We start from the raw sequence: 144,179 nt of genomic DNA, 5'->3' as shown, positions 1-144,179 counted from the left end.
TAATTGTTGAATAGGCTATTAATAACAACATTATTTCGTCTAGAGTATCTGAGAGTTTACAAGACTTTAAGACTTAGTAACATAAACATTACATGTCATAGCGACACCAGTCACAGAGTTTATTGTAGGCTTTCTTAGTTATTAACTTTAGATAATTCATAATAACATGTTCCATTCAACATGAATTTCTTTGCAAGACTTAAGTTTCTTGTATGTCCTTGACAATTACGGGACATCCGTTATGTGTGTACTAACATACTAACATATTAACATTAATAGTAACTTCGGGAAGGGTATGTCAGCACTCAACATTACACTGCGACCCGATAAATCTCCCCCCGGAGTTATATTTGAAATTTCCAACACTAATACAATACTATTGTATTATTATAAACTAGTATTAAAATATACTAATTACTGTAGTTACTAAAACTTACTAACAGTACTGTTCACATGAACTAACTATTATATCTGTATAAGGATACTGGAATTCTTACGAAACCAAGCCCAGTATTGCGTCAGATTATACGTACTTAAACACATTTATATCCAGTGTGTTAGAGAATTGAATGTGATTCTCTAAAATCATCAGTATCCCGTGTGATAATTATTTACGGATAACATAACTCACAAATAATCCCAAATCGAGAGTTTTTAGTTACAATTGTTATCAAGTAATAATTTTACCGTCACGCATGAATGCCATGGAGAAAACTAAAATCTTCTCCATTTCTTGTTTACTACCATAAGACGAGAAAGTAATAATATTTAACTCCCTAGAATTACAACCCAGTCTTTATTAAAGCATTTTAGCCACAATTGCGCGAAATAATATTATTCGTGATAAATAATTTCTGTGGCAAATGCGGGACGCTAGTGGGTGAGGGAGGAGAAGCCATTGTTGTTGGTGTGGACGAGACGCCTGAGTGTGGTGTGTAGTCTCGTGTTGCGAAATTGAGCAACAAGGTCTTAGTGTCAGAGTCTGAGACACGTCGACATTGAGATTATCAGCAAGAATTACCCTGGTACTCAACATAGAACTAGTTAATATTGTTCTACGTGATCTGCAGTGACCGACCAACTAATAACACGTCAACATTCAAGCCAAGCTATCAACCACGTGTACGACATTGCTGGAGTTTGAGCTTGGGACGCGGTTTCGGCAAGCTTCAACATAATCTGTACCCTTTAGCTAAGTATATCATTCCCTTTTGATGCATCATTAGAGATTGCATATGTCAGGGCAGCTTGTCGTTAGATCGAGAGACCTTAACAAATCCCATGTTAGTACCATAATTAATTTGTTTTCCATTTTCATGAATATAGACATTTCAGTAGCCTAGTTCAATGCTACGTAATATTCCTTAAATTACAGCTCGCATGTGAGGAGTCCACGAGCTGTTACCTTACTCCGTGTTATTCATCTCCCAGTGTTTCTATGAGGAATTCCGGAGATCCCGAAGATGAGTCGTAAATGATGTCATTGAAATCGTCTTAAAGCTAAGACCTTTCGTACTCACTTATTTACTCTAAAAATCATTACTTCTATATCCTATTACTTAATTGGATGCTGATCATGTACACTGGAGATAATATGTGTTTATTAGAATGATTAATTTCTGATGCTAATGATCTTTATAAATACTGGTGATAATCTTCTATAGATTTCTTTAATTTGGTCATAAGATTAGTTATTACACAATGAACTGGTGCACGAACCACACTAGTTCCAAGACGTATATGAAGTTCTAGAAATAACCCCCCAAAGTAGGTGTTTGAGGCTTTGATTCAAGTTAATTATCTATACAGCCCATTAATTAGTTAGGTGATTATACTTCCTAATATTTAGCCATAGACACTGGTTCTTCCTGGAGTTTCTAATGATCACTTTTTATTAGTTTCCCTCTTTTCTTAAAAGCGGGTGGTCCTTCGTAATTGCTTTCATTAATTTAATAATTAAATAAATAGAGTCAAGCCCCAAATATCCCACAGTTGTAGTAGTGTGTGGTGGTGGTGGTGGTAGTGTGTGGTGGTGGTGGTAGAGTGTGGTGGTGATGGTAGAGTGTGGTGGTGGTGGTAGTGTATTTTGGTGGTTATAGAGTGTGGTGGTGGTGGTAGTGTGCGGTGATGGTGGTTGATGTGTGTTGGTGGTGGTAGTGTGTGGTGGTGGTAGTGTGTTATGGTGGTTGTAATGTGTGGTGGTGGTGGTAGTGTGTATTTGGTGGTAGTAGTGTGTGGTGGTGGTGGTAGTGTATGGTAGTGGTTGTAATGTGTGGTGGTGGTGGGAGAGTGTTTATGGTGGTAGTAGTGTGTGTTGGTGGTGGTGGTAGTATGTGGTGGTAGTGGTAGTGTGTGGTGGTGGTGGCAGTGTGTGATGGTGGTGTTAGTGTGTTGTGGTGTTGGTAGTGTGTGGTGGTGGTAAGCTCTGATGGTAGTTGTAGTGTGTGGTGGTGATGGTGATAGTGTGCGGTTGTGGTGGTAGTGTGTGGTTGTAGTTTTAGTGTGGGGTGGTGGTGGTGGAAGTGTGTTGTGGTTGTAATGTGTTGTGGTGGTTGCAATGTGTTGTGGAGGTGGTAGTGTGTTATTGAGGTTGTAATGTGTGGTGGTGGTTGTAATGTGTGGTGGTGGTGGTAGTGTGTGGGGGTAGTGGTGGTGGTAGTGTGTGGTGGTGGTGATTGTAATGTGTGGTGGGTGTTGCAGTGTGGTGATGTAGTCGTAGTGTTGTTGTGGTGGTGGTGGTAGTGTGTGGTGGTCGTCGTGTGTGATGGTGGTTGTAATGTGAGATTGTGGTGGAAGTGTTTGGTGGTGGTGGAAGTAGTGTGTGGTGGTAGTGGTATTGTGTGGTGGTGGTGGTAATGTGTAGTGTTATTGGTTGTGTGTGGTGGTGGTGGTAGCCTGTAGTGGTGGTGGCAGTGTGTGGTGGTGGTAGTGTGTGGAAGTGGTGGTAGTGTGTGAAGGTATTGGCAGTGTGTTGTGGTGGTGGCCGTGTGTGATGGTTTTAATGTGTGGTGGTAGTGCGTGGTGGTACTGGTAGTGTGTGGTGGTGGTTGAATTGTGTGGTGGTGGTAGTTTGTGTTGGTACACGTAATGTGTGATAGTGGTGGTTGTGTGTGGTGGTGGTGGTAGTGTGTGGTGGAGGTTGTAATGTGTGGGGGAGGTGGTGGTAGTGTGTGGTGGTGTCGCTAGTGTGTGGTGGTAGTGGTATTGTAGCGTGGTGGTGGTGGTAGTGTGTTGTGGTGGTAGTAATGTGTGATAGTGGTGGTAGTATGTGGTGTTGGTGGTAGTGTGTGGTCGTGGTAGAAGTGTGTGGTGGTGGTGGTAGTGTGTGGTGGTTGTAGTGTTTGCTGGTGGTGTTGGTTGTGGCTGTAGTGTGTTGTAGTGATGATAGAGTGTGGTGGTGGTAGTTGTAATGTGTGGTGGTGGTAGTGTGTAGTGGTGGTAGTTTGTGGTGGTGGTGGTAATGTGGTGTGGTGGTTGTAGTGTGTGGTGGTGGTGGTAGTGTGTGATGGAGGTGGTAGTGTGTGGTGGTGGTTGCAATGTGTGGTGGTGGTTGTAGTGTGGTGATGTAGTGGTAGTGTGGTGATGGTGGTGGTGGTAGTGTGTGGTGGTGGTGTTAGTGTGTGGTACCTGGTTGATACCTGGTAGATGGGGTTCTGGGAGTTCTTCTACTCCCCAAGCCCGGCCCGAGGCCAGGCTCGACTTGTGAGAGTTTGGTCCACCAGGCTGTTGCTTGGAGCGGCCCGCAGGCCCACATACCCACCACAGCCCGGTTGGTCCGGCACTCCTTGGAGGAATAAATCTAGTTTCCTCTTGAAAATGTCCACGGTTGTTTCTTATGCTCGCTGAGAGGACGTTGAACAACCGCGGACCTCTGATGTTTATACAGTGTTCTCTGATTGTGCCTATGGCACCTCTGCTCTTCACTGGTTCTATTCTACATTTTCTTCCATGTCGTTCACTCCAGTGCGTTGTTTTTTACTGTGTAGATTTGGTACTTGGCCCTCCAGTATCTTCCAGGTGTATATTATTTGATCTCTCTCTCGTCTTCTTTCTAGTGAGTACATTTGGAGGGCTTTGAGACGATCCCAATAATTTAGGTGCTTTATTGCGTCTATGCGTGCCGTATATGTTCTCTGTATTCCCTCTATTTCAGCAATCTCTCCTGCTCTGAAGGGGGAAGTGAGTACTGAGCAGTACTCAAGACAGGACAACACAAGTGACTTGAAGAGTACAACCATTGTGATGGGATCCCTGGATTTGAAAGTTCTCGTAATCCATCCGTAATGGTGGTGGTGGTAGTGTTTGGTGGTGGTTGCAATGTGTGGTGTTGGTTGTAGTGTGGTGATGTAGTGGTAGTGTGGTGATGGTGGTGGTGGTTGTAGTATGTGATGGTATTTGTAATGTTAGGTTGTGGTGGAAGTGTTTGGTGGTGGTATTGTGTGGTTGTAATGTATGGTTGTGGTAATAGAGGGTGGTGGTGGTGGTAGTGTGTGGTTGAGGTTGAAGTGTGTGGTGGTGGTTGTAGTGTGTAATGGTGGTGGTAGTGTGTGATGGTGGTGGAACTAGTGTGGGGTGGTGGTGGTAGTGTTTGGTGGTGGTTGTAGTGTGCAATGGTGGTGGTAGTGTGTGGTGTTGGTGGTAGTGTGTGGTGTTGGTGGTAGTGTGTGGTGGTAGTGTGTTATGGAGGTTGTAATGTGTAGTGGTGGTGGTAGTGTGTGGTGGTGGTGGTGGTAGTGTGTGGAGGCGGTGGTAGTGTGTTATGGAGGTTGTAATGTGTGGTGGTGGTGGTGGCAGAGTTTGGTGTTGGTGGTAGTGTGTGGTGGTAGTGTATTTTGGAGGTTATAGAGTGTGGTGTTGGTGGTTGATGTGTGTGGTGGAGGTGGCATTGTGTGGTGGTGGTTTTAGTGTGTTATGGTGGTTGTAATGTTTTTGTGGTGGTGGTAGTGTGTGATGGTGGTGGTAGTGTGTATGTGGTGGTAGTGGTAGTGTGTGGTGGTGGTGGCAGTGTGTGGTGGTGGTGTTAGTGTGTGGTGGTGTTGGTAGTGTGTGGTGGTGGTGGTCGTCGTCGTCTTTGATGGTGGTTATAGTGTGTGGTTGTGATGGTGGTAGTGTGTGGTGGTGGCTGTAGTGTGTGGTGGTGGTGGTAGTCTATGATGGTGGTTGTAGTGTGTGGTGGTGGCGGTAGTGTGTGGTGGTAGTTTTAGTGTGGTGTGGTGGTGGTGGGAGTGTGTTGTTGTGGTGGTAGTGTATGGTGGAGGTTGTAATGTGTTTTGGAGGTGATAGTGTGTTATTGTGGTTGTAATGTGTGGTGGTGGTTGTAATATGTGGTGGTAGTGTGTGATGGTGGTGGTGGTAGTGTATGGTGCTGGTGGTAGTGTATGGTGGTGGTTGTAATGTGTGTGGTGGTGGTTGTAGTGTGTGGTGGTGGTGGAATATATGGTGGTGGTTGTAGTGTGTAATGGTGGTGGTAGTGTGTGGAGGTGGTGGTTGAAGTGTGTGGTGGTGGTGGAAGTGGTTGTAGTGTGTAATGGTGGTGGTAGTGTGTGGTGGTGGTGGTAGTGTGTTATGGAGGTTGTAATGTGTGGTAGTGGTCTTAGTGAGTGATGGTGGTGGTAGTTTGTGGTGGTGGTGGTAGTGTGTGGTGGTGGTAATGTGTTATGGTGGTTATAATGTGTGGTGGGGGTGGTAGTGTGTGGTGTTGGTGGTAGTGTGTATGTGGTGGTTGTAAAGTGTGGTTGTGGTTGTAGTGTGGTGATGTAGTGGTAGTGTGGTGGTGGCGGTGGTAGTGTGTTGTGGTGGTAGTGTGTTATGGTGGTTCTAATGTGAGGTTGTGGTGAAAGTGTTTAGTGGGGGTATTGTGTGGATGTGGTTGTAGTGTATTGTTGTGGTAATAGAGGGAGGTGGTGGTGGTAGTGTGTGGTGGAGGTTGAAGTGTGTGGTGATGGTTGTAGTGTGTAATGGTGGTGGTAGTGTGTGGTGGTGGTGGTTGTGTGTGGTGGTGGTGGTAGTGTGTTATGGACGTTGTAATGTGTGGTGGTGGTGGTAGTGTGGGGTGTTGGTGGTAGTGTGTGGTGGGGGTTTTAGTTTTTATGGACGTTGTAATGTGTGGTGGTGGTGTTAGTGTGTGGTGGTGGTGGTGGTAGTGTGTGGTGGTGGTGGTAGTGTGTTATGGAGGTTGTAATGTGTGGTGGTGGTGGTAGTGTGGTCCTGGTGGTAGTAGTGTGGGGTGGTGGTGGTAGTGTTTGTTGGTGGTTGTAGTGTGTAATAATGGTGGTAGTGTGTGGTGGTGGTGGTGGTAGTGTGTGGTGGTGGTGTTAGTGTGTGGTGGTGGTGGTAGTGTTTGGTGGTGGTGGTGGTAGTGTGTGGTGATGTAGTGGTAGTGTGGTGATGGTGGTGGTGGTAGTGCGTGGTGGTGGTAGTATGTGATGGTATTTGTAATGTTAGGTTGTGGTGGAAGTGTTTGGTGGTGGTATTGTGTGGTTGTGGTTGTAGTTTATGGTTGTGGTAATAGAGGGTGGTGGTGGTGGTAGTGTGTGGTTGAGGTTGAAGTGTGTGGTGGTGGTAGTAGTGTGTGGTGGTGGTTGTAATGTGTAATGGTGGTGGTAGTGTGTGGTGGTGGTGGAAGTAGTGTGGGGTGGTGGTGGTAGTATTTGGTGGTGGTGGTAGTGTGTGGTGTTGGTGGTAGTGTGTGGTGGTGGTGGTAGTGTGTTATGGAGGTTGTAATGTGTGGTGGTGGTGGTAGTGTATGGTGGTGGTGGTGGAAAAGTGTGGTGGTGGTAGTGTGTGGAGGTGGTGGTAGTGTGTTATGAAGGTTGTAATGTGTGATGGTGGTGGTGGTGGTTTTAGTGTGTTATGGTGGTTGTAGTGTTTTTGTGGTGGTGGTGGTGGTGGTAGTGTGTATGTGGTGGTAGTAGTGTGTGGTGGTGGTGGTAGTGTATGGTGATGGTTGTAGTGTGTAATGGTGGTGGTAGTGTGTGGTGGTGGTGGTAGTGTGTGGAGGTCGTGGTAGTATGTGGTGGTAGTGGTAGTGTGTGGTGGTGGTGGCAGTGTGTGGTGGTGGTGTTGGTAGTGTGTGGTGGTGGTGGTCGTCGTCGTTTTTGATGGTGGCTGTAGTGTGTGGTGGTGGTAGTGTGTGGTGGTGGCGGTAGTGTGTGGTGGTGGTGGTAGTCTATGGTGGTGGTTGTAGTGTGTGGTGGTAGTGTGTGGTGGTGGCGGTAGTGTGTGATGGTAGTTTTAGTGTGGTGTGGTGGTGGTGGAAGTGTGTTGTTGTGTTGGTAGTGTGTGGTGGAGGTTTTAATGTGTTTTGGAGGTAGTAGTGTGTATTTGTGGTTGTAATGTGTGGTGGTGGTTGTAATATGTGGTGGTAGTGGTGGTAGTGTGTGGTGGTGGTGGTAGTGTATGGTGGTGGTGGTAGTGTATGGTGGTGGTTGTAATGTGTGTGGTGGTGGTTGTAGTGTGTGGTGGTGGTGGTTGTAGTGTGTAATGGTGGTTGTAGTGTGTGGAGGTGGTGGTTGAAGTGTGTGTTGGTGGTGGCAGTGGTTGTAGTGTGTAATGGTGGTGGTAGTGTGTGGTGGTGGTGTGTTATGGAGGTTGTAATGTGTGGTAGTGGTGGTAGTGAGTGATGGTGGTGGTGGTGTGTGGTGGTGGTAGTGTGTGGTGGTGGTAATGTGTTATGATGGTTATTATGTGTGGTGGGGGTGGTAGTGTTGGTGGTAGTGTGTATGTGGTGGTTGTAATGTTTGTGGTTGTGGTTGTAGTGTGGTGATGTAGTGGTAGTGTGGTAGTGGTGGTGGTAGTGTGTTGTGGTGGTAGTGTGTTATGGTGGTTCTAATGTGAGGTTGTGGTGAAAGTGTTTAGTGGGGGGTATTGTGTGGATGTGGTTGTAGTGTATTGTTGTGGTAATAGAGGGAGGTGTTGGTGGTAGTGTGTGGTGGAGGTTGAAGTGTGTGGTGGTGGTTGTAGTGTGTAATGGTGGTGGTTGTGTGTGGTGGTGGTAGTGTGTTATGGACGTTGTAATGTGTGGTGGTGGTGGTAGTGTGTGGTGTTGGTGGTAGTGTGTGGTGGTTGGTTTAGTGTTTTATGAACGTTGTAATGTGTGGTGGTGGTGGTAGTGTGTAGTGGTGGTGGTAGTGTGTGGTGGTGGTGGTGGTATTGTGTGGTGGTGGTGGTAGTGTGTTATGGAGGTTGTAATGTGTAGTGGTGGTGGTAGTGTGTGGTGGTGGTGGTAGTGTGTGGTGGTTGTAATAGTGTGTGGTAGTGTGTTATGGTGGTTGTAATGTGTGGTGGTGGTGGTAGTGTGTGGTGTTGGTGGTAGTGTTTATGTGCTGGTAGTATTGTGTGGTGGTGGTGGTTGTAATGTATGGTGGTGGTGGTAGTATGTGGTGGTGGTGGTGGTATTATGTGGTGTTGGTGGTTGTGTGTGGTGGTGGTGGCAGTGTGTGGTGGTGGTGTTAGTTTGTGGTTGTGGTGGTATTATCTGATGGTCGTTGTAGTGTGTGTGGTGGTGGTGGTGGTAGTGTATGGTGGTGGTGGTAGTGTTTTTTTGGTGGTGGCTGTCGTGTGAGGTGGTGGTACTGTATGGTGTTGGTGGTATTGTTTGGTGGTGGTGGAAGTGTGTGGATGTGGTTGCAATATTTGGTGGTGGTTGTATTGTGTGGAGGTGGTGGTAGTGTGTGGTGGTTGTGGTAGTGTGTGGTGCTGGTTATAATGTGTGATGGTGGTTGTAGTGTGTAGTGGTGGAGGTAGGGTGGGGTGTTGGTTGTTGTGCGTGGTGGTGGTGGTAGTGTGTAGTGGTAGTTTTAATGAGTTGTTGAGGTGGTGGTGGTGGTAGTTTGTAGTGGTGGTTGTAATGTGTGGTGGTTGTGGTGGTTATTGTGTGGTGGTGGTTGTAAAGTGTAATTGTGGTGGTAGAGTGTGGTTATGGTGGTAGTGAATGTGGGGTGGTGGTGATAGTGTGTGGTGGTAGTGGTAGTGTATGTTAGTGGTTGTGGAGTGTGGTGGTGGTGGTGTGTGGTGGTGGTGGTAGTGTGTTGTGGTTGTGGTGTGTGGTGGTGGTGGTAGTGTGTTGTGGTTGTGGTGGATGTCGTGTGTGGTGGTGGATGTAATGCGTGGTGGTGGTGGTATTATGTGGTGGTAATGTGTGGTATTATGTGGTGGTAATGTGTGGTGGTGGTGGTGGTAGTGTGTGGTGGTGGTTGTGTGGTGGGGGTGGTTGTAATGTGTGGTGGTAGTTGAAGTGTGTGGTGGTGGTGGTGGTGGTAGTGTTTGGTGGTGGTAGTGTGTGGTGGTGGTGGTTGTCGTGTCTGGTGGTAGTGGTAGTGAATTAGGGTGGTTGTAGTGTGTGGTGCTGGTGGTAGTGTGTGGTGGTGGTTGTGGTGTGTGGTGGTGGTGGTTGCGTTGTGAGATAATAGTGGTAGTGTGCGGTGGTGATTGTAGTGTGTGGTGGTGGAGGTAATGTGTTGAGGTGGTGGTAGTGTGTTATGGTAGTTGCAATGTGTGCTAGTGGTAGTGTGTGGTGTTGGTATTGTGTGGATGAGGGTGTAGTGTATGGTTGTGGTAATAGAGGGTGGTGGTGGTAGTGTGTGGTGGAGGTTGAAGTGTGTCGTGGTGGTGGTGTGTAGTGGTGGTTGTAGTGTTTAATGGTGGTGGTAGTGTGTGGTCGTGGTGGTAGTAGTGTGGGGTGGTGGTGGTAGTATTTGTTGGTGGTTGTAGTGTGTAATGGTGGTGGTAGTATGTGGTGGTGGTGGTAGTGTAGTGCTAAACAAATATACATCATCTTACTCTAAAAAATGAAATATGTAGACAGACGTCCATTGTCTCTGGCTGGGCGACGTCACTGCTTGGTCTTGTAGATAGTCCTGTGCCACATTTTTTCAACACAACTGCCTCTGTCGCTTCTCCGTCGTTAACACTCAACAACCCTTGTCCAACCAGGAAGCCGTTACTACTTGAACTGCACACAGGACCGTGGAATTAGGTTGTCCCAGCTGATCTGTAATTGGCCCTACGTCATGCACCATGAGAGACGTATATTGTGGTTCTTCACAGCTATAGGGACTACAAGTTTCGAGACCTCCATATAGTTGCCACCGTTGAAATCCCATCCTACTTTCTCTTCCCTGTTTCTCCAGTACGCCTTCTTCAGAGAGCCACTTCTGACAGCCACATCAAGTCCGCACGACACAGGAGGAATTACTCAACAGAGCAACATGCTTGCAGGAGGGGCGGCCATTTAAGGCAAACGATCCTGTCTTGCAATTACGCTCCATGCAATGATGCTGACACCAGCAAGGGACACTAGGCATCGTGTCTCACTCAGCTTGGTCTTATCTTCTCCTCTTCTTTCTTCTCTCTTCTTTCTTCTCTCTTCTCTCTTCCTTCTCCCATGGGTCTTTGACAAGCAACCTGGGGTCCATTGGGGTCCGTCCGTCCTGGGGTCCATCCTGGGTAGACCGATGTTGGTGGGACAGACTGGAGTCGTTGTTGCTCCTCTTCCATCTTTACTGGGTCGTCTGGGGTCGACTGCAGAACGACCTGGGGTCCACTGGGGTCCATCCGCCTTGGGGTCCACTGGTCGGTCCATCCTGGGGTCCGTCCATCCTGGGGTCCACTGGGTATACCATTTTAACTGACCGAGAGGGCTGCATGTTGGGGGTCCCCTGGGGTGATGGTGGTGGTGGTGGAGCCATGACATCCAGGTAGTGGGCTGGTCGTCTACTCATTAATATCATGAAACCAGTAATCAAAGAGGCTTTCTCACCAACTCAAAGCTCTAGGGAACAAAGTTAAAGACAATTTAAAATAATAAATTCATAATTATATTTCATATGAAGTATCATACTTTAAGCAATCCAAATGTTCAAGAAATATTCAAAGTGAGTCATCATCCAAGAATTTGAGAACCCAACAACTGACTGCCCCTGATCATCACACAACATATGTAAACACGACAGTCACCTTAATGTTCAACTCACCAAGTGTCTGCCTATAGCTGGAAAGAGGGGGGGGGGAGTCTGCAGCTGTCAGGCAGCGTCACCCCCGTCCGGCCGACAGCCTGTCTCGGCTGTTGTCCTCTGCTCTACTGCCTGGTCTATCTGTTCATGCTCTCGAATCGATAGCTCTCCGAGTATATATTGGGAAACCTAGTAGCTAACTCCGCCCACAAGTAGATAGCCTCCGGCTCTCTACCAAGCCACTCCTTAAACGTCGACATGTTTGAAGGCCAATTATCAGATTAGCAGAGGCAAGGTGAAATTCTCATGGGTGACCTCAGGTCACCTGGAGGTCATTAACTCTTAGAGGTGTGAGATTCAGGCCGCCAGAATGGCGCCTGTCAAATCCTTGTCTGTGACTCATGTATCTCTATGTATTTTAAATACAACTAAACCAAACACCTTTACAGTATTACATGGTGGTTGTGGAGTGTGGTGGTGGTGGCAGTGTGTGGTGGTTGTGGTGGATGTCGTGTGTGGTGGTGGATGTAATGTGTGGTGGTGGTGGTATTATGTGGTGGTAATGTGTGGTGGTGGTGGTGGTTGTGTGGTGGGGGTGGTTGTAATGTGTGGTGGTAGTTGAAGTGTGTGGTGGTGGTGATTGTCGTGTCTGGTGGTGGTGGTACTGTGTTAGGGTGGTTGTAGTGTGTGGTGCTGGTGGTAGTGTGTGGTGGAAGTTGTGGTGTGTGGTGGTTGCGTTGTGAGGTAATAGTGGTAGTGTGTGGTGGTGATTGTAGTGTGTGGTGGTGGAGGTAATGTGTTGCGGTGGTGGTAGTGTGTCATGGTAGTTGTAATGTGTGCTAGTGGTAGTGTGTGGTGTTGGTAGTGTGTGGTGTTGGTATTGTGTGGGTGAGGGTGTAGTATATGGTTGTGGTAATAGAGGGTTGTGGTGGTAGTGTGTGGTGGAGGTTGAAGTGTGTTGTGGTGGTGGTAGTGTGTGGTGGTGGTTGTAGTGTTTAATGGTGGTGGTAGTTTGTGGTCGTGGTGGTAGTAGTGTGGGGTGGTGGTGGTAGTGTTTGTTGGTCGTTGTAGTGTGTAATGGTGGTGGTAGTGTGTGGTGGTGGTGGAAGTGTGCTATGGAGGTTGTAATGTTTGGTGGTGGTAGTGTGTGTTTACTAGTTGTGTTTTTGCGGGTGTTGAGCTCTGCTCTTTCGGCCCGCCTCTCAACTGTCAATCAACTGTTTACTAACTATTTTTTATTTTTTTTTCCACACCACACACACACACCCCAGGAAGCAGCCCGTGACAGCTGACTAACTCCCAGGTACCTATTTACTGCTAGGTAACAGGGGCACTTAGGGTGAAAGAAACTTTGCCCATTTGTTTCTGCCTCGTGCGGGAATCGAACCCGCGCCACAGAATTACGAATCCTGCGCGCTATCCACCAGGCTACGAGGCCCCTAAAAGGCCCACCGAGGTGTGGTGGTTGTAGTGTGTTATGGTGGCTGTAATGTGTGGTGGTGGTGGTAGTGTGTGTGGTGTTGGTGGTACTGTGTATGTGGTGGTTGTAATGTGTGGTGGTGGTTGTAGTGTGGTGATGTAGGGGTAGTGTGGTGGTGGTGATGGTGGTTCTAATGTGAGGTTGTGGTGGAAGTGTTTTGTGGTGGTATTGTGTGGTTGTTGTTGAGTGTATAGTTGTGGTAATAGAGGGTGGTGGTGGTGGTGGTAGTGTGTGGTGGAGGTTGAAGTGTGTGTTGGTGGTGGTAGTGTGTGGTCGTGGTTGTAGTGTGTAATGGTGGTGGTAGTGTGTGGTGGTGGTGGTAGTGTGTGGTGGTGTTGGTAGTGTGTGGTGCTGGTGGTGGTAATCTCTGATGGTGGTTGTAGTATGTGGTGGTGATGGTGGTAAAGTGTGGTGGTGGCGGTTGTGTGTGGTGGTAGTTTTAGTGTGGGGAGGTGGTGGTGGAAATGTGTTGTGGTTGTAATGTGTGGTGGTGGTTGCAATATGTTGTGGGGGTGGTATTGTGTGGTGGTGGTGGTGGTATTGTGTGGTGGTGGTAGTGTGTTATGGTGGTAGTGTGTTATGGTGGTTGTAATGTTTTGTGGTGGTGGTGGAAGTGGGTGGAGGTGGTGGTAGTATGTGGTGGTAGTGGTAGTGTGTGGTAGTGGTGGCAGTGTGTGGTGGTGGTGTTAGTGTGTGGTGGTGGTGGTGGTAGTCTATGATGGTGGTTGTAGTGTGTGGTGGTGATGGTGGTAGTGTGTGGTGGTGGCAGTAGTGTGTGGTAGTAGTTTTAGTGTGGGGTGGTGGTGGTGGAAGTGTGTTGTGATTGTAATGTGTGGTGGTGGTTGCAATGTGTTGTGGAGGTGGTATTGTGTGGTGGTGGTGGTGGTATTGTGTGGTGGTGGTTGTAATGTTTTGTGGTGGTAGTAGTTTGTGGTGGTGGTGGTAGTGTGTATGTGGTGGTAGTAGTGTGGTGGTGGTGGTAGTAGTGTGGTGGTAGTGGTAGTGTATGGTGATGGTTGTAGTGTGTGGTGGAAGTGGTAGTATGTGGAGGTGGTGGTAGTGGTAGTGTGTGGTGGTGGTGGCAGAGTGTGGTGGTGGTGTTAGTGTGTGGTGGTGTTGGTAGTGTGTGGTGGTGGTGGTAGTCTATGATGGTGGTTGTAGTGTGTGGTGGTGATGGTGGTAGTGTGTAGTGGTGGCGGTAGTGTGTGGTGGTGGTGGAAGTGTGTTGTGGTGGTGGTAGTGTGTGGTGGAGGTTGTAATGTGTTTTGGAGGTGGTAGTGTGTTATTGTGGTTGTAATGTGTGGTGGTGGTTGTAATATGTGGTGATGGTGGTAGTGTGTGGTGGTGGTGGTAGTGTGTGGTGGTGGTTGTAGTGTGTAATGGTGGTGGTAGTGTGTGGAGGTGGTGGTAGAAGTGTGTGGTGGTGGTGGCAGTGTTTGATGGCGGTTGTAGTGTGTAATGGTGGTGGTAGTGTGTGGTGGTGGTGGTAGTGTGTGGTGGTGGTGGTAGTGTGTTATGGAGGATGTAATGTGTGGTAGTGTGTGATGGTGGTGGTAGTGTGTGGTGGTGGTGGTAGTGTGTGGCGGTGATAATGTGTTATGGTGGTTGTAATGTGTGGTGGGGGTGGTAGTGTGTATGTGGTGGTTGTAATGTGTGGTTGTGGTTGTAGTGTGGTGATGTGGTGGTAGTGTGTTGTGGTGGTAGTGTGTTGTGGTGGTAGTGTGTTATGGTGGTTCTAATGTGAAGTTTTGGTGAAAGTGTTTAGTGGGGGTATTGTGTGGATGTGGTTGTAGTGTATTGTTGTGGTAATAGAGGGAGGTGGTGGTGGTAGTGTGTGGTGGTGGTAGTGTGTGGTGGTGGTAGTGTGTGGTGGTGGTTGTAGTGTGCAATGGTGGTGGTAGTGTGTGGTGGTGGTGGTAGTAGTGTGTGGTGGTGGTTGTAGTGTGTAATGGTAGTGGTAGTGTGTGGTGGTGGTGGTAGTGTGTGGTGTTGGTGGTAGTGTGTGGTGGTGGTGGTAGTGTGTAATGGTGATGTTAGTGTTTTATGGACGTTGTAATGTGTGGTGGTGGTGGTAGTGTGTGTGGTGGTGGTGGTGGTAGTGTGTGGTGGTGGTGGTAGTGTGTTATGGAGGTTGTAATGTGTGGTGGTAGTGTGTGGTGGTTGTAATAGTGTGTGGTGGTGGTAGTGTGTTATGGTGGTTGTAATGTGTGCTGGTGGTGGTAGTGTGTGGTGTTGGTGGTAGTGTATATGTGGTGGTAGTAGTGTGTGGTGGTGGTTGTAATGTATGGTGGTGGTGGTAGTATGTGGGGGTGGTGGTAGTATGTAGTGTTGGTGGTTGTGTGTGGTGGTGGTGGCAGTGTGTGGTGGTGGTGTTAGTGTGTGGTGGTGTTGTTATTGTGTGGTGGTGGTGATATTCTCTGATTGTAGTTGTAGTGTGTGGTGGTGGTGGTATTGTGTGTGGTGGTAGTGTATGGTGGTGGTGGTAGTGTTTTTTGGTGGTGGTTGTCGTGTGAGGTGGTGGTACTGTGTGGTGGTGGTGGTCATGTTTGGTGGTGGTAGTAGTGTGTGGATGTGATTGCAATATTTGGTGGTGGTGGTGGTAGTGTGTGGTGGTTGTGGTAGTGTGTGGTGGTTATTATAATGAGTGATGGTGGTTGTAGTGTGTAGTAGTGGAGGTAGGGTGAGGTGGTGGTTGCTGTGTGTGGTGGTGGTGGTGGTAGCGTGTGGTTATGGTGGTAGTGATTGTGGGGTTGTGGTGATAGTGTGTGGTGGTAGTGGTAGTGTATGTTGGTGGTGGTGGTGGTGGTAGTGTGTAGTGGTAGTGTATGTTGGTGGTGGTGGTGGTGGTAGTGTGTAGTGGTTGTGGTGGATGTCGTGTGTGGTGGTGGATGTAATGTGTGGTGGTGGTGGTTGTTACGGCCCTCTCGGGACGCAACGGGGTTCTTACTCTGATGTCGTTAGAGGAAGATATATATATCCGACCCCAAGCCAGTAGAGGCTTTCAAGGGATGAGATCCGTGACGCAAGTAACTTAAAGGGAGTATGGAAAGATAGTTAAGAACTTAATATTATAATTATTACCACCACCTATTAAATATATAAAAATCAAACGTGCACAGGGGGAGGGTATTAACACTATGCAAGGGGATTATTCACTGTAGTCTTCTGCTGAAGACTCTGGTGCCACACCACTTTCGGTGCCGATTCCTTGGTGCTTTCTTCGTGGCCTTAAGACGTGTCCTCTGAGAACGCCGAGCCTACCCTGGCCACAGGTCAGCCACAACACAGGTCCACTGGGGGCACCGTCGTGGAGGCCGTCAACCACACGTCCAGCAGGTCTGCTGGCAGGTACTGAGCCACCAAGGCTGGTACGGCCACTCCACGAACGATAACAGGGGTACGCCCTAGACAGGAGTCTCGTGTGATATCACCAATCACCCTCCTGTCCTCAATACCCCAGTGGATTATCGTCTCCAACCGTCGGTCCCGGGTAAATCCTTCCACTGCCACTCCACTGGCAGGCTTAACACACCACAGTGTTCTTCCGGGGGGACGACGTCACGACAGCTGCAGCAAACTTCACAGTATGGAGACTGGCTGCCTCGGGTAGACTGACTCCACCTTCAACACAGTGGTCCCAGGTCGGCTCTGTAAGCAGACACGTCATCAATAACAGAGACACTAAAACACCACACTTACTGCCTCAGATACAAACGCCCGACATATCCACTCCATAGATGGCGCTGTCGTCGGAGCACCACCTCACCAGAGGTCAGGAGCGGCGGTGTTGAGCGCTGAACCAGACTGGAAACTGGTCCTCGAGGCCAGTACACGCTGTCCTCACTAGGTGTCGTCGTTCGTTTGGCGGGGGTTTCGGGAGCTGACCCACAGATGGCGTGTTTGTCACTGCTCCAGGCACGGACGCTGGATCCGGGTTCGTAACAGTGGTGGTATTATGTGGTGGAAATGTGTAGTGGTGGTGGTGGTAGGTTGTGGTGGTGGTTGTGTGGAGGGGGTGGTTGTGATGTGTGGTGGTAGATGAAGTGTGTGGTGGTAGTGTGTGGTGGTAGTGTGTGGTGGTGGTGGTTGTGGTGTGTGGTTTTGGTGATTGCGTTGTGAGGTAATAGTGTTAGTGTGCGGTGGTGATTGTAGTGTGTGGTGGTGGAGGTAATGTGTTGTGGTGGTGGTAGTGTGTCATGGTAGTTGTAATGTGTGCTAGTGGTAGTGTGTGGTGTTGGTAGTGTGTGGTGTTGGTATTGTGTGGTTGAGGGTGTAGTGTATGGTTGTGGTAATAGAGGGTGGTGGTGGTAGTGTGTGGTGGAGGTTGAAGTGTGTCGTGGTGGTGGTAGTGTGTGGTGGTGGCAGTAGTGTGTGGTGGTAGTTTTAGTGTGGGGTGGTGGTGATGGAAGTGTGTTGTGGTTGTAATGTGTGGTGGTGGTTGCAATGTGTTGTGGAGGTGGTATTGTGTGGTGGTGGTATTGTGTGGTGGTGGTTGTAATGTTTTTTTGGTGGTGGTAGTTTGTGGTGGTGGTGGTAGTGTGTATGTGGTGGTTGTAGTGTGTGGTGGTAGTGGTAGTGTATGGTGATGGTTGTAGTGTGTAATGGTGGTGGTAGTGTGTGGTGGAAGTGGTAGTATGTGGAGGTGGTGGTAGTATGTGGTGGTAGTGGTAGTGTGTGGTGGTGGTGGCAGTGTGTGGTGGTGGTGTTAGTGTGTGGTGGTGTTGGTAGTGTGTGGTGGTGGTGGTAGTCTATGATGGTGGTTGTAGTGTGTGGTGGTGATGGTGGTAGTGTGTAGTGGTTGAGGTAGGGTGAGGTGGTGGTTGCTGTGTGTGGTGGTGGTGGTAGCATGTGGTTATGGTGGTAGTGATTGTGGGGTTGTGGTGATAGTGTGTGGTGGTAGTGGTAGTGTTTGTTGGTGGTTGTGAAGTGTGGTGGTGGTGGTGGTGGTAGTGTGTAGTGGTTGTGGTGGATGTCGTGTGTGGTGGTGGATGTAATGTGTGGTGGTGGTGGTATTATATGGTGGAAATGTGTAGTGGTGGTGGTGGTAGGTTGTGGTGGTGGTTGTGTGGAGGGGGTGGTTGTAATGTGTGGTGGTAGTTGAAGTGTGTGGTGGTAGTGTGTGGTGGTGGTGGTTGTGGTGTGTGGTGGTGGTGGTTGCGTTGTGCGGTAATAGTGTTAGTGTGCGGTGGTGATTGTAGTGTGTGGTGGTGGAGGTAATGTGTTGTGGTGGTGGTAGTGTGTCATGGTAGTTGTAATGTGTGCTAGTGGTAGTGTGTGGTGTTGGTAGTGTGTGGTGTTGGTATTGTGTGGTTGAGGGTGTAGTGTATGGTTGTGGTAATAGAGGGTGGTGGTGGTAGTGTGTGGTGGAGGTTGAAGTGTGTCGTGGTGGTGGTAGTGTGTGGTGGTGGTTGTAGTGTTTAATGGTGGTGGTAGTGTGTGGTCGTGGTGGTAGTAATGTGGGGTGGTGGTGGTAGTGTTTGTTGGTGGTTGTAGTGTGTAATGGTGGTGGTAGTGTGTGGTGATGGTGGTAGTGTGTGGTGGTGGTGGTTGTGTGTTATGGAGGTTGTAATGTGTGGTGATGGTGGTAGTGTGTGGTAGGGGTGGTAGTGTGTGGTGGTGGTGGTAGTGTGTGGTGGTTGTAGCGTGTTATGGTGGTTGTAATGTTTGGTGGTGGTGATAGTGTGTGTGGTATTGGTGGTAGTGTGAATGTGGTGGTTGTAATGTGTGGTGGTGGTTGTAGTGTGGAGATGTAGTGGTAGTGTGGTGGTGGTGGTAGTGTGTGGTGGTGGTAGTGTGTGATGGTGGTTCTAATGTGAGGTTGTGGTGGAAGTGTTTTGTGGCGGTATTGTGTGGTTGTTGTTGAGTGTATGGTTGTGGTAATAGAGGGTGGTGGTGGTGGTAGTGTGTGGTGGAGGTTGAAGTGTGTGTTGGTGGTGGTAGTGTGTGGTCCTGGTTGTAGTGTGTAATGGTGGTGGTAGTGTGTGGTGGTGGTGGTAGTGTGTGGTGGTGTTGGTAGTGTGTGGTGTTGGTGATGGTAATCTCTGATGGTGGTTGTAGTGTGTGGTGGTGGCGGTAGTGTGTGGTGGTAGCTTTAGTGTGGGGTGGTGGTGGTGGAAGTGTGTTGTGGTTGTAATGTGTGGTAGTGGTTGCAATGTGTTGTGGAGGTGGTATTGTGTGGTGGTGGTGGTGGTATTGTGTGGTGGTGGTTGTAATGTTTTTGTGGTGGTGGTAGTTTGTGGTGGTGGTGGTGGTAGTATGTATGTGGTGGTGGTTGTGTGTGTTGGTAGTGGTAGTGTATGGTGATGGTTGTAGTGTGTAATGGTGGTGGTAGTGGTAGTATGTGGAGGTGGTGGTAGTATGTGGTGGTAGTGGTAGTGTGTGGTGGTGGTGGTGGTTTTAGTGTGTGGTTGTGTTGGTAGTGTGTGGTGGTGGTGGTAGTCTATGATGGTGGTTGTAGTGTGTGGTGGTGATGGTGGTAGTGTGTGGTGGTGGCGGTAGTGTGTGGTGGTGGTGGAAGTGTGTTGTGGTGGTGGTAGTGTGTGGTGGAGGTTGTAATGTGTTTTGTAGTTGGTAGTGTGTTATTGTGGTTGTAATGTGTGGTGGTGGTTGTAAAATGTGGTGTTGGTGGTAGCATGTGGTGGTGGTGGTAGTGTGTGGTGGTGGTTGTAGTGTGTAATGGTGGTGGTAGTATGTGGTGGTGGTGGCAGTGTTTGATGGTGGTTGTGGTGTGTAATGGTGGTGGTAGTATGTGGTGGTGGTGGTAGTGTGTGGTGGTGGTGGTAGTGTGTGGTGGTGGTGGTAGTGTGTTATGGAGGTTGTAATGTGTGGTAGTGGTTGTAGTGTGTGATTGTGGTGGTAGTGTGTGGTGGTGGTGGTAGTGTGTGGCGGTGGTAATGTGTGGTGGGGTTGGTAGTGTGTGGTGTTGGTGGTAGTGAGTGTGTGGTGGTTGTAATGTGTGGTTGTGGTTGTAGTGTGGTGATGTTGTGGTAGTGTAGTAGTGGTGGTGGTAGTGTGTTTTGGTGGTTGTGTGTTATGGTGGTTCTAATGTGAGGTTTTGGTGAAAGAGTTTAGTGGGGGTATTGTGTGGATGTGGTTGTAGTGTATTGTTGTGGTAATAGAGGGATGTGGTGGTGGTAGTGTGTGGTGGAGGTTGAAGTGTGTGGTGGTGGTAGTGTGTGGTGGTGGTAGTGTGTGGTGGTGGTTGTAGTGTGATATGGTGGTGGTAGTGTGTGGTGGTGGTGGTGATAGTGTGTGGTGGTGGTTGTAGTGTGTAATGGTGGTGGTAGTGTGTGTTGGTGGTGGTAGTGTGTGGTGTTGGTGGTAGCAGTGGTGGTGGTGGTAGTGTGCAATGGTGGTGTTAGTGTTTTATGGACATTGTAATGTGTGGTGGTGGTGATAGTGTGTGTGGTGGTGGTGGTAGTGTGTGGTGGTGGTGGTAGTGTGTTATGGATTTTGTAATGTGTGGTGGTGGTGGTGGTGGTAGTGTGTAGTGGTAGTGTGTGGTAGTTGTAATAGTGTGTGGTGGTGGAAGTGTGTTATGGTGGTTGTAATGTGTGCTGATGGTGGTAGTGTGTTGTATTGGTGGTAGTGTGTATGTGGTGGTAGTAGAGTGTGGTGGTAGTGTGTGGTGGTGGTTGTAATGTATGGTGGTGGTGGTAGTATGTGGTGGTGGTGGTAGTTTGTAGTGTTGGTGGTTGTGTGTGGTGGTGGTGGCAGTGTGTGGTGGTGGTGGTGTTAGTGTGTGGTAGTGTTGTTAGTGTGTGGTGGTGGTGGTATTCTCCCATGGTAGTTGTAGTGTGTGGTGGTGGTGGTATTGTGTGGTGGTGGTAGTGTATGGTGGTGGTGGTAGTGTTTTTTGGTGGTGGTTGTCGTGTGAGGTGGTGGTACTGTGTGGTGGTGGTGGTAGTGTGTGGATGTGGTTGCAATATTTGGTGGTGATTGTATTGTGTGGTGGTGGTGGTAGTGTGTGGTGGTTGTGGTAGTGTGTGGTGGTGGTTATAATGAGTGATGGTGGTTTGGTGGTTGTAGTGTGTAGTGGTGGAGGTAGGGTGAGGTGGTGGTTGCTGTGTGTGGTGGTGGTGGTAGCGTGTGGTTATAGTGGTAGTGATTGTGGGGTGGTGGTGATAGTGTGTGGTGGTAGTGGTAGTGCATGTTGGTGGTTGTGAAGTGTGGTGGTGGTGGTAGTGTGTAGTGGTTGTGGTGGATGTCGTGTGTGGTGGTGGATGTAATGCGTGGTGGTGGTGGTATTATGTGGAGGAAATGTGTAGTGGTGGTGGTGGTAGTGTGTGGTGGTGGTTGTGTGGTGGGGGTGGTTGTAATGTGTAGTGGTAGTTGAAGTGTGTGGTGGTAGTGTGTGTTGGTGGTAGTGTGTGGTGGTGGTGGTTGTGGTGTGTGGTGGTGATGGTTGCGTTGTGAGGTAATAGTGGTAGTGTGCGGTGGTGATTGTAGTGTGTGGTGGTGGAGGTAATGTGTTGTGGTGGTGGTAGTGTGTCGTGGTAGTTGTAATATGTGCTAGTGGTAGTGTGTGGTGTTGGTAGTGTGTGGTGTTGGTATTGTGTCGTTGAGGGTGTAGTGTATGGTTGTGGTAATAGAGGGTGGTGGTGGTAGTGTGTGGTAGAGGTTAAAGTGTGTCGTGGTGGTGGTAGTGTGTGGTGGTGGTTGAAGGGTTTAATGGTGGTGGTAGTGTGTGGTCGTGGTGGTAGTAGTGTGGGGTGGTGGTGGTAGTGTTTGTTGGTGGTTGTAGTGTGTAATGGTGGTGGTAGTGTGTGGTGGTGGTGGAAGTGTGTGGTGGTGGTGGTTGTGTGTTATGGAGGTTGTAATGTGTGGTGGTAGTGGTAGTGTGTAGTGGAGGTGGTAGTGTGTGGTAGTGGTGGTAGTGTGTGGTGGTTGTAGTGTGTTATGGTGGTTGTAATGTTTGGTGGTGGTGGTGTTAGTGTGTGTGGTATTGGTGGTAGTGTGAATGTGGTGGTTGTAATGTGTGGTGGGGGTTGTAGTGTGGTGATGTAGTGGTAGTGTGGTGGTGGTGGTGGTAGTGTGTGGTGGTGGTAGTGTGTGATGGTGGTTCTAATGTGAGGTTGTGGTGGTAGTGTTTTGTGGTGGTATTGTGTGGTTGTTGTTGAGTGTATGGTTGTGGTAATAGAGGGTGTCGGTGGTGGTGGTAGTGTCTGGTGGAGGTTGAAGTGTGTGGTGGTGGTAGTGTGCATGTGGTGGTAGTAGTATGTGGTGGTAGTGTGTATGTGGTGGTAGTGTGTATGTGGTGGTAGTAGTATGTTGTGGTGGTGGTATTGTGTGGTGGTGGTTGTAATGTGTGGTTGTGGTGGTGGTGGTTGTGTGTGGTGGTGGTGTTAGTATATGTTGGTGGTTGTGGAGTGTGGTGGTTGTGGTGGTAGTGTGTGGTGATTGTGATGGATGTCGTGTGTGGTGGTGGATGTAATGTATGGTGGTGGTTGTGTAGAGGGGGTGGTTCTAATGTGTGGTGGTAGTTGAAGTGTGTGTGGTGGAGGTAGTGTGTGCTGGTGGTAGTTGAAGTGTGTGTGGTGGAGGTAGTGTGTGCTGGTGGTAGTTGAAGTGTGTGTGGTGGAGGTAGTGTGTGCTGGTGGTAGTGTGTGGTGGTGGTGGTTGTCGTGTCTGGTGGTGGTGGTAGTGTGTTAGGGAGGTTGTGGTGTGTGGTGGTGGTGGTTGCGTTGTGATGTAACTTTGGTAGTGTGCGGTGGTGATTGTAGTGTGTGGTGGTGGAGGTAGTGTGTTGTGGTGGTGGTAGTGTGTCGTGGTAGTTGTAATGTGTGCTAGTGGTAGTGTGTGGTGTTGGTAGTGTGTGGTTTTGGTAGTGTGTGGTGTTGGTATTGTGTGGTTGAGGGTGTAGTGTATGGTTGTGGTAATAGAGGGCGGTGGTGGTAGTGTGTGGTGGAGGTTGAAGTGTGTCGTGGTGGTTGTAGTGTGTAGTGGTGGTGGTAGTGTGTAATGGTGGTGGTAGTGTGTGGTGGTGGTGGTAGTGTGTGGTGGTGGTGGTTGTGTGTTTTGGAGGTTGTAATGTGTGGTGGTGGTGGTAGTGTGTGGTGGAGGTGGTAGTGTGTGGTGATGGTGGTAGTGTGTGGTGGTTGTAGTGTGTTATGGTGGTTGTAATGTGTGGTGGTGGTGGTTGTGGTAGTGTGTGTGGTGTTGGTGGTAGTGTGTATGTGGTGGTTGTAATGTGTGGTGGTGGTTGTAGTGTGGTGATGTAGTGGTAGTGTGGTGGTGGTGGTGGTAGTGTGTGGTGGTGGTGGTAGTGTGCTTTGGAGGTTGTAACGTGTAGTGGTGGTGGTAGTATTAGGTGGAGTTGGTAGTGTGTGGTGGTTGTGGTAGTGTGTGGTGATGGTAGTGTGTTATTTTGGTTGTAATATGTGGTGGTGGTGGTAGTGTGTGGTGTTGGTGGTAGTGTGTATGTGGTGGTAGTAGTGTGTGGTGGTGGTGGTAGTGTGTGGTGGTGATTGAAGTGTGTCGTGGTGGTGGTGGTAGTGTGTAATGGTGGTGGTAGTGTGTGGTGGTAGTGTGTGGTGGTGGAGCTTGTGTGTTTTGGAGGTTGTAATGTGTGGTGGTGGTGGTAGTGTGTGGTGGTTGTGGTAGTGTGTGGTGGTGGTTATAATGAGTGATGGTGGTTGTAGTGTGTAGTGGTGGAGGTAGGGTGAGGTTGCGGTTGCTGTGTGTGGTGGTGGTGGTAGCGTGTGGTTATGGTGGTAGTGATTGTGGGGTGGTGGTGATAGTGTGTGGTGGTAGTGGTAGTGTATATTGGTGGATGTGAAGTGTGGTGCTGGTGGTGGTGGTAGTGTGTAGTGGTTGTGGTGGATGCCGTGTGTGGTGGTGGATGTAATGCGTGGTGGTGGTGGTATTATGTGGTGGAAATGTGTAGTGGTGGTGGTGGTAGTGTGTGGTGGTGGTTGTGTGGTGGGGTGTTTGTAATGTGTGGTGGTAGTTGAAGTGTGTGGTGGTAGTGTGTGGTGGTGGTAGTGTGTGGTGGTGGTGGTTGTGGTGTGTGGTGGTGATGGTTGCGTTGTGAGGTAATAGTGGTAGTGTGCGGTGGTGATTGTAGTGTGTGGTGGTGGAGGTAATATGTTGTGGTGGTGGTAGTGTGTCGTGGTAGTTGTAATATGTGCTAGTGGTATTGTGTGGTGTTGGTAGTGTGTGGTGTTGGTATTGTGTCGTTGAGGGTGTAGTGTATGGTTGTGGTAATAGAGGGTGGTGGTGGTAGTGTGTGGTTGAGGTTAAAGTGTGTCGTGGTGGTGTTTGTAGTGTTTAATGGTGGTGGTAGTGTGTGGTCGTGGTGGTAGTAGTGTGGGGTGGTGGTGGTAGTGTTTGTTGGTGGTTGTAGTGTGTAATGGTGGTGGTAGTGTGTGGTGGTGGTGGAAGTGTGTGGTGGTGGTGGTGGTTGTGTGTTATGGAGGTTGTTATGTGTGGTGGTGGTGGTAGTGTGTAGTGGAGGTGGTAGTGTGTGGTGGTTGTAGTGTGTTATGGTGGTTGTAATGTATGGTATTGGTGGTGGTAGTGTGTGTGTGGTATTGGTGGTAGTGTGAATGTGGTGGTTGTAATGTGTGGTGGGGGTTGTAGTGTGGTGATGTAGTGGTAGTGTGGTGGTGGTGGTGGTAGTGTGTGGTGGTGGTAGTGTGTGATGGTGGTTCTAATGTGAGGTTGTGGTGGAAGTGTTTTGTGGTGGTATTGTGTGGTTGTTGTTGAGTGTATGGTTGTGATAATAGAGGGTGTCGGTGGTGGTGGTAGTGTCTGGTGGAGGTTCAAGTGTGTGGTGGTGGTACTGTGCATGTGGTGGTAGTAGTATGTGGTGGTAGTGTGTATGTGGTGGTAGTGTGTGTGTGGTGGTAATAGTATGTTGTGGTGGTGGTAGTGTGTGGTGGTGGTTGTAATGTGTGGTGGTGGTGGTAGTAGTATGTTGTGGTAGTGGTAGTGTGTGGTGGTGGTTGTAATGTGTGGTGGTGGTGGTAGTATGTGGTGGTGGGGGTAGTATGTAGTGGTGGTGGTTGTGTGTGGTGGTGGTGGCAGTGTGTGGTGGTGGTGTTAGTGTATGTTGGTGGTTGTGGAGTGTGGTGGTTGTGGAGTGTGGTGGTTGTGGTGGTAGTGTGTGGTGATTGTGGTGGATGTCGTGTGTGGTGGTGGATGTAATGTATGGTGGTGGTTGTGTAGTGGGGGTGGTTGTAATGTGTGGTGGTAGCTGAAGTGTGTGTGGTGGAGGTAGTGTGTGCTGGTGGTAGTGTGTGGTGGTGGTGGTTGTCGTGTCTGGTGGTGGTGGTAGTGTGTTAGGGAGGTTGTGGTGTGTGGTGGTGGTGGTTGCGTTGTGATGTAACTTTGGTAGTGTGCGGTGGTGATTGTAGTGTGTGGTGGTGGAGGTAGTGTGTTGTGGTGGTGGTAGTGTGTCGTGGTAGTTGTAATGTGTGCTAGTGGTAGTGTGTGGTTTTGGTAGTGTGTGGTGTTGGTATTGTGTGGTTGAGGGTGTAGTGTATGGTTGTGGTAATAGAGGGCGGTGGTGGTAGTGTGTGGTGGAGGTTGAAGTGTGTCGTGGTGGTGGTAGTGTGTAATGGTGGTGGTAGTGTGTGGTGGTGGTGGTAGTGTGTGGTGGTGGTGGTTGTGTGTTTTGGAGGTTGTAATGTGTGGTGGTGGTGGTAGTGTGTGGTGGAGGTGGTAGTGTGTGGTGATGGTGGTAGTGTGTGGTGGTTGTAGTGTGTTATGGTGGTTGTAATGTGTGGTGGTGGTGGTTGTGGTAGTGTGTGTGGTGTTGGTGGTAGTGTGTATGTGGTAGTTGTAATGTGTGGTGGTGATTGTAGTGTGGTGATGTAGTGGTAGTGTGGTGGTGGTGGTCGTAGTGTGTGGTGGTGGTTGTAATGTGTAATGGTGGTAGTAGTGTCTGGTGGTAGTGTGTGGTGGTGGTGGTAGTGTGCTTTGGAGGTTGTAATGTGTAGTGGTGGTGGTAGTATTAGGTGGAGTTGGTAGTGCATGGTGGTTGTGGTAGTGTGTGGTGATGGTAGTGTGTTATTTTGGTTGTAATATGTGGTGGTGGTGGTAGTGTGTGGTGTTGGTGGTAGTGTGTATGTGGTGGTAGTAGTGTGTGGTGGTGGTGGTAGTGTGTGGTGGTGATTGTAATGTGCGGTGGGGGTGGTAGTATGTGGTGGTGTGGGTAGTATGTGGTGGTAGTTGAAGTGTGTGGTGGTGGTGGAGGTAGTGTGTGGTGGTGGTTGTGTGGTGGGGGTGGTTGTAATGTGTGGTATTAGTTGAAGTGTGTGGTGGTGGTGGTGGTAGTGTGTTAGGGTGGTTGTAGTGTGTGGTGGCGGTTGTGGTGTGTGGTGGTGGTGGTTGCGTTGTGAGGTAATAGTGATAGTGTGCGGTGTTGATTGTAGTGTGTGGTGGTGGTGTTAGTGTGTGGTGGTTGTTGTAATGGTGGTGGTAGTGTGTGGTGGTGATGGTAGCTTGTAGTGGTAGTGTGTGTAGTGGTGGTAGTGTGTTTTGGAGGTTGTAATGTGTGGTGGTGGTCGTAGTGTGTGTGGTGGTGGTAGTGTGTTTCGGAGGTTGTAATGTGTGGTGGTGGTGGTAGTGTGTGGTGGAGTTGGTAGTGTGTGGTGGTTGTGGTAGTGTGTTATGGTGGTTGTAATATGTGGTGGTGTTGGTTGTGTTTGGTGTTGGTGGTAGTATGTGGTGGTGGTGGTTGTGTGTGGTGGTGGTGGCAGTGTGTGGTGGTGGTGTTAGTGTCTGGTGGTGTTGGTAGTGTGTTTTGGTGGTGGTTCTCGTTTGAAGTGGTGGTAGTGTGTGGTGGTGGTGGTATTATTTGGTAGTGGTGGTAGTGTGTGGTGGTGTTTGTAGTGTGTGGTTGTGGTTGCAATATTTGGTGGTGGTTGTATTGTGTGGTGGTGGTGGTAGTGTGTGGTGGTTGTGGTAGTGTGTGGTGGTGGTTATAATGTGTGATGGTGGTTGTAGTGTGTGGTGGTGGTGGTAGTGTGTGTATGGTGGTATGGTAGTGTACTCACCTAGTTGTGTTTGTAGGGGTTGAGCTCTGGCTCTTTGGTCCCGCCTCTCAACCGTCAATCAACAGGCGTACAGATTCCTGAGCCTATTGGGCTCTATCATATCTACACCTGAAACTGTGTATGGAGTCAGCCTCCACCACATCACTTCCTAATGCATTCCATTTGTCAACCACTCTGACACTAAAAAAGTTCTTTCTAATATCTCTGTGGCTCATTTGGGCACTCAGTTTCCACCTGTGTCCCCTTGTGCGTGTTCCCCTTGTGTTAAATACACTGTCTTTATCTACCCTATCAATTCCCTTCAGAATCTTAAATGTGGTGATCATGTCCCCACTTACTCTTCTGTCTTCCAGCGAAGTGAGGTTTAATTCCCGTAGTTTCTCCTCGTAGCTCATACCTCTCAACTCGGGTACTAGTCTGGTGGCAAACCTTTGAACCTTTTTCAAGTTTAGTCTTTTCCTTGACTAGATTTGGACTCCATGCTGGGGCTGCATACTCCAGGATTGGCCTGACATATGTGGTATACAAATTTCTGAATGATTCTTTACACAAGTTTCTGAATGCCGTTCGTATGTTGGCCAGCCTTGCATATGCCGCTGATGTTATCCGCTTGATATGTGCTGCAGGAGATAGGTCTGGCGTGATATCAACCCCCAAGTCTTTTTCCTTCTCTGACTCCTGAAGAATTTCCTCTCCCAGATGATACCTTGTATCTGGCCTCCTGCTCCTTGCACCTATCTTCATTACATTACATTTGGTTGGGTCAAACTCTAACAACCATTTGTTCGACCATTCCTTCAGCTTGTCTTGGTCTTCTTGAAGCCTCAAACAGTCCTCTTCTGTTTTAATCCTTCTCATAATTTTAGCATCGTCCGCAAACATTGAGAGAAATGAATCGATACCCTCCGGGAGATCATTTACATATATCAGAAACAAGATAGGACCGAGTACAGAGCCCTGTGGGACTCCACTGGTGACTTCACGCCAATCGGAGGTCTCACCCCTCACCGTAACTCTCTGCTTCCTATTGCTTAGATACTCCCTTATCCACTGGAGCACCTTACCAGCTACACCTGCCTGTCTCTCCAGCTTATGTACCAGCCTCTTTTGCGGTACTGTGTCAAAGGCTTTCCGGCAATCCAAGAAAATGCAGTCCCCCCAGCCCTCTCTTTCTTGCTTAATCTTTGTCACCTGATCTTAGAATTCTATGAAGCCTGTAAGGCAAGATTTACCCTCCCTAAACCCATGTTGGTGATTTGTCACGAAGTCCCTTCTCTCCAGATGTGTTACCAGGTTTGTTCTCACAATCTTCTCCATCACCTTGCATGGTATACAAGTCAAGGACACTGGCCTGTAGTTCAGTGCCTCTTGCCTGTCGCCCTTTTTGTATATTGGGACCACATTCGCCGTCTTCCATATTTCTGGTAGGTCTCCCGTCTCCAGTGACTTACTATACACTATGGACAGTGGCAAGCAAAGTGCCACTGCACACTCTTTCAGTATCCATGGTGAGATCCCATCTGGACCAACAGCCTTTCTAACATCCAGATCCAGCAGGTGTCTCTTGACCTCCTCTCTCGTAATTTCGAACTCTTCCAAGGCCGCCTGGTTTACCTCCCTTTCTCCTAGCACAGTTCTATTGTGAAGACCTCCTGGAACCTCTTGTTGAGTTCTTCACATACCTCTTTGTCATTCTCTGTATACCTGTCCTCGCCTGTTCGAAGTTTAAATACCTGTTCTTTCACTGTTGTTTTCCTTCTGATGTGACTGTGGAGTAGCTTTGGTTCGGGCTTGGCTTTGTTTGCTATATCATTTTCAAAACTTTTCTCTGCTTCTCTTCTCACCCTGACATACTCATTCCTGGTTCTCTGGTATCTGTCTCTGCTTTCTGGTGTTCTGTTATTCCGGAAGTTCCTCCACTCCCTTTTGTTCAGTTTCTTCGCTTCCAGACATGCCCTATTATACCATGGATTCTTCTGTTGCTTCTCGGATTTTTCCCTTTGGGCCGGGATGAACCTGTTTACTGCCTCCTGACACTTTTGGGTAACATAGTCCATCATACCCTGTACAGACTTATCTCTGAGGTCTGTGTCCCAAGGTATTTCACTTAGAAAACTTCTCATCTGTTCATAATTTCCCTTTCGGTATGCCAGCCTTTTGATTCCTAATTCTTTTTTGGGGGAGATAAGTCCTAGCTCTACCAGGTACTCAAAGTTCAATACACTGTGTTGACTCATTCCCAAGGGTGCTTCCATCTTAACTTCCCTTATATCCTACTCATTTAGGGTAAATATCAAATCAAGCATTGCTGGTTCATCTTCTCCTCTCATTCTTGTTGGTTCTTTGATGTGCTGGCTTAGAAAGTTTCTTGTTGCCACGTCCAGCAGCTTAGCTCTCCATGTTTCTGGTCCTCCATGCGGGTCTCTGTTCTTCCAATCTATCTTCCCTTCCAATCAATCTGTAATGTATGGTGGTTGTGGTGATGTTTGGTGGTGGAGTTAGTGTGTGGTGGTGGTTGTAATTTTTAATTGTGGTGGTAGTGGTAGTATGTGTGGGGTGGTGGTAATAGTGTGTGGTGGTATGGTAGTGTATGTTGGTGGTTGTAGAGTGTGGTGGTAGTGGTGTGTCATTTGTGGTGGTGGATGTAATGGGTGGTAGTGGTGGTATTATGTGGTGGTAATGTGTGGTGGTGGTATTATGTGGTGGTAATGTGTGGTGGTGGTGGTGGTGGTGGTAGTGAGTTGGGGGTAGTTGTAATGTGTGGTGGTAGTTGAAGTGTGTGGTGGTGGTGGTAGTGTGAGGTGGTGGTGGATGTCGTGTCTGGTGGTGGTGGTAGTGCGTTGAGGTGGTTGTAGTGTGTGGTGCTGGTGGAAGTGTGTGGTGGTGGTTGTGTTGTGAGGTAATGGTGGTAGTGTGCGGTGGTGATTGTTCTGTGTGGTGGTGGTGGTAGTGTGATGTGATGGTGGTAGTGTGTCGTGGTAGTTGTAATGTGTGGTGGTGGTTGTAGTGTGTGGTGGTGGTAGTGGTAGTGTGTGGTTGTGGTAATAGAGGGTGGTGGTGGTAGTGTGTTGTGGAGGTTGAAGGGTGTGGTGTTGGTGGTAGTGTGTGGTGGAGGTTGTAGTGTGTATTGGTGGTGGTAGTGTGTGGTGGTGGAAGTAGTGTGTGGTGGTAGTGTGTGGTGGTAGTTGTAGTTTGTAATGGTAGTGGTAGTGTGTGGTGGTGATGGTAGTGTGTGGTGGTGGTAGTGTGTGGTGGTGGCGGTAGTGTGTTATGGAGGTTGTAATGTGTGGTGATGGTGGTAGTGTGTGGTGGTAGTGTATGGTGGTGGTGTGTTTTGTGTGGTGGTGTGGGGGTGTGTGGTGGTGGTGGTAGTGTGTGGTGGTGGTAGTGTTTAATGGTGGTTGTAATGTGTGGTGGTGGTGGTAGTATATGGTAGTGGTGGTAGTACGTGGAGGTGGTGGTAGTGTGTGATGGTGGTGGCATTGTGTCGTGGTGGCGTTAGTATGTGGTGGTGTTGGTTGTGTGTGGTGGTTGTAGTCTCTGATGGTGGTTGTAGTGTGTGGTGGTGGTGGTATTGTGTGGTGATGGTGGTAGTGTGTTGCGGTGGTGGTAATGTGTGGTGGTGGTGGTGGATGTCGTGTGTGGTGGTGGATGTAATGTGTGCTGGTGGTGGTGGTGGTGAGAGTGTGTGGGGTGGTAGTGTGGTGGGGGCGGTTGTAATGTGTGGTGGTAGTTGAAGTGTGTGGTGGTGGTGGTAGTGTGATGGTTGTCGTATCTGGTGGTGGTGGTAGTGTGTGGTGGTGGTGGTAGTGTGTGGTGGTGGTGGTGGTAGTGTGTGGTGGTGTTGGTAGTGTGTTATGGAGGTTGTAGTGTGTGGTGGTGATGGTAGTGTGTGGTGGTGGTGGCAGTATGTCGTGGTGGCGTTAGTATGTGGTGGTGTTGGTAGTGTGTGGTAGTGGTGTTAGTGTATGGTGGTGGTGTGTTTTGTGTGGTGGTGGTGGTAGTGTGTGGTGGTGGTGTTAGTGTGTGGTGGTGGTGGTGGTAGTGTGTGGTGGTGTGGGGGTGTGTGGTGGTGGTGGTAGTGTGTGGGGGTGGTGGTAATGTGTGGAGGTGGTGGTAGTGTGTGGTGGTAGTAGTGTGTTATGGTGGTTGTAATGTGTGGTGGTAGTGAAGGGTGTTGGTGGTAGTGTGTATGTGGTGGTTGTAGTGTGTGGTGGTGATGGTAGTGTTTGGTGGTGGTGGCAGTATGTCGTGGTGGCGTTAGTATGTGGTGGTGTTGGTAGTGTGTGGTGGTGGTGATAGTTTCTGATGGTGGTTGTAGTGTGTGGTGGTAGTGTGTGGTGGTGGTGGTATTGTGTGGTGGTGGTGATAGTGTGTGGTGGTGGTGGTGGTATTATGTGGTTGTGGTTGCAATATTTGGTGGTGGTTGTATTGTGTGGTGGTGGTAGTGGTTATAATGTGCGGTGGTGGTTGAATTGTGTGGTGGTGGTAGGATGAGGTGTGTGGTGTTGGTGGTAGTGTGTAGTGGTGATTGTAATGGGTTGTGGTGGTGGTGATGGTGGTGGTAGTTTGTAGATGTGGTTGTACTGTGTGGTGGTTGTGGTAGTGTGTGGTGGTGGAGTTAGTGTGTGGTGGTTGTGGTAGTTTATGTTGGTGGTTGTAGAGTGTGGTGGTGGTGGTGTGTGGTGGTGGTGGTAGTGTGTGGTGGTGGTGGTGGATGTCGTGTGTGGTGGTGGATGTAATGTGTGGTGGTGGTAGTGGTGGTGGTGGTGGTAGTGTGTGGTGGTGGTAGTGTGGTGGGGGTGGTTGTAATTTGTGGTGGTGGTTGTAATGTTTTTGTGGTGGTGGTAGTTTGTGGTGGTGGTGGTGGTAGTATGTATGTGGTGGTGGTTGTGTGTGTTGGTAGTGGTAGTGTATGGTGATGGTTGTAGTGTGTAATGGTGGTGGTAGTGGTAGTATGTGGAGGTGGTGGTAGTATGTGGTGGTAGTGGTAGTGTGTGGTGGTGGTGGTGGTTTTAGTGTGTGGTTGTGTTGGTAGTGTGTGGTGGTGGTGGTAGTCTATGATGGTGGTTGTAGTGTGTGGTGGTGATGGTGGTAGTGTGTGGTGGTGGCGGTAGTGTGTGGTGGTGGTGGAAGTGTGTTGTGGTGGTGGTAGTGTGTGGTGGAGGTTGTAATGTGTTTTGTAGTTGGTAGTGTGTTATTGTGGTTGTAATGTGTGGTGGTGGTTGTAAAATGTGGTGTTGGTGGTAGCATGTGGTGGTGGTGGTAGTGTGTGGTGGTGGTTGTAGTGTGTAATGGTGGTGGTAGTATGTGGTGGTGGTGGCAGTGTTTGATGGTGGTTGTGGTGTGTAATGGTGGTGGTAGTATGTGGTGGTGGTGGTAGTGTGTGGTGGTGGTGGTAGTGTGTGGTGGTGGTGGTAGTGTGTTATGGAGGTTGTAATGTGTGGTAGTGGTTGTAGTGTGTGATTGTGGTGGTAGTGTGTGGTGGTGGTGGTAGTGTGTGGCGGTGGTAATGTGTGGTGGGGTTGGTAGTGTGTGGTGTTGGTGGTAGTGAGTGTGTGGTGGTTGTAATGTGTGGTTGTGGTTGTAGTGTGGTGATGTTGTGGTAGTGTAGTAGTGGTGGTGGTAGTGTGTTTTGGTGGTTGTGTGTTATGGTGGTTCTAATGTGAGGTTTTGGTGAAAGAGTTTAGTGGGGGTATTGTGTGGATGTGGTTGTAGTGTATTGTTGTGGTAATAGAGGGATGTGGTGGTGGTAGTGTGTGGTGGAGGTTGAAGTGTGTGGTGGTGGTAGTGTGTGGTGGTGGTAGTGTGTGGTGGTGGTTGTAGTGTGATATGGTGGTGGTAGTGTGTGGTGGTGGTGGTGATAGTGTGTGGTGGTGGTTGTAGTGTGTAATGGTGGTGGTAGTGTGTGTTGGTGGTGGTAGTGTGTGGTGTTGGTGGTAGCAGTGGTGGTGGTGGTAGTGTGCAATGGTGGTGTTAGTGTTTTATGGACATTGTAATGTGTGGTGGTGGTGATAGTGTGTGTGGTGGTGGTGGTAGTGTGTGGTGGTGGTGGTAGTGTGTTATGGATTTTGTAATGTGTGGTGGTGGTGGTGGTGGTAGTGTGTAGTGGTAGTGTGTGGTAGTTGTAATAGTGTGTGGTGGTGGAAGTGTGTTATGGTGGTTGTAATGTGTGCTGATGGTGGTAGTGTGTTGTATTGGTGGTAGTGTGTATGTGGTGGTAGTAGAGTGTGGTGGTAGTGTGTGGTGGTGGTTGTAATGTATGGTGGTGGTGGTAGTATGTGGTGGTGGTGGTAGTTTGTAGTGTTGGTGGTTGTGTGTGGTGGTGGTGGCAGTGTGTGGTGGTGGTGGTGTTAGTGTGTGGTAGTGTTGTTAGTGTGTGGTGGTGGTGGTATTCTCCCATGGTAGTTGTAGTGTGTGGTGGTGGTGGTATTGTGTGGTGGTGGTAGTGTATGGTGGTGGTGGTAGTGTTTTTTGGTGGTGGTTGTCGTGTGAGGTGGTGGTACTGTGTGGTGGTGGTGGTAGTGTGTGGATGTGGTTGCAATATTTGGTGGTGATTGTATTGTGTGGTGGTGGTGGTAGTGTGTGGTGGTTGTGGTAGTGTGTGGTGGTGGTTATAATGAGTGATGGTGGTTTGGTGGTTGTAGTGTGTAGTGGTGGAGGTAGGGTGAGGTGGTGGTTGCTGTGTGTGGTGGTGGTGGTAGCGTGTGGTTATAGTGGTAGTGATTGTGGGGTGGTGGTGATAGTGTGTGGTGGTAGTGGTAGTGCATGTTGGTGGTTGTGAAGTGTGGTGGTGGTGGTAGTGTGTAGTGGTTGTGGTGGATGTCGTGTGTGGTGGTGGATGTAATGCGTGGTGGTGGTGGTATTATGTGGAGGAAATGTGTAGTGGTGGTGGTGGTAGTGTGTGGTGGTGGTTGTGTGGTGGGGGTGGTTGTAATGTGTAGTGGTAGTTGAAGTGTGTGGTGGTAGTGTGTGTTGGTGGTAGTGTGTGGTGGTGGTGGTTGTGGTGTGTGGTGGTGATGGTTGCGTTGTGAGGTAATAGTGGTAGTGTGCGGTGGTGATTGTAGTGTGTGGTGGTGGAGGTAATGTGTTGTGGTGGTGGTAGTGTGTCGTGGTAGTTGTAATATGTGCTAGTGGTAGTGTGTGGTGTTGGTATTGTGTCGTTGAGGGTGTAGTGTATGGTTGTGGTAATAGAGGGTGGTGGTGGTAGTGTGTGGTAGAGGTTAAAGTGTGTCGTGGTGGTGGTAGTGTGTGGTGGTGGTTGAAGTGTTTAATGGTGGTGGTAGTGTGTGGTCGTGGTGGTAGTAGTGTGGGGTGGTGGTGGTAGTGTTTGTTGGTGGTTGTAGTGTGTAATGGTGGTGGTAGTGTGTGGTGGTGGTGGAAGTGTGTGGTGGTGGTGGTTGTGTGTTATGGAGGTTGTAATGTGTGGTGGTAGTGGTAGTGTGTAGTGGAGGTGGTAGTGTGTGGTAGTGGTGGTAGTGTGTGGTGGTTGTAGTGTGTTATGGTGGTTGTAATGTTTGGTGGTGGTGGTGTTAGTGTGTGTGGTATTGGTGGTAGTGTGAATGTGGTGGTTGTAATGTGTGGTGGGGGTTGTAGTGTGGTGATGTAGTGGTAGTGTGGTGGTGGTGGTGGTAGTGTGTGGTGGTGGTAGTGTGTGATGGTGGTTCTAATGTGAGGTTGTGGTGGTAGTGTTTTGTGGTGGTATTGTGTGGTTGTTGTTGAGTGTATGGTTGTGGTAATAGAGGGTGTCGGTGGTGGTGGTAGTGTCTGGTGGAGGTTGAAGTGTGTGGTGGTGGTAGTGTGCATGTGGTGGTAGTAGTATGTGGTGGTAGTGTGTATGTGGTGGTAGTGTGTATGTGGTGGTAGTAGTATGTTGTGGTGGTGGTATTGTGTGGTGGTGGTTGTAATGTGTGGTTGTGGTGGTGGTGGTTGTGTGTGGTGGTGGTGTTAGTATATGTTGGTGGTTGTGGAGTGTGGTGGTTGTGGTGGTAGTGTGTGGTGATTGTGATGGATGTCGTGTGTGGTGGTGGATGTAATGTATGGTGGTGGTTGTGTAGAGGGGGTGGTTCTAATGTGTGGTGGTAGTTGAAGTGTGTGTGGTGGAGGTAGTGTGTGCTGGTGGTAGTTGAAGTGTGTGTGGTGGAGGTAGTGTGTGCTGGTGGTAGTGTGTGGTGGTGGTGGTTGTCGTGTCTGGTGGTGGTGGTAGTGTGTTAGGGAGGTTGTGGTGTGTGGTGGTGGTGGTTGCGTTGTGATGTAACTTTGGTAGTGTGCGGTGGTGATTGTAGTGTGTGGTGGTGGAGGTAGTGTGTTGTGGTGGTGGTAGTGTGTCGTGGTAGTTGTAATGTGTGCTAGTGGTAGTGTGTGGTGTTGGTAGTGTGTGGTTTTGGTAGTGTGTGGTGTTGGTATTGTGTGGTTGAGGGTGTAGTGTATGGTTGTGGTAATAGAGGGCGGTGGTGGTAGTGTGTGGTGGAGGTTGAAGTGTGTCGTGGTGGTTGTAGTGTGTAGTGGTGGTGGTAGTGTGTAATGGTGGTGGTAGTGTGTGGTGGTGGTGGTAGTGTGTGGTGGTGGTGGTTGTGTGTTTTGGAGGTTGTAATGTGTGGTGGTGGTGGTAGTGTGTGGTGGAGGTGGTAGTGTGTGGTGATGGTGGTAGTGTGTGGTGGTTGTAGTGTGTTATGGTGGTTGTAATGTGTGGTGGTGGTGGTTGTGGTAGTGTGTGTGGTGTTGGTGGTAGTGTGTATGTGGTGGTTGTAATGTGTGGTGGTGGTTGTAGTGTGGTGATGTAGTGGTAGTGTGGTGGTGGTGGTGGTAGTGTGTGGTGGTGGTGGTAGTGTGCTTTGGAGGTTGTAACGTGTAGTGGTGGTGGTAGTATTAGGTGGAGTTGGTAGTGTGTGGTGGTTGTGGTAGTGTGTGGTGATGGTAGTGTGTTATTTTGGTTGTAATATGTGGTGGTGGTGGTAGTGTGTGGTGTTGGTGGTAGTGTGTATGTGGTGGTAGTAGTGTGTGGTGGTGGTGGTAGTGTGTGGTGGTGATTGAAGTGTGTCGTGGTGGTGGTGGTAGTGTGTAATGGTGGTGGTAGTGTGTGGTGGTAGTGTGTGGTGGTGGAGCTTGTGTGTTTTGGAGGTTGTAATGTGTGGTGGTGGTGGTAGTGTGTGGTGGTTGTGGTAGTGTGTGGTGGTGTTTATAATGAGTGATGGTGGTTGTAGTGTGTAGTGGTGGAGGTAGGGTGAGGTTGCGGTTGCTGTGTGTGGTGGTGGTGGTAGCGTGTGGTTATGGTGGTAGTGATTGTGGGGTGGTGGTGATAGTGTGTGGTGGTAGTGGTAGTGTATATTGGTGGATGTGAAGTGTGGTGCTGGTGGTGGTGGTAGTGTGTAGTGGTTGTGGTGGATGCCGTGTGTGGTGGTGGATGTAATGCGTGGTGGTGGTGGTATTATGTGGTGGAAATGTGTAGTGGTGGTGGTGGTAGTGTGTGGTGGTGGTTGTGTGGTGGGGTGTTTGTAATGTGTGGTGGTAGTTGAAGTGTGTGGTGGTAGTGTGTGGTGGTGGTAGTGTGTGGTGGTGGTGGTTGTGGTGTGTGGTGGTGATGGTTGCGTTGTGAGGTAATAGTGGTAGTGTGCGGTGGTGATTGTAGTGTGTGGTGGTGGAGGTAATATGTTGTGGTGGTGGTAGTGTGTCGTGGTAGTTGTAATATGTGCTAGTGGTATTGTGTGGTGTTGGTAGTGTGTGGTGTTGGTATTGTGTCGTTGAGGGTGTAGTGTATGGTTGTGGTAATAGAGGGTGGTGGTGGTAGTGTGTGGTTGAGGTTAAAGTGTGTCGTGGTGGTGTTTGTAGTGTTTAATGGTGGTGGTAGTGTGTGGTCGTGGTGGTAGTAGTGTGGGGTGGTGGTGGTAGTGTTTGTTGGTGGTTGTAGTGTGTAATGGTGGTGGTAGTGTGTGGTGGTGGTGGAAGTGTGTGGTGGTGGTGGTGGTTGTGTGTTATGGAGGTTGTTATGTGTGGTGGTGGTGGTAGTGTGTAGTGGAGGTGGTAGTGTGTGGTGGTTGTAGTGTGTTATGGTGGTTGTAATGTATGGTATTGGTGGTGGTAGTGTGTGTGTGGTATTGGTGGTAGTGTGAATGTGGTGGTTGTAATGTGTGGTGGGGGTTGTAGTGTGGTGATGTAGTGGTAGTGTGGTGGTGGTGGTGGTAGTGTGTGGTGGTGGTAGTGTGTGATGGTGGTTCTAATGTGAGGTTGTGGTGGAAGTGTTTTGTGGTGGTATTGTGTGGTTGTTGTTGAGTGTATGGTTGTGATAATAGAGGGTGTCGGTGGTGGTGGTAGTGTCTGGTGGAGGTTCAAGTGTGTGGTGGTGGTACTGTGCATGTGGTGGTAGTAGTATGTGGTGGTAGTGTGTATGTGGTGGTAGTGTGTGTGTGGTGGTAATAGTATGTTGTGGTGGTGGTAGTGTGTGGTGGTGGTTGTAATGTGTGGTGGTGGTGGTAGTAGTATGTTGTGGTAGTGGTAGTGTGTGGTGGTGGTTGTAATGTGTGGTGGTGGTGGTAGTATGTGGTGGTGGGGGTAGTATGTAGTGGTGGTGGTTGTGTGTGGTGGTGGTGGCAGTGTGTGGTGGTGGTGTTAGTGTATGTTGGTGGTTGTGGAGTGTGGTGGTTGTGGAGTGTGGTGGTTGTGGTGGTAGTGTGTGGTGATTGTGGTGGATGTCGTGTGTGGTGGTGGATGTAATGTATGGTGGTGGTTGTGTAGTGGGGGTGGTTGTAATGTGTGGTGGTAGCTGAAGTGTGTGTGGTGGAGGTAGTGTGTGCTGGTGGTAGTGTGTGGTGGTGGTGGTTGTCGTGTCTGGTGGTGGTGGTAGTGTGTTAGGGAGGTTGTGGTGTGTGGTGGTGGTGGTTGCGTTGTGATGTAACTTTGGTAGTGTGCGGTGGTGATTGTAGTGTGTGGTGGTGGAGGTAGTGTGTTGTGGTGGTGGTAGTGTGTCGTGGTAGTTGTAATGTGTGCTAGTGGTAGTGTGTGGTTTTGGTAGTGTGTGGTGTTGGTATTGTGTGGTTGAGGGTGTAGTGTATGGTTGTGGTAATAGAGGGCGGTGGTGGTAGTGTGTGGTGGAGGTTGAAGTGTGTCGTGGTGGTGGTAGTGTGTAATGGTGGTGGTAGTGTGTGGTGGTGGTGGTAGTGTGTGGTGGTGGTGGTTGTGTGTTTTGGAGGTTGTAATGTGTGGTGGTGGTGGTAGTGTGTGGTGGAGGTGGTAGTGTGTGGTGATGGTGGTAGTGTGTGGTGGTTGTAGTGTGTTATGGTGGTTGTAATGTGTGGTGGTGGTGGTTGTGGTAGTGTGTGTGGTGTTGGTGGTAGTGTGTATGTGGTAGTTGTAATGTATGGTGGTGATTGTAGTGTGGTGATGTAGTGGTAGTGTGGTGGTGGTGGTCGTAGTGTGTGGTGGTGGTTGTAATGTGTAATGGTGGTAGTAGTGTCTGGTGGTAGTGTGTGGTGGTGGTGGTAGTGTGCTTTGGAGGTTGTAATGTGTAGTGGTGGTGGTAGTATTAGGTGGAGTTGGTAGTGCATGGTGGTTGTGGTAGTGTGTGGTGATGGTAGTGTGTTATTTTGGTTGTAATATGTGGTGGTGGTGGTAGTGTGTGGTGTTGGTGGTAGTGTGTATGTGGTGGTAGTAGTGTGTGGTGGTGGTGGTAGTGTGTGGTGGTGATTGTAATGTGCGGTGGGGGTGGTAGTATGTGGTGGTGTGGGTAGTATGTGGTGGTAGTTGAAGTGTGTGGTGGTGGTGGAGGTAGTGTGTGGTGGTGGTTGTGTGGTGGGGGTGGTTGTAATGTGTGGTATTAGTTGAAGTGTGTGGTGGTGGTGGTGGTAGTGTGTTAGGGTGGTTGTAGTGTGTGGTGGCGGTTGTGGTGTGTGGTGGTGGTGGTTGCGTTGTGAGGTAATAGTGATAGTGTGCGGTGTTGATTGTAGTGTGTGGTGGTGGTGTTAGTGTGTGGTGGTTGTTGTAATGGTGGTGGTAGTGTGTGGTGGTGATGGTAGCTTGTAGTGGTAGTGTGTGTAGTGGTGGTAGTGTGTTTTGGAGGTTGTAATGTGTGGTGGTGGTCGTAGTGTGTGTGGTGGTGGTAGTGTGTTTCGGAGGTTGTAATGTGTGGTGGTGGTGGTAGTGTGTGGTGGAGTTGGTAGTGTGTGGTGGTTGTGGTAGTGTGTTATGGTGGTTGTAATATGTGGTGGTGTTGGTTGTGTTTGGTGTTGGTGGTAGTATGTGGTGGTGGTGGTTGTGTGTGGTGGTGGTGGCAGTGTGTGGTGGTGGTGTTAGTGTCTGGTGGTGTTGGTAGTGTGTTTTGGTGGTGGTTCTCGTTTGAAGTGGTGGTAGTGTGTGGTGGTGGTGGTATTATTTGGTAGTGGTGGTAGTGTGTGGTGGTGTTTGTAGTGTGTGGTTGTGGTTGCAATATTTGGTGGTGGTTGTATTGTGTGGTGGTGGTGGTAGTGTGTGGTGGTTGTGGTAGTGTGTGGTGGTGGTTATAATGTGTGATGGTGGTTGTAGTGTGTGGTGGTGGTGGTAGTGTGTGTATGGTGGTATGGTAGTGTACTCACCTAGTTGTGTTTGTAGGGGTTGAGCTCTGGCTCTTTGGTCCCGCCTCTCAACCGTCAATCAACAGGCGTACAGATTCCTGAGCCTATTGGGCTCTATCATATCTACACCTGAAACTGTGTATGGAGTCAGCCTCCACCACATCACTTCCTAATGCATTCCATTTGTCAACCACTCTGACACTAAAAAAGTTCTTTCTAATATCTCTGTGGCTCATTTGGGCACTCAGTTTCCACCTGTGTCCCCTTGTGCGTGTTCCCCTTGTGTTAAATACACTGTCTTTATCTACCCTATCAATTCCCTTCAGAATCTTAAATGTGGTGATCATGTCCCCACTTACTCTTCTGTCTTCCAGCGAAGTGAGGTTTAATTCCCGTAGTTTCTCCTCGTAGCTCATACCTCTCAACTCGGGTACTAGTCTGGTGGCAAACCTTTGAACCTTTTTCAAGTTTAGTCTTTTCCTTGACTAGATTTGGACTCCATGCTGGGGCTGCATACTCCAGGATTGGCCTGACATATGTGGTATACAAATTTCTGAATGATTCTTTACACAAGTTTCTGAATGCCGTTCGTATGTTGGCCAGCCTTGCATATGCCGCTGATGTTATCCGCTTGATATGTGCTGCAGGAGATAGGTCTGGCGTGATATCAACCCCCAAGTCTTTTTCCTTCTCTGACTCCTGAAGAATTTCCTCTCCCAGATGATACCTTGTATCTGGCCTCCTGCTCCTTGCACCTATCTTCATTACATTACATTTGGTTGGGTCAAACTCTAACAACCATTTGTTCGACCATTCCTTCAGCTTGTCTTGGTCTTCTTGAAGCCTCAAACAGTCCTCTTCTGTTTTAATCCTTCTCATAATTTTAGCATCGTCCGCAAACATTGAGAGAAATGAATCGATACCCTCCGGGAGATCATTTACATATATCAGAAACAAGATAGGACCGAGTACAGAGCCCTGTGGGACTCCACTGGTGACTTCACGCCAATCGGAGGTCTCACCCCTCACCGTAACTCTCTGCTTCCTATTGCTTAGATACTCCCTTATCCACTGGAGCACCTTACCAGCTACACCTGCCTGTCTCTCCAGCTTATGTACCAGCCTCTTTTGCGGTACTGTGTCAAAGGCTTTCCGGCAATCCAAGAAAATGCAGTCCCCCCAGCCCTCTCTTTCTTGCTTAATCTTTGTCACCTGATCTTAGAATTCTATGAAGCCTGTAAGGCAAGATTTACCCTCCCTAAACCCATGTTGGTGATTTGTCACGAAGTCCCTTCTCTCCAGATGTGTTACCAGGTTTGTTCTCACAATCTTCTCCATCACCTTGCATGGTATACAAGTCAAGGACACTGGCCTGTAGTTCAGTGCCTCTTGCCTGTCGCCCTTTTTGTATATTGGGACCACATTCGCCGTCTTCCATATTTCTGGTAGGTCTCCCGTCTCCAGTGACTTACTATACACTATGGAGAGTGGCAAGCAAAGTGCCACTGCACACTCTTTCAGTATCCATGGTGAGATCCCATCTGGACCAACAGCCTTTCTAACATCCAGATCCAGCAGGTGTCTCTTGACCTCCTCTCTCGTAATTTCGAACTCTTCCAAGGCCGCCTGGTTTACCTCCCTTTCTCCTAGCACAGTTCTATTGTGAAGACCTCCTGGAACCTCTTGTTGAGTTCTTCACATACCTCTTTGTCATTCTCTGTATACCTGTCCTCGCCTGTTCGAAGTTTAAATACCTGTTCTTTCACTGTTGTTTTCCTTCTGATGTGACTGTGGAGTAGCTTTGGTTCGGGCTTGGCTTTGTTTGCTATATCATTTTCAAAACTTTTCTCTGCTTCTCTTCTCACCCTGACATACTCATTCCTGGTTCTCTGGTATCTGTCTCTGCTTTCTGGTGTTCTGTTATTCCGGAAGTTCCTCCACTCCCTTTTGTTCAGTTTCTTCGCTTCCAGACATGCCCTATTATACCATGGATTCTTCTGTTGCTTCTCGGATTTTTCCCTTTGGGCCGGGATGAACCTGTTTACTGCCTCCTGACACTTTTGGGTAACATAGTCCATCATACCCTGTACAGACTTATCTCTGAGGTCTGTGTCCCAAGGTATTTCACTTAGAAAACTTCTCATCTGTTCATAATTTCCCTTTCGGTATGCCAGCCTTTTGATTCCTAATTCTTTTTTGGGGGAGATAAGTCCTAGCTCTACCAGGTACTCAAAGTTCAATACACTGTGTTGACTCATTCCCAAGGGTGCTTCCATCTTAACTTCCCTTATATCCTACTCATTTAGGGTAAATATCAAATCAAGCATTGCTGGTTCATCTTCTCCTCTCATTCTTGTTGGTTCTTTGATGTGCTGGCTTAGAAAGTTTCTTGTTGCCACGTCCAGCAGCTTAGCTCTCCATGTTTCTGGTCCTCCATGCGGGTCTCTGTTCTTCCAATCTATCTTCCCTTCCAATCAATCTGTAATGTATGGTGGTTGTGGTGATGTTTGGTGGTGGAGTTAGTGTGTGGTGGTGGTTGTAATTTTTAATTGTGGTGGTAGTGGTAGTATGTGTGGGGTGGTGGTAATAGTGTGTGGTGGTATGGTAGTGTATGTTGGTGGTTGTAGAGTGTGGTGGTAGTGGTGTGTCATTTGTGGTGGTGGATGTAATGGGTGGTAGTGGTGGTATTATGTGGTGGTAATGTGTGGTGGTGGTATTATGTGGTGGTAATGTGTGGTGGTGGTGGTGGTGGTGGTAGTGAGTTGGGGGTAGTTGTAATGTGTGGTGGTAGTTGAAGTGTGTGGTGGTGGTGGTAGTGTGAGGTGGTGGTGGATGTCGTGTCTGGTGGTGGTGGTAGTGCGTTGAGGTGGTTGTAGTGTGTGGTGCTGGTGGAAGTGTGTGGTGGTGGTTGTGTTGTGAGGTAATGGTGGTAGTGTGCGGTGGTGATTGTTCTGTGTGGTGGTGGTGGTAGTGTGATGTGATGGTGGTAGTGTGTCGTGGTAGTTGTAATGTGTGGTGGTGGTTGTAGTGTGTGGTGGTGGTAGTGGTAGTGTGTGGTTGTGGTAATAGAGGGTGGTGGTGGTAGTGTGTTGTGGAGGTTGAAGGGTGTGGTGTTGGTGGTAGTGTGTGGTGGAGGTTGTAGTGTGTATTGGTGGTGGTAGTGTGTGGTGGTGGAAGTAGTGTGTGGTGGTAGTGTGTGGTGGTAGTTGTAGTTTGTAATGGTAGTGGTAGTGTGTGGTGGTGATGGTAGTGTGTGGTGGTGGTAGTGTGTGGTGGTGGCGGTAGTGTGTTATGGAGGTTGTAATGTGTGGTGATGGTGGTAGTGTGTGGTGGTAGTGTATGGTGGTGGTGTGTTTTGTGTGGTGGTGTGGGGGTGTGTGGTGGTGGTGGTAGTGTGTGGTGGTGGTAGTGTTTAATGGTGGTTGTAATGTGTGGTGGTGGTGGTAGTATATGGTAGTGGTGGTAGTACGTGGAGGTGGTGGTAGTGTGTGATGGTGGTGGCATTGTGTCGTGGTGGCGTTAGTATGTGGTGGTGTTGGTTGTGTGTGGTGGTTGTAGTCTCTGATGGTGGTTGTAGTGTGTGGTGGTGGTGGTATTGTGTGGTGATGGTGGTAGTGTGTTGCGGTGGTGGTAATGTGTGGTGGTGGTGGTGGATGTCGTGTGTGGTGGTGGATGTAATGTGTGCTGGTGGTGGTGGTGGTGAGAGTGTGTGGGGTGGTAGTGTGGTGGGGGCGGTTGTAATGTGTGGTGGTAGTTGAAGTGTGTGGTGGTGGTGGTAGTGTGATGGTTGTCGTATCTGGTGGTGGTGGTAGTGTGTGGTGGTGGTGGTAGTGTGTGGTGGTGGTGGTGGTAGTGTGTGGTGGTGTTGGTAGTGTGTTATGGAGGTTGTAGTGTGTGGTGGTGATGGTAGTGTGTGGTGGTGGTGGCAGTATGTCGTGGTGGCGTTAGTATGTGGTGGTGTTGGTAGTGTGTGGTAGTGGTGTTAGTGTATGGTGGTGGTGTGTTTTGTGTGGTGGTGGTGGTAGTGTGTGGTGGTGGTGTTAGTGTGTGGTGGTGGTGGTGGTAGTGTGTGGTGGTGTGGGGGTGTGTGGTGGTGGTGGTAGTGTGTGGGGGTGGTGGTAATGTGTGGAGGTGGTGGTAGTGTGTGGTGGTAGTAGTGTGTTATGGTGGTTGTAATGTGTGGTGGTAGTGAAGGGTGTTGGTGGTAGTGTGTATGTGGTGGTTGTAGTGTGTGGTGGTGATGGTAGTGTTTGGTGGTGGTGGCAGTATGTCGTGGTGGCGTTAGTATGTGGTGGTGTTGGTAGTGTGTGGTGGTGGTGATAGTTTCTGATGGTGGTTGTAGTGTGTGGTGGTAGTGTGTGGTGGTGGTGGTATTGTGTGGTGGTGGTGATAGTGTGTGGTGGTGGTGGTGGTATTATGTGGTTGTGGTTGCAATATTTGGTGGTGGTTGTATTGTGTGGTGGTGGTAGTGGTTATAATGTGCGGTGGTGGTTGAATTGTGTGGTGGTGGTAGGATGAGGTGTGTGGTGTTGGTGGTAGTGTGTAGTGGTGGTTGTAATGGGTTGTGGTGGTGGTGATGGTGGTGGTAGTTTGTAGATGTGGTTGTACTGTGTGGTGGTTGTGGTAGTGTGTGGTGGTGGAGTTAGTGTGTGGTGGTTGTGGTAGTTTATGTTGGTGGTTGTAGAGTGTGGTGGTGGTGGTGTGTGGTGGTGGTGGTAGTGTGTGGTGGTGGTGGTGGATGTCGTGTGTGGTGGTGGATGTAATGTGTGGTGGTGGTAGTGGTGGTGGTGGTGGTAGTGTGTGGTGGTGGTAGTGTGGTGGGGGTGGTTGTAATTTGTGGTTGTAGTTGAAGTGTGTGGTGGTAGTGTGTGGTGGTAGTGTGTGGTGGTTGTCGTGTCTGGTGCTGGTGGTAGTGTGGTGGTGGTTGTGGTGTGTGGTGGTGGTTGTGTTGAGGTAACAGTGGTAGTGTGCGGTTGTGATTGAAGTGTGTTGTGGTGGTGGTAGTGTGTTGTAGTGGTGGTTGTGTGTCGTGGAAGTTGTAATGTATGGTAGTGGTGGTAGTGGTAGTGTGTGGTGTTGGTAGTATGTGGTGGTGGTGTTAGTGTGTGGTAGGTGGTATTGTGTGGGTGTGGTTGTAGTGAGTGGTGGTGGTGGTGTAACACCACTATAAATATCAACTAAATAATATATGTACTACTACTTATACTGAGTAACACTTCCTATCGATTGCACTTGGTAACACTGTTATTGAACTCTGTAATATGAGCTGACATATGTTGGTTACACTGGAACCAAAAGGTACACTGCCAACAATGAAATGCAACACAGGATTAAAAAAACGTTGCCACCATCTGCCTTGACCATTGAGACTATATCAAGCAACGAGGCAAGAAACATTGCTTGACTTGGAGAGTACTTTTTATAACTGTCATTAGTTATGGGACGGTTTTCAGCCCATTCTATCCAAAAGGCTAAGAGGTTACAACAATTGACACAGACGGGAAATTTAACAAAAGTATATTGAGAAAAAAATTATGCTAATCACCACTATAAATCCTACTCTAACACTGGCCAATAGTTAAGAAATTTAGACATGGAACAAAACCCTCAGAGATCACACTGTACTTTAAGACCTCTGTCTCTCCCTCCGGTGGATTCACTCTGTTCCTCCCTGGCTGTCGATGTTCACACAGATTCACTCCTGACCCTGATGTCCGGCATTCTGTCTCTAAGTTTCTACAGGACTAATATATACAAACCAAAAGGGGGAGGGGGGGGGGAGATTTGCTGTTGCTACCTACACCAAAAATGTAAGAGGTTGGCAACACGTGCACAAACACTCCATCTGATGGAATTTTTCCATCAAGCCTGTTTGACATTCATCATACACTGTTCAGGAGAGGAATTAATAATTACGAGTGTGGCTGACCTCTGACCTGGCTAAAAGGGGTAGATCCATGGATGTTTACACATAAGAATCTGGGGTCTAATTCCATTGCAATGTTTGACAAGAGTATCGTGAAATATTACATACTTGAAACTAGCTGACTAAGAGTAACCCAAGAATTTTTTAATCAACATACAAGATAATCCAGAGGTCAGCTGGGCTCACCTCTTGGAAAAGGTTTTCCTGGGTGAGAACTCTAGGGAGGGGCATGGGGCATGGGTCATGGGTGTTACAGCTCCCTTTCATAGTGGTGTTACAGTGATAATGTGTGGAGGTAGTGGTGGTAGTGTATGATGGTGGTGGTTGTCGTGTGTGGAGGAGGTGGAAGTGTGTGGTGGTGGTGGCAGTGTGTGGTGGAGGTGATAGTGTGTTATGGTGGTTGTAATGTGTGTTGGTGGTGGTTTTGTGTGTTGATGGTGGTAGTGTGTGGTGGTGGTGGTTATAGAGTGTGGTGGTGGTAGTGTGTGGTGTTTGTTGTAGTGTATGGTGGTGGTGGTAGTGTGTGGTGTTTGTTGTAGTGTATGGTGGTGGTGGTAGTGTGTGGTGATTGTTGTAGTGTATGGTGGTGGTGGTAGTGTGTGATGTTTGTTGTAGTGTATGGTGGTGGTGGTAGTGTGTGGTGATTGTTGTAGTGTATGGTGGTGGTGGTAGTGTGTGATGGTGGTGGTTGTCGTGTGTGGAGGAGGTGGAAGTGTGTGGTGGTGGTAGTGTGTGGTGGTGGTGGTAGTGTGTTATGGAGGTTGTAATGTGTGGTGGTGGTTGTGGTAGTGTGTGGTGGTGGTGTTAGTGTGTGGTGGTGGTGTTAGTGTTTTATGGAAGTTGTAATGTGTGGTGGTGGTGGTGGTAGCGTGTAGTGGTGGTGTGTTTTGTGTGGTGGTGTGGGGGTGTAAACTAAAGTCTTTGAAAATGTAATAAGTTTTACGAAACGCGCTCGTGTCGCGTCAGACTAGAAATAAAAATGAATTTTGGAGAATTGATTTTTGATTTACCTCCAACAGTGAAAAGAAATGAACGAAACATTGAGAAAATTCGTGTTAGAATTATTAATCTTACTTTTTCGGTAATATTTAGTAATATATGTCTACAGGAAAGACTGCTACCAAAATATACTAATATATATATATATATATATATATATATATATATATATATATATATATATATATATATATATATATATATATATATATATATATATATATATATATATATATAATATATATGTGCTGTGTTTTTGGGTTTTCTAGATTGTGTAATATATAAATGTGCACTTGTACACAAGTGAAAATATAAAATATATATAGTTAATTTTGGCTTGCTAGCCACAACCTTTTATGATGGTTGATTGCGTTGAACAATTTATCAACTACATGTGACCTACATTCACCTGACAGGTGTACACCATCTCTTGCCAGGTTTAGCCTGTATGGTCTGGCTGTAAATTGAATGTAAGTGGCATTCAATTGTACTCTTTTCCTCAGCCGAAAGTTTATATATTTGACAGCACTTTGGTAATATTCTGGACTTACTCCCCCAACGATTATCATTACTTAGTTGGCGAGGTTCCACTAATGTGAACACTACTGAACTGCTAACAAGTTTAAATGAGGAAATTGTTGTTTTAAGGTGATTAATTACCTCAGCTGGGTGGTGGTAGTGAGTGGTGGTGATGGTGGTAGTGTGTGATGGTGGTTGTAGTGTGTGGTTGCGGTTGTAATGTCTGGTGGTGGTGGTAGTGTGCTGTGGTGGTTGTAGTGAGTGGAGGGGGGTAATAGAGTGTGGTGGTGGTAGTAGTGTGTGGTGGTAGTTGTAATGTGTGGTGGTAGTGTGTGGTGGTGGTGGTTGTAATGTGGAGGTGGTTGCAATGTGTGCTGGTGGTGGTAGTGTGTGGTGGTGGTTGAAATGTGTGTTGGTGTTGTAATGTGTGGTGGTGATGGTAGTGTGTGGTGGTGGTGTGTAGTGGTAGTATGTGGTGTTGGTAGTGTGTGGTGGTGGTGAGTGGTAGGTGGTATTGTTTGCTGGTGATTGTAGTGAATGGTGGTGGTGTTGGTAATGTGTGGTGGTGGTGGTGGTATTGTCTTGTGGTGGTGGTAGTGTGTGGTGGTGGTTGTAATGTGTGGTGGTATGAGGTGGTTATGGTGGTGGTGGTGGTAGTGTGTGGTGGTGGTGGTGGTAGTGTGAGGTGGTGGTGGTGGTAGTGTGTGGTGGTGGTTATAGAGTGTGGTGGTGGTTTTAATGTGTATTCACCTAGTTGTGTTTCCGGGGGTTGAGCTTTGCTCTTTCGGCCCGCCTCTCAACTGTCAATTAACTGTTTCTAACTACTACTACTATTTTTTTTTCTCCACGCCACACACACCACACACATCACACACACACACACACACAATCACACACACACACACACACAAACACACACACACACACACACACACACACACACACACACACACAAGTGGAATGCATTAGGAGGTAATGTGGTGGCGGCTGACTCCATATACAGTTTCAAGTGTAGATATGATAGAGCCCAATAGGCTCAGGAATCAGTACACCTGTTGATTGACGGTTGAGAGGCGGGACCAAAGAGCCAGAGCTCAACCCCCGCAAACACAACTAGGTTAGTACACACAAACACACAGACACCAGGAAGCAGCCCATGACAGCTGACTAACTCCCAGGTACCTATTTACTGCTAGGTAACAGGGGCATTCAGGGTGAAAGAAACTTTGCCCATTTGTTTCTACCTGGTGTGGGAATCGAACCCGTGCCACAGAATTACGAGTCCTGCGCGCTATCCACTAGGCTACCAGGCCCTGTGTGGTGGGCCTGGTAGCCTGGTGGTGGTATTGTGTGGTTGTGGCTGTAATTGTAGTATATGGTGGTGGTGGTAGTGTGTTGTGGTCGTTGTAGTGTATGGTGGTGGTGGTAGTGTGTGGTAGTGGTTGTAGTGTGTGTGGTGGTTGTAATGTGCAATGCTGGTGGTGGTGATAGTGTGTGGTGATGGTGGTAGTGTGTTGTGGTGGTGGTAGTGTATGATGGTGGTTATAGAGTGTGGTGGTGGTGGTGGTTGTCATGTGTGGAGGAGGTGGAAGTGTGTGGTGGTGGTTGTTGTGTCTCGTGGTGGTGGTAGTGTGTGGTGGTGGTGGTAGTGTGAGGTGGTGGTAGTGTTTTATAGTGGTTGTAATGTGTGGTGGTGGTGGTAGTGTGTGGTGGTGGTTGTGGTGGGAGTGTGTGGTGGGAGTGTGTGGTGGTGGTGGAAGTGTGTGGTGGTGGTGGTGGTGGTAGTGTGTGGTGGTGGTGGTGGTAATGTGTGGTGGTGGTGGTAGTGTGTGATGTGTTACGTACTCCTAGCTGGATACGTATATAAATTTAAATAAACTTATTTTGTTCCATTTCATAAATTATCGTGTGGTGTGGCAATATCAGTGGGGACAGGAGCGACGGTGTGCGAGTAGTCAGTAGCTTCCAGGGACCAGGAGGAATAACATGTGGGAGATAAGTCTGTTTACTTGTTGTTGTGTCATTTAGTAGATCTTTATTCTGGGAGAGACAATATTTTGATGTTTGCTTTAATAGGGACCATCTGTTCATATATATATTATTGAAATGTATATTGAATATATATATATTAAAATTTATATGTATATTTCTTCAGTCCTAAGGGAGATATACTTTAAATTCTGTAACTGGTATCATTCATGGGGTTACACTGGTGACCCGCTTTAGACAACAGCAGTTGTAGTATCCCTAGACATTTAAAGTTTGGCTGTTGTAGAGTCACAAGCCATAACGAACGATAGGTAACAAGAGTATTGGGGGCCTGTGCCGGGAAATATTGTTCCCACTTAAACTTAACTGTGCTAATCTAACCTTGCCTTCCTAGGTACCAGTGTGCTAGGTGTCTGTGTTTCTTAAGAACTATTTCATGTGCCAAGCAAGCCTTCCTGTGTGTCAAGTAACAACGTTTCACGATTTTGAGGTAAGTCATCCTATATATTTTGTTTGTGCAGTGAGGCCAAGCGAATTTTCAGTGTGGTGAAAATTTTACAAGTGAAGTGTAGTGCCATTGTGTTAATTATATTGTGTTAATCCAGTGCCAGGTGTTAGTAAATACGGAGAAGCAAGTGTTGTCGCTGTTGGCTAACCCAGACTTTGAGGGAATTAAAAGCCTAACAAAGTCTGCGTTAATAAATATGGCCAGTAAGCTAGAATTAACGGCCAAAAATACTATGACAAAACCACAAATTCTGAGAATAATAGTGACACATTTAGTTGAGAATGGAGAGTTAAGAGAAGACATTCTGGAGGAAGTCAGAGAAGAGACGAGTGAGCAAATGGCGTTAAAGTGTCTTGAATTAGAAGCGCAAATAGCATATGCTAAGCTTGATGCTCAAAAGGAACAGAAAATATTAGAGGCTGAAGCTCGTCAAAGAGAGATTGAAGCTTTAAAGGAACAGAAATTATTAGAGGATGAAGCTCAGCAGAGGGAGTTTGAGACTAGGCGTTTAGAACTTGAGGCACAAAATAGAAGATGTTTAATTGAGTTGCAACTAGAAGCAACAAGCCGAGGAACAAACTAGTCAATTAGAGATTCAACAACAGATGGCTGACACTAATTATAGGCTTGAATCACAGCGTATGGCAGCTGGGCATAGAAATACTAGTAATGTTTAAACAAATAGTGATAATAATCCCATAAGGATGAATAAGTACATAGAGTTACCCAAGTTTAATGGGGAGGATCCTGAGGTTTTCTTTGCACATTTTTATAAGATTGCAATCAGTATGAACTGGCCAAGGGATCAATGGGTAGCAATCATGCAGTCTCAATTTAAGGGGCGTAGTCAGGAGGTTTTTACATCCCTACCTGACGCTCATAGCTTTGATTATGAATTTGTTAAGAAAAGCATCTTAAATGCGTATCAATTAAATCCAGAGGCACACAGGCAGAAGTTTCGGAACCTAAGGAGGGTAAGCGATCAGACAATAGCAGATTTTACTCGTCAAAAGATGAATTTTTGCAACAGATGGTTAAAGTCACTTTCAGGAACTGAGTTTGATGCTCTAAAGAATCTTCTTATAATGGAAGAAGTATTGTCATGTCTCCCAGACACGTTGTCTACTTTTATGGCAGAACAAAAGAATGTAACAGACATTTATGAGCTGTCAAAGCTCACGGATGAGCATGAGTTGTTGTCTAAGGCTAAGTTTACGGCCACTTCACCTAAGTCTAGTCGTAGAGTAAATTATAATGCTCACCGAACTCCTTATCAGAATCCATCCAGTCCTAGTGCTCCAGTGCTCTTCTCTTACAAAACCTAACCCTGCTACTTCATTGTCAGGAATGTCAAATAATAATAAGGTTACTTCTAAACCTACAGTTGGTTCCACAGGTGTGTCCACTGTAAGGTCCTGTTCCCATTGTAAGAGAAAAGGCCATGGAATTTATTCCTGTTTTATATTGCACCCTGAGTTACGACCAACTGGTCTCGTTTATTGTAGAGGTGTGCAAAATAAATTTACTAATAAACATTGTCGGGGTTTACTCGGGTGAGCAACAGTATACTCAAGGTCACTCACCATAGCCCTGCGGGTCTTCACTCTATCCTCGCGGCGCCACTGTATGCCAGGAGGGTATCCCAGTCAATCCCAACCGGCCTCTGATCGAGAAGGAGTGGGAACACAACTTGTTCACTTAACTGTTGTATGCCCGCCCCGTCATAGGGCTCTACTACTAACCACAAGGTCGCCAACTGGTGTTTTCGGTGTCCAGTAACACGTCAGTGGTTTTTGTTGAATTGTGGTAACAGTGGCAAGGACACACTCAATAGATCTGATATCTGGCAGGTATTTACTTCTATTACTCTCTGCTTTCAGGTATTATATAGCCACAAGAAATATGGAGGGGATGATATAAACACCAATGTATTTTGTATTTTACTTAAAACTCATTCAAAGACATCACAAGATCATATCAAAAAGCAAACAGCTGTTTCAGGCGGGAGTCGTTTGTTCCCACAAAATATAAACTCACTAAGCTGGCAACACTCCCCCTCTCGTCAATGTCAAAATCAGCTGGGCGACTACCCCCGCGCAAATGTTACTTTATCTGTTTGCTTGGCGTGACGCGCCAATTTCTTTAAGTTCTCAAAGATCACTAGAAGTTCGAACACACAATATTTGTGACAATAGCACGTAAATACTTCGCTACACTGATCTTGTGCTCAATCAAACATTTCTATACTAAAGGTGACAATAATTCACTGTCATGGTATTACACACTGCCCTTCGTTTAATGATAACTTATGAAGTATTTATCACTGGAGTTCTCAGCAATTCCTTTCGTGGGCGATAACACAATTAATCACTGCACACATGAATGATTATTCAATACACGAGCATAGACATATATATATATATATATATATATGGATGAGTCAGACATCAATAATGGTAATAACATAGTTACTGGGCACATAGCCTAACTCCCAAATACTGGCGTAATGATATATATATATCCTCTCACTATATGATCACATTAAAGTCTCATGAAAGACATTCTCAACACAGTAAATTCATCAATTACTCCGGGTGCCTGCATACACCAATAATAATCGTAAATATCGTGAGTACTGTTATGATCTCAGCCTGCAGGAGAAACGAGTCTCCCTCCTTGAGAGTTATTCGTCAAGCCTGACCTAACTAGAAGGTCTAACAAATATTGAGGTAATAACCCATATGCAAAATAGTTGCTTGGATATGTGTAACAGTTTGAGATTATGGGCAATGGAGGAGAAAACAGATAAATGACTGGCGAGGAGATGTGGACATTTTGCTGGAGGCGTGAGGCTCGCTTCCGGAGGACCTTGACCTCACTTGAGTGCCAGACATCGCAGGGGGAAGCCGCGCTCTGTTTGAGCTCCCGCCAGAAGGGAACCCCTAGTGATATATCTCGAAGAGAAGAGAAGTGTGCGAACGTACCAGCTGTGGAATCGAGCTGGGAACGTTGTGGTCTCAAGTCCTGGTCGACGAGCAGATATTAAATCGCCCAGAAGCATTATTGTGGCCGTGGGAGCGCCCTGACCAGACGCCGTCAGAGGGAAAGCGCCCTCGACAAATTAATCTGTGGTTTGTCTTTTGGGGAAGAAGTTGCTGAGAACTTCGAAGCCAGCAGATGATGTAGCTGATGAGACTCCAAGGTAGTGGAGCAGAGGACCTCGAGCTGTGAGGAGAAGCAGCAGTGAAGAGGAGTGTCACGTGCTTCTGTAGAGGTGGTGTAGCAGCCAAGAGAGCTGTGGAAGAACCTAACAGAAGGGTGAAGCACCGTAGTTGCACAAGGAAACTTCATGATAGCAGCCTGGAGGAGCTGCAGAGGGTCCTGGTAGTGAAGCCCGGAAGAACCTAAGGATATTAGGGTTGTGAACTTCCAGAGGTGGAAGGGGAAGTTCTGGTGGATTACTTATAGGGAGTTGATAGTGTTTGGTTGTCATTAGCGTGCAAGACGCAGTGAGAGGTGAGTGACTGTTGGCATTCTTATGTCAAGGAGTTTTTTATACTGAAGTATCAATGGACATTTATACTGGTATATGTTATTGCATTCAAATGCTGATTTTCTATATATATATGTTATCTTGCTGATGGTGCAACAGTGTGTAGGCTTGATGAACTTGAGGAGGTTAATAGTATCAGGTGGTGAACCAGGAGATAGGATACCACTTGATAAGCTGATAATAGAGTTCTGATGGTGTTGGAGTGCAACCTGATTGTGATATTATAGAGTATAGGATTCATTATTATTATATGTGTGTATGTATCGTGAATGTGCTTTGTCCAGTAAATGTGTCACAATTTGCTGGTGTTTGCCCTTGTCCTAGTGAGGCTTCCCAGGAGGTAGTAAAGAAGGAGAGGGAGAGAGAAAGAACCAAGAACCACTGCCGTGGACAGGGTAGGAGGTAATACTAGTAAGTCATAGGGGATTGAGGAGATCCTATCTTATCTAAGGAGAGAGTGGGGAGTCACAGCGGCTCGAGTGGGTGTGTGCACGTGACAACGAGGCTAAGTGTTGGGGCCGCATCCCCTAAACGTGTGACGTTGAGCCCCTCTCCAAGAGCCAGAAGCGCCAAGGGTGATCTCCTAGTATAAGCTCTCTGCCGAGTTGTGGGTTGGGTTGTCCATGGAGAAGGATCGACGACGACAACACCAACCAACCCACAGTCTATAATAGTACTCTTTATAGTACCACTCTGCACACTGGTGCTTTACTGTGACATAGGTGAGCCTTGCTCACGACATACAAAATACTCAGGCTAAATAATATAGCTGACTAAAGGGGAATTGGGAGGGAAACTAGAATCACCTACTTCCACCTATCCTCCGATGAGAGTTGAGTTGTAGCTCCTGGTCCTGGCTCCTGCCTCGTGTAGGGAACGCCCCCACACACACACTGTCGTGTCCTCCAGGAACTCAATCAACGTCCCACCGTATGCGCGTCGTCTCCGTGCCTTTACCCTGCAGGTCCGTGCTCCTCCTCGACTTCTTGTAGGGTTGGAGTCGGTCTCCCGGCCGTCAACTTCTCCTCCCAGCTACGGCTGCCCGCCTACGTCTCGGCTGCAGTCGTTCGGATTCCCGAATAGTTTCCTTCTTCCTCTGCTTCCCAGTGGCTCGGTTCAGCCACTACGCCGTCACAAACGGGTGAACTGCCTCAGACGTTGCATACGTCACTGCACAGACTTCACTTCTTCTTGCACAGTACCTGTCCTGGAGCACTTGTTGCTCAATATCCGTCGATTCCCTCTCTGGTTCAACACATGAACGAAGGAAGACCTCACAGAGTACTGGCAGACTTCGGGTGACGCGTAAAATCCACGGGAGCGGGAAACAACTGTCAAACTGACAGGACCAATCTTCGCACGTCCAACCACCTTGACGTGTCGTGTCAGACTGATTCCCTCACGGAGGATTGGTTCAGCAACTACGTCATCACTGTGGAGCTATCAGCCGTCGCATACGTCGCTGCCTAGACCCCACTCTTGCACAACACCTGTTCCTGGAGCACTTGTTGCTCAATATCCCGTCAGTTCCTTCTTCGGTTCAACACATGAACGAAGGAAGACCCCACAGGTGTTGGCAGACCACGGGTGATGCGTAAGTCCTCCAGAGACGGGGTAAACTGTCCAACTGACAGGACCCCCCCCCAGCGCACGTCCGACCTCCTTGACGTGCTGTCTTAGACTGATGGCGCCAGCGCGGCGTGATGACCGGACCCCCCCTTCCTTCGTGACGTCATATTCGCCACGGGAGGTTTTCATTGGCTCCCTGTGCCACATCGCTGTCGGCGACCAATCTGGTGTCACTGACGTCACACAGTTTTGGCGGGAAAACAGAAGAGCCAGCGCCATATTGGCTTCCTAAAGGGCCTAAACCACAGCCCAAAATACTCTTCTTTTATAAATTTCTCGGCACTCCGAGAACACTACATTCCCCCACATATACCAAACTGATGCCTGCGACGTAGAGAACGCTCGGGTAAAGTGGACATGACTCTTACTGCAGGCGTGGGAGAAATATAAGGGGGGGGGAACACCGTCACACATGTAACTGTAAACCCCAATTGGGTGAAACAGTATTCACCATATATGTCTTCAGGTGAAGTTTTGTGTATTAATGGGAAGTGGAAGCCAATGGTTATTCTTCGTGATACAGGTGCTTCCCAAACCATAATTTTATCCAGTATTCTTTCTGATGTGGAAAAGAGAGTCTGGAAAGTTTGTAGTTCTTCAGGGTGTTGCAGGATTTAAGACTGTACCTCTAATAGACATTAACTTCAGATCCACCATTACACCAAGTTTATGCACTGTGGGTGTTAGTACACAGTTGCCCATCCCAGGTGTGGATGTTATATTGGGTAATGATGTGGCCATAAATCATGTTGTGGGTGAGAATGATCCCCGTTTGTGTAAACAGCCAGTTGCAGACCATGTTTATTCTGCCTGTGCTGATGCTAGTTCTATGAATGAACAACCTGTTGGAGTAGATGGTTTTGTCCAATCTACCTGTGCTGATGTCATTACTATTATAAATCAAGTTGTTAGTTCTAATGTTGTTACTCAAGCATATGTTCCAGTAACCAGTACCCCTTCAGTGGAGAAGTGGGATGTGGTTGATCCAGATTCCTGTGTGGCCGACCTAGTTGTTGAGAGTAAGCCTAATACTATGACTCTGTTTTATTCCAATAAATTGGGAAAGGATGTCCATGTACCATTGTCTTGCCCGCTCACTACGAACGTTGTGCCAGGAGTTGAGAGAAACTTAAAAGCCACGACTCTATTGTATTCCAGCCAAGTGAATGGTTTAGGACAAGATGTCGGGTTGGCAGAAGTATTCCCTCTCACTTCAAGTTTAGAATCAGTTGTCGAGAGTAAGTCTGTTGTAGAGGCCCCGCCTCACCCTAGTCCAGGTGATAGTATAGGGGAGGAGGTCAAACTACCTGTTACTTGCCCGCTCGCTTCAGATTCCCTTAATTTATGTGCATTGAGTAGAACTGACCCTAAGATTTCAGAGAGAAGCAAGGAGACCGTCTGTACTGTAGATCCAGTTCTGGAGAGTGTGGGAAAGCAGCCAGAGGATCAGCTTCTGTTGAGTAGATGGAGACCCATTGAGCCTCCCTCTTCAGTTGTCTGTGAGGATGTGACCCAGCTTGGTAGTGTTATTATTGATTGTGAGCAGACAGTACTCCAAGCAGCTCCAGAAGTCATGGGAGGAAATTTTGGTAAAACCATTGAGAGTGGTAAGGTATCATTTGGATCTAAATTGCGGAGTTTTATGGGTTGTGATTCTTATTCCATGTGGAGTAAGTATTTCTCATTGTGTAAAATGAGTCAGAGTGTGTGTAGGATGTTGAAATCTACTTTTATTCTGCAGGAGCCATTTTCTTGTGAAGGAATGGATTGTGGGACATCTTTGTCTAGCCTTGTGATTGAGCAGAGAGAGTCTACTCAAGTAGGTTGTGCATCCAGTTCTGAGGAAGTGGTGAGTTATACTAGAGCAGTGTCTCTATATTCAGATCCAGGTTATTTTGATGCACGAGTGATAAAAGTGTATGTTCCACTCAAGTGTGGTGTTGACTTTCAGAGTCATATTAGAGTTGACTTTCAGAGTCATATTGTGGGTGAAGGATTTAATCATACTGGGGAGCAGATGTTTGAGGCTCCAAGTGTGTATTTCAAGTTGGGGAATAAGGTTATCCTGCCTAGTGTTAATCATTGTGAAGGGTTTCAGATTGTCCTTGGGTGTTTCCCAGGTAATCTGCTGTGCATCTTCAGGATGTTAAGACCCTTAAACCTCTTGGTTGATTGTTTGTCATCAGACGTAAATCATTTGGGAATTGATGGTGAGGGCATTCAAGTTTTCGGCATGTCTTATTTAGTCTTTTGGAAGACTAGAAGGTTAATGAAAGTGTGTGTTGTGTTCAAGTTCACCATCAGGGGGTGTGAACTTGTCTTCGGAGTTATGATTGAGATATGGTGCCTAGGCACCTGTTTTCTTTCACTGATCGTTATGACAGGGTTATGAGGAAATTGATTTCTGTGTTCCTTATGGATCATCTGTGTCAGTTCGATCAGATAGTCTTTGCACTTATCTTAGGTTGTATTTCTTGGTTTGAAGCTCAAAGATTTGCTAAGTCGGTGTGTTGTGTTTCGGAAGGTTCTATGAATGGGAAAGTTTTATACATAATTGTGAGGTTTAATGCTAATTTCTCTAATTTTAGTATCCATTGGGCGAGAATATGTGTTCCACAGAGGATCAAGAGTGATGAAGAGCAGATGTCTTTGTCAGAGCATACCCAGGAGAAGTCCCAAATCTACTGAACATCCAGTCAGCTTCAATTAAGCAGTTCAGCTCCAGAAAAAGGGAGTAATGGAAAATGGAGTCTGTCTTGGAAAAATTCACAATGTGGAAAAGGGATCACATGGAAATATGGGACTGATCTTAGAGAGATAGTAGAAACAGAGGAAAAGATAAATTGCCGTGATAACTGTGTGAAAGCAGCTACGTTTATTGACAATTCTATTCATGCTATTGATGATAATGTAGATAGGAGTGTGAAATATGATCTGAAACAAAGTGAAATAAATGAGATAGTACCCTGGAGAAATAAATTTGCATACTCCAGTGAAACATATGTAGAACATAGTCATAAGACTGAAATTTCTGAGTTCCTGTAAGAAATATTTGGAGTGTTTTCCTTTTTGTCCAGAAATGTGTTCTTATTACTTTACATGTTTGGTGTAATTAATACCATAAATCTCAAGTGTCATACATTTTTACTTCAGAAAAAATGCCATTGATCTTCAATCCATTGCATTTTTTTTTCTTGGAGGTGGAAGTGTTACGTACTCCTAGCTGGATACGTATATAAATTTAAATAAACTTACTTTGTTCCATTTCATAAATTATCGTGTGGTGTGGCAATATCAGTGGGGACAGGAGCGCGGTGGCTCTTCACACGTCTAATACCTGTTAGATTCGGGAAATTAGAATTGCTGGACCTGTTCAGTTATGGGAGTTCCAGATGTCACTTTTAATATTATCATATATCGTTAATTTACTGTAATTAAGCAGGTGGCATTGTAACTTATATATTTTGAAAGTAACTATTATATTTTATTTGCATTCTTGGATATTTTGAGAACAAGTGGTTGTTCAATTAGTTTTAAATATTAAAAAGTCTGTATTTTCCATCCCTCATCCTGGATGAGGCAGAGGGGGAGAGAATTATGGGTAGAGACGGTGCGCGAATAGTCAGTAGCTTCAAGGGACCAGGAGGAATAACATGTGGGAGATAAGTCTGTTTACTTGTTGTTGTGTCATTTAGTAGATCTTTATTCTGGGAGAGACAATATTTTGATGTTTGCTTTAATAGGGACCATCTGTTCATATATATATTATTGAGATGTATATTGAATATATATATATTAAAATTTATATGTATATTTCTTCAGTCCTAAGGGAGATATACTTTAAATTCTGTGCCTGGTATCATTCATGGGGTTACACTGGTGACCCACTTTAGACAACAGTTGTAGTAACCCTAGACATTTAAAGTTTGGCTGTTGTAGGGTCACAAGCCGTAACGAACGATAGGTAACATGATGATGGTGGTGGCAGTAGTTTGTGGTGGTGGTAGTGTGTGGTGGTGGTAGTGTGGTGGGGGTGGTTGTAATGTGCGGTGGTAGTTGAAGTGTGTGGTGGTGGTGATAGTGTGTGGTGGTGTTTGTAATGTGAGGTGTTGGGGATAGTGTGTAGTGGTGGGTGGTAGTGTGTGGTGGTGGTTGTAAAGTGTAATGGTGGTGGTAGTGTGTGGTGGTGGTGGTAGAGATAGTGTATGTACACACTACATACACTTCATATTTTCATACGCACACCATCTTTATATTTACTAATGATCTCTTGTTTCTGCTCTATGGTCATTCTTACGTGGGATCTCATATGTTAAGCCTTACCACTGACTTTCCTGGGATTCATGGTGTGATATATAATAATTCCTTTAATGTTCAAAATGAGAAAAAGCACCACAAACGCGGAATTTCTTATTGGTGCGATCGTCACTAAGCGGACAGCTGTAGTAAACTGAGGCAGGTCGGACCGCGTGACCGGGAACCACGCGCTTGGTCGCCCCGAACGTGTACCAACAAATATTGTAAGTGGACGACACCATCGGATGTCGAGTCGAATTTTTCGATGAAATTTACGTCGTAACTCGAATTTTCCTAAGTCGGAGCAATCATAAGTGTGAGGGAATGAAGACTCCCTCAGCTAGTTTTTCTAGTTTTCTAGATTAGGCTAGTCGCTCTAGGGACTCTAGTCAAGAAGTTTTCAAACTAACATACACTTGTGGGGTGTTGGATGAAATCTCATGTTATGGACTATCATGTGAGACTAGCCAGAAGTCTGTGATTGCTCTGTAGAGGGAGTTACAGAGTTTTTCCTGTTTCTGTTGTGACGATAATCTCCTTCAAGAGATTGAGCCAGCTCTTCCCTCCACAAATACGTCGTTACATCTATATAAAACTACTATGGAAGAAATGTCCAACAACGACAACAACACCACCAAGGTTTGCCAGAGCGCAAAACGTATGCAGCCAGGAACACCTGCTACAGCCTCAAACCGCCAAACTACCTGTCTTGTTGCCGGCTCCTCGCTGATTGGCCGCTGGTCTGGCTGCAACTGCACTCCACCCACCATGCTACTTTATGTCTGGGGCCGCCACGACCTCAGTCCTCAGAATATTCAGTGCTTTCATACGGTTAACACTTCTTCCTGGTAGACTAAAGCTTTGGCTTACGTGTACTAAGAGAGGTGATAGCTTAAAGCCAATATTCCTGCACCTCGCATTTTTATTTGCACTTCTTGTTATTGCTCATTTGTCTTAACGTAACTTTTCACTTTGTCATTTAAATTATTCTTATTATTTTGATTGATTGATTTTATTATACGAATTTGTATGTCCATTTTATTCATGTTTTGTTTATTTAACGTAATTAAAATTCCATTGTTAAAATTTACTTGTGTTTTGTGTGTCTTCTCCTTACCTTACCACAGACGAAGTTCCAGATTTTCTATTTTTTTTTTTATTCTATGTGATGAGGCCATACCCCTAGCTTTGAACAGCCGAACACCAACGCGTTACCGTCACATATTATATGGGGGCCTGTCCGGGATCAAGAGTACCCAATCTTCTGCAATCTGACTGTAGGAGGACAAAGAGGGCCATAGTTCCTCTAGCTCGAACTTTAGTTGCTGAATTGGGACCTCAGCAGCAGTTCTCGTCACCAGTTGACACCTCGCACCCCTACACGTCAGTCAGAGATGATGATACATACAACGGTAGGGAATTAGCTTACTTTTTCAGAGCACAAAAGTTCGCTAATTCTGTAAGTATCATACTAAATTCAGTAGGAAAAACTTGCTTTATGTCCTATAGAGACTTGGCAAGGTATGCCTACATCCTTGGACTACCAATTTTACTTTTGAGGCAATTAACTGTTTCATTTGTTTTCGAAACTCTGTTTCATTTGTTAGTAGGATTTTCTTGCCCTTATCCTCTTACATGAGTACCGGGTACAAGATTTCCTGCGCCCTTGATTTAAATTAATCATTTAACATCTTTTACTTAACTTTAATTGTTAAAGATCCCACAGGATAGGTATCAGTTGCCACGTTGTCCTGTTTCTGACATTCACTATAACTGAATATTCGTGTTACATTTATTTGCTAATTTCACCATGTTTCGTCTCCAAGCTTTCCGTGCAAATCCAGCAGGTGAAATAGGGACTTTAAGTCGTGCCAAGAGGACTGAATTACAAACTCTTGCACATGAGTATCAACTAGAAGTTCCCTACCAAGCCAACAAAAATGACCTACACAACTTGTTGCTGGATTACTATTTAGAGCAAGGTAAGATAGACTCTGAAACTCATGAAACTTACTATATTGCAGATAAAACTGACTTGGCAACGATGAAACTCAAACTAGAGCTGGCCAAGATTGAACGTGAACAACAAGAACGAGCAGCTGCCATACGAAGGGAAGAACACGAACGTGAAACTGCTTTGAGGAGGGAAGAACAAGAACGAGAAATCACCCTCAGAGAACGCAAAGCTGCTTTGAGGAGAGAAGAACACGAACGTGAGATCGCATTACTCCGTGAACGTGAACGAGTACAGCTTGAAACACTCCAGGAGCGGGAACGCGTACAGCTTGAAACCAAACAACGCGAGTTGGAGATGCAACGCGAACATGACAAGCAACAAGCGACTCTGGCTCTAGAGTGTCGTCAACGCGAAATCGCCTTGGAAACTTCACACTTCACTCAACGCCAGCAAGCTACTGCCAATCTTCCCGTCAGTTTTAATATATCACATGCAAGTAAGTTAATGCCATCCTTTGTACAAGCAGAAGTTGATGTGTTTTTTACCACCTTTGAAACCCTTGCTAATCAGCTCAGTTGGCCTGTCGACCAATGGGCCACACTTCTCAGAGTCCATCTTACAGGTAGAGCTGCAGTCACACTCAGTACTTTGGCGTCTGAGAATGACTACCAGACTCTGAAACAAGCAGTGTTGGACGCCTACCTCCTCTCTACTGAAAGTTATAGAAGGAAATTCCGTGACCACCTGAAGCCAAGTACCACTACCTTCCTTGAGTTTGCTAACACAAAACGGAGATATTTCATGAAATGGCTGGAAGCAGCACATGTCTCTACTTTTACAGAACTCGTCAACCTGATGCTTGTTGAAGAATTCTTGAGACGTGTGCCGCCTCCTGTCCGTCTCTACTTAGCAGATAAAGAAGAAACCGACTACCTGAAGTGTGCTAAGTCGGCTGACACTTACAGCCTTATCCACCGGCTGACACCCGAACCATCCTCCAGTAAGAAGTCGTGGTACAGTTACGAGAAAGTGAGCACCGATCAGGCTGGCTCGCAATTGTACTGCAAGTATTGTAGACTCTATGGACATACCATAGACAAGTGTGGTAAGTCTCAATACAAGGGTACCACTGACCCACAGAAACCCAAACCAACTCCTCCTAAGTCCGGTAAGCCTGTGATGAATGTTGGTGTTAATGTTAATGATCTTTCTCTTTTCAGTAACCACCTGTATACTGGAACTGTCTCTGCCAACGGTTCAAATCCGGAGGGACGTTTCAAATTGAAGATCTTGAGGGACACAGCGGCTCTTCAATCGATCATCTTGAAGTCGGCTGTGCCCAACATCGTCTACACCGGAGAAACTGTCTTCATCACTGACCTCACTGCTACCACTCCATACCCTCTCGCCAGAGTCCACCTGGATTGTCCCTACGTGAACGGAGAAGTCCAAGTCGCCGTCAGGGAAAAGCCTTTTCCCATGCCTGGAGTGCAACTTCTCCTAGGCAACGACTTGGCAGAAGACCTGCAACCGACAAACCTGATCGTCATGGAAAAACCCCAGGTGTGTAACTCTGTGCCAAGTAACCCTATTCTAGCGTATGTTCCAGCAGAGGTTCAAGAGAGTGATGAAGTTTCTCCTCCGGTTCTCGTGACCACCCGTGCACAAGCCGCACGTCCACAGCCAGCTGACTCTACTGCTACCGCTGTCCCTCAAGACCCTCAGAAACTACCCCCGCATCTGACCAAGTTGGAGTTCCGTAAGTTGCAGAGGGAAGATCTTACTTTAACACCATTGTTTTTCCAGGCTGAGACTCAACCCGACAGTATTCCTGGGTTCTTCCTAGAGAACGACTTGCTCTACCGCAGATATAGACCCAGTAAACTGAAGGAGGAGGACAATTGGGCCAACATCGAACAACTTGTGATTCCTACCAGCCTGCGGCCCACTATTCTACACCTGGCCCATGGAGCACTCTCCCACTACGGCTTCAACAAGACTTACCATGGAATTCGTCAAGACTACTACTGGCCAGGTATGGTAAATAGCGTCAAACAGTATGTAAAACAGTGTCATACATGTCAGATGGCAGGCAAACCGAACATCTCCATTCCCAGAGCGCCACTGATTCCCATACAGGTGCCTGCGGAACCTTTCCACAGACTCATAATAGACTGTGTTGGTCCTTTACCTCGGACCAGTTCAGGTAACGCCTACATCCTAACCATCCTGTGTCCTACCACCAGATTTCCCATAGCAGTTCCAGTGAAGAACATCACGGCTGCTACGGTTGTAAAACATCTATTGAAGATCTTCACTCAATACGGATTTCCCAGGGAGATTCAGAGCGACTGTGGTACCAACTTCACCAGTGATCTCTTCAAAAGGACACTGGAGGAGTTCAACATCAAACAGGTATTGTCCAGCCCCTATCATCCTGCTTCACAGGGTTCTCTTGAACGTAGTCATCAGACTATCAAAGCACTCTTGAAAAAGTTTTGTAGTGAAACCTCTAAGGATTGGGATAAGCAGATTGACCTTATAATGTGTATTTACAGAAGTCTCCCCAATGAGTCCTTAGGAGTATCTCCTTATGAGATGCTCTACGGCCGTAAGTGCCGTACTCCCCTTAAGGCTTTCAAAGACTCTCTCAGAGATGCCACCTTCAGTGAGCATCAGAATGTGCCCCAGTTTCTTCAAAACCTTCAACACATTCTAGAGTCCACCGTTTTGCCCATGATAATCTATTGAAAGCCCAGGAGAGAATGAAGACTCATTACGACCAGACCAGCAAAGTACGAAAATTCAAGCCGGGAGACTTCGTCCTAGCATACTTCCCTATCCCAGGTTCACCTTTACAAAACAGGTTTTCAGGACTCTACCGCGTCCAAGAGTGCAGAAATAACAACTACGTCATAGAGACTCCAGATAGGCGGCGGAAGACCCAGCTGTGCCACGTCAACCTCCTGAAGCAATATAATGGTACTCCTCCCACTGTCCTGACTAACTGTTCTACCTTCACAGAACCCTACATCCACAGTGAGACCGTCCCAGCTTCTCCTCCCGAAAGCACTGACAAGGAGTCAGCGCTTTCTAATTCCGAAATCCTTAATGATCTTCCCAAATACTTTCAGGATAATAATCGTGCTCCTTTGCCATATTCTAATTCCACTCTCACCTCGTCAGATAAGCCCTTCATCCTCCATGTCGACGCCAGTGGTACCGACGTTGGTGGTGTCGTGATGCAGCAACGAGGCGAGGAGAATACACCTGTCAGCGACTACTGCTACAAGGAACTACGGAACAATTGGCAAGGAGCTACTCTTCATCATCCTGAAGCTCCAGCACTTCACTCCACACCTGAAAAGTGCTCGGTCCACCATCAACACGGACCACACCACCCTACACCTCCTGCAGCACGCCCACTTCTCATCTCAACGTCTTCTACTATGGGATTGCTAACTGCAGAAATTCAACCTGGAGACACGCTATACCAAGATTCCGACATCATCTTAGCCCATGATCTCTCCAGAGTTTATGAAGTAGAAGCAACTCCATCCATTACTCCACCACATAACGACGTACTTCTTCCAGAACCGCAGGCTTCGGGGGAGAGTTGTGACGATAATCTCCTTCAAGAGATTGAGCCTGCTCTTCCCTCCACAAATACATTGTTACATCTATATAAAACTACTATGGAAGAAATGTCCAACAACGACAACAACACCACCAAGGTTTGCCAGAGCGCAAAACGTATGCAGCCAGGAACACCTGCTACAGCCTCAAACCGCCAAACTACCTGTCTTGTTGCCGGCTCCTCGCTGATTGGCCGCCGGTCTGGCTGCAACTGCACTCCACCCACCATGCTACTTGATGTCTGGGGCCGCCACGACCTCAGTCCTCAGAATATTCAGTGCTTTCATACGGTTAACACTTCTTCCTGGTAGACTAAAGCTTTGGCTTACGTGTACTAAGAGAGGTGATAGCTTAAAGCCAATATTCCTGCACCTCTCATTTTTATTTGCACTTCTTGTTATTGCTCACTTGTCTTAACGTAACTTTTCACTTTGTCATTTAAATTATTCTTATTATTTTGATTGATTGATTTTATTATACGAATTTGTATGTCCATTTTATTCATGTTTTGTTTATTTAACGTAATTAAAATTCCATTGTTAAAATTTACTTGTGTTTTGTGTGTCTTCTCCTTACCTTACCACAGACGAAGTTCCAGATTTTCTATTTTTTTTTATTCTATGTGACGAGGCCATACCCCTAGCTTTGAACAGCCGAACACCAACGCGTTACCGTCACACTGTGAAATTGTATGAGAGTTGAGAATGAAGTGGTGTGAGAGGATACTTGACTCAAACTGTTAGGAGGGGGGAGGGAAGGACAGTGGGCTGAACGTCAACCATGTGAGACATCGCGCCAGTCCTAGGCCTCCCCCTCCTTGTGACGTCACAGGACGCCTCAGGGTGAGGGCGTCTGTGATTGGTTTAGACACCTCTGCTCCTAGCTGAGTTTTGGCGTGAACAGCTGTGATTGGGAGCGGCACGAGAGAGCAGTGCTGGCTTTGTACTGACTGGTCCAGACAAGGTAGGGGGGAGAGATGGGCATTTTGAGTTTTCCCTAGCCGCCATAGAGTCAGTGTGAGCTGGGCAGCAAAGCTGGGAAGGTGACTTTGGGTGGGGGTGGCAGCCTGCCATCCCCACCCCGTTAATCGCTGTGTCATCCTGATTACTCATCGTGCATGGCACTCCTGCCATCCTGGGTTGTGTCAAGGCCCAATTTGCATGAAATTGGGGCCGATGAGACAAACTAAGAGACAGTTACAGTGTTCACCCATGGGGCAGCTGGCAGGCCTCATGGTGTATCAGATTGATCCCTCACATCGGGTCTGAGTATTCTGTTTAGTGTTAATGGACAATGGACAATTAATGGAATATGGGCAGTGTAACTGTGAAGTGATATTACAGGCCCCTGTTGGACTTTGAATTTCACCTTGTTGGGTCCGCCATGTGGTGACGCTGCCGGCCATTGTCACTCCAGTGTACGAGCGAGGCATGCTCTGTTTTAATGGGGTGTTTGATGGTTCTCCCATCCTCATTCAGTATGCCTGTGGGTGCTGGCCAGGCCGGCCTGAGGCATCCCATGTGCGTGCCACCCATACGTCGGCCACCTTGGCCAGCCGCCCGGGGGTGGGGGGGAGGCCACCCTCCAGGCCACCCCGGCCAAACCCCACCCCACCCCCACGCCAGCTCAGCTCGGGTGGGGTGCTGTGACGTCACGCGCTACCCGTGGTCAACCCACCCTTAGGGCCATGTGGTGGCCACATGCCTTGGCCATTCCCTTTGGCCACTTTCCCTGGACATTCTAGGGCCACACCTAGTCGACGCACAAGGAGCGAGCTAGGTGTTCTACAGCCAGAATGGTAGTGACCAGGGAAATGTATGTGTTGAGGATTTAAAGAAACGTGAGTACAATAATCATAGTGTAACAGTGTCTCAGGACTAGTGGAAATTCCGGTAAAAGCTGTGTTGTCCCATAGCCCTGCCAGGCTAGGGAAGCAGCTGAGAGATAGCTGTCTGTAGCACGTCCAGGTGACTGGTTGGGCGGTACCTGGAGATGGATGTTGTACATGGTACCACACTGTAGATATATTAGTTATATATAAGTGTGTAGACTGACTCGAGTATTTAACCGGTCAATGTAGAGTTTTACCATATAAGTGATCCAGTTGTCGATTCTATATAATCGTGCAGACTAGATTAATTCAATAGTGTTGCATGTTAATTATATCATTGCAGAGGTAGGCAGGCCAGTGTTGCAGGGATGTCAGTGGATACCCTGAGGTCCATGTAGTTAGGGATATATTTATCTGGTAATATAATTTTCATTGATTATGTGAATGCCATTTCTATGTGTTCATTTGCATGTTTTTATGCACTGCGTTGTGTGGTGAGTCAGTAGATGAGATTGCTGACTGATTGCCTAATGATGTCATTAGCATGTGGGGTATGCTTATGGCATCATTATGCTGTGGTTTTGTTCAGTGTTGTTATCAGGTATACAATATTACTGCCCAAGGAACTGTGTTGAGGCTTTAAGGGGCCTCTTTGATTGTTCAGGGGAATTCACACTACTTAATGAGAGCAAACAATTGATTTGTTAATTGCCTAATTAAGAGAATTAGTGCCAGCTGTCCGCATAGCGATGGTGCTTTATATTAACATAAATTGTCTTGCTGAAGTAGTCCCTTGCAACGGTTGCAAGATTAGAGGGGGCAGTAATATTGGTATACTCTTGTTGTTGCACAACCGTGTGTCATTACTGTGTGGACACAGTAATTAACGAGTTGCAGTAGCCACAACCGTATGTGGGCAGTGCATTTATGTTGTTATGCAGGCCATTGTAAGTGTGACCTATGTAACACTAGGGTTACTTTGTTTCCTTAAGTTGTGTTGAGGACTTAAGGATTCAGTGAGTCAATTAAAAGGGTAATTAACTGGATAAGGGGTGCACATTTATTGTTGAGTGAGTGAGAGATGTTATAGGAGAACAGTGTTGAGCTTGTGTGAGATACGTTTCGGGTGCAATTAATTGTCCATGTGACAACTAATTGACCACTCTAGCTAATTATGTAATTAGCCTTCTCATCATGAATTCACGTAGTGGGAGAGGATCTGTCAAAGTCTGTCAGTATTTGTGTTAACGTAATTTGCTCGGGACTAATTACCTTTCTGGGGTATAGAAATTAGTGGTTCATGATAATTAGTGGAGTAATTAACGTCTGGAGTCTTGAGGACTCAGATGACTCGGTAAAGCGAGGTCATGGAGCTAGCATAAATAGTTATATTAATCATATCCTGCCTGAGGACAGTGGATTAAGATGCACTCATGTTAATTAGGGGAGTAATTAACTCCTCTCCTGTGAATTCACAGTGTTTGATGAGACCTGTTTAGGCAGTGTGGAGTGAGACGTATTTAGGTATGATTAATTATCGGTCCTGGTGACAGTTAATTAATTGCTCAGAGTTAATTAGGGTAATTAACACTCAGTAAAGTAAATTTTGACCCAGACTGTTGAGAATCTACCAAGTTAGGGTAGGCTTACTTAACGTAACTCAATTGGGATGTAATTAGTGGTCCGTTTGACCCTAATTAAGAATTACTCCCTTAATACTTGCAAGGAGTCAAGTGTGATGTAATATAAGAGAGTTTTGAGTTATTGTTAACAAGATGACTTGTGTTAAGAGAGACAAGGGTTAATGATTAACGTAGAGCACCATCCTGTTGTTGTCTATGAGAGACAATTGTTTGTGATTAACGTAGTACTTTCCCAGCAAACACAAATCATCTACACAACGTTCGCCTATCTCTTCCCATAGGTGTGGGAATGATTTGCATTGAGAATGGTGCAGGAGAGCCTTTGAGAAACTTTTACTCAAAAAATCCAAACACAAAGGTTTAATTATAAATTGTTTTTCTACAATTATTTTCTTCCAAATGTAAAACAAATAGTTTTTACATGTTTAAATATAAAATTTATGGTGTTTTTTTGTAAAATTCATTAATAAATTGTGAATGATATATATTGGCTGAGTGAAACCTTTAAAATCCATTTAGTTATAATATGAACAGAAAAAAGTAGTTTTCCAAATTTTCTAAAAATCGCTCTTTTTAACACAATTTGACTCCTTATGCATTCCACTAAACACTAATATCATGTTTAAATATATAATTTATGTATTATTCACTAAGATAATTTATATAAATTTTAAAAGTTGCTGGAAAGTGGTGAGAACGAATCTGAAAACGTTTTGTTGTCTTATATTGGCGTGTTCTTATTAACTAGAGTGAGTAAGAGTGAGCGAGAGTGGGTAAGAGTGAGTAAGAGTGAATGAAGGTGAGTGAGAGTGCCAGAGAGTGTGTAAGTGTGAGTAAGAGTGAGTATAAGTAAGAGTGACTGAGAGTAAGAGTGACAGAGTGAGTAAGAGTGAGAGTAAGAGTGACAGAATGAGTAAGAGTGAGAGTAAAGTGATTGAGAGTAAGGGTGAGTATGAGAGTAAGAGTGATTGAGAGTTAGAGTGAGAGTAAGAGTGATTGAGAGTTAGTGAGAGTAAGAGTGATTGAGAGTAAGAGTGATTGAGAGTAAGGGTGATTGAGAGTAAGAGTGATTGAGAGTAAGAGTGATTGGGAGTAAGAGTGATTGAGAGTAAGAGTGATTGGGAGTAAGAGTGATTGGGAGTAGGAGTTAGAGTGAGAGTAGGAGTAAGAATGAGAATAAGAGTGATTGAGAGTAAGAGTGAGTAAGAGTAAGAATGAGAGTAAGAGTGATTGAGAGTAAGAGTGATTGAGAGTAAGAGTGATTGAGAGTAAGAGTGATTGGGAGTAAGAGTAAGAGTAAGAATGAGAGTAGGAGTGATTGAGAGTAGGAGTGATTGGGAGTAGGAGTGATTGGGAGTAAGAGTGATTGAGAGTAAGAGTAATTAAGAGTAAGAGTATGAGAGTAAGAGTGAGAGAGTGAGTATGAATGGGTAAGGGTGACTGAGAGTGAGTAAGAGTGACAGAGTAAGAGAGTGAGAGTGATTATGAGAGAGTTAAGAGTGTGAGGTGTGTGAGTGTAGCAGGCCAGGGAGGCAGGATGTGTGGTCACAGGCGAGGCCTAGGCCTCGTGATCTCTAATGTTGGTTTTTATATATATGTGGGATTTTTTGTCCTGTTTCAAATTATAATTATTTAGCAGGAATGTAATAAGATATTGCACAGTATTAATGTGACAATAATATATGCATTATTTCCTTGATAATCAAACTTGTTGTTCAAAGATAATATACAATCTTTGAAGGAAACATTTTGAGAGCGCAAGCTGGCAACACTGTTCTGGTGGGTGAGAGAGACATATGGTTAGTTGTACTCAGACCTACAGTGGAGAAGGGTGTGTCCCAGCTGGCCGCCACCCGCCGCCACCCGCCGCCACCCGCCACCACCCGCCACCAGCCGCCACCCGCCGCCACCCACCACCAGCCGCCACCCCCCGCCACCCACCACCAGCCGCCACCTGCCACCACCCACCACCAGCCGCCACCCACCACCAGCCGCCACCCGCCGCCACCCGCCACCACCCACCACCCGCCACCACCCGCCACCAGCCGCCACCAGCCGCCACCAGCCACCACCCGCCACCAGCCACCGCCACCCACCACCGCCACTCACCACCCGCCGCCACCACCCACCACCAGCCGCCACCACCCACCACCAGCCGCCACCCGCCACCACCCACCACCAGCCGCCACCCGCCACCACCCACCACCAGCCGCCACCCGCCACCACCCGCCACCAGCCGCCACCCGCCGCCACCCGCCACCACCCACCACCAGCCGCCACCAGCCGCCACCCGCCACCACCCGCCACCCGCCACCAGCCACCGCCACCCACCACCGCCACCCACCACCCGCCGCCACCACCCACCACCAGCCGCCACCAGCCGCCACCACCCGCCACCCGCCGCCACCCACCACCAGCCGCCACCCGCCGCCACCCACCACCAGCCGCCACCCGCCACCACCCACCACCACCCACCACCAGCCGCCACCCGCCACCACCCACCACCAGCCGCCACCCGCCACCACCCACCACCACCCGCCACCAGCCACCCGCCACCAGCCAACGCCAGCCACCACCGCCACCCACCACCGCCACCCGCCACCCGCCACCACCCACCACCAGCCGCCACCACCCACCACCCGCCACCAGCCACCGCCACCCGCCACCAGCCACCGCCACCCACCACCACCCGCCACCAGCCACCGCCACCCACCACCGCCACTCACCACCCGCCGCCACCACCCACCACCAGCCGCCACCCGCCACCCACCACCGCCACCCGCCGCCACCACCCACCACCACCACCCACCACCACCAGCCGCCGCCGCCACCACCACCCACCACCACCGCCGCCACCACCCATCACCGCCGCCGCCACCACCACCCACCACCACCGCCGCCGCCACCACCCATCACCGCCGCCGCCGCCGACACCACCGCCACCACCCACCACAGCCGGCACCACCACCCACCACCACCACCAGCCGCCACAAGCCGCCACCGCCCGCCACCGCCCGCCACCAGCCGCCATCACCACCACCACCACCACCAGCCGCCATCACCGCCACCAGCTGCCACCACCACCACCACCACCAGCCGCCATCACCGCCACCAGCTGCCACCACCACCAGCCGCCATCACCGCCACCAGCTGCCACCACCACCAGCCGCCACCACCAGCCGCCACCACCGCCACCACCACCTGCCACCAGCCGCCACCACCGCCCGCTATCAGCAGTCACCGCCCGTTGCCACAGTCGCCACCGCAAGCCGCCACCGCCAGCCGCCACCAGCCCCCCCCCCCACCGCCGATCGTCACCACCCACCACAGCCGCCCGCCACCGCCCGGCACCGCCCGCCACCGCCCGCCACCACCCACCACAGCCGCCACCACCCACCACCACCCGCCGCCACCACCCACCACCACCAGCCGCCGCCGCCACCCACCACCCGCCGCCGCCGCCACCACCACCCACCACCACCGCCGCCACCACTCCACTGTCCGCCATTGGCCGCCCGCCACCGCCCGGCACCGCCCGCCACCACCCACCACAGCCGCCACCACCCACCACCACCCGACGCCACCACCCACCACCACCAGCCGCCGCCGCCACCCACCACCCGCCGCCGCCGCCACCCACCACCCGCCGCCGCCGCCACCACCACCCACCACCACCGCCGCCACCACCCACCACCACCAGCCGCCGCCGCCACCACCACCACCACCGCCGCCACCACCAGCCGCCGCCGCCACCACCACCCACCACCACCGCCGCCACCACCACCCACCACCACCGCCGCCACCACTCATCACAGACCCCGCCACCGCCCGCCACCACCGCCAGACACAGCCGCCAGTGTCCGCCACCGCCGCCACTGTCCGCCACCGCCGCCACTGTCCGCCACCGCCGCCATTGTCCGCCACCGCCGCCACTGTCCGCCACCGCCACCACTGTCCGCCCGCCGCCACCACTGTCCGCCCGCCGCCACCACTGTCCGCCCGCCGCCACTGTCCGCCAGCCGCCACTGTCCGCCCGCCGCCACTGTCCGCCCGCCGCCACTGTCCGCCACCGCCGCCACTGTCCGCCACCGCCGCCACTGTCCGCCCGCCGCCACTGTCCGCCCGCCGCCACTGTCCGCCCGCCGCCGCCACTGTCCGCCCGCCGCCACTGTCCGCCCGCCGCCACTATCCGCCACCGCCGCCACTGTCCGCCACAGCCGCCACTCTCTGCCGTACAGCCTCCCCTCTCTCCGTTAGTAAATAATTATAATTGTTAGTAAATAATAAAAGAAATATAAATTATTAGATTTTTTTTACCCTTAAATTGGTTTTAATATTTAAATTGAAAATAATAATATAATATAAAATATAATAAAAATAATATAATATAAAATATAATTTAATTTCAAGAAATTTAACTTTAAACACAAAGATGTAAAAAGGGTTCAGATTATTGGCTCAAACCTTTCATAAGAGATTCATATTGGTATATGAATGGATTATGAATGACTCATGTTAGGAGTGTAAAGTTGCCACAACATCTCAAATTAGTGTTAGATACATATGTCTTGGTTATAAGTTTTGGAAACCTATTTAAGTCCACACACAATATCGTATCTGATACGATAAAACAAACGTTTCCAATACTTTCAAATACTTTCCAGATATGTTGTGGCAACCTAAAATTGTTTGCTGGGTTGTTGCTGACTGCTGTGATCAGTTAATTAACGTAATTAATCACATAATCAATTTTGTAATTGATTAAGGCAATTTCTTTTGGTTTTCGTCTGGTGACGAGAGTAAAGTAACTTAGGGATTACCGGAGCTGTGTCCTAGAATCCCACCTTGCCTGACTTTGTTTACTGTTTACAGTGCAACTTCTTGTAGGGAGTTGCAAAGAGTGGTCACATTAGGTTGTGATAGGGAGAGTCACTGTCGGACTACCCGCCTAGTTACGGGAGTCACTCCTGTTTGGAAGCAGGACCCTTATGCTTGTGATTATAGTATATGTTACCGTGAAGCCGTGACAATATTGACTGCTAGCTTGTGTCTTCAGTGGGCATTCATCATTGTTCAGTTAGTTCACTGGTCAGCCCGAAGTGTCAGCAAGATGGAGACTGCTGTCAATTCTCGAGGGGCTGCTGAATAGCTGTGTTGAAATTGCCACTGGATGGACATTAATGTAACAAGGCACCCTCTGTAGTGTAACTTAGTCTGTGATATTTTTTTGATTTGCAATATTGCGTCATCAGTGGGCACACCTGTGTTCAGGTTAGTTCAGTATGCAGCCGCACAGCAAGGACAAGGATTGCTATATAGCTGTTTGTTATCGTGCCACTGGATGGACATTAACGTAATGAAAACTCAATAACGTAGTAGTTTAGTCTCTTGTTATTAATAAACTGTTATTTTATAGAAAACGGTCTTTGATGTCAACCCTTCAACCATTCTTTTCCACCCATGTTCTGCTTTATACGATTGAATGTTGATGTGATCTTTTGAAATGACGGCTGTTCTTGGGAATTCGAACTCCAATTCATAGCGCCACATCAAATATAAATATTTGATTGTGAGAACCCGTCGGTTACCCTTTATTAGTTTTAACGTCCTGTTTAACTAGGAGGAGCCAGCGGCCTATTGTGGACAGGTTTTCACCCCTAGTGGTGGAAGCCTGGCGGTTTGCTCCCGCTTTTCTATTTTCTATTGGACTCATGCTTAACTGCCGTGAGCAGCCTTTAAACTTGTAGTCCACCTCCTAAGGGAGGTAGAGGTAGAAAAAAATCTCACAATAAGTCGAGGTGCCACTGTATTCTAATCAGAGTCAGTACAAGGTACTTGGATTCCACCTTGTTGCAGGGTCAGCACAATAGTAAATATATGGTACTTCGATCCCACCCGGTTGCAGGGTTAGCAAAATAGGGAACAATATAATGCACTACTGACTAGTTCAAGAGTAGTTAAAATAATTTCTATTAAGGAACTACTAAGTTATTTAGTCTGCATTTGTGCAAAACTCAGCACAATCACAGCCTAAATTCCTACCTAATAATGGTTGGCATAAATTAATTAATGGTGCAATAATGTGAAAATATATATATATATATATATATATATATATATATATATATATATATATATATATATATATATATATATATATATATATATGTCGTACCTAGTAGCCAGAACGTACTTCTCAGCCTACTATGCAAGGCCCGATTTGCCTAATAAGCCAAGTTTTCCTGAATTAATATATTTTCTCTAATTTTTCTCTTATGAAATGATAAAGCTACCCATTTCATTACGTATGAGGTCATTTTTTTTTTTTGGAGTTAAAATTAACGTAGATATATGACTGAACCTAACCAACCCTACCTAACTTAACCTAACCTATCTTCATAGGTTAGGTTTGGTTAGGTAGCCGAAAAAGTTAGGTTAGGTATTCGAAAAACAATTAATTCATGATAACTTGGCTTATTAGGCAAATCGGGCCTTGCATAGTAGGCTGAGAAGTGCGTTCTGGCTACTAGGTACGACATATATATATATATATATATATATATATATATATATATATATATATATATATATATATATATATGTCGTACCTAGTAGCCAGAACTCACTTCTCAGCCTACTATGCGAGGCCCGATTTGCCTAATAAGCCAAGTTTTACTGAATTAATATATTTTCTCTAATTTTCTTCTTATGAAATGATAAAGCTACCCATTTCATTATGTATGAGGTCAATTTTATTTTTATTGGAGTTAAAATTAACGTAGATATATGACCGAACCTAACCAACCCTACCTAACCTAACCTAACCTATCTTTATAGGTTAGGTTAGGTTAGGTAGCCGAAAACGTTAGGTTAGGTTAGGTTAGGTAGGTTAGGTTGTCGAAAAAACATTAATTCATGAAAACTAGGCTTATTAGGCAAATCGGGCCATGCATAGTAGGCTGAGAAGTGAGTTCTGGCTACTAGGTACGACATATATATATATATATATATATATATATATATATATATATATATATATATATATGTCGTACCTAGTAGCCAGAACTCACTTTTTGGCCTACTATGCAAGGCCCGTTTTGCCTAATAAGCCAAGTTTTCATGAATTAATTGTTTTTCGACTACCTAACCTACCTAACCTAACCTAACCTAACTTTTTCGGCTACCTAACCAAACCTAACCTATAAAGATAGGTTAGGTTAGGTTAGGTAGGGTTGGTTAGGTTCGGTCATATATCTACGTTAATTTTAACTCCAATAAAAAAAAAATTGACCTCATATAGAATGAAATGGGTAGCTTTATCATTTCATAAGAAAAAAATTAGAAAAAATATATTAATTCAGGAAAACTTGGCTTATTAGGCAAATCGGGCCTTGCATAGTGGGCCAAAAAGTGAGTTCTGGCTACTAGGTACGACATATATATATATATATATATATATATAAATATATATATATATATATATATATATATATATATATATATATATATATATATATATATATATATATATATTAGTATATTTTGGTAGCAGTCTTTCCTGTAGACATATATTATTAAATATGACCGAAAAAGTAAGATTAATAATTCTAACACGAATTTTCTCTATCTTTCTTACGTTTCTTTTCACTGTTGATGGTAATTCAAAGATCAATTCTCCAAAATTCATTTTTATTTCTAGTCTAACGCGACACTTGAGCGCGTTTCGTAAAACTTATTACATTTTCAAAGACTTTAGTTTACAAACACATAATTGAAACTGAATAGAGCTTACACATCTTCGAGTTTATATCTACATTTGGGTGAGGTGGATGAGGTGAAAACAAACTTTCAACAATGGGTATTGAATGGGTATTAAATTCAAACACAAGATAGAACACGAAACAATGGGTATTGAATGGAAGTAATTGTAGAAAGCCTATTGGTCCATATTTCTTGATGCTTCTATATTGGAGCGAAGTCTTGAAGTGGGTAGAATATAGCTGTGCATTAATTGGCTGTTGATTGCTGGTGTTGACTTCTTGATGTGTAGTGCCTCGCAAACGTCAAGCCGCCTGCTATCGCTGTATCTATCGATGATTTCTGTGCTGTTTGCTAAGATTTCTCTGGTGATGGTTTGTTTTTGGGAAGAGATTATATGTTCCTTAATGGAGCCCTGTTGCTTATGCATCGTTAAACGCCTGGAAAGAGATGTTGTTTTCTTGCCTATATACTGGGTTTTTTGAGGCTTACAATCTCCAAGAGGGCATTTGAAGGCATAGACGACGTTGGTCTCTTTTAAAGCGTTCTTCTCTGTGTCTGGAGAGTTTCTCATGAGTAGGTTGGCCGTTTTTCTGATTTTATAGTAAATCGTCAGTTGTATCTTCTGATTTTTGTCTGTAGGGATAACGTTTCTACTGACAATATCTTTCAGGACCCTTTCCTCCGTTTTATGGGTTTTGGAAAAGAAGTTCCTTGTAAAATAGTCTAATAGGGGGTATAGGTGTTGTGTTAGTTGTCTCTTCAGAGGTTGCATGGCGTATCACTTTCCTTCTTATGATGTCTTCCACGAAACCATTGGAGAAGCCGTTGTTGACTAGGACCTGCCTTACCCTACAGAGTTCTTCGTCGACTTGCTTCCATTCTGAGCTGTGGCTGAAGGCACGGTCGACATAAGCGTTAACAACACTCCTCTTGTACCTGCCCGGGCAGTCACTGTTGGCATTCAGGCACATTCCTATGTTTGTTTCCTTAGTGTAGACTGCAGTGTGGAAAACTCCGCTCCTTTCCATGACTATTACATCGAGAAAGGGCAGCTTCCCATCCTTCTCCATGTCGTAAGTGAAACGCAACACAGAATTCTGCTCAAATGCCTCCTTCAGCTCCTGCAGATGTCTGACATCAGGTACCTGTGTAAAAATGTCGTTAACATACCTGCAGTATATGGCCGGTTTCAAGTTCATGTCGACTAAGACTTTTTGCTCGATGATACCATGTAGAAGTTTGCAAACAGGACACCTAGGGGAGAACCCATGGCGACCCCATCTACTTGCTTATACATGTGTCCATCCGGGCTCAAGAAGGGTGCCTCTTTAGTACAAGCTTGGAGTAGTTTCCTTAGACTGTTTTCTGGTATGTCATTATAAGTTGTAAGTAAGGGGAAATTGGCGCCCTGTTATAAAATGAAAGAGTATCCCCTAATGCAGATATGACCTTTTGGAAGGGACACTAGCCGATCGCGGATTGGCCGACTTAGGTCGCGGGCGACCAATGAGGGCCTGCCGTGACGTCACCGAGTGCCCCGGGCGGCGCCAACGTCAGAGTCGACCTGGCCTTGGAAGCGAGAGGACGCACCTCGGTCAGCTCTCAAGGATTAGAGGCTCTACAAGCCTTTCTTAGTGGATTAGTGCTGGCTATCGCAGCCCATCGGATATATTGGAGGCCCCGCGCTTCTGGGAAGCAAAAAGGAACCAAGTTTATTGAGCGAAAGAGGGCCAAACTTGGAAAATATTCGGCGACGACGCGGGGCGGCGACGCTGGACGTTGGGGGCCTGAAAAGGTGTGGTGGGCAAGCCTAGCTGTGACCGGGTCACATCCACTGAGGGTTTTGGAAGGACGACACCGTGCCTAGGACAAGGAGCAACGCCTTGTGGAAGGGGCGAGTGTGGGAAAATAGTGATTCGCTCAGTGCCCATCGATGAACCAGGATTGGGGTAGCTGAATCTCAGGGATTGGAACGGCGACGACGCGAAGGCTCCACGACACCTGAGGACCTGTGGAACGTTCCTGGATCGTCAAGGATCGACTCAGGATGCGTGGGAACCTCACACCATCGAGGGACAGGCGTAGTGAGCCAGGAATGTAAGGTAGATCATTTTCCCTCCCATTACCCCTTGTGTGAGTAGGCTAGTTAGGCCACAATAGTTACTTATGTATGTGGCAACAGGACATTAATACTTTAGTAGTAGAATAGGCTGCAAGGCAGCTTGTGTCCAGGACTGTCAGAGGGGACAGTGTGTATGGATGGCAGGACAGTGAAGAAGAGGCGCCGACGTGGTGAAGAGGCCCTCCTGTGAGAGAGTATGGGACTCCTGTCTTTCGGCCCAGTTGAAGGAGTGTTGGAGGTCGTTGAAGAAGAGGCTGACGATCTCCAGACTTATTATCCTTATTTTCATATTCATGTATTACTTGTGATTGTATGTGTGATTATGTAATTTGCATCAGTAAATTCACACCTTTTCATTGTGTTTAAGTGTGCCTCCATTATGATATTTCTCTATGAGCATACACGAAGGTTATCATAGTACCACCTAGGGAACAGTACGTTCTCTATAGAAGTTCTTATTGCCTGGAGAGTGGTAAAGACAGCACGGACCTATATAAAGGTGTACCCTTAGCCATCCGATCAGTATCAGTGCCTGAATGGTGGCAACTAGTAACGTGGTGGCTAGAGAGAGGTAAAGCCACACAGCCCTTCCTGGGAGAGTACCCTGGGCCAACAGTCTAGTAGCAGATCTATGGGAGTAGCAATCTTCGGGCTACAAACAATATATAATACACCCACTGAACTGCATTACTGGGGTGCAGATATAATAACCCAGCTGGCGACCTTGTTAAGAAGAAGATAGAGAAGACAGGCGGGAAAGGAGTTCCTGCAACCTTTTTGTCTGGCAGGCAAGATTCAGGGAGGTTATTGATATAAGGTAAGCCTGAGTCTTCCTTCACTCCCCCACGGGTCTAGGCCGGAAGTGTTAACAGCAGTTTCCCCGTGTTTGACTGAAGGGCTTCCAGGGTGAATCAGTGGCACCCCTTTTGTGGTGGAAGCAAAGACCTGCGGAGGTGGGCATTGTTGGTCCTCTCCTGTGTGACCAAGGAGACTCCGGTGAATCCCGGGAGTCGGAGGGGCTGAGTATTCGGCCTTTTGAGCCCCTAGCAGCCGAGTGCTAGCAGAGCCCCGCCCCCCCCCCCACGTGACAGTGTAGAAGAGACTAGGAGTGGGTGTGGAGGAGACTAGTAGTGGGTGGTGAGGAGACTGGGAGTGCCTGTGGAGGAGACTAGGAGTGGGTGTAGAGGAGATTAGGAATGGGTGTGGAGGAGACTAGGAGTCGGTGCAGAGGAGACAAGGAGTGGATATGGAGTCTAATAGTAAGATTGGAGGAGACTAGGAGTGGGTGTGGAAGAGATTAGGAGTGGATGTGGAGGAGACAAGGAGTGAGTGAGGAGGAGACTAGGAGTGTCTGTGGATGAGATTAGGATTGGGTGAGGATTAGACTAGGAGAGGATGTATCGTAGACTAGGAGTGGGTGTGGTGGAGACTAGGAGTGTTTGTAGAGTAGACTAGAAGTGTGTGTAGAAGAGACTAGGAGTGAGTGTGGAGGAGACTAGGAGTGGGTGTGGAGGAGACTAGGAGTGAGTGTCGAGGAGACTAGGTGTGGGTGTGGAGGAGACTAGGAGTGGGTGTGGAGGAGACTAGGTGTGGGTGTGGAGGAGACTAGGTGAGGGTGTGGAGGAGACTAGGAGTGGGTGTGGAGGAGACTAGGAGTGGGTGTGGAGGAGACTAGGAGTGAGTGTCGAGGAGACTAGGTGTGGGTGTGGAGGAGACTAGTAGTGGGTGTGGAGGAGACTAGGTGTGGGTGTGGAGGAGACTAGGTGTGAGTGTAGAGGAGACTAGGAGTGGGTGTGGAGGAGACTAGGAGTTACTGCCAGGTAACAGGTACATCAGGGTGAAAGAAACTTTGCGCATTTGTTTCTGCATGGTTCGGGAACCGAACCCGGGCCACAGAATTTTGAGTCGTGCGTGCTGTCCGCTCAGCTACCAGACCCCCACACCCCCAGACCCCTTAGCTACACACCCAGTAGGTATATGATATACTAAACAAGATATTTATTATGTGTGTGTGTGTGTGTGTGTGCGAGTGTGTGCGCTTGTGTGTTCGATTGCTTGTGTGTGTGTGTTTGTGTGGATGTCACGAGTGCCCATTTTGTATCAACTTCGACCCGTAATGAGCCACTTTGAGATTTTAAATATATATGATAAACTGAAAAGATATTTATTATATTTTTCCTCCCTCTGTACACCAGATAACTGACTTAGAAGCCGTACCTACCAGCCAAGTTGTTCTGTTCACACAAACTAGGCGAGAATATAATGATGTCCTTATGTCGAGGTCCATCAGTGGATCCGTCGTCACTCCACGTGGATATTTCTCTGTCCACTACGTGCCATCAGTCACTGTTTCCTTATGTCTGTTGTGTTACCATTCACTAATTTACTGTATCACTGTTCACTATAGTCCAAGTATACCTAGATTCTTATTTGTAAACAGGCCTCGTGGCACTACGCTCCCACGTGGTCTGGTCACTTTGTTTTTGTCAAACTCTTTCTCTCTCTCTCCATCTCCTCTCTTCTCTCTCTCTTTCTCTCGCACTTTCATTTTTTCTCCTACTATTTCACTCTCTCTCACTTTCTTTTCCTCAAACTCTGTCTCTTTTTCTCTCTTTTCCTTTATCTCATCAGAAATTAATTAAGATGATTATTCTAATAATTCCAAAATTTAAATAAATAGCATTAACATTTAAGACCGTTACGTCTAATCATTCCAATATTTCTTTTTATGACCTTATGTTTGAACGTTTAATTATCGTGTTAAGAAATTCGTATAAAACATTGATGAGATGTAATTTAAACTTGATAAAAATTTAAAATTTAGGTTTTAAAATGTTCTGAAATAAGAAATGTTTGCCGGGTACAAACACTCCAACTTATATTTCTCATTTAGTCTGATAAATAATTGATTCATCTAAAAAACAAACAAAATTGTGATATTTGATCATATAAAGTCAGCAACCAATTTTTTCCAATTTAGCGACAGTCCAGTGTTCATACTAACGTCAAGGCCACTGTCAATCAGGTTTTTACACCTGAATTAGGTTTTGCCGGCAGTCATAGGAGGTCAATGACTACAGAGTTGATACATTTAAAAAGTTATGAAAGTTATCAGTACCAACAGCACCTCAGTGAAGATAACATTTCACCTTCTCTCACCTGCAACTCACTCCTCTCCATAAATGCTACTCTCACCATCACTTCTTCTTCCATGCTACTCTCACCAGCACCTCTCCTTCCATGTTACTCTCACCAGCACCTCTCCTTCCATGCTACTCTCACCAGCACCTCTCCTTCCATGCTACTCTCACCAGCACCTCTCCTTCCATGTTACTCTCACCAGCACCTCTCCTTCCATGCTACTCTCACCAGCACCTCTCCTTCCATGCTACTCTCACCAGCACCTCTCCTTCCATGTTACTCTCACCAGCACCTCTCCTTCCATGCTACTCTCACCAGCACCTCTCCTTCCATGTTACTCTCACCAACACCTCTCCTTCCATGCTACTCTCACCAACACCTCACCTTCCATGCTACTCTCACCAGCACCTCTCCTTCCATGCTACTCTCACCAACACCTCACCTTCCATGCTACTCTCACCAACACCTCACCTTCCATGCTACGCTCACCAGCACCTCTCCTTCCATGCTACTCTCACCAGCACCTCTCCTTCCATGCTACTCTCACCAGCACCTCTCCTTCCATGCTACTCTCACCAACACCTCTCCTTCCATGCTACTCTCACCAACACCTCTCCTTCCATGCTACTCTCACCAGCACCTCTCCTTCCATGCTACTCTCACCAACACCTCTCCTTCCATGCTACTCTCACCAGCACCTCTCCTTCCATGTTACTCTCACCAACACCTCTCCTTCCATGCTACTCTCACCAACACCTCTCCTTCCATGCTACTCTCACCAACACCTCTCCTTCCATGCTACTCTCACCAACACCTCTCCTTCCATGCTACTCTCACCAACACCTCTCCTTCCATGCTACTCTCACCAACACCTCTCCTTCCATGCTACTCTCACCAACACCTCTCCTTCCATGCTACTCTCACCAACACCTCTCCTTCCATGCTACTCTCACCAGCACCTCTCCTTCCATGCTACTCTCACCAACATGTATGCAAAGGTTTTGGACCCTTACTTCAACCTGTCTTGGTAGTCCTATGTCAATTATCTCTGAGTCAATGCTCTCAAGGTCTTACCTTACTTATATTTTGTGAGAGGGGAGGAAGGGTGACTTGCAGATAGTGAACGCGTTTTTGTTTATGCTCTCTAATGCCATCTGAACTTGACTATAGCTGTTTCACATATTCATTGGGTTCTCCACCGACCCATGTCCAATCACTTGATCTGGACGGTAGAGCGACGGTCTCGCTACATGCAGGTCGGCGTTCAATCCCCGACCGTCCACAAGTGGTTGGGCACCATTTCTTCCCCCGTCCCATCACAAATCTTTATTTTGCTCTGGTTCCTTTCATCCTTCTCCAATCCAGAGCATTCACTTAGAAGAAAATATTAAAGGTGCACAACGGCATGGAATCAGCATCCCTAAACTACTCAGGCAACCGGTGTTGCGTCGCTTTAAGATCCATGATCAGTATTGGCATATCTCATGAAAGTCTTTCTACAATTATGAAATGATCTTTCTTCTAACAGTTTATCTGCCATTCACTTGCTACTGTTTACGGATGAGTCAAAGTCTGCTGAGAGCTTTGGCTGATCAGTTATTCTTCCTTATCAAACTTTTAGTGCCGCCATCCTCTGTGAAGTATTTCATGTTACTGCTGAACTTTATGCAATTTCGTGAATTTTACACAAAAAGTGTTCTCGTATACATGCCAGTTCCTATTTATGAAGTAAGGTTCATTTGTTTTTAAGCTGATTCTCGCAGGTCCTATGTGGTTCTGAAGTTCTTTAACTACTGTGCTGCGCTGCCTTAAAATATGATATTCCCGCTGTGCGCAGAAAAGAAATTCTTTGACCAAAATTTTTTTTTCGAAAAGTGTTAAATACCCTCCCCTGATCACATATATGTTGAAAATATTGCACAAATGTACTTACTTTGGCCGCAGTGGTGTCCAGAAAATGTTGGGTGCCGTCACAGCTGGGTGGTTGTCCGTTCCGTAGCCTCCCGCAGGCAGTCACACGCCAGATTAAACAAGCGCGAGTTGCCGCAAATAATTTTATGATCATTTTTTCTGTACAATTACAAATGCATTTCTTAGTTTTTTCTGGCTAATTCTATATATATATTGAGCAGGCTTACAATATTCAGGAAATAGAACATCCGTACTGTTCAAAGAAAATGTTTTACATGTATCAAAAATGTGTCCACAAATATTGTTCATATTTTCTATATTATATGTTCAATTATTTATATTTGCAACTTATTTAACACACTGTAAACTATCACAGACTGTATACATCACTGTCAACACACTTAGAACTGCGTAAGTGTGTGATAATCACTGAAGCAGTCAACAGATCACAAGGCAACTTTGCACTCAACGCACCAGGTGCAGATGGATCTTCGCTTCTGTTCCCTACATTGTGTGTTCTTGCAAACAACGCAGGGATGTTTACCCTTTTCTCGTGTGCCTGTGCTTGGCATATAACCAAGCTTGTGTACAGCAAGGGGTTCTTTACCCCTTAGTCTGTCTGGAACTGAGTGAGGCCTTGTTGCTGGCACCTCCCCCCCCCCCCCATGCGTCACAACATTGCCCTCCACCCATACCTCACCAATAGTTGTGACACTAGAGCAACACAGAATGTACGGATAGGTTGTCTCCTGCCATATTTCACGAGATACACGTTGAAACAGTTCAGCTCTGCAACGTCAACGAGGTGGAAAACAATTTCTTTGTCCACTTCACAGATTTTCTCACGCACTCGACGGCACCAACCATCATGTCACATTTATCTACACACCGCATATTTACATTGTAATAAATGAACCAATCAGGTTTATATATTAGCAACTTTGTTGCAAAGTTCACTTTGCAACAAGGTTGCAAAGTGAATAGTTGTCCAACATGACACCGTTGTGAATAGTTGTCAACATATTCACCTCGCGTCTGTCCCTCCAGCACACTGATAACATTTTATCACACTTTCTCAGTTGCCAATCAGTCACTGCAATACCAATGCCAAACACTAGCATTTCCCTCCTGTGGGCCTTAACAGTGCCACATACCCCGGTGTTGTGGACAAAGAGGACTCTGGTTAGCACGGGGTTGGTATAATAATTGTCTGTAAACAGGATATGCTCCTTGTTCAGCAACAGATCCATGAGTGTTTTCACGACACTGCTTGAGAAGCCGTGTGGATCTTGACCATTTCGACATGTAAGTTGCTGTACACAACTACCATGTCGTAGCTCAGTCGATTAAGGCAGCGTCTGGGATGCTCTCGGACGTAGGTTCGAATCCTCGTCACTGCCCTTATGGATTTGTTCATCTAGTGCCTCTTTAATGGAATGTACTGCGTGAACGTGAGTTGTCCCTTGAAGAGGACTAGCGATTCATCAGTCAAGACACTCTGTGCTGGTACAAAATAGTCACGAAACTTTCCTCTCAGTTCACTAAATATCTTCCGCACTTTCCAGTCTGTCGTGTCTGTCTTCCATAGCATTGTTCTCAAAGTGGAGGCACCTGAGAAGCAACAGGAACCCATCACGAGACATGTCCCTGTAGAATAAGGGGTAGGAACAAGGCTGTCTTTGTTCCAAAAATCCTGGATCACGTGTTTATCTGCATGCCTCATCATCATGCTCAACGCTAAAATCACATACGTTTCCTCAATAGTCGTGTCTTTCCAACGTGTCAATCGAGAGGCATCTTATCTTGAGGTTATCTTGAGATGATTTCGGGGCTTTTTAGTGTCCCCGCGGCCCGGTCCTCGACCAGGCCTCCACCCCCAGGAAGCAGCCCCTGACAACTAACACCAAGGTACCTATTTTACTGCTAGGTAACAGGGACATAGGGTGAAAGAAACTCTGCCCATTGTTTCTCGCCGGCACCTGGGATCGAACTCAGGACCACAGGATCACAAGCCCCGTGTGCTGTCCGCTCGGCCGACTGGCTTCCTGTAAGGCATGCAAAATTCCAGAGTCAGTTAGTTCCAGAGCGTATTGGTTCGTCTCTGCAACGAGATGGTCCATGAATGGTTGATCGATATATGCCATAAAATAATCAATTTCAGGGATATCATCATTAGTATAGGGGAATAAGGGTATCACACAAACATCTGTATAATCAAATGCTGGAATTTGTGCGACAAAATTCTCACAGTCCTGCCAAACAATTACACCCCTATATTTGGTTTTGGTGCCAACACCAGCACGAGCACCACCAGCACCACCAGCACGGGCGCCAACACCATGGCTACTACGTCTTGTGCTAAAGCTGTGCGGGGGCATGCCAGGAGATTAGACTGTTTTACATAGAACAGGCCTACCACAAACACCTGATGACGAGGACGCATTGTCATCAGGCCGCGTAAGATGCTGGCGCTGTCTTGGGCAGGGGCAGTGCTTGTGCTGGGGCAGCAAAACTCCGCATAGTAACACTCTAGCCCCCCTTGTATGCAGTTCATCAACACTGCTTGTATCTGAGTCTATGGCATTGAATCCAGAAAATGACTCATAGCATTTAGTATCACCAGTAGACTTACGTCCGGTGACAGATGGTGATGGTAACTCCAGTGGTGTTGACCCAGAGCAGCGTGGGAGGCCGGTCGAGGTGCGTGTACTGTACACACTCTCGACATCGTCCACCGCATATTCCTCATTACTCGTGTCAGACCCCTGTGTTAGGTACTGTGATGGTGTCCCACCCCTATGTCTTTCCTGTCCCGGCATCAAGAGTTATATCTCTGCGACTTGCACGTTCTCTGATGCTCAGGGAACATTTTGATATATATAAAGGTATAGAAAGTTATCGTGTTGGCAGTGAATTGTTCTGATTTAGTTTGGTTTTACAAGTGGCTTACGCCCTTTTGGTGTTACAAAATGGCGTCGAAGCTTTCCACTTCCCGCCAAAGGAGCGTGACGCCTGCCGTCAGTTGATTCCGACGCCAGGTAGGGTCACGTGACAATATAGACCAATGAGGACGAACCTTCGGGCGGCGTGGCGTCACAAGGCGGAGGGCTCTGGGTGTCCTGGCGCTCCTGCGGGCTCAGTGTGTCACAGCCCGTCATCGAGAGCGGAAACACTCGAATGAGCTCCCAATTTGGAGGCTAGGAAGCCCCATCCAGGGGATCCAAGCAAAAGCATTAGTACCGCAGACGTCATGGGAGATTATCTGATTCCTGTGAAGTACATGGAAGTAGAGCATGGCTGGTGTTAGAGCGCCAAGAGCTCTTTTACTGATAGTCTGCGGCAGAGGTGAACGTCGGGCGGGGTTCGGGAGGACACCCCCAACCCCACGGGCCACGTTCAAACGCGCCAGGTGAGCTGCTGTGCCCGGGGTCAAGTCCCTTGGAAGACTGAGGAGGAGACACTGAACCAGACTGTAAGTTTGTCTACAGTTCCAGTATGGGAGGAAGAAGACGACGTGCACAGGGACCTGCCTCCAGTACCTCAGGAGGAGGAGGAGGGCCTGCCTGCAGAGTGTGAGTACGGTGAGGACGCGCATCTACAAGTCGGCTGATGACCTTGTGTGTAAAGGACCCTGATCAATGGAGGACCGAACGCCAGAACCGGGGACCTCAGCGACCCTCGCCAGAGGATATGTCGACTATGTAGTAGAAAGAGTTAAGGTACATAAATTCCCTCCCATTACTCCTTGGTCTAGGTGAGGTAGGATATCATTCATGTCGTGAGCATTGTCTTTATTATTACTGCCAGTGTGGTAGCGTTAGGCTGGGTGCCCGGTTATTCATATATACATGAGTTAATATATATTAATGTATGTGTGTGGGTGCTGTGACATTTTGGGCAGCTAGAGGAAGTGGCTGGATTCAAGAGGCCAGGATCGAAGTTTTGAATAGTCCAGTTGACTGTGTTGCCAGAGGCGGGTGAGGAGTGTTGCCGCCGTGGGACAGTTCCACATATATTATTCTTTATGCGGATCCAGTGTAGTTTTATTCCGAAAACTCATCAACAATTTTTATACTGTGTTTGAGTGAGCCTTCGTCTTTAGGGCTATTTGAGTAGACCATTTATGTGGCACTGCATAGCATCTGACATTGAATTCTTGGTTTGTGATAACAAATAAGACCACTGAGGAGTGTTGCTGGGACACGAGTATGAACACCCAGCTGTCGACCTTGACTTAAAGAGGTAAGGATTTACCTGTGTATTCTTCCAGTGTCACACCGGGCAAGTAAGACTGAGAGGAATAGAGGTGAGGTTGGACTTCCCCCCCCCCCTCCCCATGCGGCCCGTTGGCGTCGTGAGGGGGCTTGGTGGACGGCTGCCGGAGTGTGATGCTCTGTTGGGCAGTCCTCTGTCCTTTTCTGGCCTTGCACTCCTGCTGCTGTCTTCTCCAATTGTGCCGGATCGCTTTTCCTTTTCCTTATGTTTCGTTTTTCTCCCCCCTCTTCTCCTATCTGCTTGTCGTTTCCTGCCGACCTTTTGCTTGTTTTGGATTCTTTCTTTGGACTTCTTTTATTTTGACGCCCGGGTGCTTGAGGAGGCATACTCTTGCACCCGTAGAACTGTAGTACCCAACGTCTTGAGCGAGGGGAACCTTTTATTGTCAATCCCCCTTTCGTCGCTGAACCCGATCTCGACGGACTGACGGTTCTTAAGGTGGCGTTTGTGGGGCGTATACTCACGACGCACCCCTAGGGGGCCCCGGCATGATCGGCGATAGCTTCCTGTTGGGTGTCCTGCCTCTAATTGTGGCTCCATGGTGGGTATGGGGGCACATTCGTGGATGAATTTGTCATTTTTCGTCTCTATGTCGTTGAATGTTTCCGTTGTACCCTCTCAGGCTCGTGGGGTGGGCGACCAAGCCCCCGAGTCGGCCTGTATTGGACGACCAGGCTCTGTAGCTCCCGCTGCGTTGGGCCCCGACCTTGCTCCTCCTTTGACCGTCCTGACTTCTTCCCCCAGCTCCCCTCCCTCCTCTGTGGTTGGGTCGAGCCTCCAGCCCCCGGTGGTGACCACTTCGTCCCCTGGTGTGGCTAAGTCTTTCGTTGTGACTACTGCGCCTTTTGACCCCTCTCTCTCTAGGGGTTCTCAACGCCGTTCGCGCCCCAACTGCACTCGCTCGATTCCTTCTCGTGCCGATGCGTATCAGGCCTTGTTTGGTCCTGCTTCATGGGCCAAATACTTTGATCTCCTCCCTCTTGATTCTGCGCCTCCTGACGATTTCTCCCTCCATCGGCATCTTGTAGATTCCGTGGATGCGTCTGTTACTTTCAACCCCACTCGTCTCGGTACACGTGTCGTTGCTGCTCCTTCTCAGGATGCGGCTTCCCGCTTGGCTGCCTTATCTTGCCTTGGCGAGACCCCTGTTCGGGTCTCCAAGAACGTTCAGATGAATGCCAGTGTTGGCACTATTCTCCTCCCACCCCATGTTGCAACCGGTGTTCGGAATCTGCGGGATTGCCACGATGATATTCGGCATATCCTTGATGCCCAAGGCCATTCTGTCCTCCAGGTTGACTCGTTTACTCGTCCCCCTCGTGGTCGTCGCCGTCAACCCCTTCGCGTTGTGAAGATCACCTTTGATGGTAGGACCCTTCCATCCTCTGTCATTCTTGCTGGTGCTAGGTGCTCTGTCCAGGAGTATATTCCTTCTCCTCGACTTTGTAACAAGTGCTGGAGGTTTGGGCATGGTGCCCTCCGCTGCTCTGGGACTGTCTCTCTCTGTCCTTTGTGTGGGAGTGAAGGTCACTCTAAGTCGGAGGGCACTTCTCCCCAGGCTCGTTGCCTCAAATGCGGTGAGGCCCATCCTACCTTCTCCCGTGCGTGTGTCCATTACAAGCTTGAGGCAGACGTCCTCGACTTCAAGCACCGGGAGCGTTTATCTTTTCCTGAGGCGAGGCGCCAGGTTCGCCGGCTCCCGCCTTTTGCTAATATCTCTTATGCTCGCGTGTTGCGCTCTTCCTCTCCTCGTCCTTCCCGCCTTCCTCAGACTCACAACCGTTTCCGGGCCTTGGACCCTGATGCGCCCACTGCCCCCTCCTTTGTTCCTTTGGGTTCTCTCCCGAAGGATCCTCCTCCTGGTCCTCTGTCTGGGGTTCCCCTTCCTTCTACCCGGTCTGTCGTGTCTCCTGTGTCTTCTTCCTCGTCCCCCTCCGATCCTCCTTCCCATCCTCTTCCTCCATCTATCGGCTCTCCCCACCGCCTGTCGGTGCGGGCGGATGTCCATCGCTCTCCTAACGGCCGTCGTGTGTGCTCTCGTTCGGCTTCTCCTGTTGAGACACTGGAATCCGTTGCCCGGTACGTAGTTGCTGGGACACCGGTCTCTTTAAGTCAGAAGCGAAAGCCTGGCTCCTCTCCTTCCTCTTCCCCGGCGGGTAAGAAGGCTTCACTTTCTTCCTCAGCTCCTACTTCTGGCTCTGTTGCTCCTTCCCCTCCCGTTTCAGTGATTGCGCCCCCTGTTCCTGCTTTGAGGGTTTCTTTGGCCCCTGCTTCCCTTTCGGTTGCTGCTCTTGCTGAGGTGCGCTCCCCTCTTTCTACTCCCCCTCTTCCTGCTGCTGTCCTTGACTGCTCCTCTCCGTTGTCTCCTCCTCTTCCTCCTCCTCCTCCTCCTCCTCCTCCTCCTCCGGACCCCGCCCGCCCACCTCTTATCTGTTCTCCCGTTTCCTTCCCTCCGTCTTTGCTCAGTTTACCCATGCCCCCTAACCCTGACTTTGCTGACCCTGATCCCGACCCTGATATTCTTTAACGTGCTCTGTTGCTCTTTCGCCTTTGTTTCTTGCTTGTTCTCTGTTTTTGTCCTTTCTCTTCTCGTCGTTGTCCATTCTTCAATGGAACGTTCGAGGTTATTACGCCAATTTCCTCGAACTCCAACTTCTGATTTCGCGGTTTTCGCCCCTTTGTGTCTGTCTCCAGGAGCCAATGCTTGGTGCTCGTCCTGGTCGTTTTCGTGGCTATTCCTTTCTCTCCCCCCCCCCCAGCCATTGCTGGGGCTTCTAATTCTTCTGCTCTCTTGATTCGTGCCGATGTTACCTGGTTAATACCTGGTTGATGGGGTTCTGGGAGTTCTTCTACTCCCCAAGCCCGGCCCGAGGCCAGGCTTGACTTGTGAGAATTTGGTCCACCAGGCTGTTGCTTGGAGCGGCCCGCAGGCCCACATACCCACCACAGCCCGGTTGGTCCGGCACTCCTTGGGGGAATAAATCTAGTTTCCTCTTGAAAATGTCCACGGTTGTTCCGGCAATATTTCTTATGCTTGCTGGGAGGACGTTGAACAACCGCGGACCTCTGATGTTTATACAGTGTTCTCTGATTGTGCCTATGGCACCTCTCCTCTTCATTGGTTCTATTCTACATTTTCTTCCATGTCGTTCACTCCAGTACGTTGTTATTTTACTGTGTAGATTTGGTACTTGGCCCTCCAGTATCTTCCAGGTGTATATTATTTGATATCTCTCTCGTCTTCTTTCTAGTGAGTACATTTGGAGGGCTTTGAGACGATCCCAATAATTTAGGTGCTTTATTGCGTCTATTCGTGCCGTATATATTCACTGTATTCCCTCTATTTCAGCAATCTCTCCTGCTTTGAAGGGGGAAGTGAGTACTGAGCAGTACTCAAGACGGGACAACACAAGTGCCTTGAAGAGTACAACCATTGTGATGGGATCCCTGGATTTGAAAGTTCTCGTAATCCATCCTATCATTTTTCTGGCTGTCGCAATATTTGCTTGGTTATGCTCCTTAAACGTTAGGTCGTCAGACATTATTATTCCCAAATCCTTTACATGCTGTTTTCCTACTATGGGTACATTTGATTGTGTTTTGTACTCTGTATTATGTTTAAGGTCCTCATTTTTACCGTACCTGAGTACCTGGAATTTATCACTGTTAAACATCATGTTATTTTCTGATGCCCAGTCGAAAACTTTATTAATATCAGCTTGAAGTTTTTCAATGTCCTCAGCCGAGGTAATTTTCATACTGATTTTTGTGTCATCTGCAAAGGATGATACGAAGCTGTGACTTGTATTTTTGTCTATATCTGATATGAGAATAAGGAAAAGCAGTGGTGCAAGGACTGTACCCTGAGGTACAGAGCTTCTCACTGCACTTGGACTAGATTTTATATGGTTGACAGTTACTCGCTGAGTCCTGTTTGACAGAAAACTGAGTATCCAGCGTCCTACTTTACCGGTTATTCCCATTGACTTCATTTTGTGTGCTATCACGCCATGGTCACATTTATCGAAGGCCTTTGCGAAGTCCGTGTATATCACATCAGCATTCTGTTTCTCTTCTAATGCCTCAGTGACTTTGTCGTAGTGCTCAAGTAGCTGTGAGAGGCACGATGTTCCCTTTGTTCCTTTGCTTTTTCCTTCGCCTCTCCATTGTTCTGCTGCTCGTATCTTTGTGGGGAAATGGTACACAATTTGTTCCATTTATCTCCCCCCGAGTGTCCCGCTCTCTCTTCCTGATTTGAAACACCTCCTAGACTCCTTGCCGGAGCCTGTGCTCCTGCTGGGTGACTTCAATTGTCGTCATTCTCTTTGGGGTGACGTTCTGACGAATACCCGGGGTCGCCTCCTTGAGCCGTTTCTCCTCTCTTCTTCCCTGTCTCTTCTGAATTCTGGTGAGCCCACTCATTTGGACTCTCGGACTCGCACCCTTTCTTGTCTTGATCTTTCTCTCTGCTCTTCTTCTCTTTACTTAGATTTCACGTGGCAGGTTCTTGATGACCTCCATGGAAGTGATCATTTCCCCATCCTTGTTTCCTTTTTCTCTTTTCGCCCTTCCCTCTCTTTCCCTAGGTGGCAGTTTGCTAAGGCAGACTGGACCCTATTTACCCTCAGTGCTGCTCTCTCTGACCTCTCCCTTATGCCTCTCTCTCGCGCTCTCCTCCTTTTTCATGACACTGTCTTCAACGCTGCCCTCCGCTCTATTCCTCGCTCTTCCTCTCGGGGTCCACGGAAGTGCGTTCCCTGGTGGAATGCGGACTGTGCTCGGGCTGTCCGCTGTAAGCGTGCAGCATGGAAGAGGCACCGCCGTAGGCAGACGACCGATTCTTTTCTTTTCTTTCGGAAAGCGAGTGCGGTGGCCCGTAGGGCCATCCGTACGGCTAAACGTGAATGTTGGGCATCTTATGTCTCAACAATTACGTCCGAAACCCCTCTGGCCTAGATCTGGAAGCGTATCCGCAAGATAGCAGGTAAGTTCGTTCCCGATGTTTCACCGGTCCTTCACCTCCATGACACTCTTGTGGCGGACCCGTTGCAGGTCGCTTCCGAACTGGGTTCCCACTTTTCTTCTGTTAGCTCTGGTCTTCATCTTCCCCAATCTTTCCTTCTTCGTAAACCTGTCCTTGAGTCTCGTCCTTTAGATTTCTGCACTCATCTTCAGCTTCCCTATAATGATCCCTTCTCTCTCTCTCTGAACTTCGTTCTGCCCTGGCCCTCTGCGGTTCTACGGCGGCGGGCTCCGATGGTATTCATTATGAGATGCTTCGCCATCTCCCTCCGAGCACGTCTCAGTATTTACTGAGTCTGTATAATCGGATCTGGGAGTCGTCGTCAGTCCCTGAGGACTGGCTCGTTGCCGTTGTCCTCCCTGTTCGCAAACCGGGGTCTCTGGGTACTTCCCCTAAGGACTTTCGCCCTATTGCTCTCACAAGTTGTGTCTGCAAACTCTTTGAACGTATGGTTAACGTTCGTCTGATGTGGTTCCTGGAACACCGTCACCTCCTCTTCCCTTCTCAATTTGGTTTCCGCAAGTGCCGCAGCATGACAGATGTCCTGGTGAACTTGGAGGTCTATATTCGTACTGCTTTTGCTGCGAAGACCTCCGTTGTTGCCGTCCTTTTTGACCTGGAAAAGGCTTACGGCACCACTTGGCGTTATCATATCCTATCTCAACTTCATTCTTTTGGCCTTCGTGGTCATCTCCCTCTCTTTCTCCGCGGCTTCCTCTCTCGTCGTTCCTTTCGGGTGCGCCTTGGTACCGCTCTCTCTCCCTCTTTTCAGCAATACGAAGGTGTGCCCCAGGGTAGTGTTCGGAGCACTACTCTTTTTCTGGTTGCCCTCAATAGTCTTCTTTCCTCTCTTCCTTCTGGTGTCTTCTCCGCTCTCTATGTCGATGATCTTACCCTTTGTTGTCAGGGTGATGATTCGCCTCTCCTTCAACGCCGGCTTCAACTTGCCATTGATGCCGTGTCGTCTTGGGCCACTGATCATGGCTTCAAGTTCTCTACTTCTAAGACTTGTGCCATGACTTTTACGCGGAAACGGGTTGTTCTTCGTCCCTCTTTGTCACTTCATGGTCATCCCCTTGAATACAAAGATTCCGCGAAGCTTTTGGGGTTATTCCTTGACACTCGTTTGTCTTGGTCTCCCCATATCTCTTACCTCCGTGTTGAGTGCTCTAAGGCCCTTACCCTCCTTCGGGTCTTGTCCCATACTTCTTGGGGGGCAGATAGGCGCACTCTCCTTGCTTTACATTCCTCTCTCGTCCTGTCTAAGCTCGATTATGGTTGCCCTGCTTACTCGTCTGCTTCTCCTTCTACTCTTCGCCGTCTTGATGCTTTGCACCATACTGGGTTGCGCCTCAGTTCTGGTGCATTTCGTTCGACTCCCGTCCTTAGCTTGTATGTTGACACTGGCTTCCTGTCTCTCCAGGACCGCCGTGATCGCTACTGTCTTCGCTATCTTGCGCGGTCCTTGCAACATCCTTCCTCTCGCCTCTGTCGTGCTTTAACTTTTACCCCTCCTGCAGTTCCTGTTCCTCTTCACCACCTCCCTCTTTCTGTCCGGTTATCTCGCCTGCAGGATTCTCTTTCCGTTCGTATTTCTGATGTTTCTCCTCGTGTTGTTCCTTCTTTGCCCCCGTGGAGGGTCCCTCTTCCGCGGTTTTGTACATCCTTGACCCGTATCACTAAAGCTTTTACTCCTCCTACGGTTCTAAAACGCCTTTTCCTCGAGCACTTTTCTTCTCACTCCCGCTCCGTTTCTGTCTTCACCGATGGGTCTAAGTCAGCGGACGGTGTTGGCTACTCTGTTGTTTTTCCTGATCGCACTTATATGTGTCGCTTGCCTCCGGAGACTAGCATCTTTACAGCGGAACTTTATGCTATTCTCTATGCTCTTCGTCTCCTGCTTTCTCGTTGTCAGTCTTCCTTTGTAGTTGTTGTTGACTCTCGTAGTGCCCTCATGGCTCTCGGGTCCTTTAATCCGGTTCATCCAGTGGTTGTCGAGATCCAGCATTGGCTGTTTCTCGTTCACAGTAAATTTAAGTCGGTTGAGTTTTGTTGGGTTCCCAGCCATATTGGTGTGTCTTTAAATGAGCGTGCGGATGCTGCCGCCAAGGAAGCTGTCCGCTCTTGTCCCATCTCTCGTAGGGGCATTCCGTATTCCGACTTTTACCCGGTTATCCATTCCTCAGTCCTTACCCGTTGGCAGGCTTCTTGGTTGTCTGTTACTGGTAACAAGCTACGTACTCTTAAATGTTGTGTTTCCTCGTGGCAGTCCTCCTTCCACTGTAACCGGCGGTGGGAAACAGCTCTGGCGAGGTTGCGTATTGGCCATACTCGCTTAACCCATGGTCACTTGATGGAGCACCGCCCTGCTCCTTATTGTCCTAGTTGCATTGTCCCTCTTACGGTCGTGCATGTCCTTCTTGAATGTCCTGACTTCCAGGACGAGCGTGTGTCTTGCTTTCCGACCGCCCCTCGCGGTCACCTGTCCCTCGATAGAATTCTTGGTGACTCGGATACTTCTGATATGGTTCGCCTTATGCGTTTTTGTTCTCGTATTGGCATCCTTGGTGATATTTAGCGCCCTCTGATTATTTTGCATATTTGATGGTGCTACATAGCCTTCCCGGTTTGGTGCCTTCTTTTGATAATTACTTACTTACCTACTTGGATTTCCCCACTCGCCAGGAATTCAATTCAAGGCCAGCCCTTGGTAGACTGGGGGGCCCCTAGGGTGAGCAGTGCCTCTCAAGTACAAAGACAAAGCAAAGGGCAAAGACCCGCGGGATTAACCCTAACTACGTAAGGAAGGAAGGAACGGGTGTTAAAACGATGACAGTACTTCTCTGAGCTGTAATCTAAATCATCAGTAATCGGTCGTTCATCAAACAACATGTCTTCAATTTTGTCCTTTGAGAGTCATTTTGCAACACAGCGGCTGACCGTAGACTGGGAGCTCGTATATGATGCATCAGACATGGTTGCTACCTTAAACCTGGGGCTCCCCACCAGCAGGAGACCTCAGGCAACCATTTAATACCCGAGTAACCACGTGGAACTTTTTAATCCTATGCTATACCTACGAGCGCCCCTAGGCACTCTGCACACCTCTGATCTAGTGCTTAAAACCGCTCGGTGCAGTGTGGGGGTTAACCCTTTCCATCATGTTTTGAACAAATCCTATACAGGCTATTCCACCTCTGTAGTAGGTATATATTTGTAGAATTGTGCTGGGTCCCCAAGTCATATTGGTATTGCCTATAATTAAACCACAGATGCCGCTACTAAAGAACCCATTCATATAGGTCCTATCTCCAAAAATGCTATTCCTTTCTTAGAGCTCTACTCAGTCATTCAAAATGCATTCCGCAACCACTAGAGAGACAATTTGTCGTGTATTGGAAAATAAAAACTAAATACCATTAACTGCGACCTCTGGCCTTCCCCTCTAGCACTGTAACGCAAGGTGACAACTCTGCTACAGGTTACATATTGGCCACACACGATTCACTCATGGGAACTAGACCAAAGTTCTGCACCTTACTACCAGAACTGCATTTTCCCATTTACAGTAGCGCTTCTCCTAATTTTCAGGATGATTAGAAATCATGTTTTCCCAGTGTGTTATTAATCATTTGTTCATTGATAAAATAATAGGTGAAGCTGGTACCTTTGACATACATCAGTTTGTGTTTTTGTTCTTTTAATGGCTTCCACAGAATAATATCTAGATAATCCTTATTTTCTGTGCCACAAACGATGCTAAATTTTCTTTTGGACCTGTCGCCAAATTTTGCTCATTTCTAATGTAAATGAAATGTAGAGAATGCCATCAATCTCTGTAGTACAGAAGGACAGGGATGGTGAGTGGTGTCGTGTAGATGACTGTGACGTGGTAAAACATATGAGTAGCAGGTACTGTGGGTGATGGTGTCAGTGGTAAGTGCACTCCCATCCTGTAAGGTGATAATTGCCACCTCACTACACATCTTTACTACCTGTTAAACTGTAACAAATAACTGAAATCTGGAATGTCTTGCCAGTCAAAATAGACACTCTATAACATGCACATTCAATATCTAACTGGCAGAGTGAGACTGACAACGTTTACAGTAGTTAGCATGATATGAACGGTACATCCAGAACTACCAGAGAAATGAGTGCACTACCTTTAAACATCGAGTAGCGTAGAGGCGGTGCAACAACTGAGGAAACCAACATCATGAAGACTTTGTGGTAATAAGAAGCACACTACGGTGTAAGAAAGCTCACGAGCTTAGACCCCAACATTATATATTACCAGGAGAATGATAAGCTGCCTAATATTAATACAAGATCAAGTTATGCATTACACGAATCAATGAATTATACAAATAGTTGTATGGTGGGAGAGTCCAACTTCCCATGTAACCCTCGTGAACAAAGCTGTTAGCAATAAGTCAGAACAACCCCCAGTGCCCCACACCCCCCTCCCTCGAACACTGTCGCTGCTGAGGAAGGTAAGAAGTGACTGAAAACAATGAAATATTTTAAAATATATTCTGAGGAAACAATAACTAAAGGAAAATATAAAGGTAATAGGTGAAGTGATAAGGTCAGCAATTAATGCTCTACTGCTCGAGAAAATGACCAATGTCATAAGAACCCCAAAACTGGAGTAACATTGCCCGATCCTGAAAATGTATTTAATTTTATATATTTTAACTGCATTTTTCTGCTGTTTCAAACACGAAATATACATGACAAACATAAAATAAAAAATTAAACTAACAGTAATTATAACAGGTTGGTTGATGAACTTTCAGTCACTTAAGCTGATGTAATAGGTTGCCAGCAAATACCGAGAGAAGTTCATTATGCATCGACCAGCTGAACTTTACGGCCATTCACTGGCATGATGGCACAGTGAATGTGATCTACCAAACATCCGTTGACGAGATTGGCGGCCTGGCCGCTAGGGGGCGTAGATGTGCTCGCCAAGCGCACCCCAGTCTTTGCTAGGCGTTCCCTGTGGGAGGGTGTTCTTGTTGCGTCAGCGCCATGGGGAAACCCCCTCCCCCCTGTTCGCCGCTTTGAGACCGTGGGTCTGGAATTTTCCTTACGTGTTTCTTACCTTGCCCTTAAGATTGTCCTGTTGGATATGTTACATGTTTGTGTTGGCGATGTGTATGGGCTCCAACTGTTAACTACCCATCGGACACTTGTGAAGTTTCACTCCACTGCTGTTTATAAGGACTTTGTGGCCTGTTTTGATGGGCACTCATTAACTCTCCCTGGGGACGATGGTACCATCGCTATCTCTGATCAATGCTGCTCGGTGACATATGTGGTACTGCATTGTGTGCCGTTCGAGTTCACAGAGGCCATGCTTTGATGGTACTTTAGCCAGTTTGGGACTATAGTTTCCATCCACTCCGTCTCTTCTGGCAGGTGGCGTCGTGTCTCGTGTGGACCCGGACTCTCGCCCTGCAGCTCAAGTCACCTGTTCTCTCCATGGTTACCTTGATGGTCTACAATATGCGGGCGTTCCATGCAGGGCAGCCACGAACATGGTTTTTCTGGTGGCCTTTAGGGCCACCAGGCAGCCGCTTGTACTGGGGTGGCGGCTGCTCCTGTGAACTTATTTAGAGAAAAGGATTTCCCTCCGTTGGTGGTGAAGAACCTGTCGCCTTGTGATGGATTGAGTAGGGAGGTTTCCCCACTGCCTGCTGACCGGGTGATGGACCAGGTTCCTCGGCTGGTGGGCCGGTGGATACGAGTGGTGGTGGTGCTCATGACGAGGTGGTGGTGTTCGTGACGAGGTGGTGGTGTGTCCGGCTCCGCCCCCGCAATCGGCCACTACGCTTTCAAGGGATTCTTCGCCTGTGCGGGCCTCTTCTCCTCTGGTCGTATTGTCGTCGTCGTGGGTTCCCTCGCCTGTGCGGGTTCCTTCTCTTCCACAAGCCGTGCCTGTTGGTTCTCTGGTTCTGGTGTCCTTGGTGGGTAGCAGCCTTATCCCCAGCGTCGTTGAGGCTCACTTTCTGTGTGGTCGTGCTTTCACGGGTTTGGGGAGGCCAGCCGTTGGCTCTTCTCGGGCGCCATCTGCAGGAGGTGACAGCTCCGATGATCAGCGGCCTGTCACTAAGCGTTCTCATCAGGATAGGGATGTGTCGCCTCCCTGTGCTTGGGTTGATGGTTGCAACAATGTGGATGACAGGTATTTACCCCAAATTTCACCACCCCCCAAGAGCACAAGAGGATAGTGTATGGTCAAATCACGTTTTTCATCAAGCAACTGCATTACAGGGAGAACTCGTGTCTCAATTCACAACATTTTACTTGCATAAACTCGCAAGTTTTTTTGTAAACACACATTGACACCCTCCCTGCAGTAGATTCGAACCCAGAGAGCCAGCTGTTCACGCAGCTTGACATAACTGGTACACCTTAACCGATCACACAAAACTCAGACCCTTAAAAGGACTGGAAATTCCCGTGGAACTCTTCTTCCATTTGGGTTATGCGGGTGATAGGGGGTTTTGTCACTGGGGTACCGAATTTAATGCCTCAGCCTTGTGCGGCTCCTGGTCGTCTGATCTCTGATGACAAGCTATTGGTTTGGAAGGCTTACTGCTTACATTTTCGGGAGCGGGAGTACCCGAATAAGTATGAATAGTTCGTGTGTTTGGGTTTTGTTTGTTTGTTTGTCTTTGTTTTGGTTGGTGCTTGTTCTTGTGTGTCTGTGTGGTATTTTGTTTCCCAGTGCCTGCGTGCACGGGTGTGTATTTTTCTGTGTGCGAGTGTGTGGTGTGGGATGTTTGTTTCTGGTTCCTGCGTGGGCCTGTTCAGATGTAACTTCGTTTGGCCTTTGCGACCTGTTGTTTTTGTTTGTGTATTTTTCTTCGACTGTGCTGTGTGTCGTGTGTGTGTTCTGTGTTCTTGTTTTGTGGTAAATTGTCTGCTGTTAAGTGGTGTGACACATGGTGCGTATGTTTTGCGTTTGTTTTAAGTTGTATATATGTATTATTTCTTGTTTTGTTTTTACCTCTGGTTTCAATGTGTTTCTCTGTACACTTTTTTTGTTACTGACACCTTTGGCACGTCCCGTCTGGGTTGTGTAGCTTTTGTTTTTTTGTATGTTCCCATGTATTTTTACTGTTCTTTGTTTTCACTTTTATGTTATATTGCTGTGTGTGCCCTGTTATCTGTATTATTGTCATTTTGTGTTTCTTGTTATTCTATGCTCTCTGTGTGATGTTACTGTGTATGTTCTGTGTTGCTTGTTGCCTGCCCCGAGTCGAGTGTTGTGGATGGTCTGTGTACTCTCTCAGAAGCTAAGCTCCATAAAACATACTCAAAGCACTAAAACTTAATTGGAGTTAGTGAGGGTTCCCTGTATGGAACCAGGTCACCAGCGGACAAGTTATCGACTAATTCTGATCAGGAAAATGCTTTAGTTGTGTTTCCTTCATTACTAACATTGCAAACGTTCTATTATTAGAATGAGAGTATGATGGACAAGGCAAGATCATGATAGTATGTTCCTCGCCCTGCCCTAGTTACTCTGTATTATTCACTCATTTATCCATATCTCACCTATTGTATCTGTGAGAGGCTGGGTTTATGGCCACTTCTCAGCTAACTTACATCTGTTAGGTAATAGTAGGAAAAAGCATTTTGCCTCAGAAAATGGTGGAGATGTGCACAGGGTGTGCACAAAAGTCTACCTTCTTTAGTAGTGGAGATAGACTAGTGAAATCACATCTCTTTCGAAAGGGGATTCCTACAGCTTTCCAAAGAAGTCACTCTCGTTGACGTAAGTATTCTGTGTGAATAGTTACAGCTTTTCCCTAAATTCTGTACCTCGGGCACCTGACAACAGAGAGAGAGAGAGAGAGAGAGAGAGAGAGAGAGATAGAGAGAGAGAGGATGCTAAGGGGACCACCTAAAGTACCAACGCCTCCCCTATGCCTGTGACGTGACGTCATCAGCGTTTCCTGCCGGCTTTACTCTTATTGGAAGCGGCACGAAGCTCCGCCGATGCTCGAACCTGATTGGTCGAGTGCCAGGCACCAAATGAGCCGCCGCTCGAATTCTCGTGCCAAAACCTTGCTGGTGTTAGATTCCTGCGCCTCAGGCGGGTGTTCTGTGTGAAGGATCTGTGCTGTCGAGACGTCGGGAGGTCAGGTCCTGGCCAAGACCTTGGTTTCTCCTGCCTATATCCACCTCCAGCCAGCCCAAGTTGATTCTATGCCGCTCTGTGATCGTTGCTGTAGAATCCAGCGATTGCGGGCTCCGTCAGAAGTTAATTCAGAAGATAAGTGAAGTCATAGCCGTCACATGAGACACCAACAGGTGCAACCGGACTGTTTCAGAGTAATCATGTGACATCGGCTTCACCTAGAGGTGAAACCTCCTGACCAAACTAAATTCCAAAGGGTAACGAAGGACACTACAGCCGAATTGAAAGCAAAGGTCAACAAACTGATCGAAACTGTGAACGCCAAGAAATCCGGACTCCACCTGCCAAAGATTATTGGGGAATATAAACCTGGATATGCGTATCGAAATGTCAAGACACACAAGCCTGGAAACCCACTTCGGCCAATCATTAGCCAGATACCCACACCCACGTACAGACTGGCGAAGCGACTCAACAGCCTGCTGACTCCTTATGTCCCTTGCGCCTTCAGCCTGAAGTCTCCAAAGGAATTTGTTGACTTACTGCGGGGCACACGGGCCACATGGATAAGAGCCTCGTTGGACGTAGAATCACTGTTTACCAACGTACCTGTGGACGAGACAATCGGGATGATAGCCGACAGAGTGTATCGTGATCCGGCCTGTACTCCTCTTGACGTACCAGAAAATATTCTAAGGAAACTACTCCAAGCTTGTACTAAAGAGGCACCCTTCTTGAGCCCGGATGGGCACATGTATAAGCAAGTAGATGGGGTCGCCATGGGTTCTCCCCTAGGTGTCCTGTTTGCAAACTTCTACATGGGTACCATCGAGCAAAAAGTCTTAGTCGACATGAACTTGAAACCGGCCATATACTGCAGGTATGTTGACGACATTTTTACACAGGTACCTGATGTCAGACATCTGCAGGAGCTGAAGGAGGCATTTGAGCAGAGTTCCGTGCTGCGTTTCACTTACGAGATGGAAAAGGATGGGAAGCTCTGCCCTTTCTAGATGTAACAGTCATGGAAAAGAGTGGAGGCTTCCACACTGCAGTCTACACTAAGGAAACGAACATAGGAATGTGCCTAAATGCCAACAGCGACTGCCCAGACAGGTACAAGAGGAGTGTTGTTAACGCATATGTCGACCGTGCTCTCAGCCACAGCTCAGAATGGAAGCAAGTCGACGAAGAACTCTGTAGGGTAAGGCAGGTCCTAGTCAACAACGGCTTCTCCAATGGTTTCGTCCAAGATATCATAATAAGGAAAGTGAAACGCCATGCAACCTCTGAAGAGACAACTAACACAACACCTATACCCCCTATTAGACTATTTTACAGGAACTTCTTTTCCACAGCTCATAAAACGGAGGAAAGGGTCCTGAAAGATATTGTTAATAGAAACGTTATCCCTACAGACAAAAATCAGAGGATACAACTGACGATTTACTATAAAACCAGAAAAACGGCCAGCCTACTGTTACGGACCCGAGCACAACGTCCGAGCATGGAGCAGTGACGACCACGCCATCTGTGGGTCAGCTCCCGAAACCCCCTCCAAATGGACGGCGCCATCAAGTGAGGACAGGAAATACCCGCCGCAAGAGCTAGTTTCCTGTCCTAATCAGCTCATAACACAGCCGCTGCTGACCTCTGGTGAGGTGGCGCTCAGACAGCAACGCCATCTAGGGAGTGGATAGGTGGGCGTTTGGGTCTGAGCCGGTAAGTGTCGTGCCCTAGAGTGTCCCGATTATTGATGACGTGTCTGATTACAGAGTCGACCTGGGACTGCTGAATCGGACAGTGGATCAGTCTACCCAAGGCAGTCGTCTTGTCTCCAGGTATTTGCTGCAGCAGCTGTGAGTCGCCCCCCCGGATGAACACTGTGGTGTTACCCTGCCTGTGACGAGGCAGTTGAGGGATTGTCGTACCCGGGACCGACTGGTGGAGACGCTTAACCAGTGGGGTGTTGTGGAAAGGAGAGTGACCTGTGGGATCACACGAGGCTCCTGACTAGGGCTCGCGACCTTAGTATCGATCGTGGAGTGGCCTAACTAGCGCTGCTGATTAGAACCTGCCAGCTACCGGCTGGACTTGTGGTTGATGGCCTCCACGACGGTGCCCCCAGTGGAACTGTGATTTGGCTGGCCTGTGACCAGAGTAGACTCAAGAGGATCGAAGGATTCATAGTGAGGCCACAAGAGCACCAAGAGCTTAGCATCGTGAGCACCGTGAACGTCTAGAGTCTTCAGAAGAAGACAACGTTGTACATTATTGTGTTTATTCCTCCAACTTATGATAATCTTTATATTATTTATGGTGACGGTGTTAATTATATTATTAAGTTTTTGCCTTTATTTCCCTTCCCCTTTAATTTTACTTGCGTTACGGATCACATCCCTTGAAAGCCACTACTAGCTTGGGGCCGGATACCCTACCTCTAACAACATCAGAGAAAGAACCCGGTTGCGACCCGAGAGGGCCGTAACATAATTGGCATCCCCAGCGGGATACGACCCCTTGTCAAGTATGTTTGACAGGGGTGGTGAAGTGGCGTGATCCCTGTAAATAATTCCCCCTGTGTGTGACTATTAGGACGTTATTCGTCCTGTGTGGTGCTCGGAGTGACTAAGTGCAATATAGCGGTGCTTGGTGTGATAACGTGCAACATTGTATAGCGAAGTGCTCGCTGTGATTTAAGTGCAATATTGTATAGTGCGGTGCTCGGTGTGATTCAGTGCAATATTGTAGAGCGAGGTGCTCGCTGTGATTTAATGCAATATTGTGTAGTGCGGTGCCCGATGTAATTACGTGCAATATTGGCAAGTGCAGTGTTTGGTGCGATAAAGTGCAATATTGACGTAGAACAGTGCTCGGTGCGTTAAGTGCTAAAGTGAAAGCGGTGTGTTAAGTGCTAGAGTTCCATCTCAGTGACAATGGCAGAAAAATCGACCATCGACGATCTGGACGATGTTCAGGCTTTTCTGAACAGGGAGGACTGTCTTGCCAGATTAAAATATCTGGACAAACAGGAACTCGTACCTGTGAGTGCCTACCTGGAGATCAAGATACGTGCCAGTGATTCCTGTGTGGAGATCTTGTCCAAGGTTCACCGGCATTTGAAGGCCAAGGAAAAACAGGAAGGTGAGGCACAGGGTACAAAAGAAAGTGAAGTAGCTTCCACTGAAAAGGAAGATAAAGGCAGTGACATTGACAGCGATGCGGGTGAGCTGAATATAAGTTTACTTACAGTAAAAATGCGTGCCTTGGAAATTAATCGTGAGATAGAATGGAAGAAATTAGAAATGGAAAGAGAGAGACAAGATAAAGAATTAGAGATGAGGCGTTAGAATTAGAAGAAAGGAAAGCAGAAAGAGAAAGAGAAGAGAAACGAGAAAGAGAAAGAGAAGAACGAGAAAGAGAAGAGAAACGAGAGAGAGAAGAGCGAGAAAGAGAAAGAGAAGAGAAACGAGAGAGTGAAGAGCGAGAAAGAGAAAGAGAAGAGCGAGAAAGAGAAGAGAAACGAGAGAGAGAAGAGCGAGAAAGGGAAGAGAAACAGCGAGAGAGAGAAGAAAAAGAAAGACAGAGACAACATGAACTAGAAGTATTGCGGTTAGGTGGTGGGAGGCAAAGAATGGAAACAAGTATTTTCGATCCGGTGAGGAACATCAAAATGGTCCCTAAATTCAATGAGAAGGAAGTGTCGAAGTTCTTCGCGGCCTTCGAGAAAGTCGCTGCCTCGTTGGAGTGGCCAAGGGAGAATTGGGCCATCATGATACAGTCAGTCTTGACTGGGAAGGCCCAAATCGCCTACTCCACGTTGTCCCTCGACGACTCCGGCGATTATGACAAGGTGAAGAAGGTAGTGCTCATGGCGTACCAATTGGTACCTGAGGCGTACAGGCAGAAGTTTAGGAACCTGGAAAAGACCTCAGAGCACACTTTCACCGAATTCGCCACAATCAAGGAACGGCTTTTCCAAGAATGGTGTGCCTCTCGGAAGGTGGAGACCAAAGAAGACCTCGAGCAGCTCATACTGTTAGAGGACTTCAAGGACTGTCTGTCTGGAGACCTGAAGACGTACTTAGAGGAGCAGCAGGTAGAGACCTTGAGTGCGGCAGCCACCATGGCTGAGGAATACATCCTGACGCATAGGCCTTCTGCTAAGTACGTCCCGAGGACTTACCCCCGCCGGTTTGACAAACCTCATCAGGAAGAGGAGAGACCCGTCCCACGAAGCGCTGAGAAGACGCCCCCAAGTAGCCCTCGAAGGACTAGTCCTACTAGTCCGAAACACCGGAGTCCGAGGAGGAATATGGTGTGCTGGACTTGTGGGCAGAAAGGGCATGTAGCTGCTATGTGCTGAGGCAGAAGAGGTAGCGGCGCACGTAGGGAGGTGATGTTGGTGAGCTGTGTGACACCACCAGAAGGAAGCCAGTCTATGACTACTCAGGAAGAACCAAGATTGTTTTCCCCTCACACTTCAAGCGGGTATGTAACGAGTGATCATACTGGTAGATCAGTTGTAGTGCTCAGAGATAGTGGAGCAGCCCAGTCCCTGATCGTGAGAAACTCGTTACCCGAGGGAGTGAGTGTAGATGGGAGACAAAAGGTTATCCTGGTTGGGTTTCCGAGGACGCAGTACATCGCCCCTTTAGTGCCGATACATCTCGACTCGCCTTACTTCAGCGGCACATGTGCGTTGGCAGTAGTCGATACCCTACCTATAGCTGGGATTGACGTGATACTAGCCAACGACTTGGTGACAGATTGGAGCACCAATCATCCCAAGATTGTGGACGAGTCAGCCGGAACAGCAAGGTCTGAGGTAACAGCGGGCAGTGGTAATGTCCAGGTACAGTCAGACCCGGAATCAGGTAACATGTTTAATTTGTCCTCTCACCCACAGATCGACAGCATTATAGCAGAGTCTCCTGATTCTTCTCCCGACGAGGAACATACGGTTACGACGACAGAAGCGACTGAGCGAGAAGAGAGGCCTCGTGTACAAGCACCCACGAATACCAAAGAGTCTGGAGCGAAGGCGGATGTGTACTTGCGGTATGGCAAGGTACAGCGTTCATTGAACCGGCCAGAGATTCCCCAGACGTCAGAGGTATGTGAGGTATGTTCGAAAGGTCTAGTGCCCTCTTTGGTCCAAACCAGGCTAGTGGATATTGCCGGCTATGGACATGACAGGCTCAGGAAACTTGTCCCTAAATTAACCGAATGTTTCTTAGCGGTATTTTTTGTTCTTGTGTGTGTTCTCAGTTAGGACCAGTGGACGACCCGACAGATGATGGCTCCCTTGAACATCGTGAAAAGACCCCAGGGATTGGAGACGTGCACTGTGAGAAGTGCAGTCGAAGAAGGGACCTGGAAGGTGATGGTAGATACAGGAGGTACGAGATATGATGATATGAGTGACTGTTTCCGATAGGTTGACACCCCCGCGTGATTGCTGAGCCTAGATGCAGCGTTATACGGAACGTTGGTCGACCTGACGGTGGCAGAGCGAATGCCATCTTTGGTGTACAAGCAGCTCTGTTGGAACTAGGTGTGGGCCTAGTAGGCGAGTATGCAGTAAGTATTGACTTACCCCCTGTCGCTATCACTCTGAATTATCAGACCCCTGTATTCCAGGTTCCCGTCTCCCTGAAGGACTACCGGACCGGCACCAGAAATGCCGTCTGTGACCAGCCATCATCGGTGCCACGACACAGAAAAGTGTCGAGTCGCCCCAAGTCGTGTTCATATCAATCCTTACTCGAGAGAGGTGAGATTATGCTCCGGATTAACATCTCGGTGGAGGTGTGGAAAAGTACATCAGGCAGGTCATTGCCTAATATCTTCAAGTTTCCTTTGTGCGAGAGTTCCCCAGTAGGACCGTTCTGTGTACAAGACAGCCTCACCACTCCAGTTTATAGTGTACGTGAGTCCATTTGGAGTTGTGTCCCCGTACTAATTTGGTTTGTGTTTCTTTTTTTAGAACCCCAAACCAAATTCCTTTTGGTGGGGAGGTGTTACGGACCCGAGCCCAACGTCCGAGTACGGAACAGTGACGACCACGCCATCTGTGGGTCAGCTCCCAAAACCCCCTCCAAATGGACGGCGCCATCAAGTGAGGACAGGAAATACCAGCTGCAAGGGCAAGTTTCCCGTCCTAATCAGCTCATAACACAGCCGCTGCTGACCTCTGGTGAGGTGGCGCTCAGACAGCCACGCCATCTAGGGAGTGGATAGGTGGCCGTTTGGGTCTGAGCCGGTAAGTGTCGTGCCCTAGAGTGTCCCGATTATTGATGACGTGTCTGATTACAGAGTCGACCTGGGACTGCTGAATCGGACAGTGGATCAGTCTACCCAAGGCAGTCGTCTTGTCTCCAGGTATTTGCTCCAGCAGCTGTGAGTCGCCCCCCCCCGGATGAACACTGTGGTGTTACACTGCCTGTGACGAGGCAGTTGAGGGATTGTCGTACCCGGGACTCACTGGTGGAGACGCTTAACCACTGGGGTGTTGTGGAAAGGAGAGTGACCTGTGGGATCACACGAGGCTCCTGACTAGGGCTTGCGACCTTAGTATCGATCGTGGAGTGGCCTAACTAGCGCTGCTGATTAGGACCTGCCAGCTACCGGTTGGACTTGTGGTTGATGGCCTCCACGACGGTGCCCCCAGTGGAACTGTGATTTGGCTGGCCTGTGGCCAGGGTAGACTCAAGACGATCGAAGGATTCATAGTGAGGCCACAAGAGCACCAAGAGCTTAGCATCGTGAGCACTGTGAACGTCTAGAGTTTTCAGAAGAAGACAACGTTGTACATTATATTGTTTATTCCTCCCCTTGTGATAATCTTTATATTATTTATATTGACGGTGTTAATTATATTATTAAGTTTTTGCCTTTATTTCCCTTCCCCTTTAATTTTACTTGCGTTACGGATCACATCCCTTGAAAGCCACTACTAGCTTGGGGCCGGATACCCTACCTCTAACAACATCAGAGAAAGAACCCGGTTGCGACCCGAGAGGGCCGTAACACCTACTCATGAGAAACTCTCCAGACACAAAACAGAATGCTTTAAAAGAGACCAACGTCGTCTATGCCTTCAAATGCCCTCTTGGGGACTGTAAGCTCCAAAAAACCCAGTATATAGGCAAGACAACAACATCTCTTTCTAGGCGTTTAACGATGCATAAGCAACAGGGCTCCATTAAGGAACATATAATCTCTTCCCACAACCAAACCATCGCCAGAGAAATCCTAGTAAACAACACAGAAATCATTGATAGTTACAGCGATAGCTGGCAGCTTGACGTTTGCGAGGCACTACACATTAAGAAGTCAACACCAGCAATCAACAGCCAATTAATGCACAGCTATATTCTACCCACCTCAAGACTCCGCTCCAATATAGAAGCATCAAGATATATGCACCAAAAGGCTTTCTACAATCACTTCCATTCAATACCCATTGTTTCGTGTTCTGTCTTGTGTTGATGAATTTAATACCCTATTAAATACCACCTCACCCCATCCACCTCACTCAAATGAAGATATAAACAAATCGGAGATGTGTAAGTTCTATTCAGTTGTGTATGTGTAAACTAAAGTCTTTGAAAATGTAATAAGTTTTACAAAACGCGCTCAAGTGTCGCGTCAGACTAAAAATAAAAATGAATTTTGGGGAATTGATTTTTGAATTACCACCAACAGTGAAAAGAAATGTACAAAAGATCGAGAAAATTCGTGTTAGAATTATTAATCTTACTTTTTCGGTCATATTTAATAATATATGTCTACAGGAAAGACTGCTACCAAAATATACTAATATATACATATATATATACATATATATATATTATTAAATATGACCGAAAAAGTAAGATTAATAATTCTAACACAAATTTTCTCGATCTTTCATACATTTCTTTTCACTGTTGGTGGTAATTCAAAAATCAATTCTCCAAAACTCATTTTTATTTCAGCTCCTGCAGATGTCTGACATCTTGAACTGAACTTGAAACCGGACATATACTGCACGTATGTTGACGACATTTTTATACAGGTACCTGATGTCAGACATCTGCAGGAGCTGAAGGAGGCATTTGAGCAGAATTCTGTTGCGTTTCACTTACGAGATGGAGAAGGATGGGAAGCTGCCCTTTCTAGATGTAACAGTCATGGAAAGGAGCGGAGTTTTCCACACTGCAGTCTACACTAAGGAAACAAACATAGGAATGTGCCTGAATGCCAACAGTGACTGCCCGGACAGTTACAAGAGGAGTGTTGTTAACGCTTATGTCGACCGTGCCCTCAGCCACAGCTCAGAATGGAAGCAAGTCGACGAAGAATTCTGTAGGGTAAGGCAGGTCCAAGTCAACAACGGCTTCTCCAATGGTTTCGTCGAAGACATCATAAGAAGGAAAGTGAAACGCCATGCAACCTCTGAAGAGACAACTAACACAACACCTATACCCCCTATTAGACTATTTTACAGGAACTTCTTTTCCACAGCCCATAAAACGGAGAAAAGGGTCCTGAAAGATATTGTCAGTAGAAACGTTATCCCTACAGACAAAAATCAGAAGATACAGCTGACAATTTACTATAAAACCAAAAAAACGGCCAGCCTACTCATGAGAAACTCTCCAGACACAAAGCAGAACGTTTTAACAGAGACCAACGTCGTCTATGCCTTCAAATGCCCTTTTGGGGATTGTAAGCCTCAAAAAACTCAGTATATAGGCAAGACAACAACATCACTTTCCAGGCGTTGAACGATGCATAAGCAACAGGGCTCCATTAAGGAACATATAGCCTCTTCCCACAACCAAACCATCACCAGAGAAATCTTAGCAAACAACACAGAAATCATCAATAGATACATCGATAGCAGGCACTACACATCAAGAAGTCAACACCAGCAATCAACAGCCAATTAATCCACAACTATATTCTACCCACTTCAAGACTCCGCTCCAATATAGAAGCATCAAGAAATATGGGCAATTAAAAATAGGCCTTCTGCAGTTACCTACTTTTAATACCTGTTTGTATTTCATTGTTTCGTGTTCTGTCTTGTGTTAAAAGTTTATTTTCACCTCATCCAAAACTTTTGTAACATGTCACTTCACCCAAATGTAGGTATAAAAACTCGAAAGATGTTTAAGCTCTATTCAGTTAAAGTTGTGTGTGTTTGTGTAAACTAAAATCTTTGAAAATGTAATAAGTATTACGAAACGCGCTCAAGTGTCGCGTCAGACTAGAAATAAAAATGAATTTTGGAGAATTGATTTTTCAGTTACCATCAACAGTGAAGAAAAAATATAAGAAAAATTGAGAAAATTCGTGTTTGAATTATTAATCTTACTTTTTCGGTCATATTTAATAATATATGTCTACAGGAAAGACTGCTACCAAAATATACTATTAAAATAAAACGCACGACCCAGCAACATTTATATATGTATATATATATATATATATATATATATATATGTGTGTGTGTGTGTATATCACGAAAATAAACACGTGATTAAGAATGTGACAATGTCACATTCGACATATATATATATATGTATATATATATATATATATATATATATATATATATATATATATATATATATATATATATATATATATATATATACATATATATATATATATATATATATATATATATATATATATATATATATATATATATATATATGTATATATATATATATATATATATATATATATATATATATATATATATATATATATATATATATATATATATATATAATATGTCGTACCTAGTAGCCAGAACGCACTTCTCAGCCTACTATGCAAGGCTCGATTTGCCTAATAAGCCAAGTTTTCATAAATTAATATTTTTTCGATTACCTAACCTACCTAACCTAACTTTTTCGGCTACCTAACCTAACCTAACCTATAAAGATAGGTTAGGTTAGGTTAGGTAGGGTTGGTTAGGTTCGGTCATATGTCTACGTTAATTTTAACTCCAATAAAAAAAAACTGACCTCATACATAATGAAATGGGTAGCTTTTTCATTTCATAAGAAAAAAATTAGAGAAAATATACTAATTCAGGAAAACTTGGCTTATTATGCAAATCGGGCCTTGCATAGTAAACTGAGAAGTGCGTTCTTGCTACTAGGTACGACATATCTAGAGAGAGAGTCAGTACTCCGATTTACACATGAAAATAGCGATAATAACAGTCTGCCATTCTTGGATGTACTAATAACAAAAACAGGAACCTCTTTAAGCACCAACGTATATACCAAGCCCACCAACATAGGATTATGCCTGAACGGTAGAAGTGAGTGCCCCCAAAGATACAAAGCCAGTGTTCTCAATGCTTATATTCGTCGAGCGCTTACCCACTGCTCTGAATGGAGCAACGTGAGTAGAGTTTGAAAGAGTAACTCAGGTATTGGTGAACAACGGATATAGCAACGCGGAAATAAACGCTGCTATAAGAAGACACTTGGACCGTTGGTATAATCCAGAACCTAGAACAGAAACCATAATACCTCCAATAAAATTATATTACAAATCAACCATGCACAGTGAACTTATAAAAGAGGAAAGAATAATGAAAGAAATAATCCGTAAAGGAGTAAAAAGCACTACTCCTAACCAAAACATAAACCTGATAATAATCTAAAAATCCAAGAAGACTTCCGAACTCCTTATCAAAAACAGCCCGAAGCCGACGGAGAACCCTCTACAGCAGTCTAGCGTTGTATACATGTACACTTGCCCCCACGAAGGATGTAACCTTCAATCTAAGTACATAGGTATGATGTCGACCAAGCTGACGAGGCGTTTGACAAGCCATCTTCAATCCGGTGCCCCTAGGAATCACATGAGACAAGCCCATGACATCACTCTAACAAGAGAAATGTTGAACAAGAATACCTGCATAATAGACAAAACCCAAGATGCAAGAAGATTACAAGTTCTTGAAGCAATTCACATAAGAATAGAACAACCTACCATGAACACCCAAATCACGAAACTATTTACTCTACCCACCATGAGAGTAAGGACAAGACCACAACATAACGATGCCAACACAGAAGACAATGTCTAACATAACAGGCAAATTACACTGGATTAATCTTTGTATTTGGATAGGAGCTGCCTCGTATGGGCCAATAAGCCTTCTGCAGTTACCTCTATTCTTATGTTCTTATGTTTCACCCCACATTTATCCCTTATGTATCTCCCCATGTTTTCACCTTTATTGTCTTATCACCTGACCCAGTGCGGGTATAAAATCAACCAGCATTGTAAGATCTCTTCACTTGAGAATGAACCATGGAGGTTCGAAACGTTGTGCAAATTGTATAAATAAGTGTAATACATTCTATAGTAAATCACTTTTTTTCTTCACCTTAAAAGTACGAAAATGAGTTTTGGAGAACTCCTATTTCAACTAAGCCCTGATGCTAAGAAAATAGTTAGAGGGATAGAAGCCCTAAACCAGAAAATAATAAATACAGAATATGCGGTCATATTCAATGAAATATATATATATATATATATATATATATATATATATATATATATATATATATATATATATATATATATATATATATATATATATATATATATATATATATATATACATATATATATATATATATATATATATATATATATATATATATATATATATATATGTCGTACCTAGTAGCCAGAACGCACTTCTCAGCCTACTATGCAAGGCCTGATTTGCCTACTAAGCCAAGTTTTCGTGAATTAATTGTTTTTTGACTACCTAACCTACCTAACCTAACTTTTTCGGCTACCTAACCAAACCTAACCTATAAAGATAGGTTAGGTTAGGTTAGGTAGGGTTGGTTAGGTTCAGTCATATATCTACGTTAATTTTAACTCCAATAAAAAAAAATTGACCTCATACATAATGAAATGGGTAGTTTTATCATTTCATAAGAAAAAAATATAGAAAATATATTAATTCAGGAAAACTTGGCTTATTAGGCAAATCGGGCCTTGCATAGTAGGCTGAGAAGTGCGTTCTGGCTACTAGGTACGACGTATATATATATATATATATATATATATGGGTGGTAGGTAGGAGGGGGTGGTAGGAGAAAAGCACACAGAAACTGTATTGGAGGGAATCTAAACATTCCCTCTAATGCGTTATGCGTGGTTTCCTCCGAGGCTATGGGTCCCCCTTCTTCCAGCTAGAGGTGGTACTCCCTTCCTATTTTTATATATATATATATATATATATATATATATATATATATATATATATATATATATATATATATATATATATATGTCGTACCTAATAGCCAGAACGCACTTCTCAGCCTACTATTCAAGGCCCGATTTGCCTAATAAGCCAAGTTTTCATGAATTAATGTTTTTTCGTCTACCTAACCTACCTAACCTAACCTAACCTAGCTTTTTTTGGCTACCTAACCTAACCTTACCTATAAATATAGGTTAGGTTAGGTTAGGTAGGGTTGGTTAGGTTCGGTCATATATCTACGTTAATTTTAACTCCAATAAAAAAAAATTGACCTCATACATAGAGAAAAGGGTTGCTTTATCATTTCATAAGAAAAAAATTATAGTAAATATATTAATTCAGGAAAACTTGGCTTATTAGGCAAATCGGGCCTTGAATAGTAGGCTCAGAAGTGAGTTCTGGCTACTAGGTACGACATATATATATATATATATATATATATATATATATATATATATATATATATATATATATATATATATATATATATATATATGTCGTACCTAATAGCCAGAATGCACATCTCAGCCTACTATGCAAGGCCCGATTTGCCTAATAAGCCAAGTTTTCATGAATTAATGTTTTTTCGACTACCTAACCTACCTAACCTAACCTAACCTAACTTTTTCTGCTACCTAACCTAACCTAACCTAACCTATAAAGATAGATTAGGTTAGGTAGGGTTGGTTAGGTTCGGTCATATATCTACGTTAATTTTATCTCCAATAAAAAAAATTAACTTTATACATAATGAAATGGGTAGCTTTATCATTTCATAAGAAAAAAAATAGAGAAAATATATTAGTTCAGGAAATCTTGGCTTATTAGGCAAATCGGGCCTTGCAAAGTAGGCTGAGAAGTGCATTCTGGCTACTAGGTACGACATATATATATATATATATATATATATATATATATATATATATATATATATATATATATATATATATATATATATATATATATATATATATATATATATATATACATATATATTGTGATGATAATCTCTTTCAAGAGAGATTGAGCCTGCTCTTCCCTACATAATTACGTCAAAATACAAGATACTATATACAAGATACGTTCACCAAGTATCGCCAAACGTTTTGCCCAGAGAGCAAATCGTACCCAGCACACCTGGCCACCGCCGTAACCAGCTAACTGCTCATCCTCTGCCTGATGCTGATTGGCTGGTGTCTCGTCGCCCCTGCCCTCCGCCACCACCACAAGTCGACGTCTGGGCTGCAGTGCGCCAGTCTCGTCAGAATATCTCAGTGCTCCATGCAGTTGACATCTCTCTCTGGTAGACTAAGCCGTGGCTTTCGTGTACTAAGAGAGGTGGCAGCTCGAAGCCAGTATTCCAGCAGTCATATTTTATTTTGCTATCACTGTAACTTACTTGTCTTAGCGTAGCTTTTCATTTGCCAGTGATTTTTCATGTTATTTTGTTTGTTGACTTGTCCTGCATATTTTTATGAGATTACCTTTATTCATGTCTTGTTTTACTAGAGTAATTAAAATTTCATTGTTTATATACTTGTGTTTTGTGTGTCTTCCCATTACCTTACCACAGATGAAAGGACCAACTTTTCTCTTTTTTTTTTATTATGTGACGAGGCCCTGCTCCTAGCTTTTGAAACAGCCGAACACCAACGCTTTACCGTCACATAACGTGGGGGCCTGCCCTAGGAGCTTCACTCAGGTACTGGTGCCAAGTAGTAAATTTATGGTAAGCGTATTTGGCTTTGGTAACGTAGCTTTTCACTATTTTTAATATTCATTTTTATTTTCATATGGTGCTGTGCGTATTGTGCATTCCGAGAGTAGCATATGGTGCAGGTGAGACAACTTTGGATTACGTGGTGACTGTAGGCCTCAGTCATTCTCTTAATTGGTCATCTCTCCCTCCGTGTTATTACTCGTGTTTACCATCTTTTGTCCCTAGGATATTTCTCATATTTTCGGCAGATCATCATATTGGTACCCTGGTACTGTGGTCTGTCCTCGGGTCAAGTGCACCTAATCCTCTGCAATCTGACAATAGGAGGATAAAGAGGGCCATAGTTCCTCTCGCACGAACTTTAGTTGCTGAATTGGGACCTCAGCAACAGTTCTCGTCACCAGTTGACACCTCGCACCCCTACACGTCGGTCAGAGATGATGATATTTACATTGGTAGGGAATTAGCCTTTTTTTTCAGAGCACAAAAGTTCGCTAATTCTGTAAGTATCATATTAATTTCAGTGGGAAAAACTTGCTTATGTCCTATAGAGACTCGGCAAGGTATGCCTACATTCTTGGACTACCAATTTTACTTTTGAGGCAATTAACTGTTTCATTTGCTTTAGAAACTCAGTTTCGCTTGTTTAGTAGGATTTTCTTGCCCTTATCCTCTTACATTGAGTACCGGGTACAAGATTTCCTGCGACCTTGATTTATTAATCATTTATCATCTTGAAAATAACATTAATTGTTAAAGATTCCATAGGATAGGTACCAGTTGCCACGTTGTCCTGTTTCTGACATTCACCATATCACAATAGTATATTCGTTGTGCATTTATTTGCTAATTTCACCATGTTTCGTCTCCAAGCTTTCCATGCAGATCCAGCAGGTGCAATAGGGACTTTAAGTCGTGCCAAGAAGACTGAATTACAAACTCTTGCACATGAGTATCAACTAGAAGTTCCCTACCAAGCCAACAAAAATGAAATACATAACCTGTTACTGGATCATCTCTTAGAGGAAGGTAAGATAGACTCTGAAACTCACGAGACTTACTTTATTGCAGATAAAACTGATTTGACAACGATGAAACTCAAACTAGAGCTGGCCAAGATCGAACGCGAGCAGCACAGAGAAGCCCTCGAGCAACAAAGGGAAGCAGCTGCCATACGAAAGGAAGAACAAGAACGTGAAATCACCCTCAAGGAACGTGAAGGTGCTTTGAGGAAAGAAGAACAAGAACGAGCAGCTGCTATAAGAAAGGAAGAACAAGAACGTGAGATTGCAATACTCCGTGAGCGGGAACGAGTACAGCTTGAAACGAAACAACGCCAATTGGAGATGCAACACGAACATGATAAACAACAAGCAACCCTGACTATGGAATGTCGTCAACGAGAATTCGCGTTGGAAACTTCACACCTCGCTCAACGCCAGCAAGCTACCGCCAATCTTCCCATCAGTTTCAATATATCACATGCAAGTAAGTTAATGCCACCATTCGTAGAAACAGAAGTTGATGTGTTTTTCACCACCTTTGAAACCCTTGCTAATCAACTTAGTTGGCCTGCCGACCAATGGGCAACCCTTCCCAGAGTACATCTCACAGGTAGAGCTGCAGTTACACTCAGTACTTTGGCGTCTGAGAATGACTACCAGACTCTGAAACAAGCAGTGTTGGACGCCTACCTTCTCTCCACCGAAAGTTATCGAAGGAAATTCCGTGACCACCTGAAGGCAAGTACCACTACCTTTCTCGAATTTGCTAATACCAAAAGGAGATATTTTATGAAATGGCTGGAAGCAGCACATGTCTTTACCTTTGCAGAACTCGTCAACCTCATGCTAGTTGAAAAATTCTTGAGGCGTGTGTCGCCTCCTGTCCGTCTATATTTAGCAGATAAAGAAGAAACCGACTACCTAAAGTGTGCTAAGTCGGCTGACACTTACAGCCTCATCCACCGGCTGACACCAGAACCATCTTCCAGTAAGAAATCGTGGTACAGTTACGAGAAAGTGAGTACCGATCAAGCTGGCTAGCAATTGTACTGTAAGTATTGTAGACTCTATGGACATACCATAGATAAATGTGGTAAGTCTCAATACAAAGGAACCGCCGAATCGCCAAAACCCAAACAGGCTCCTCCTAAGTTCGGTAAGCCTGTGATGAATGTTGGTGTTCATGTTAATGATCTTTCTCTTTTCAGTAAACACCTGTATACTGGAACTGTCTCTGCCAACGGTTCAAATCCGGAGGGGACGTTTCAAATTGAAAATCTTAAGGGACACAGCGGCTCTACAATCGATTATTTTGAAGTCGTCTGTGCCCAATATCGCCTACACCGGAGAAACTGTCTTCATCACTGACCTCACTGCTACCACTCCTTATCCTCTCGCCAGAGTCCACCTGGATTGTCCCTTCGTGAGCGGAGAAGTCCAAGTCGCCATCAGGGAAAAGCCTTTTCCCATGCCTGGAGTGCAACTTCTCCTGGGCAACGACTTGGCAGAAGACCTGCAACCGACCAACCTAATCGTCATGGACAAACCCCAGGTGTGTACCTCTGTGATGGATAATCCCATTTTTAAGTATGTTCCAGCAAAGGTTCAACAGAGTGATGAAGTTTCTCCTCCGGTTTTAGTGACCACCCGTGCACAAGCTGCACGACCACAGCCAGCTGACTCTACTGCTACCGCTGTCCCTCAAGACCCTCAGAAACTACCCCCGAATCTGACCAAGTTGGAGTTCCGTAAGTTACAGAGGGAAGATCTTACCTTGACACCATTATTTTTCCAGGCTGAGACTCAACCTGACAGTATTCCTGGGTTCTTCCTAGAGAACGAGTTGCTCTACCGCAGATATAGACCCAGTAAACTGAAGGAGGAGGACGATTGGGCGAACGTCGAACAACTAGTGATTCCTGCCAGCCTGCGGCCCACTATTCTACACCTGGCCCACGGAGCACTCTCCCACTACGGATTTAACAAGACTTACCATGGAATCCGTCAAGACTACTACTGGCCAGGTATGGTAAATAGCGTCAAACAGTACGTCAAACAGTGTCATACATGTCAGATGGCAGGTAAACCGAACATCTCTATTCCCAGAGCACCACTGACTCCCATACAGGTGCCTGCGGAACCTTTCCACAGACTTATTATAGACTGTGTTGGTCCTTTACCTCGGACCAGTTCAGGTAACTCCTATATCTTAACACTTTCGCCCGGGCATGACGCAGCATTGCGTCATCCGTTTACTGGTGGTAATACCGGGGATGACGCAGCATTGCGTCATCCACTTTAAATAATCGCCAAAAATCAGGTTTTTATCCGATTTTTTTGGGACTGGTTTTAAAATGCGCGCCGATGTCTTCCCATTTTCTTTGTTGAGCCTCGTGGCCCTCAGGCGGCTTGGCACACGCCATGGGCCCATTGTTTTTGCTCCACTGTTGTGACCAATGTTGCCTCCCCTCGCATCTCAAACGTGTGAACATTTCGGCTATTTTCCGTGGCTATATTTCTTACTGCGGCTTTAGAAACTATCTACGCTTACTCCACGATGGATAGTGATCATGAACAAGGCCCTTTCAGGAAGAAAATTGCGAAAGAAAGGCTTGAAAAGGGAGGGAATTGGGAGTGTAGCTGGAAGGCGTCTGAGCGCTCACTCGCGGCTAACACGTGGCCCGTCTTCAACTCGTCGGCGGTTGGAGCGTGACCAGGTTTTATATTTTATATGCTAATGTTCCTCTAGAGAATTCTATTGCGAACCCATTGAGACCAAAATGAAAGACCTAGGACAAAAATTGAGGTGACCAGAGTGAAAATAGTGAAAACATTTTATCGCGTTTGTGCGCTCCTGGGTAACTCGTTCGCACTTTCTCTGTTTGCTGCGGGTAATTAGCCGGGCTTTTGGAGTTTATATGCATTTATTGCTGTATAGAATTCTATTGAGAACACAATGATACCAAATTTAATATCGTAGGATGAGAATTAAGGTGACAAAGTTGAAGAGAGTATACACTTTTCAGAATTTACGCGCGCTCCCGTGACACCCTGGGTCCCATATCGCACTATTGAGGGGTGGCGTGCGGGGTGAGCGAAAGTTTTAACCATCCTGTATCCTACCACCATAGCAGTTCAGTAAAGAACATTACGGCTGCTACGGTTGTGAAACACTTATTGAAGATCTTCACCCAGTATGGATTTCCAAGGGAGGTTCAGAGCGACTGTTGCACCAACTTCACCAGTGATCTCTTCAAAAGGACACTGAAGGAGTTCAACATCAAACAGGTATTGTCCAGCCCCTATCATCCTGCTTCACAGGGTTCTCTTGAGCGTAGTCATCAGACTATTAAAGTACTCCTGAAGAAGTTTTGTAATGAAACCTCTAAGGATTGGGATAAGCAAATCGACCTAATAATGTGTATCTATAGAAGTCTTCCCAATGAGTCCCTAGGAGTATCTCCTTATGAGATGCTCTATGGACGTAAGTGCCGTATTCCTCTCAAGGCTTTCAAAGACTCTCTACGTGATGCCACCTTCAGTGAGCATCAGAATGTGCCCCAGTTTCTTCAAAACCTACAACACATTCTAGAGAGGGTCCACAGTTTTGCCCAAGATAATCTATTGAAAGCACAGGAAAGGATGAAGACTCATTACGACCAGACCAGCAAAGTAAGGAAATTTAAGCCGGGAGACTTCGTACTTGCTTATTTCCCTATCCCAGGTTCTCCTTTACAAAACAGGTTTTCAGGACCCTACCGCATCAAGGAGTGCAGAAACAACCTTAACTACGTTCTAGAGACTCCAGATAGGCGGCGGAAGACCCAGTTGTGCCACGTCAACCTCCTGAAGCTATATAACGGTACTCCTCCCACTGTCACGATAACCTACTCTTCCTTTAAAGAGCCATACATCCACAGTGAGACTTTCCCTGCTTCTCCTCCCAAAAGCACTGACAAGGAGTCAGCGCTTTCTAATTCGGAAATCCTAACTGATCTTCCCAACTATTTTTAGGACAATCATAGTGCACCTCTCGTCAAGATCTTCAAAGAACATCAGGAGTTGTTCCGAGATGACCCCCAAGAGTGTAATGTTACCCAGCACGACATCTAACTGCTCCCTGACACCCGGCCGATTCGTCAACCCTTCTACCGAATCAGCCCTAGCAAGAAGGAAGTCATGCGTGCTGAGGTGCAGTACCTCTTGGATCATGGACTGGCTACACCTTGTGAGTCCCCCTGGGCCTCACCCTGTATCTTGGTGCCAAAACCCCAAGGTAAGGTTAGACTTTGCACGGATTTCCGTAAGTTAAATAATGTGACTGTCAAGGATGCATTCCCCTTGCCAAGGATAGATGACATTCTTGACGCCATTGGTAATGCCCAGTACTTGTCCCAAGTGGACTTGCTTAAGGGGTATTACCAAGTGCGTCTAACAGAGCGAGCCAAAGAAATATCTTCCTTTATCACTCCCTTTGGACTTTTCAGATATGAACGCCTTCCTTTCGGACTATGTAATGCCCCGGCCACCTTTCAGAGAGCTGTCAACCGCGTCATCCAGGGCTTGGATACCACCTACGCCTATTTGGATGATATCGTTGTAGCATCCAACACCTAGAGCGAACATCTGCTCCAGTTCCAACGACTGTTCGCCAAGCTCCTGATAGCCGGCCTCACCATCAACCTGGGCAAGTCCACCTTCGCCAAAGGTAAAGTGCGTTATCTGGGTCATGTAATCGGGAGTGGCAGCCTAGCTCCGTTAGACACACACACTCAAGCCATCCAACATTATCCACAGCCTACCACCAGGAAGCAGCTCCTGCGCTTCCTTGGTTTTGCCTCCTACTACCGTAGGTTTGTGAGAAATTTTAGTACAGTCGCCACACCATTAATCATTTTAACCAGTCCCAAACAACGGTATAATTGGACCATGCAGCAAACCGTTGCTTTCGAACAACTCAAATTCCTTCTCTGTTCTAATCCCATTCTCGCCTCGCCAGATATCACCAAGCCTTTCGTCCTTCATGTCGACGCCAGTGGTACCGGCATCGGTGGTGTACTGATGCAGCAATGAGGCGAGGAGGTTCTACCTGTCAGCTACTACAGCTACAAGTTGAAACCCCACCAGAGGAACTACAGCACTATTGAAAAGGAGCTACTCTCCATCGTCCTGAATCTTCAGCACTTTGCTCCATACCTACCAGGTGCCAGGTCTACCACCATCTTCTCAGACCACAATCCTCTCCGCTTCTTACATCAAGCCGAATTCACTAACCAGCGCCTTCTACGATGGGCTTTATATATACAAGATTTCAACCTGGAGATCTGCTATATCAAGGGTTCTGACAACATCATAGCCGACGCCCTCTCCAGAGTCTATGAAGTAGAAGAAACTCCACCTATTACTCCACCACATGTAGACGTAACTTCTTCCAGAACCGCAGGCTTTGGGGGAGAGTTGTGACGATAATCTCTTTCAAGAGAGATTGATCCTGCTCTTCCCTACATAATTACGTCAAAATACAAGATACTATATACAAGATACGTTCACTATGTATCGCCAAATGTTTTGCCCAGAGAGCAAATCGTACCCAGCACACCTGGCCACCGCTGTAACCAGCTAACTGCTCATCCTCTGCCTGTTGCTGATTGGCTGGTGTCTCGTCGCCCCTGCCCTCCGCCACCACCACAAGTCGACGTCTGGGCTGCAGTGCGCCAGTCTCGTCAGAATATCTCAGTGCTCCATGCAGTTGACATCTCTCGCTGGTAGACTAAGCCTTGGCTTTCGTGTACTAAGGGAGGTGGCAGCTCGAAGCCAGTATTCCAGCACTCATATTTTATTTTGCTATCACTGTAACTTACTTGTCTTAGCGTAACTTTTCATTTGCCAGTGATTATTCATGTTATTTTGTTTGTTGACTTGTCCTGCATATTTTTATGAGATTACCTTTATTCATGTCTTGTTTTTCTAGAATAATTAAAATTTCATTGTTTATACTTTGTGTTTTGTGTGTCTTCCCATTACCTTACCACAGACGAAAGGACCAATTTTTCTCTTTTTTTTTATTTTGTGACGAGGCCCTGCCCCTAGCTTTTGAAACAGCCGAACACCAACGCTTTACCGTCACAATATATATATATTGTGAGCGCAGGTGCGGCGACACACCGTTTTACACCTCATTTACACACCGTTTTACACCTCATTTCATATTTCTCTGTGGATTTTCCGCATATATATATATATATATATATATATATATATATATTAGTATATTTTGGTAGCAGTCTTTCCTGTAGACATATATTATTAAATATGACCGAAAAAGTAAGATTAATAATTCTAACACGAATTTTCTCAATCTTTCGTACATTACGCTTCACTGTTGGAGGTAAATCAAAAATCACTTCTCCAAAATTCATTTTTATTTCTAGTCTGACGCGACACGGGCGCGTTTCGTAAAACTTATTACATTTTCAAAGACTTCACAAATACACAACTGATTAGAACTTGCGTTTCCCTGATTTTATATCTACATTTGAGTGAGGTGGGAAGGGTGATGTGGCATTAACACAAGACAGAACACTAGGGGATATTAATAGGGTATTAAAAGTATCAACACAAGACAGAACAGAAACAATGGGTATTGAATAGAAGTGTTTGTAGAAAGCCTATTGGTCCATATTTCTTGATGCTTCTATATTGGAGCGGAGTCTTGAGGTGGGTAGAATATAGTTGTGCAATAATTGGCTGTTGATTGCTGGTGTTGACTTCTTGATGTGTAGTGCCTCGCAAACGTCAAGCCGCCTGCTATCGCTGTATCTATCGATGATTTCTGTGTTGTTTACTAGGATTTCTCTGGCGATGGTTTGGTTATGGGAAGAGATTATATGTTCCTTAATGGAGCCCTGTTGCTTATGCATCGTTAAACGCCTAGAAAGAGATGTTGTTGTCTTGCCTATATACTGGGTTTTTTGGAGCTTACAGTCCCCAAGTGGGCATTTGAAGGCATAGACGACGTTAGTCTCTTTTAAAGCGTTCTGTTTTGTGTCTGGAGAGTTTCTCATGAGTAGGCTGGCCGTTTTTCTGGTTTTATAGTAAATCGTCAGTTGTATCCTCTGATTTTTGTCTGTAGGGATAACGTTTCTATTAACAATATCTTTCAGGACCCTTTCCTCCGTTTTATGAGCTGTGGAAAAGAAGTTCCTGTAAAATAGTCTAATAGGGGGTATAGGTGTTGTGTTAGTTGTCTCTTCGGAGGTTGCATGGCTTTTCACTTTCCTTCTTATGATGTCTTCGATGAAACCATTGGAGAAGCCGTTATTGACTAGGACCTGCCTTACCCTACAGAGTTCTTCGTCGACTTGCTTCCATTCTGAGCTGTGGCTGAGAGCACGGTCGACGTATGCGTTAACAACACTCCTCTTGTACCTGTCAGGGCAGTCGCTGTTGGCATTTAGGCACATTCCTATGTTTGTTTCCTTTGTGTAGACTGCAGTGTGGAAACCTCCGCCCTTTTCCATGACTGTTACATCTAGAAAAGGCAGCTTCCCATCCTTTTCCGTCTCGTAAGTGAAACGCAGCACGGAACTCTGCTCAAATGCCTCCTTCAGCTCCTGCAGATGTCTGACATCAGGTACCTGTGTAAAAATGTCGTCAACATACCTGCAGTATATGGCCGGTTTCAAGTTCATGTCGACTAAGACTTTTTGCTCGATGGTACCCATGTAGAAGTTTGCAAACAGGACACCTAGGGGAGAACCCATGGCGACCCCATCTACTTGCTTATACATGTGCCCATCCGGGCTCAAGAAGGGTGCCTCTTTAGTACAAGCTTGGAGTAGTTTCCTCAGAATACTTTCTGGCATGTCAAGAGGAGTACAGGCTGGATCACGATACACTCTGTCGGCTATCATTCCGATTGTCTCGTCCACAGGTACGTTGGTAAACAGCGATTCTACGTCCAACGAGGCTCTTATCCCTGTGGCCCGTGCGCCCCGCAGTAAGTCCACAAATTCCTTTGGAGACTTCAGGCTGAAGGCGCAAGGAACATAAGGAGTCAGCAGGCCGTTGAGTCGCTTCGCCAGTCTGTACGTGGGTGTGGGTATCTGGCTAATGATTGGCCGAAGTGGGTTTCCAGGCTTGTGCGTCTTGACATTTCCATACACATATCCAGGTTTATATTCCCCAATGATCTTTGGCAGGTGGAGTCCGGATTTCTTGGCGTTCACAGTTTCGATCAGTTTGTTGACCTTTGCTTTTAATTCGGCTGTAGTGTCCTTCGTTACCCTTTGGAACTTAGTTTGGTCAGAGAGTATGATGTTCATTTTCGCCAGATATTCGTCTTTTTTAAGAATGACATATATTGGCGACTTGTCACCTCTCCTGACAACTATCTCCTTGTTCTCACGAAGGCTTTTAGCTGCCGCTTTAAGCTCGGGGGACAGTATGGTGCTTCTGTAGTTGCCTCGATTCTTTCCTCCTTCTGCAATAAGTTCTGCTTGTAAGGTATCTTTGGTAGTGACCTTCTTTTGTGTCTCGAGGTCGAATATGTCGTCCAACAGAATTTCCAACTCTACTTTCCGGGCCATTTCACTCGGTCTGGACATGACATGACAGTTTATGCCCAGATTTAGGAGAGTGACTTGGTCCTCAGTGAGGTTAATTCCTGCAAGGTTCAGGAAGCCATCTCTTGGTCGTGGAATTGCCATAGGTCCTCCATATAATGTTGTTAGTTTCTTGATAATCCTTGTTTCAGTGCTGAGGCGATGTTGGTCTGTGAGGATGTCAAGGTGTTGTTCAATGCGGGTACGGATACTATGGTCGATGTTGCTATTTCTCCACTCGTTTGTAGCATGAAGTAGTTGCGTTTTGTTGTCTTTGATTTCATTCTCTGCCTTGTATATCTGATCACGAATCAGATCCTGGCGATATTTTATCGTGAAAGCTTGATTCCTTGCTGCTGGGTCGTGCACTTTAACATTAGTATATTTTGGTAGCAGTCTTTCCTGTAGACATATATTATTAAATATGACCGAAAAAGTAAGATTAATAATTCTAACACGAATTTTCTCAATCTTTCGTACATTACGCTTCACTGTTGGAGGTAAATAAAAAATCACTTCTCCAAAATTCATTTTTATTTCTAGTCTGACGCGACACGGGCGCGTTTCGTAAAACTTATTACATTTTCAAAGACTTCACAAATACATAACTGATTAGAACTTGCGTTTCCCTGATTCAATACCCATTGTTTCTGTTCTGTCTTGTGTTGATACTTTTAATACCCTATTAATATCCCCTAGTGTTCTGTCTTGTGTTAATGCCACATCACCCTTCCCACCTCACTCAAATGTAGATATAAAATCAGGGAAACGCAAGTTCTAATCAGTTGTGTATTTGTGAAGTCTTTGAAAATGTAATAAGTTTTACGAAACGCGCCCGTGTCGCGTCAGACTAGAAATAAAAATGAATTTTGGAGAAGTGATTTTTTATTTACCTCCAACAGTGAAGCGTAATGTACGAAAGATTGAGAAAATTCGTGTTAGAATTATTAATCTTACTTTTTCGGTCATATTTAATAATATATATATATATATATATATATATTTTATATATATATTTATATATATATATTATATATATTATATTATATATATATATATATATTATATATTATATATTATATTATTTATTATATATATTATATATTATATTATATTATATATATATATATATTATATATATATATATTTTTATATATATATATATATATAAATTGTGACGATAATCTCTTTCAAGAGAGATTGAGCCTGCTCTTCCCTACAAAATTTACGTAATTCAAGTACAAGATACTATATTGAAAATACGTCCACCAGTATCGCCAAACGTTTTGCCCAGGAAGCAAAGTGTACCTTGCACCACCAGACACACCGGCTCCCGCCCGCCGTCAAACTAACAAACTACTCATTATCCGCCTGCCTGTTCCTGATTGGCTGGTGTGTCGCCGCACCTGCGCTCATGCCACTACCTGAGTCGACGTCTGGGCCAGCACACGTCGTACTCCTCAGAATATCTCTGTGCTCTTTGGAGTTGACTTCTCTCTCTAGTAGACAAAGCTCTGGCTGTCGTGTACTAAGGGAGGTGGCAGCTTAAAGCCAGTATTCTCAGCACCTGATTTATATTACTATTAGTTGCACTTTATTTTGTCTTAGAGTAAATTTTTACTGCCTTTAATTATTCATGTTGTTTTGTTGGTTGACTTGTTTTGAATTTTACGTAAGCCAAGAGATTGTCTTTATTCATATCTTGTTTTCTAGAGTAATTAAAATTTCATTGTTTATACTTTGTGTTTTGTGTGTCTTCCCATTACCTTACCACAGACAAACGGGCAAACGAACTTTTTTTTCTGTAAATGTGACGAGGCCTTGCCCCCAGCTATTGAAATAGCCGAACATCAACACTCCAACACTTTACCGTCACATTTCATGGGGGCCTGTCCTCGGAGCTTCAGTCAGGTACTGGTACCAGATCGTAAATTTGTAGTAAGCGTACTTGGCTTTGGTAAAGTAGCTTTTCCCTATTTTCAATATTCAATTTTTTTTTCATATGGTGCTGTGTGTATTGTGCATTCCGAGAGTAGCATATGGTGAAGGTGAGACAACTTTGGATTACGTGGTGACTGTAGGCCTCAGTCATTCTCTTAATTGGTCATCTCTCCCTCCGTGTTATTACTCGTGTTTACCATCTTTTGTCCCTAGGATATTTCTCATATTTTCGGCAGATCATCATATTGGTACCCTGGTACTGTGGTCTGTCCGCGGGTCAAGTGAACCTAATCTTCTGCAATCCGACGGTACGAGGATAAAGAGGGCCAAAGTTCCTCTCACATGAACTTTAGTTGCTGAATTGGGACCTCAGCAGCAGTTCTCGTCACCAGTTGACACCTCGCATCCCTACACGTCGGTCAGAGATGATGATATTTACATTGGTAGGAAATTTGCCTTCTTTTTCAGAGCACAAAAGTTCGCTAATTCTGTAAGTATCATATTTAATTTCAGTGGGAAAAACTTGCTTATGTCCTATAGAGACTCGGCAAGGTATGCCTACATTCTTGGACTACCTAATTCACTTTTGAGGAAATTAACTGTTTCATTTGTTTTAGAAACTCAGTTTCGCTTATTTAGTAAGATTTTCTTGCCCTTATCCTCTTACAATGAGTACCGGGTACAAGATTTCCTGCGACCTTGATTTATTAATCATTTACCATCTTGAAATTAACATTAATTGTTAACGATTCCACAGGATAGGTACCAGTTGCCACGTTGTCCTGTTTCTGACATTCACCATATCACAACAGTATATTCGTTGTGCATTTATTTGCTAATTTCACCATGTTTCCTCTCCAAGCTCTCCGTGCAGATCCAGCAGGTGAAGTAGGGACCTTAAGTCGTGCCAAGAGGACTGAATTACAAACTCTTGCACATGAGTATCAACTAGAAGTTCCCTACCAAGCCAACAAAAATGAACTACAAAACCTGTTACTGGATCATCTCTTAGAGGAAGGTAAGATTAACTCTGAAACTCACGAAACTTACTTTATTGCAGATAAACCTGATTTGGCAACTCTGAAACTCAAACTAGAAATTGCCAAGATCGAACGAGAACAGCAAAAAGAAGCCCTCGAGCATCAAAGGGAAGCAGCTGCCATACGAAAGGAAGAAAAGGAACGAGAAGCTGCCTTGAGGAAAGAAGAACAAGAACGTGAGATTGCAATACTCCGTGAACGTGAACGAATACAGCTTGAAACAAAACAACGCCACCTGGAGATGCAACGCGAGCATGACAAACAACAAGCTGCTATGGCTATGGAATGTCGTCAACAAGAATTCACGTTGGAAACTACACACCTCGCTCAACGCCAGCAAGCTACCGCCAGTCTTCCTGTCAGTTTCAATATCTCACATGCAAGTAAGTTAATGCCACCATTCGTAGAGACAGAAGTTGATGTATTTTTCACCACCTTTGAGACCCTTGCTAATCAACTTAGTTGGCCTGCCGACCAATGGGCAACCCTTCCCAGAGTTCATCTCACAGGTAGAGCTGCAGTTACACTCAGTACTTTGGCGTCTGAGAATGACTACCAGACTCTGAAACAAGCAGTGTTGGACGCCTACCTTCTCTCCACCGAAAGCTATTGAAGAAAATTCCGTGACCACCTGAAGGTAAGTACCACTACCTTTCTCGAATTTGCTAATACCAAAAGGAGATATTTTATGAAATGGCTGGAAGCAGCACATGTCTCTACCTTTGCAGAACTCGTCAACCTCATGCAAGTTGAAGAATTCTTGAGGCGTGTGCCGCCTCCTGTCCGTTTATATTTAGCAGATAAAGAAGAGACCGACTACCTAAAGTGTGCTAAGTCGGCTGACACTTACAGCCTCATCCACCGGCTGACACCAGAACCACCTTCCAGTAAGAAGTCTTGGTACAGTTACGAGAAAGTGAGTACCGATCAAGCTGGCTCGCAATTGTACTGTAAGTATTGTAGACTCTATGGACATACCATAGATAAATGTGGTAAGTCCCAATACAAAGGCAATACTGAATCAACTAAACCCAAATGGACTCCTCCTAAGTCCGGTAAGCCTGTGATGAATGTTGGTGTTCATGTTAATGATCTTTCTCGTTTCAGTAAACACCTGTATACTGGAACTGTCTCTACCAACGGTTCAAATCCGGAGGGACGTTTCAAACTGAAGATCTTGAGGGACACAGTGGCTCTTCAATCAATTATTTTGAAATCAGCTGTGCCCAATATCGCCTACACCGGAGAAACCGTCTTCATCACTGACCTCACTGCTACCACTCCTTATCCTCTTGCCAGAGTCCACCTGGATTGTCCCTTCGTGACCGGAGAAGTCTAAGTCGCCATCAGGGAAAAGCCTTTTTCCATGCCTGGAGTGCAACTTCTCCTGGGCAACGACTTGGCAGAAGACCTGCAACCGACCAACCTGATCGTCATGGACAAACCCCAGGTGTGTACCTCTGTAATGGATAATCCCATCTTTGAGTATGTTCCAGCAAAGGTTCAAGAGAGTGATGAAGTTTCTCCTCCGGTTTTAGTGACTACCCGTGTACAAGCTGCTCGACCACAGCCAGCTGACTCTACTGCTACCGCTGTCCCTCAAGACCCTCAGAAACTACCCCCGAATCTGACCATGTTGGAGTTCCGTAAGTTACAGAGGGAAGATCTTACCTTGACACCATTATTTTTCCAGGCTGAGACTCAACCTGACAGTATTCCTGGGTTCTTCCTAGAGAACGAGTTGCTCTACAGCAGATATAGACCCAGTAAACTGAAGAAGGAGGACGATTGGGCCAACGTCGAACAACTAGTGTGTCCTGCCATCCTGCGGCCCACTATTCTACACCTGGCCCACGGAGCACTCTCACACTACGGATTTAACAAGACCTACCACGGAATCCGTCAAGACTACTACTGGCCAGGTATGGTAAATAACGTCAAACAGTGTCATACATGTCAGATGGCAGGTAAACCGAACATCTCTATCCCCAGAGCACCACTGACACCCATACAGGTGCCTGCGGAACCTTTCCACAGACTTATTATAGACTGTGTTGGTCCTTTATCTCGGACCAGTTCTGGTAACGCCTATATGCTAACCATCCTGTGTCCTACCACCAGATTCCCCATAGCAGTTCCAGTAAAGAACATTACGGCTGCTACGGTTGTGAAACACTTATTGAAGATCTTCACCCAGTATGGATTTCCAAGGGAGGTTCAGAGCGACTGTTGCACCAACTTCACCAGTGATCTCTTCAAGAGGACACTGGAAGAGTTCAACATCACACAGGTATTGTCCAGCCCCTATCATCGTGCTTCACAGGGTTCTCTTGAGCGTAGTCATCAGACTATTAAAGCACTCCTGAAGAAGTTTTGCAATGAAACCTCTTAAGATTGGGATAAGCAAATTGATTTGATAATGTGCATCTATAGAAGTCTTCCCAATGAGTTTCTAGGAGTATCTCCTTATGAGATGCTCTACGGACGTAAGTGCCGTACTCCTCTCAAAGCTTTCAAAGACTCTACGTGATGCCACCTTCAGTGAGCATCAGAATGTGCCCTAGTTTCTTCAAAACCTACAACACATTCCAGAGAGGGTACATAACTTTGCCAAGGATAATCGATTGAAAGCCCAGGAGAGGATGAAGACTCATTACGACCAGAACAACAAAGTAAGGAAATTTAAACCGGGAGACTTCGTGATTGCCTATTTCCCAATCCCAGGTTCTCCTTTGCAAAACAGGTTTTCAGGACCCTACCCCATTAAGGAGTGCAGATACAACCACAACTACGTTCCAGAGACTCCACATAGGCGGCGGAAGTCCCAGCTGTGCCACGTCAACCTCCTGAAGCTATATAACGGTACCCCTCCCACTGTATTGATAACATATTCTTCCTTTAAAGGGCCATACATCCACAGTGAGACCTTCCCTGCTTCTCCTCCCGAAAGCACTGACACGGAGTCAGCGCTTTCCAATTCGAAAATCCTAACTGAACTTCATAAATATTTTCAGGACAATCAAATTGCACCTCTCATCAAAATCTTCAAAGAACATCAGGAGTTGCTCCGAGATGATCCACAAGAGTGTAATGTAACTCAGCACGACATCCAACTGCTCCCTGACACCCGGCCGATTCGTCAACCCTTCTACTGAATCAGCCCTAGCAAGAACGAAGTCATGCGTGCTGAGGTACAGTACCTCTTGGATCATGGACTGGCTACACCTTGTGAGTCCCCCTGGGCCTCACCCTGTATCTTGGTGCCAAAACCCCAAGGTAAGGTTAGACTTTGCACGGACTACCGGAAATTAAATAATGTGACTGTCAAGGATGCATACCCCTTGCCACGGATAGATGACAACCTTGACGCCATTGGTAATGCCCTGTACTTGTGCCAAGTGGACTTGCTCAAGGGGTATTACCAAGTGTGTTTAACAGAGCGAGCCAAAGAAATATCTGCCTTTATCACTCCCTTTGGACTTTTCAGGTATGAATACCTTCCTTTTGGATTATGTAATGCCCCGGCCACCTTACAGAGAGCTGTCAACCGCGTCATCCAGGGCTTGGATAACACCTACGCCTATTTGGATGATATCGTTGTAGCATCCAACACCTGGAGCGAACATCTGCTCCAGCTGCAACGACTGTTCGCCAAGCTCCTGACAGCCGGCCTCACCATCAACCTGGGCAAGTCCACATTTGCCAAAGGTAAAGTGCGTTATCTGGGTCATGTAATAGGGAGTGGCAGCTTAGCTCCGTTAAACATACACACTCAAGCCATCAAGCATTACACACAGCCTACCACCAGGAAGCAGCTCCTGTGCTTCCTTGGTTTTGCCTCCTACTACCATAGGTTTGTGAAGAATTTTAGTACGGTAGCAACCCCATTAATCACTTTAACCAGTCCCAAGCAACGGTATAATTGGACCATTCAGCAAACCATTGCTTTCGAACAACTCAAATTCCTCCTCTGTTCTAATCCTATTCTCGCCTCGCCAGATATCACCAAGCCTTTCATCCTTCATGTCGACGCCAGTGGTACCGGCATCGGGGGTGTCCTGATGTAGCAACGAGGCGAGGAGGTTCGACCTGTCAGCTACTACAGCTACAAGTTGAAACCCCACCAGAGGAACTACAGCACTATCGAGAAGGAGCTACTCTCCATCGTCCTGAATCTCCAGCACTTTGCTCCATACCTACATGGTGCTAGGTCTACAACCATCTTTTCAGACCACAATCCTCTCAGTATCTTACATCAAGCCCAATTCAATAACCAATGTCTTCTACGATGGGCTTTATATCTGCAAGATTTCAACCTGGATATCTGCTATATCAAGGGTTCTGACTGTGAGGGATCTAGATCCCTCAGCTAGTTTTCCTAGTTTCTAGATTAGGCTAGTCACTGTTGAAACTGAAGCTTTCAAAATAACATATACTTGTTGGGTGTTGAATGAATGCATATGTTATGGACTATCATTTATGAGTAGTTAGAGGTCTGTGATTGCTCTGTAGAGAGAATTACAGAAATTTTCCTGTTTCTGTGAAATAGGATGAGGTGGGTACTTGACTCTCCCAACGGTTTTACAGGGGGGGAGGGACAGTGGGGTGAACGTTGCCTTTCTCCCCCTCCTTGTGAGACATCGCGCCTTTGTCTTTAGGCCTCCCCCTCCTTGTGACGTCACAGGACGCCCGAGGGTGATGGAGGCATGTGATTGGTTTAGGCACCTGTGTTCCAAGCCGAGTTTTGGCGCGAAGAGCTGTGGTTGGAAGCGGCATCTTGGTAGTGTCTCCAGGCTGATTGGTCAAGACAAAGTAGGGACGAGGTATGGGCATTTGAGTTTCCCTGCCCGCCAGGGAGTCAGTTTGAATTGGGCGGCAAGGGGAGGAAGAAGTGTCTGGTGGAGGTGGCGGGCTGGCCATCTCCCCCCCACGTTAATTGCTTCTCGTCCAAATTACTCATCGAATATGGCACTCCTGCCATCAGGGGTTGTGTCAAGGCCCAATTGGGTGAATTAGGGCCAAGGATTTACAGAAATAACAGTAAAAAGCTAAAGAGACAGTTGACAGTGTCCACCCATGAGGCAGCTGGCAGAGCCTCATGGTGTAACAGGTGGGTCGAGTATCCTGTCTAGTGGCAATGGACAATTGGTGTTGGGCAGTGTAAGTGAGTGTGATATTACAGGCACATGTTGGACTTTGCATTCCGCCAGGCTGCGTCAGTGTGGGGACGCCGCCGGCCATTGTCACCCCAGTGTAGAGCAAGGCAGGCTCTGGTTTGATGGGGTTGTTAATGATTCCCCATCCGTGTGTGTATTCCTTTGGGTGGCAGCCTGCCAGCCTGAGGCACCCATGTCCGCGGCCACCAGTGGCCATCCCCAGGCCACCCCAGGCCTCCCGCGCGGCCAAACCCCACCCCACCCAGCACGCCCGCTCAGCCGGGTGGGGTGCTATGACGTCATGTGCTAACCATGGCCACCCAGCTGCTCGGCCCGGCCCGGCCCGCTGGCTACCACTACCACCACCCCCTCCCCCCTCTCTCAGCTCGGGAGGGGCGCTGTGGGCCACGCGGTGGCTACATGCCTTGGCCACTTTCCTGGGACAGCCTAGGGCCACATCTTGTCGACGCATGAGGAGCAAGCAAGCTAAGTGTTGACAGCTAGTGTGGTAGTGACCTGGGAAATGAGGAAAAAAATAAGAGAAAGAGGGCAGTAAAAATAAGTACTATTATCATTGTGTACAGTGTGATGGGTACCGGTGGAAATTCACAGTAAGAGTTGTCTCAGAGCCTCGCCAGGCTAGAGAAGCAGCTGAGTGACAGCTGTCAGTAGGGTCCATGTGATTGATAGGGCGGTACCTGGAGATAGATATTATACACGGGACCACACTGTAGTATCATAATGTATATATAGTAGACTGACTAGAGTACGTAACCGGTCAGTGTAGAGATTTACCATATAAGTGATCCAGTCTGTCGATTCTATATAATCGTTCAGACTGGATTAATTCCATAGAGTACTGTAAAATTATAATGATTAGAGGTAGGCAGTACATTTACCTGATGATATAATTTTCATTGATTATGTGAATGCCATTTCTATATGTTCATTTGCATGCTCTATGTACTGTGTTGTGTGGTGAGTCAGTAGATGTGATTGCTGACTGATTGCCTAATGATGTCATTAGCATGTAGGGTATGCTGACGGCATCATTATGTTGCAGGTTTGTGCAGTATTGTTATCAGTTTATACAATATTATTGCCCCAGGAACTGTGTTGAGGGTTTCAGGGACCTCTAGGATTATTCCGGGGAATTCACAGTACTTAATGAGAGCAGGCAATTGATGGGTTAATTGCCTTGCTGAGGTAAGTGTGTGTGTTCACAGTAGTCCTTTGCAACGGGTGCAAGAAAAAGAGGGGGGGGGGCAGTAATATTAGTATACTCTTGTGTGTTGCACAACCGTGTGTCATTATTGTGTGGGCACAGTAATTAGCGAGTTGCAGTAGCCGCAACCATGTGTGGGAAGTGCATTTATGATGTTGCATGCCATTGTAGTGTGACCTATGTAACACTGGGGTTACTTTGTTTCTTTAAGTTGTGTTGAGGACTTAAGGATTCAGTGAGTTAATTAAGTAAGGGGTAATTAACTTGATAAGGGGTGCACACTTAGTATTGTGGAGTGAGTGAGGGCTGTTATGAGAGAAAACAGTGTTGAGCTTGAGTGAGATATGTCTCGGGAGCAATTAATTGTCCGTGTGACAACTAATTGACCACTCTAGCTAATTATGTAATTAGCCATCTCATCATGAATTCACGTAGTGGGAGAGAGTCTGTCAGTATTTGTGTTAACGTAATTTGCTCGAGACTAATTACCTTTCAAGGGTATAGCAATTAGTGGCTCAGGTTTATTAGTGGAGTAATTACCATTGGAGAGCTCCGATGACTCGGTAAAGCGAGGTCATGGAGCTAGCATAAATCGTTGTATTAATCATATCCTGTCTGAGGACAGTGGATTAGTGGCACATCTTGTTAATTAGGGTAATTAACTCCTTTCCCGTGAATTCACAGTGTTTGATGAGACCTGCTTAGGCAGTGCGGAGTGAGACGTATTTATGGATGTTTAATTATCGGTCCTGGTGACAGTTAATTAATTACTCAGAATTTAATTAGGGTAATTAACACCCACTAGTAATTTTTTGACGTAGACTGTTGAGAAGCTACCAAGTTAGGGTAGGCTTAGTTAACGTAACTCAATGGGGATGTAATTAGTGGTCCGTTTGACCTTAATTGAGAATTACTCACTGAATACTTGCAAGGAGTCAAGTGTGATGTAATATAAGTTTGAGTTATTGTTAACAAGAGAGAGACAAGTGTTAAAGATTAACGTAGAGTATCATCATGTTTTTGTCTAGTGTGAGACAATTGTTTGTGATTACCGTAGTACTTTGTTGCTGACTGCTGCGATCAGTCAATTAACGTAATTAATCACTTAAGGCAATTTCTTTTGGTTGTCGTCTGGTGACAAGAGTAGAGTCATCTAGGGATCTGTGGAGCTGTGTCCCAGAATCCCGCCTTGCCTGTCTTTGTTACTGTTTACAACAGTGCAACTTCTTGTAGGGAGTTGCAAAGAGTGTTCACACTGGGTTGTGATAGGGGGGAGTCACTGTTGGACTACCCGCCTAGTTATGTGGGTCTCTCCTGGGGGGCCGGGAGGACCCCTAAGCTTGTGATTATAGTAGCTGTCAGGGAAACCGAGACACTATTGATTGCATGCTTGTGTCTTCGTCTTCAGTGGATATCCTTCATTTGTTCAGTTAGTTCATGTTGTCAGCCCGAAGTGTCAACAAGATGGAGCCTGCTGTCACTTCTGGAGGGGCTGTTGAATAGTTGTGTTGCAAATGCCACTTGATGTACAATAATGTAACCATTCGCTGTGGTGTAACTTAGTCTGTGATATTTTTCTTTGATTTGCAATATTGCATCATCAGTTGGCACACCTGTGTTCAGGTTAGTTCAGTATGCAGCCTCACAGCAAGGGTTGCTATTTAGCTGTTTGTTATCATGCCACTGGATGGACATTAACGTAACGTAAACTCTGTAATGTAGTAGTTAGTCTCTTGTTATTAATAAATTGTTACGTTATAGAAAACGGTCTTTGATGTCAACCCTTCAACCATATTATTCCACCATATTTCTGCATATTATTATTAAATGTTGATGTGATCTTGATAAGGCGGCTGTTCTTGGGAATTCGAATTCCAATTCATAGCGCCACATCAAATATAAATATTTGATTGTGAGAACCCGTCGGTTACCCTTTATTAGTTTTAACGTCCTGTTTAACTAGGAGGAGCCAGCGGCCTATTGTGGATAGGTTTTCACCCCTGGTGGTGGAGGCCTTGCGGTTTGCTCCCGCTTTTCCTTTTTTTATTTGACTCATGCTTAACTGCCGTGAGCAGACTTTAAACTTGTAGTCCACATCCTAAGGGAGGTAGGCGTAGAGAAAAATCTCACACTGACAACATCATAGCCGACGCCCACTCCAGAGTCTATGAAGTAGAAGCAACTCCAACTATCACTCTACCACATGAAGACGTAACTTCTTCCAGAACCGCAGGCTTTGGGGAGAGTTGTGACGATAATCTCTTTCAAGAGAGATTGAGCCTGCTCTTCCCTACAAAATTTACATCATTCAAGTACAAGATACTATATTGAAGATACGTCCACCAGTATCGCCAAACGTTTCGCCCAGGAAGCAAAGCGTACCTTGCACCACCAGACACACCGGCTCCCACCCGCCGTCAAACCAGCAAACTACTCATTCTCCGCCTGCCTGTTCCTGATTGGCTGGTGTGTCGCCGCACCTGCGCTCATGCCACTACCTGAGTCGACGTCTGGGCCAGCACACGCCGTACTCCTCAGAATATCTCTGTGCTCTTTGGAGTTAACATCTCTCTCTAGTAGACAAAGCTCTGGCTGTCGTGTACTAAGGGAGGTGGCAGCTTAAAGCCAGTATTCTCAGCACATTATTTATATTACTATTACTTGCACTTTATTTCGTCATAGAGTAAATTTTTACTGCCTTTAATTATTCATGTTGTTTTGTTTGTTGACTTGTTTTGAATTTTACGTAAGCCAAGAGATTGTCTTTATTCATATCTTGTTTTCTAGAGTAATTAAAATTTCATTGTTTATACTTTGTGTTTTGTGTGTCTTCCCATTACCTTGCCACAGACAAACGGGCAAACGATCTTCTTTTTTTTTCTGTAAATGTGACGAGGCCTTGCCCCCAGCTATAGAAACAGCCGAACATCAACACTCCAACACTTTACCTTCACAATATATATATATATATATATATATATATATATATATATATATATATATATATATATATATATATATATATATATATATATATATATATATATATATATATATATATATATATATATATATATATATATATATATCAAACAAACAAACAAAATACATCAAACAAATGCTGAACCCGGTGCTTGGAGATGCTGCAAAGGACCTTCTAGTGGAACTTACCAGATTCTCCAACATGTGTTTGGCTGGCGGCATCACTGAGGACATCAGGCCTGTCTTTTATGGAGCAGCACTCTGTGCTCTAAAGAAGAAGGATAGGGGTATCAGGCCCATTGCCGTTGGCAACACCCTCCGACGCCTTGTAGCTAAGGCTGCAGTGAGATCTATCAGCCAGGAAGCAGCCACCTTGCTGAAACCTCATCAGCTCGGGTTTGGGATTCCCCTAGGTTGTGAAGCTGCAGCACATGCAGCGCGGGCTTACATTGTTGATCTCCCGGACCAGAAGGCACTAGTAAAGCTTGACTTCCAAAATGCCTTCAATCAAGTCAGACGAGACGCTGTCCTCAGGGCTGTACACAACCATTTCCGTCCCCTTTACCCATTCATCCGATCGTGCTACAGTGGGGACTCTAAGCTTCTTTTTGGGGAGCATGAAATAAACTCCTGTGAAGGTGTCCAACAAGGTGACCCCTTAGCCCCCCTCCTTTACTGCCTAGCTATCAAAGAGGTCACTGATAGTCTGACAAGCGAGCTAAACATCTGGTACCTGGATGATGGCACTCTAGCTGGAACTCCGGAAACCATTTTGGGGGATATAAGGAAAATCCAGGAGCAGGGAGCAGCCTTAGGCCTCATTCTCAATGCATCCAAATGTGAAATAATCTCCCGCAACCCAGACATCACTGGGCAAATACAAAATGCTCTTCCAGACATTCTCGTTGTCGAGCCACCGGACTGCACTCTCCTGGGTGCCCCCATTGGCCCACGAGCAATCGAGGAGGTCCTGGCTGCAAAAATCACTGACCTAAAGAGAATGCTGGACAGGATTGACAAGATTGATGCCCATGATGCTCTCTTTCTCCTTACAAGATGCCTGTCTCTCCCTAAGTTGACCTACTTTCTGAGATGTTCTCCATCCTACAGCAGCCCTAAGTTAAATGTGTATGACACCCTTCTAAGGTCCATGCTGGTGAAAGTCCTGAACCTGCCATTGGACGACTCTCAGTGGGAGCAAGCAACCCTTCCTGTAAGACTCGGCGGCCTTGGTGTCCGCACAGCCTCCCAAATTGCTCTACCAGCCTTCCTTTCCTCCTCTCATGCATCGCACGACCTCGTCAGAGATATTTTACCTGCAACCATGAGAGATTCAGCAGGAATACACGATCCTGCTTTCACTGAATGTTCAAATCAGTGGAATGTTCATGCAGCCCCAGCAACCATTATAGAGCCAATAAAACAACACAAACAGTCCGGCTGGGACCACCCTCTAGTGGAAAAAGTAGCTGATGCCATGCTAAGCATCGCAACATCAGACAAGGAGAAAGCCCGCCTCAGAGCAGTGCATGCCCCCCATGCAGGAGACTTCCTCCTGGCAGTACCCATGTCTGCAATGGGCACGCGCCTAGATCCAGAATCCCTTCGTGTAGCAGTGGCCCTCCGCCTTGGTGCCCCAATTCACACTGAATACAAGTGTATTTGCAACAGGGTGGAAGCAGACCAATACGGACTGCATGGGTTGCATTGCGGAAGCACAAAGGGCTGGCATGCAAGACACAACGAGGTCAATGACATCATCAAGAGAAGCCTCGTCTCAGCTGGGTGCCCAGCGGAGAGAGAACCTCGCATCCTAGGGGTCCAAAACCCGGATTTCCCAGCACTTCGCCCTGATGGCATCACCATGTACTCATGGAAGGAGGGTAGACAGTTGGTGTGGGACTACACATGTGTATCCACCCTGGCTGACACCTATGTACACTTCGGAGCTGATCAAGCAGGTGGGGCGGCCAACCACAGGGAAACAGCAAAATCACTCAAGTACAGGCGACTGGAAGGTCAATACCTCTTTGTTCCCATAGCGTCTGAGACGCATGGCCCCTGGGGCAAGAGTGCCTTGGGATTTCTCAAGGAATTGGGGTCCAAGCTCATTGACGTCACCAGAGACCCAAGGGCTTCCAGTTTTTTATTTCAGCGTCTCAGTGTGGCGATCCAGAGGGGAAATGCTTGCTGCGTCCTCGGTTCCTGTCCAGAAGCGGAGGAGCTTCAAGAGATCCATAACCTTTAGGCATTTGTCTTGTATGTTTTGTAACCTTTAAATACACAATAAAGGAAAAAAAAAAAAGGGAAGGGGGTGGTAGGAGAAAAGCACACAGAAACTGTATTGGAGGGGACCCACATTCCCTCCAATGCGTTATGTGTGGTTTCCTCCGAGGCTATGGGTCCCCCTTCTTCCAGCCAGAGGTGGTACTCCCTTCCCTATATATATATATATATATATATATATATATATATATATATATATATATATATATATATATATATATATATATATATATATATATATAAATATATATATATATATAAATATATATATATATATATATATATATATATATATATATATATATATATATATATTTATATATATATATATATATATATATATATATATATATATATATATATATATATATATATATATATATATATATATATATATATATATATATATCGCCATGGGTTCTCCCCCAGGTGTCCTGTTTGCAAACTTCTACATGGGTACCATCGAGCAAAAAGTCTTAGTCGACATGAACTTGAAACCGGCCATATACTGCAGGTACGTTGACGACATTTTTACACAGGTACCTGATGTCAGACATCTGCAGGAGCTGAAGGAGGCATTTGAGCAGAATTCTGTGTTGCGTTTCACTTACGAGATGGAGACGGATGGGAAGCTGCCCTTTCTAGATGTAACAGTCATGGAAAGGAGCGGAGTTTTCCACACTGCAGTCTACACTAAGGAAACGAACATAGGAATGTGCCTGAATGCCAACAGTGACTGCCCGGACAGGTACAAGAGGAGTGTTGTTTACGCTTATGTCGACCGTGCCCTCAGCCACAGCTCAGAATGGAAGCAAGTCGACGAAGAACTCTGTAGGGTAAGGCAGGTCTTAGTCAACAACGGCTTTTCCAATGGTTTCATGGAAGACATCATAAGAAGGTAAGTGAAACGCCATGCAACCTCTGAAGAGACAACTAACACAACACTGATACCCCCTATTAGACTATTTTACAGGAACTTCTTTTCCACAGCCCATAAAACGGAGGAATGGGTCCAGAAAGATATTGTCAGTAGAAACGCTATCCCTACAGACAAAAATCAGAAGATACAACTGACGATTTACTATAAAACCAGAAAAACGGCCAGCCTACTCATGAGAAACTCTCCAGACACAAAGCAGAACGCTTTAAAAGAGACCAACGTCGTCTATGCCTTCAAATGCCCTCTTGGGGACTGTAAGCTCCAAAAAAAACAGTATATAGGCAAGACAACAACATCTCTTTCCAGGCGTTTAACGATGCATAAGCAACAGGGCTCCATTAAGGAACATATAATCTCTTCCCAGAAACAAACCATCACCAGAGAAATTTTAGCAAACAACACAGAAATCATCGATAGATACAGCGATAGCAGGCGTCTAGACATCTGCGAGGCACTACACATCAAGAAGTCAACACCAGCAATCAACAACCAATTAATGCACAACTTCTACCCACTTCAAGACTCCACTCCAATATTGAAGCATCAAGAAATATGGACCAATAGGCTTTCTACAATTACTTTCATTCAATACCCATTGTTTCGTGTTCAGTCTTGTATTTGAATTTAATACCCATTCAATGCCCATTGTTTCGTGTTCTGTCTTGTGTTGGAATTTAATACCCATTGAATACCCATCCACCTCACCCAAATGTAGATATAAACCTCGAAGATATGTAAGCTCTATTCAGTTTCAGTTGTGTGCTTGTAAACTAAAGTCTTTGAAAATGTAATAAGTTTTACGAAACGCGCTCAAGTGTCGCGTCAGACTAGAAATAAAAATGAATTTGGAGAATTGATCTTTGAATTACCATCAACAGTGAAAAGAAACATAATCAAGATAGAAAAAATTCGTGTTAGAATTATTAATCTTACTTTTTCGGTCATATTTAATAATATATGTCTACAGGAAAGACTGCTACCAAAATATATATATATATATATATATATATATATATATATATATATATATATATATATATATATATATATATATATATATATATATATATATATATATATATATATATATGTCGTACCTAGTAGCCAGAACGTACTTCTCAGCCTACTATGCAAGGCCCGATCTGCCTAATAAGCCAAGTTTTCCTGAATTAATATATTTTCTCTAATTCTTTTCTTATGAAATGATAAACCTACCCATTTCATTATGTAGGAGGTCAATTTTTTTTTTATTGGCGTTAAAATTAACGTAGATATATGACCGAACCTAACCAACCCTACCTAACCTAACCTAACCTATCTGTAGATGTTAGGTTAGGTTTGGTAGCCGAAAAAGTTAGGTTAGGTTAGGTTTGGTAGGTTAGGTAGTCGAAAAACAATTAATTCATGAAAAAGTGGCTTATTAGGCAAATTAGGCATTGCATAATAGGCTGAGAAGTGCGTTCTGGCTACTAGGTACGACATACATATATATATATATATATATATATATATATATATATATATATATATATATATATATATATATATATATATATATATATATATATATATATATATATATATATATATATATATATATATATAAAATGTCGTACCTAGTAGCCAGAACGCACTTCTCAGCCTACTATGGAAGGCCCGATTTGCCTAATAAGCCAAGTTTTCATGAGTTAATTGTTTTTCGACCACCTAACCTAACCTAACCTAACCTAACTTTTTCGGTTACCTAACCTAACCTATAAAGATAGGTTAGGTTAGGTAGGGTTGGTTAGGTTCGGTCATATATCTACGTTAATTTTAACTCCAATAAAAAAAATTGACCTCATACATAATGAAATAGGTAGCTTTATCATTTCATAAGAAAAAAATTTGAGAAAATATAGTAATTCAGGAAAACTTGGTTAATTAGGCAAATCGGGCCTTGCATAGCAGGTGGAGTACGACATTCTGGCTACTAGGTACAATATATATATATATATATATATATATATATATATATATATATATATATATATATATATATATATATATATATATATATATATATATATATATATATATGTCGTACCTAGTAGCCAGAACGCACTTCTCAGCCTACTATGCAAGACCCGATTTGCCTAATAAGCCAAATTTTCCTGAATTAATATAGTTTCTCTAATTTTTTTCTTATGAAATGATAAAGCAACCCATTTCATTATGTATGAGGTAAAAAATTGTTATTGGAGTTAAAATTAACGTAGATATATGACCGAACCTAACCAACCCTACCTAACCTAACCTAACCTATCTTTATAGGTTAGGTTAGGTTAGGTAGCCGAAAAAGTTAGGTTAGGTTAGGTTAGGTAGGTTAGGTAGTCGAAAAACAATTAATTCATGAAAACTTGGCTTATTAGGCAAATCGGGCCTTGTATAGTAGGCTGAGAAGTGCGTTCTGGCTACTAGGTACGACATATATATATATATACATATATATATATATATATATATATATATATATATTGTTACGAACCCGGATTCAACGTTCGAGCCTGGAGCAGTGACAAACACGCCATCTGTGGGTCAGCTCCCGAAACCCCCGCCAAACGGACGACGACACCTAGTGAGGACAGCGTGTACTGGCCTCGAGGACCAGTTTCCAGTCTGGTTCAGCGCTCAACACCGCCGCTCCTGACCTCTGGTGAGGTGGTGCTCCGAAGACAGCGCCATCTATGGAGTGGATATGTCGGGCGTTTGTATCTGAGCCTGTGAGTGTGGTGTATTAGTGTCCCAGTTATTGATGACGTGTCTGTTTACAGAGCCGACCTGGGACCACTGTGTTGAAGGTGGAGTCAGTCTACCCGAGGCAGCCAGTCTCCATACTGTGAAGTTTGCTGCAGCTGTTGTGACGTCGTCCCCCCGGAAGAACACTGTGGTGTGTTAAGCCTGCCAGTGGAGTGGCAGTGAAAGGATTTACCCGGGACCGACGGTTGGAGACGATAATCCACTGGGGTATCGAAGACAGGAGGGTGATTGGTGATATCACACGAGACTCCTGTCTAGGGCGTACCCCTTTTATCGTTCGTGGAGTGGCCGTACCAGCCTTGGTGGCTCAGTACCTGCCAGCAGACCTGCTGGACGTGTGGTTGACGGCCTCCACGACGGTGCCCCCAGTGGACCTGCGTTGTGGCTGACCTGTGGCCAGGGTAGACTCGGCGTTCTCAGTGGACACGTCTTGAGGCCACGAAGAAAGCACCAAGGAATCGGCACCGAAAGTGGTGTGGCACCAGAGTCTTCAGCAGAAGACTACAGTGAATAATCCCCTTGCATAGTATTAATACCCCTCCCCCTGTGTACTCCTTTTATATCTTATATATTTATTGGTGGTGGTCAATATATTATATTAAGTTTTTGCCTTTATTTCCCTTCCCCTTTTAGTTACTTGCGTCACGGATCGCATCCCTTGAAAGCCTCTACTGGCTTGGGGCCGGATATATATCTTCCTCTAACTACATCAGAGTAAGAACCCCGTTGCGTCCCGAGAGGGCCGTAACATAATTGGCATCCCCAGCGGGATTCGACCCCTTGTTAAGTATGTTTGACAGGGGTGGTGAAGTGGCGTAATCCCTGTATATAATTCCCCCTGTGTGACGATTGTGACGTTATACGTCCTGCGCGGTGCTCAGAGTGACTAAGCGCGATATTGTGCAGTGCGGTGCTCGCTGTGATTAAGCGATTAAGTGCAATATTGCCTAGTGCGGTGCTCAGTGATTTAGTGTAATATTGTAGAGCGAAGTGTTCGCTTGGACTCAGTGCAATATTGGGTAGTGCGGTGCCCGAAGTGATTACGTGCAATATTGGCAAGTGCAGTGTTTGGTGCGATAAAGTGCAATATTGGCGTAGAACAGTGCTCGGTGTGTTAAGTGCTCGTTAAGTGTTCCACCTGTGACAATGGCAGACAAAGCTACCATTGACGATCTGGACGAGGTTCAGGCTTTTCTGAACAGAGAAGATTGTCTTGCCAGATTAAAATATCTGAGCAAACCGGAACTTGTACTAGTGAGCGCCTACCTGGAGATCAAGATCCGTGCCAGTGATTCCCGTGTGGAGATCTTGTCCAAGGTTCACCGGCACCTGAAGGCAGAAGAGAAACAGGGAAGCGAGACTCCTAGTACGAGGAAAGGTGAGGAAATAGCTTCCACGGAAAAGGAAGATAAGGGCAGTGACATTGACAGTGATGCAGGTGAGCTTAATATCAGCTTCCTAACAGTCAAAATGCGTGCCCTAGAGATCAATCGCGAGATAGAGTGGAAGAAGTTAGAAGTAGAACGAGAATTAAAAGATAAAGAAATGGAGATGAAAGAAAAGGAATTGGCGATGAGGCGTCTAGAATTAGAAGAGAAACGAGAGAGAGAAGCACGAGAAAGAGAAGAGAGACGAGAGAGAGAAGAACGAGAAAAAGAAAAAGAAGAACGAGAAAGAGAAGAGAGACGGGAGAGAGAAGAACGAGAACGAGAGAGAGAAGAACGAGAAAGAGAAGAGAAACGAGAGAGAGAAGAACGAGAAAGAGAAGAGAAACGAGAGAGAGAAGAACGAGAAAGAGAAGAGAGACGAGAGAGAGAAGAACGAGAACGAGAGAGAGAAGAACGAGAGCGAGAAAGGGAGGAAAGAGAGAGACAACATGAACTAGAAGTATTGCGATTAGGCGGTGGTCGGAGGCAAACAACGGACACCAGTAGCTTCGATCCGGTACGCAACATCAAAATGGTCCCCAAATTCCATGAGAAGGAAGTGTCAAAATTCTTTGCAGCCTTCGAGAAAGTCGCTGCCTCTTTGGAGTGGCCAAGGGAGAATTGGGCCATCATGATACAGTCAGTCTTGACTGGGAAGGCCCAAATCGCCTACTCTACATTATCCCTTGACGACTCCAGCGATTATGACAAGGTGAAGAAAGTGGTGCTCATGGCGTACCAATTGGTACCTGAGGCATATAGGCAAAAGTTCCGAAACCTGAAGAAGACCTCAGAGCACACTTTCACCGAATTCGCCACCATCAAGGAGCGACTTTTTCAAGAATGGTGTGCCTCTCGGAAGGTGGAGACCAAGGAAGACCTCGAGCAGCTGATTCTG

Source organism: Procambarus clarkii, chromosome 72 (genome assembly GCF_040958095.1).
Source record: "Procambarus clarkii isolate CNS0578487 chromosome 72, FALCON_Pclarkii_2.0, whole genome shotgun sequence".
Classification (NCBI taxonomy): Eukaryota; Metazoa; Arthropoda; class Malacostraca; order Decapoda; family Cambaridae; genus Procambarus; species Procambarus clarkii.
This window is presented reverse-complemented; position numbering follows the sequence as displayed.